The following is a 144,179-nucleotide window of genomic DNA, read 5'->3' as shown; positions in this document are numbered from 1 at the left end:
AACCGATGACGTCGACTACGTCGACGCGTCGTTTCAGCCTTAATTCTGTCACTAAAGAAACATGCCAATTGCTTTCTCCGGCTTGAATGCAGATGCTAGTAGAAATCCATTTGACGTCAATCAATCTCCTGTGGATGAAATTATACTGGAAACCTTTTCAGGATATCAATACGAAGTACCAGAAGGGCACCAACCTATGGCTGTTCTCAACTAAGGACTTCTTATGTCAAATCTTATACTTTGGATTTTGCCCATAGTCGAGGCAAAATCTATGGCGTCAATTGTATTTTTAATTTGTATTTTTTATAGTTCAGTGCAGTCTTTGAATGCAGATGCTAGTAGAAGAAGTCCAGTTGAGTTCAATCAATCTCCTATGGATGAAATTATCCTGAAAACCTTTTCGGGGTATCGATACGAAGTACCAGAAGGGCACCATTAAACTGTAGTTAGTAACCAGATCGCCTTATTTTGGTGCTAAATTGGTAGTTACTAAAGCTGTTCTCAACTAAGGACTTTTTATGTAAAATCGTATTCTTTGGATTTTACCCATAGTCGAGGCAAAATCTATGGCGTCAGTTGTATTTTTATTTTTTATGGTTCAGTGCAGTCTTTGAATGCAGATGCTCGTAGAAAAAGTCCAGTTGACTTCAATCAATCTCCTGTGGATGAAATTATCCTGAAAACCTTTTCGAGATATCAATACAAAGCACCAGAAGGGCAGTACACTGTAGTTAGTAACCAGAAGACGATCAAACTTGATTCTCCAGAAGAAGTAAAGGTCGTAACAAGGTTTTCATGCATGAACCTGCAAAAAGATTATTATTAGGGCTAATTTCAAATATAGTGCAACCTCAATTTATGAACCCCTCTATTAAATAACTTTTTGATTTACAAACTTTTACATTGAGCCAAATATGCCTCTATGTGCAAACCATGTCTCCGTGTACGAAAGCATAATTCAGTCATTTATTTAATGTTAATGTTGCAAAACGCAAGGCGCAGAACGCTCTCCACGTCACTTGCTGCACAAGACACTCCGAGTCACTTTTTTCCCCCGTTTTGACAAGTTTTGTCCATTTTGCGAACTTAATTTGAGTACCAAGAAGAAACAGACCAGCGTGGAAAGACTATTTGCATTAATGATGCTCACAAGTATGGAAGAATCATCGAAGCAGACTTTGTACCACAGCAAGTGTTAATTGTGATGAGACCGGACTTGTCTAGAAAAATATGCCAAAGTGGACCTTTTTCACTGCGGCAAGAAGAGTTATATCGATCTATAAGAAGAAATGATCCCAGACGCAGTTTCAATTGAGGACTATAATGATACCATAGAGCGAAATTCCAACTCCATGTTCCTCAGTAATGTGACACAGGAGGAAATAGTTACAATCGTGAAAAAATGTAAATCCAAGACTTCAACTGATTGTAATGAAATTGATATGGAAACGATAAAAAAGGTTATTGAAGAGATCTCAGGACCATTAATGTATATTAGTAACCTATCATTTCAAACAGGTATATTTCCAAACAAAATGAAAATAGCTAAAGTTGCACCAATTTACAAGACTGGCGACAAACATCAATTTACAAACTATAGACCTGTTTCCTTACTTCCACAATTTTCTAAAATCATTGAAAAACTGTTCAATAACAGATTAGAGAGTTTCATAAATAAAAATAGAATACTCGAAGAAAATCAATATGGATACAGAGCTAATGTTTCAACTTCGATGGCTTTAATTGAAATTACAGAAGAAATTACCAATGCTATAGATAATAAAAAATGTGCGGCAGCAGTTTTTATGGATCTAACTAAAGCATTTGACACAATTAATCACAATATTTTAATCAAAAAACTAGAACGATATGGCATCAGAGGGTTAGTCTTAAACTGGATAAGAAGTTATCTAATGAACAGGAAACAATACGTGAAGGTAGGCGAACACACCTCTACAACGCTAAATATATCCTGTGGTGTACCTCAGGGATCAATACTAGGACCTAAATTATTCAATCTATATATAAATGATATTTGTAAAGTTACAAAAGATTTAAAGTTAGTATTATTTGCGGATGATACAACAGCGTTTTGTTCAGGAGAGAACACACAGAAGATACTACAAATAATAACAGAAGAAATTAACAAATTAAAAAGATGGTTTGACAAAAACAGACTATCGTTGAATCTCAGTAAAACTAAAATAATGCTATTTGGTAACAGTAGAAGAGAAAGTCAAACACAAATACAAATAGACGGAATAGAAATTGAAAGAGTAAATGAAACCAAATTTCTAGGTATAATGATTGATGATAATTTGAACTGGAAATCTCACGTAAAAAATATACAACATAAAGTAGCAAGAAACACGTCAATAATGAATAAAGCAAAACATGTTCTAGACCAAAAATCACTTCATATTCTCTACTGCTCACTAGTGTTACCATATCTGAGTTATTGTGCAGAAATATGGGGAAATAATTACAAAAGTACACTTCATTCATTAACGGTGTTACAAAAAAGATCAGTTAGAATAATACATAATGTTGGATATAGAGAACACACAAATCCTTTATTTATTGAATCAAAGATTCTGAAATTCTACGACATAGTGAATTTGCAAACAGCTAAAATTATACACAAAGCAAACTATAACCTCCTACCCAAGAATATACAACAATTCTTCTCAAAAAAAGAGGAGAAATATAATCTTAGGGAGATATGTAATTTAAAACATTTGTATGCACGTACAACACTTAAGACCTTCAGTACATCAGTATGTGGAATTAAATTATGGAATGGATTAAGCAAAGCAATCAAACAATGTACTAATATGATCCACTTCAAGAAACTCTTCAAACTTAAAGTGTTTACAAAGTACAAAGAAGAAGAACCATGATAAACATTCTGAATTTATTTAACTCATCCATTCTTTCATTCTTTCACTCACAAAATAATCTTACTTATTTCAACATCTGAAATGTAACTTACTTCACCAATTATTATTTATTTACTTATTTTATTGTGATTACTTATGGAGTATATTGTGAATAAATTGAGAACAGGAACTGAACAAAAGTTTTAGCAACTGTTATGTAAAAGAAAAGGGGTAGGATTAAATAAGCTCTGCTTCTTCCTACTCCTTTTCGAACATGTTGAAAAGAGAAACTGGAGATTGTGATGTATCATGTTGTATACTTGCATGTTCGAAATAAACTCAAACTGAACTGAACTGAACTGAAAGTTAAAGTTAAGGATTTTTTGTGATTTCTGATTGTTTCTGAGGGCACTATAGTCACTTCTGTGTGTGTGCGTGTTGCCGGAACAGTGCATACAGAACAGTTTGGCATGTTTTGGCTCGTTATTAAATAGAAAGTTGATCCATTACCCCTTTGTTATGTTTGTTTACTATACAGTACTATTTAGTACTTCATATTGTGTTCAAAGTGTACAAACCCTGTGTAGGTAACTTAATTTTACTACAGGGTCGATCCGAGGACATCACTAAATTATCCATTGTCTGCCGGGTTTATTTGTTTTTCTGAATGTTTTAATTTCTTTGAGGTGGAAAAAGATCTGTTTATATGTGAGGATGCCCATTATCTGTGCTCTTACGAGTATACATGCTAACATGAAATTATAACAAATTATGAATTATGAAAATCCTTAGTCGAAGACAACCCAATTTAAAAAAAGGGAAACTTGGGTAAAAATAAAAAGACTTGTTTTGGACAAAAAGATAGTTTTTTCAAAGATCTGTTTGGTACATGTACCGGTACCAGTTTGCTTCCGATCATACCTACTAAATGATATCAAACCCTACACATCAGTTCTATATTCACCTGTCTGTGCACGCCTCTCAAGGATGACTTGTAGATGATTCCCGAATGTTTGTCCGCCCAGTAGAGTGTCTCTTCTCTGAAATGGAAATCGAGCAGGATAGTGGTGGCCACCTTGGAAAGGAGCCTTCTGTGGTTTTTCCCGTCCAGGTCCATCCTATGTATTGCTTTCCCATGGCCGAATATCAGGAAGGGCTGTGAAACTTGACACAAAACATTGTTTTCTTCCATCTGTCAAATGGCATTTTTGTACACACCGGTGATTTTTGTTGACCAGGTCTGCATGTTTTTAGTTTCATTGTGTGCATTGTCGGAATATAAACCCTGAGCATGACGGCCTTCATTGCCTCTGTACATGCTTCATTGGGTTTTTTCAAGTCGTACAATTCATAAAATGAAACATGTAGCCTAAGTAACAAATGTTTTTTGAATTTGCATTTAGCCATAATGTCGGAAAAATTACTTACAAAACCCAAAACCAGTGAAGTTGGCACGTTGTGTAAATGGTAAATAAAAACGGAGTACAATGATTTGCAAACCCTTTTCAACCTATATTCAATTGAATAGACTGCAAAGACAAGATACTTAATGTTCACACTGGTAAACTTTGTTATTTTTTGCAAATATTAGCTCATTTGGAATTTGATGCCTGCAACATGTTTTAAAAAAAAGCTGGCACAAGTGGCAAAAAAGACTGAGAAAGTTGAGGAATGTTCATCAAACACTTATTTGAGGTGAACTGGCTAATTGGGAACAGGTGGGTGCCGTGATTGGGTATAAAAGTAGCTTCCGTGAAATGCTCAGTCATTCACAAACAAGGCTGGGGCGAGGGTCACCACTTTGTCAACAAATGCGTGAGCAAATTGTCCAACAGTTTAAGAACAACATTTCTCAACGAGCCATTGCAAGGAATTCAGGGATTTCACCATCTACGGCCTGTAATATCATCAAAAGGTTCAGAGAATCTGGAGAAATCACTGCACGTACGCGGTAATGCCTGTGATTTTCGATCCTTCAGGAGGTACTGCATCAAAAAGCGACATCAGTGTGTAAAGGATATCACCACATGGGCTCAGGAACACTTCAGAAAACCACTGTCAGTAACTACAGTTTGTTGCTACATCTGTATGTACAAGTTAAAACTGCACTATGCAAAGCGAAAGCCATGGGCCTGAGCTCATCTAAGATGGACTGATGCAAAGTGGAAAAGTGTTCTGTGGTCTGACGAGTCCACATTTCAAATTGTTTTTGTAAACTGTGGACGTCGTGTCCTCCGGATCAAAGAGGAAAAGAACCATTCGGACTTCTATAAGCGCAAAGTTGAAAAGCCAGCATCTGTGATGGTATGGGGGTGTATAAGTGTTCAAGGCATGGGTAACTTACACACCTGTTAAGGCACCATTAATGCTGACAGGTACATACAGGTTTTGGAGCAACATATGTTGCCATCCAAGCAACGTCTTTTTCATGGACGCCCCTGCTTATTTCAGCAAGACAATGCCAAGCCACGTGTTACATCAACGTGGCTTCATAGTAAAAGAGTGCGGGTACTAGAATGGCCTGCCTGTAGTCCAGACCTGTCTCCCATTGAAAATGTGTGGTGCATTATGAAGCCTAAAATACCACAACGGAGACCCCCGGACTGTTGAATAACTTAAGCTGTACATCAAGCAAGAATGGGAAATAATTCCACCTGAAAAGCTTCAAAAAGGTGTCTCCTCAGTTCCCAAACGTTTACTGAGTGTTGTTAAAAGGAAAGGCCATGTAACACAGTGGTAAAAATGCCCCGGTGCCAAATTTGCCATTAAATTCGAAGTTAGTTATTATTTGTTTCTGTCTGAACATTAAATATCTTGTCTTTGCAGTCTATTCAATTGAATATAAGTTGAAAAGGATTTGCAAATCATTGTATTCTGTTTTTATTTACCATTTACACAACATGCCAACTTCACTGCTTTTGGGTTTTGTATTTAGTAGTTGTCTCTAAAGTGTCAATGGTCAAACCTTGACATATAGGGGGCTCCGTTTGCTCTCGGTCTTATCATGCTAATATCATCTCTTGTGCAACCACGGTTACGGTGCTTGCCGCTGTGGAATGGAGAAAACAATGAGCAACGCCAGGCACAAACAGCATAATGAAATGTCTGGCCAATGACGGGTTCACGGGGTGGTCAACATTGTTCTTGAACCTGGAGGTTCCAATGACAATGCATCTAAGTTCTACATTTTGTTCGGTTCCTTGGTTGGCTTTTGATTGCACCATATATCTCAACTGACAGCAAGCGGTTCATACCAAGCAGCAGTTATAAAGCTATCTATTTAAATGTTCATGTACAATTTGTTACTGTTGTTGGCAGGGATGGGAATGGAAAGCCCGTTCTTGTTGAGAACCATTTCCGATCCTAGGAATCTTTGACGGGTTTGGTTGACCATTCCCATGACGTCACCACGCACGGCGCCGATCAGCAGCACACACAAGAAATTATTATTCCCAAGAAATGTAGACAACAGAGCGTCAAATTGAGAAAATACTGGCAGAAACATTAGCAGACACAGCATGTGATAACTTTGAATGAATAACGCATTTTTGATGCACCTAGACACCTTAGTATGTGGAACATATTCACCCTTAATTAGTTGCTTATTAAAGTAACAAAGAAGACTTAATTTAGAGTTATTTGGACACTAGGGGAACATATAAGGGTTAGAGTTAAGGTTAGGGTTACTAATAAGCAATAATTCTGAGGTTATTGAGGGAAGACTCTTAGTTAATGGTTAATAAGGCCGTGCAGAATAAGGCATTAAAAAGTACTTAATAATGACTAATTAAGAGCCAATATGTTACTAATTTGCATGTTAATAAGCAGCTAATTAATGGTGAATATGTGTACCCCATACTAAAGTGTTACCGAAAGCGCATATGCTTAATTTTATGCAAAATAATGGTTAATTTTTATAGTTGATGTTTGAAAAAAGTGTACTGTTCTTTATGACTTGCTTGTATTTGTCTTTGACTGATGTAGTTGTACTTATATTAGAGCCCTCAGCATATATACTGTGTATACATTTAAAAACAATAATTGATCTCAACAAGTTACCTAACATTTTTGTGTTACGCTCATTTTGTCACATCATAGTTGTTTATTGTCCATCCATCCATCCATCTTCTTCCGCTTATCCGAGGTCGGGTCGCGGGGGCAGCAGCCTAAGCAGGGAAGCCCAGACTTCCCTCTCCCCAGCCACTTCGTCCAGCTCCTCCCGGGGGATCCCGAGGCGTTCCCAGGCCAGCCGGGAGACATAGTCTTCCCAACGTGTCCTGGGTCTTCCTCGTGGCCTCCTACCGGTCGGACATGCCCTAAACACCTCCTTAGGGAGGCGCTCGGGTGGCATCCTGACCAGATGCCCGAACCACCTCATCTGGCTCCTCTCGATGTGGAGGAGCAGCGGCTTTACTTTGAGCTCCCCCCGGATGGCAGAGCTTCTCACCCTATCTCTAAGGGAGAGCCCCGCCACCCGGCGGAGGAAACTCATTTCGGCCGCTTGTACCCGTGATCTTGTCCTTTCGGTCATAACCCAAAGCTCATGACCATAGGTGAGGATGGGAACGTAGATCGACCGGTAAATTGAGAGCTTTGCCTTCCGGCTCAGCTCCTTCTTCACCACAACGGATCGATACAGCGTCCGCATTACTGAAGACGCCGCACCGATCCGCCTGTCGATCTCACCATCCACTCTTCCCTCACTCGTGAACAAGACTCCGAGGTACTTGAACTCCTCCACTTGGGGCAAGATCTCCTCCCCAACCCGGAGATGGCACTCCACCCTTTTCCGGGCGAGAACCATGGACTCGGACTTGGAGGTGCTGATTCTCATCCCAGTCGCTTCACACTCGGCTGCGAACCGATCCAGTGAGAGCTGAAGATCCTGGCCAGATGAAGCCATCAGGACCAAATCATCTGCAAAAAGCAGAGACCTAATCCTGCAGCCACCAAACCGGATCCCCTCAACGCCTTGACTGCGCCTAGAAATTCTGTCCATAAAAGTTATGAACAGAATCGGTGACAAAGGGCAGCCTTGGCGGAGTCCAACCCTCACCGGAAACGTGTCCGACTTACTGCCGGCAATGCGAACCAAGCTCTGACACTGATCATACAGGGAGCGGACCGCCACAATCAGACAGTCCGAAACCCCATACTCTCTGAGCACTCCCCACAGGACTTCCCGAGGGACACGGTCGAATGCCTTCTCCAAGTCCACAAAGCACATGTAGACTGGTTGGGCAAACTCCCATGCACCCTCAAGGACCCTGCCGAGAGTATAGAGCTGGTCCACAGTTCCACGACCAGGACGAAAACCACACTGTTCCTCCTGAATCCGAGGTTCGACTATCCGGCATAGCCTCCTCTCCAGTACACCTGAATAGACTTTACCGGGAAGGCTGAGGAGTGTGATCCCACGATAGTTAGAACACACCCTCCGGTTCCCCTTTTTAAAGAGAGGAACCACCACCCCGGTCTGCCAATCCAGAGGTACTGCCCCCGATGTCCACGCGATGCTGCAGAGTCTTGTCAACCAAGACAGCCCTACAGCATCCAGAGCCTTAAGGAACTCCGGGCGGATCTCATCCACCCCCGGGGCCTTGCCACCGAGGAGCTTTTTAACTACCTCAGCAACCTCATCCCCAGAAATAGGAGAGCCCACCACAAATTCCCCAGGCACTGCTTCCTCATAGGAAGACTATATAGAGTTGTTTATTGTATTTTCTTTATTATTACAGTTGAATATTCATTTTATCATTATATTAGAGTTCATTACAAAGCAAAATGTTTTTTTCAGCACCGCATTGAGGCTGTGGGCTTTTTAAGACCTCACTGTTTTGTTTGTATACTCTTTTTTTTCTAAACTAAACAGAGTTGATGCTAATCAACTTGTTTGCTATCCTTTTATCCAAATGAGAATCTATAAGAGAATCGCTAAAGAACTGAATCATGAAAATCCTTTCAATTCCCATCCCTAGTTGTTGGCAATTGTCGACATAAGTACCGTATTTTTCGGAGTATAAGTTGCACCTGCCGAAAATGCATAATAAAAAAGGAAAAAAACATATATAAGTCGCACTATGTTAAAAATTGCGACTTATAGTCCGAAAAATACGGTATAACTTGTTTTTTTACCTGCGACTGTGGAGAACACAGAAATACACTTTATAGTTTTCTCAAAGGTTTTGAAAGTGTTTGCTCGGGTTTATTGATCATAGCCAAGTAGGGTTACTGTATGGGATTCTTATTTAGATCTGTAGATTCTCAATGGATTCAAAATTTTTCAGAATCAATTTTCAAGAATCGCATTTTTCCAAAACACGTTTTTTAGGCCATACTTGCGCTTATTGCGCGTATACGTCATATACCAGCAGCCAAGAGGAGCTTTTGTAATCTGTTTTTGTTATTTGTATACCAACTAATCTATTGCAAGAATTGGTTTGAATCAAGAATCATGCTGAATCCAGGATCGATTTTTAATTTAATCGTCACCACAGGAATTGAAATCGAATTGAATCGTAAGTTGTTATAAGATACACATCCCGATTGCCAACATTTTTCTCTGTAGTCTAAGTCCTAAAGATTCTTTTACATACTTTGGAGCATATTTGTAAGGGCAAGTTGGTGGTTATAACTGACTCACCCGACCGAGCATTACAACTAGCAGCTTACGTTCGGGTTATGAAGGTTATGTATTCACTGGGGTTTGTTTGGTTTGTCGTTTGTTAGTTAGCCACATAGCTAATAAAGTTATGGGCGGATTTTTCAGAAATGTTACAAATGTGAGGTTAGGGCTAAGTGGAGGTCTGTATTTTTGGAGTTTTTTTCCATTTATTATTAAACTTCTTCTTCTTCTCCAGATTTTGGCGCGCTTTACCTTTCACATTTTTCACCCGATTCAGACCATTCCAACTTCAAACTGTTCAGCCTATTTGGGTATTGCGAGCTTTCCCATGACAAATTCCCCAAATTCCCAGATTTCCCAGAATTCCAGGTTTTTCAGGACTTTTTTCCCCATTCAAAATGAATTGGCCATTTTTCAAACTTCCACCATTTCCACATTTTTCAACCTATTCAAACCATTCCACCTTCAACACATTCCACCATTTTGGAAGTTTAAACTACCCTTTTTTCCAAGTTCAAACAAATTCCTGAATTTTCCTGAATTCCTGGTTTTCCAAAGCCCTATTTCCACCCTTTTTTCTGGCGACTACTCCTTCCAAATTTTTCAACGCATCTCAACTGTTCCACCGTCCAAACATCCCTCTTAATCAGGGCAAAAAACAAAGTTGTTTTTTGAACTGTAAAAATTCCCGCTTTTCCCAAAATTCCGGGAATTCCGTAATACAACATGTTACTACTTCAACATTTCTCGACCAATTTGAAAAATTCCAACACCAACCATTTCAACTCATTCAGACCATTCAAGTCTTTTAACATTTTTCCTAAAAATTCCTGCTTTTCCCGAAATTACCAAATTTTGTGAAATTCCCATTCAAATCAATGGGACATTCTTCAAAGTTCCACAACTCCCACATTTTTCCTCTGATTCAAACCGTTCCAACTTCAAACTGTTCAGCCTATTTGGGAATCGTGGGTTTTCCCTTGACAAATTCCACAAATTCCTCAAATTCCCAGATTTCCCAGAATTCCAGGTTTTTCAGGACATTTTTCCCATTCAAAATGAATTGGCCATTTTTCAAACTTCCACCATTTCCACATTTTCCAACCTATTCAAACCATTCCACCTTCAATACATTCCACCATTTTGGAAGTTTAAACTACCCTTTTTTCCAAGTTCAAACAAATTCCTGAATTTTCCTGAATTCCTGGTTTTCCAAAGCCCTATTTCCACTCCTTCCAAATTTTTCAACGCATCTCAACTGTAACTCGTCCAAAACATTCCTCTTAATCAGGGCAAAAAACAAAGTTGTTTTTTGAACTGTAAAAATTACCGCTTTTCCCAAAATTCCGGGAATTTCGTAATACCATTTCTAAATTCAACATGTTACTACTTCAACATTTCTCGACCAATTTGAAAAATTCCAACACCAACTATTTCAACTCATTCAGACCATTCAAGTCTTTTAACATTTTTCCTAAAATTCCTGCTTTTCCCGAAATTACCAAATTTTGTGAAATTCCCATTCAAATCAATGGGACATTCTTCAACGTTCCACAACTCCCACATTTTTCCTCTGATTCAAACCGTTCCAACTTCAAACTGTTCAGCCTATTTGGGAATCGTGGGTTTTCCCTTGACAAATTCCACAAATTCCTCAAATTCCCAGATTTCCCAGAATTCCAGGTTTTTCAGGACATTTTTCCCATTCAAAATGAATTGGCCATTTTTCAAACTTCCACCATTTCCACATTTTCCAACCTATTCAAACCATTCCACCTTCAATACATTCCACCATTTTGGAAGTTTAAACTACCCTTTTTTCCAAGTTCAAACAAATTCCTGAATTTTCCTGAATTCCTGGTTTTCCAAAGCCCTATTTCCACTCCTTCCAAATTTTTCAACGCATCTCAACTGTAACTCGTCCAAAACATTCCTCTTAATCAGGGCAAAAAACAAAGTTGTTTTTTGAACTGCAAAAATTCCCGCTTTTCCCAAAATTCCGGGAATTCCGTACTACCATTTCTCAATTCAACATGTTACTACTTCAACATTTCTCGACCAATTTGAAAAATTCCAACACCAACCATTTCAACTCATTCAGACCATTCAAGTCTTTTAACATTTTTCCTAAAAATTCCCGCTTTTCCCGAAATTACCAAATTTTGTGAAATTCCCATTCAAATCAATGGGACATTCTTCAAAGTTCCACAACTCCCACATTTTTCCTCTGATTCAAACCGTTCCAACTTCAATCAATCAATCAATCAATCAATGTTTATTTATATAGCCCTAAATCACAAGTGTCTCAAAGGGCTGCACAAGCCACAACAACATCCTCGGTACAAAGCCCACATAAGGGCAAGGAAAAACTCACCCCAGTGGGACGTCGATGTGAATGACTATGAGAAACCTTGGAGAGGTTTCTCATAGTCAACTTCAAAATATTCAGCCTGCTTGGGAATTGTGTGCTCTACTTCGACAATTCTAAAAAAGTCATTTTCCGGTTTGCAAATATTATAGTTTAATTGAAAATGTGTTTACGATGCCAATGGTTGGTAGTACGAGTTTATTTAGGCAGACCCACTTAAGTTTAATTGGTAGAGAGGTCCAAATTTTACCATGTAAACCTGCTCACAACCAAAAATCACATTAGACGTGTCCAGTGAGTGTCCATTTACACTATACTCAGAAAACCAACAATACCAGCACCCAACCTCAGTTCTATAAATGTGGATTTGGATTGTGACAAACTCACCAACACAGCTGCTGTTCCTCCCCGCTCGTGTCAACCGCTCGTCCCAACATGCCGTCCCCAGGGCCAACACTCCAGCGTCTTGCACCGTGAGGTAGATCAGTGCCACTGTGACCGTTGCAGCCAACATAATCCCGCGCTGTGATCAGTTCTTTTCAGGCATTGCCGCAAACGGCACCGGCAAAGAAAAATTTGCTCGAATTAAACGGCATTTGCTTGTGGACCGTTTGCATCCTCCTCTAAGACGCGGTGGAGAGGTGTGACAGCAGAAGGGCGATGGAAAGAAACCCCTTCCAGTCTCAAAACCGGAGAGGGTAGAAAATAGTGTGTGGTGTGCCGCTCACACCCTACCTCGGCCCCCATGCTGCCAGTCTGTTTTGGAAGCAAAGATTGAAATTCCTGACACCCCCATGGTAAATTTTGCACATGCAATCTCAGCGCTGGAGCGAAATCTCCTTTAAGTCGGTATCTCCAGCAGAATGTGGAAAATGCCAGAAATGAGGCTCGGCCTTAGGAATATGCAACAACATTATGTCCTCACTCCTCCCCTGTGACGCATGTCCCTTCTACATTCACACTCGGATGTGTCCGGGGCGTTCAAGTGATGGGATTGCTAGTGTGGTCTTTTCAAACTGGAACAGTCTTTAAAATAATTGATATTCAATCCCCTTGCATCTTCTCATTAATATCACAAGCATTAAACTTTGTTGTTAATTCCATATACTCTCCGGGTTTTATCGACTCCTGGCGGGAATGAGTAATTTATAGGGAACGGCATGGGTGCATTATCCTTAATTCTTTGTCCTCTTTTTTTTTTTTCTTTACCCGGGATAACAAATAACAAATGTCAGGAACCAAAACCTCTATTCATAGCCTTCATGACTACCACATTGTCAGCCACAGCGTCATCAGTAACCTCGTAGAAGAGCACTGGGAGATTTACACAGCATGCAGACTGATGGCAGCGGTGACCTTTTCTCCACAATTTGTCCAGCATGGTAGATGATCAACAATGGACATGTTAATATGTTTGCATTCACGCTGTCTCTCTTTGTCTCTACGTTCTCCTGCACCAAGCTAAAGCATCCCTCTTAGACCAAGACAACTTTCCTTAAACAAAAGCTTACAGACGGCAAAAAGATGTGCAATAATTGGGGGCCCTTTGACGTTAATTACAGATTAGAACCATGTTGACCTTTAACTTAACTTGCAATATCTAAACTTTTATTTTCAGATATACAGTCGTGGTCAAAAGTTTACATACACTTGTAAAGAACATAATGTCATGGCCAATGTTCCCTCTAAGGTGCGCGCCTGTGCAATTGCGGACTGCTCAAGCGTCCTATGCGCACGGCAAATCTATGCCACGCACAAAATCAAGTAAAAAAATAAGCGCATAACAATTTTCGACAGGACACGGACACGACAGTTTTCGTCATCATTGTTCAAATATTGTAATGTCTGTCGAGACGCTTTGAGGACATGAATTCCATCGATCGCTTTACTGAGCAAAACTCTTTATTGTCGGCCATAAACACATCACCAAAACATTAGTAAAAAAAAAATTATATCTAGCAAAACTGGTCATTTTCTGCAGTACAAACCAGACCAAAAGCAACTTTGTTATATCAACAGCAGCCGCTCGCTCTTTCTCACTTGCGCCAACACATGCACATATGGCACTTAGCCAGTGATGCGTTTACAGCCACACAAAAAGTCGGACAACTCCAACACCACACATAAAGTGTAATTCCAGGTCGTTACACTATGATTTACCAATCAAATGTGTGCTTATTCTAGTGTCAGCTATTAGGAATCTTAATTTATAAATATTAATCATGAAATGCTGTTAGTATATTAAATAAATACTAATAAAAATATATTTTTTACAAACAGGAAGTTGCAGGAACATGATCCCCTGCTTACATCTCATTGTGCAACATGTGAATGTTTTAATGGACTAAATGCAATGTCTGAAAGGGGTACAAACTATTTCTAAATCAGGACCCAGACAAACAATACAAGTACACAGTTCATGAAAAACAATATTTTTTGTTATTGTCATTGTAAGTGGGCCTAAACACTTATATTAGAAAATAATCTCATGGAACTGACTGCTGTCATTTGATTATAATAAGAGAATATTGTCTGTCTATCTGTGTTGGCCCTGCGAACAGGTGGGGACTTGTCCAGGGTGCACCCCGCCTTCCGCCCGAATGCAGCTGAGCTAGGCTCCAGCACCCCCCGCGACCCCGAAAGGGACAAGCGGTAGAAAATGGATGGATAGAGATTTAACTTGTTATTTAGTCAGGTTTGGGACAGGTGTGCTGCTGGTGTAGCCACAGTGTACACGTCTGAAAAATTTAGCTGTTTGGCCACAATACCCAGCAATATGTTTGGAGGAGAAAAGGTGAGTCCCAGGAACACCATTCCTACCGTCAAGCATGGTGGTGGTAGTGTAATGCTCTGGGCCTGTTTTGCAGTCAATAGAACTGGTGCTTTACAGAGAGTAAATGGGACAATGAAAAAGGAGGAGTTAGCAGTTAGAAGTGGAGAGGGAGTCGAAGAGACAGAAATTGGCTAAAAAATCCAAGGCAGAATCCACAAAAGCAGAAATGTGCCAGGAAGGCTCATGTCAGACCCATCAAAGCAAAAATGCCAAAGTAATGTGTAAATAATGTAACCATTTGGGGCTGTGAAGTGAACACTAGTAAGGTTTTAATACTGTATAGAGTAGGCTAACCCATGTGGTTCCTGTGGATGTGAACACAAGTTGTAATTACTGTAGTGACTAAATAACATAGTGACTGAAACAGACATAGTGATTTATTTGGATTAATTGGGTATGCATTTATGTAAAATATGTTGATAATTTTTAAATTCTTTAAATTTTGCATGTTCATTGCTGAAAAACCAGGAACTTCGGGGTTGCCCCCCACCAGGGCATCGCCCTGGACCTGGCTGGGGACCTGCAGCTCCCAGACCCCTGGCTTATTTTCAGTCTTTTTCATTAAGTTCAAATCACATGTCTGCGTATAGACGTCGACAGCGCAGAGACGTCGCCAGCTCAGAGTTGAGTGGACCACCGTGGGTCACGACTTGGATCAGCTAGCGCTTCTTCCAGACTGGTACCTCTGCAGAAATGATCCGTGACCCACCTGATATCCTCTCCATGCAGGAGAGGGGGGATAGAGCAGAAAAGAAAACAGCAGGTCAACTGGTCTAAACAGGATAAATTCCAAAGCTAAAGTATATAAATGAGTTTTAAGGTGGGACTTAAAAATGGTGTCATTCTAATAATGTCCACAGAAAAGAGGTGTAGTGAGTCAATTATAACTTGACAACATTTTAGCAAGATTTATGTTTAATAAAACAGACATACACACCATTTGCCATACATATAAACATGAGAACATACATATAAACATACACACTGGCAAACATTCAGATTCCCATTGACTTATCGGGTAAGGCATTTCTGAATCAGCAAAATTGTGGGTGATGTCTTTGTGATGGGGAGTGGATACAAATTAATTCTTTGTTGCTAAGACTTAAATTTTGGCATACCATTTTATATCAAAAACACCACAACTGGCAGGTTATCTGATTAGTTTACAAAAGTCCAACAAAGGTTCTGGCAAATTGTTACACAAAATGCTCCAATCAATATAAGGCTACAAAACTGATAAGGACATGAATGAATATCAGTCATTCACAGGAATGTCCAGATTAGATGTATTTAACCTGTTAATGAATTTACTTGACATTAGATGGGGAATATTTTCCTGCAGATAAAAATATAAACATGTTCATGGTTAATCAAAGGCAAACTGTCATAGCTTATAAAGTCTTTGGAGCATGTCATTCTGCCATCAGCAGAGATACTCCGATCTGGAGCTGTCACTCTTGTAGGTCATCTGGGAGTCTATGCTAGACCTGGAGCACAAGAGCATTCTCTCTGACTCATGAGTCGGCCTTCTTGCCCAAAGCTCGGTTGGATGGGAATTCATAGTCCTTTGCTTCATTGTGATGGTCTCAAACTTGACGTAGCTCTCTTTTTCAAGCTCCTCCTCGTCCTGAGCTGCTTCACTTCCTTTGCAGTAGAGGGCGAGGATCTTGTAGAGCAACAGGCCGATCAGAGGCAACACCAATACACAGGCAATGCCACTTATGATGATAAAAAATGGATTCTGTCCACCCTCCAGAAGTGTGTAGAAGTCAATGCAAGGATCCTTTCCTATAGCACTGCCCTTTGCTACAAGGCAGACGGAGTATCTTATGCCAGGCAAAAGTTCCTCTAGCAGGATTTTTCCACTGCCCGCATTCGTCTCTACTGTTCTTTTGAAGTCGTCCTCACCATCTTCCCCGTAAGGTGAATATACGACTGTGAGGGGAGAGTCCTTTGGTAAGCCCTCCGCTGTCCACAGCAGAACTGCACTGTCAGACGTCTCCTCCACAATCTCCAGATCTTTGACGGACTTTGATGCATATCTGTTCTTGTTCTCCTCATCTGATGGGAACTTTTGGCCACCACTTCCTTGCCTAATCTTTGCAGGTTTGAGTGAACCTTTTTGGACACCGTTACTGAGAGTAGTTTTTGGCTTTGCAGGGAGAGCAGCCATTGTTGTCTGTCGTCTGGAAAGGACCATGGATGTGGTAGAGGTTGAGATGGCTGTGTCTGTTACATATGCCAAGTCTTGGCCAGTCAGGTTTGTCCCAGTGTTGATTTTCAATAGAGAGATGGTGGTACTCATGCTGCCGGCCACTGAAAGGGAGATAGTAGCTTCTGCTGAGCCCGCATCATTCTTAGCCTTGCAGCTGTAGTTCCCAGCGTCCTTGTGCAATATCCCATGCATGCTCATGATGGACCACTTAACCCCATCCCCTGGGGACTCCTGTACTGTAGAGTGAAAGAAGAAAACACCTATGAATATTATGCAGCACAAATCTTTTGATGTGTATTTGTTAATAAACTACAAAAACAGCATTATTTGAAGATTCTATAAAACCAGAAGCTTGATACCTGTATTGTCGACAAGTGATCCATCGGACCTCGTCCAGTAGAGGGTTGGGGTTGGGTAGCCAGTTGCGTCACATCGCAGGAGAATATTACTACCAAGCGAAGATGTAATCTTCGTTGCTGAAGTCATGACTGACGGCTTTACACAATTGTCAAGTTCGGCACCCTGGAAGAGAACACCAGCCAGATTCTCTGGTCCACTGCAGGTCAGGAACAGGTCCATGAGAACCACGGGCGTCACTGCCATTTTGGATATCTCGATCAACTTTGAGATCTTACAGTCACAGAACCAGGGGTTGTCTTGGAGGCCTGTTGATAGAAATATATGAACGAAAAGGTAGCAGGAATATGGTTGAATCACCATGTTAACATTTGTCTTCTTTGTCATTTTCTACCGTCAACAAATGGGACTTTAATGGTCCGTGTAGGTGAGGCTACCATTTTGAAAACAGGTTGCTGTGAGCACCGGTTGCACACAATAAGTGAGCACATGTAACAGTGCATATGAAATCCCTTTAACCAGATTAGTTTGTCCTAACGGTGTCAGCGGATCTAATCTGCCTCTGGCCTTTATTCAGTTTGTGGCAATTCACCAGCCACATCAATAGATTACCTCCTTTATATGCTAAAATATTAAAAGAGGCAGCTGTGAGAAATCGGTTTATACAGTTTTTCTAAACTATTTTTTAATAGCCATACGAACGTAGGTAGATTTTAAACAGTAGTAATGATTTGAGCGTTACAATGAAATACAGACCCTAACTACTGATGACACTGATATTGTGATTGTGCCAGGGCAGTTTTTGTTATGTTCAACTTGCACACTAATCTTGTGTCTCCTTGAGGTGCACTCGGACACACCTGCTGTGTTTCCATTCCGATAAGCTATCTTGGCCTCAGACAGCCCATTAAGTACCCCTGGCTCCCCACATAGATGGTTGCAAACCAAAAGAGAGTTGGCAATAACAACAATCAATCCGGATGCTGACTGAATTAATGTTCTAAAACTGTTTTGAAAGGCTGAACCATACAATGGGGCTAATTTTCGATGCAATGGCACAAGTAGGTTCTTATTCTAGGAGCACGGAATTGAGAAGGATATATTTTTACTTATAGAAAAGACAATTCTTTTGGAATTCAGAAGAAACACAAAAAATAGTGTCTGCAATTTCACATGCGGTACATTGCTTCAATTGTTCAATCTTTTATTCTGATAAAATTGCATATGTTTGCATGGAATACGATGCGCTGCTTGCTTGTATGCGTGTTTTGCATTGATGATAGGCACAGAGCAGTGTCAGAATGTTTAAAACTGACCCTGAGTTGGAGCAACAAGAAATTAAACAACCTTGTTTTAAATATTCCTCAATTAATTAGAGTGATAAATTAACAGTGAACAATGACTTTGAACTGTGCTACTGCTTAGAATAATCTAATTTGATTGGATCTTGGCACTTGTAGGTTTGAGTAATTGGAACCAGTTTGGCTAGATTAAGAGTCGATGGATGTAACTTGCTGGTGTAATTATGAGTGACCTGCCTTAGTCGGGACATCTTTTAAAACCCAGCAAGACACGATCTTTGCTACTCACCCAAAACCACCTTTTGGGATGCATTGGACGTGACTGGTTCTCCATTGAATGGCGGCCAAATGTCCATAAGGTTTGAGGGCAGGGTGGCTAGCTTGTTGCTGGATAGATCCAAGTATGTGATCTTCACAAGGTAGGGTATGGCCTCACTGGGAATGCTGGTGAGTCTGTTGTTGTGTAGGTCCAGGGTCCTCAGCATGGCCATCTCTTTGAGAGACTCCCATGGGAACACGGAGATCATGTTGCCATCCAGCCTCAGCTCGTGGAGCACTTTGAGGTTGTAGAAACTTCCAGTATCCACCGAGGTGATGGAATTGTAAGTAATCCACAGGTAGCGGAGCTCCACCAGGTAATAAAACGCCTCTGTCGGCACCCGGCGGATGCCGGTTTTCTCGATCCGAAGCTTGACTGTGTCCACCGGGACATTGACAGGGATGTCGGACATGTCGGCGTCATTGCACAGCACAGACCTGTTAATACAGTCAACATTACGTAAATGGTTTGCTTTCATAAAGGGCTACTGTTTTTTTTCTGTTGACAAGATAATCAAATCACTCCCATCAACTTGCAGACACTTATGGTTGAAATCAGACTACATTCTCTCTGGGTAACATCACGTCTAAAAACCATCATGAATAGTGAGTATGAGTTTTTTGGTACATGTTCCAATCAGTACATCTTAAAGTGAAGGACAACAAGTGTACCTCGCGTCAGGTGACTGTCTACATGGTCAACAAAGTCCACAGCCCAGCATTTGGTTAGCCTGCAGGAATCATGACTAGTGCTTTCGTCCATTGTTAAAATTTTCTGTTTGGAAACATCCATCCATCCATTTTCTACCGCTTATTCCCTTTTGGGGTCGCGGGGGGCGCTGGAGCCTATCTCAGCTACAACCGGGCGGAAGGCGGGGTACACCCTGGACAAGTCGCCACCTCATCGCAGGGCCAACACAGATAGACAGACAACATTCACACTCACATTCACACACTAGGGCCAATTTAGTGTTGCCAATCAACCTATCCCCAGGTGCATGTTTTTGGAAGTGGGAGGAAGCCGGAGTACCCGGAGAGAACCCACGCATTCACGGGGAGAACATGCAAACTCCACACAGAAAGATCCTGAGCCCGGGATTGAACCCAAGACTACTCAGGACCTTCGTATTGTGAGGCAGATGCACTAACCCCTCTGCCACCGTGAAGCCCTGTTTGGAAACATATCCAGTGAAATATATAAACAAACAGGGGCTAAGACAAAAGCAGTATGTCGCCATTGTTCAGTGAAGATGGGGAAAATGGCTAAAAACTAGCACTACTGACTTGAATCTACAAAAAAATAAAGTATTCATTCACCCTGTTCAATCTGTTATCGATGTCTGCATCACTGCACTTTCCTATAAAATAATAGCTGTAAACCAGTCCAAAGTGCAGCATGGGAGCCATTTTCCATGTGTAGCTTGTTTATTTTGACCCAGAATGAAATAAATTTTAATATTGAAAAGAAATATTATCATACATTCCACTATTTTATTTTACCTTTTATAGAGCAAAGTTTTTCTAGTTTGTATGATAATTAATTGACCTACCTTTACTTATTTTTATTGCACAAACTGTAGCCAAGTGGGTCTATTTTTTATAATGCTGTATAGGAATGGGAATCGAAAACCAGTTCTGAACAAGAACAGGTTGTATCAATTCCTCGGGATCGCTTGCCATTTTGTCTGGCGGTTCTCTGACGTTCTTAGTGACATCAGATTGCCAAATGGCGCATCCGGGTGGTATAAGCCCTCTGATATTTTCCGACATTTTACAAGAGAAGATTGCAACAGCACTACTTGTAATGATTCCAGTGGTGCAATTTCATCACAAGGAGAACATACGAGCAATATACTAAAACATTTCAACATAAAGCATGCAATCACTATAAATGAATGTTGTGTTTTTGAACCGCGTGGATTTTCTCCCAGGCAGCAGCGGTCATCTGACGTAAATACTACAGGTACTAATACCGCCAATAATGTTAGCGCTATTACCTGTTAAGTTGAAATGAATGCCTTCTCATTTAGATGAGCGTGAAGAGACAGATTCAGGCTGGTTTCGGAGCGGGCTGTAACAGCTCCAGTTCACGTCCGTCGCTAACATTCACCGCGGCAGGGAAAAGTACCACTCGGCCAGGAACGACGAATGTCACCGAGCAGTGACTAAGTTTGTGGTCAAAAGCTTGCAGGGATTTTGGTTCAGTAGGTGAATGTTCAATTGTAGTCAGAAAAAAGTTGCATATTTTCCTCCCACCACATTTTCACTCAGTGATTATATTATACAGGTGGAAAATTATATATTATGTAAAAGTCCATTGATGTCAGTAATTCAACTTCAAATGTGAAACCAATCTGTGATATAAAGTCATTACACACAAAGTGAGTTATCTATTATCATTTTGATGATCATAATTTATAGTTTTTGAAAACCCCACATTTTCTGAGATTTTCAATTCAAGGTTTTCATAAGATTTAAGCAATAATCATCAACATTATATCGAGAGAAGGTTTGAAATATCTTGTCGCATGTTATGAGCCTTTGTCATTGTTTCACTTTGTAAATCTAAACAAACTTTCGCACAGTATATTTTCTATAGGCAGATGACAAATATTACTAAAAGTTTTAAAAATGTTACATTTTTGTGTACTTTCAACATATGTTTTAGTTTGTTAAATTCTACAGAAATATTGAATGAATTTATTGTCAAGAGTTTTTCTATTCTATGTGCTTCCTAAGACCTCGCTGTTGGCGTTGTAAGGTTATGTTAGCTCTAAACTAAACAAAATCTTTTTTTTCCCAAATGGGAATCTATAAAGAACTGCATTGTTAATCAGAATTGAAAGTGGAATCTGAAACGGGAAAATCTTATCAATTACCATCGATGCTGCTGTACCTATATTGTTTGTTGTTGAGAATTGTATTCATTGGATACTTATTCATCAGCAGTTTTGTACATGTTTGGATTTTTTATATTTTTAGATCGTTAAAGCTTAAAAGTAAAGCAGTTGGATGGCTTGGCATTTTGTTGTCCGACTGTACCGAAATTGAACAAAAACGTGACATTAATACCGAGCTACAGACTGAACCGTGGAAATGCCATACTGTTCCACCCCTAATCATCAATACAGTTCCAGCATCTAATAGCATACATGACTCACCAAATGAATACATTTAGGTTTATCAATTAGATACAATGATGGTACAGTCAGAGCTCAGAAGGCCTAATGTTATCAGCCAAGCATTCCCCTGATTTCTACCTAAATGAAAACATTTTCTGTGATGAGAAAATCTGACTGTACAATGGTGTTGTACTTGCTCGCCATGTACTCGTTTCCTCTCAGCCTAAGGTAACAATGCATCAGGATAGACACTGACATCAGTGCCAATTAGGTCTCTCTCAGGGATTAATGGGATGTTACGGTGAGAATGAACGCACATCATCCCAGCACACGGCAGTATAACTGTCTATTTTAATTACAACACTGTGATGAAATTGTTTTGGTAGGCACTGTTGAATAATCTGCAACGTTCCCGTGATCCTATTTTTTTTCATTTGTGCACTCAAATGGTGCCTCAGTTCCACAACGAGTCCGTAAGAGCATATGCAACGTTTTACACTTTACCAATAAGAGTCTTAAGAGTGCACAGTTACCTGGTCCCTGCTCCATCGGTACGTCCGTGGAAGACACAAGTGCACTGGGCTGGACAGAAAGGATGAGCCGTATGAAGGCAGCATAACAACGCCAATGCATGCAGGATTTGACGCATGATTTCACCAACAGGACCCCGATGTGTCACATTGAGGAGAGGTCAGGGAAAAAGCCATCAGAGTTCATTAAAAGCTTGAGGAACTCCCAAAAAAACAAATGGAGAATAAAGAGAAGAGCTTTCAGAGTCCATAGGCGGCGGCAGGTTGACGACTTACAGTACAGGTCACCTGTAAGATGCTAATCACCCCCCTCCTGTCCTCGGGAAGATTACCAGCAGATTTATTTGGGTTCTAAGGGTCACGCAAGCTCTGCAGCAGGTCATTTAAACATGGCGCTAATCAGCCACTTCCAGAAAGGGTTCCCCTCCTGTGATCAAACCATCTCCTCACTGAGGGATTTTTTAAATTCTTACTTTGGAGGACCCTTGGTACCACAATACAATAATTGTACAGGTCAATCATGACATTTATTAATAATTGAAATGATGAATAAATACAATATTTTCTTTGCTGGTAAAATTTCATACCAAGTGCCCTGTTTGTAGGATTAGGATAGATGGACTTTATTTATTTTCTTTCATCTGACATCACATGGACAAAGATAAGACCTTCTGGAGGAAAATTCTGTGGTCAGATGAAACTAAAATTTAGCTGTTTGGCCATAATACCCAGCAATATGTTTGGAGAAGAAAAGGTGAGGCCATTCCTATTGTCAAGCATGGTGGTGGTAGTATTATGCTCTGTGTCTGTTTTGCTGCCAATGGAACTGGTGCTTTACAGAGAGTAAATGGGACAATGAAAAAGGAGGATTACCTCCAAATTCTTCAGGACAAGCTAAAATCATCAGCCCGGAGGTTGGGTCTTGGGCGCAGTTGGGTGTTCCAACAGGACAATGACTCCAAACACATGTCAAAAGTGGTAAATGAATGGCTAAATCAGGCTAGAATGAAGGTTTTAGAATGGCCTTCCCAAAGTCCTGACTTAAACCCCATTGGGGCCAAAAATCAACCATCCTCTTGATACATGATTATTGGAATGGACACAATTTTCTTTTTGGCCCATATTTAAAGTGAAACACCACCATAAAGCTTACTGTAGTAATGGCAGTCACATGACATTTGAAGGGGTCATATTATCACTCATTGTGCCACTTCCTAGTGGTCTACATAACACGTGATGTTTTTTTGGTAAAAAATAATGGCATAGATTATGTTTTACAGACCACCTTCAAGCCGCTTTCTGTTGGTTGGTGCGTTCCATTTAACTCGAAAGTTAAAAAAATATGCACTTTTTCTGCAACCTTGAAACACCGGTGGATGAAGAGGAAACACAGATGCTATTGCTAGCGATGTAGAACATACAGTCGTGGTCAAAAGTTTACATACACTTGTAAAGGACATCATGTCATGGCTGTCTTGAGTCTCCGATCATTTCTACAACTCTTATTTTTTAGTGTTTGGAGCACATACTTGTTGGTCACAAAGAACATTCATGAAGTTTGGTTCTTTTACAAATTTATTATGGGTCTACTGAAAATGTGACCAAATCTGCTGGGTCAAAAGTATACATACAGAACTTTCCTCCATAAGGTCTTATCTTTGTCCATGTGATGTCAGATGAAACAAAAATTTAGCTGTTTAGCCACAATACCCAGCAATATGTTTGGAGGAGAAAAGGTGAGGCCTTTAGTGGCAGGAACACCAATCCTACCGTCAAGCATGGTGGTGGTAGTATTATGCTCTGGGCCGGTTTTGCTGCCAATGGAACTGGTGCTTTACAGAGAGTAAATGGGACAATGAAAAAGGAGGATTACCTCCAAATTCTTCAGGACAAGCTAAAATCATCAGCCCAGAGGTTGGGTCTTGGGCGCAACAGGACAATGACCCCAAACACGTGTCAAAAGTGGTAAAGGAATGGCTAAATCAGGCTAGAATGAAGGTTTTAGAATGGCCTTCCCAAAGTCCTGACTTAAACGTGTGGACAATGCTGAAGAAACAAGTCCATGTCAGAAAACCAACACATTTAGCTGAACTGCACCAATTTTGTCAAGAGGAGTGGTCAAAAATTCCAGCAGAAGCTTGTGGATGGCTACCAAAAGCGCCTTATTGCAGTGAAACTTGCCAAGGGACATGTAAGCAAATATTAACATTGCTGTATGTATACTTTTGACCCAGCAGGTTTGCTCACATTTTCAGTAGACTCATAATAAATTCATAAAAGAAGCAAACTTCATGAATGTTTTTTGTGACCAACAAGTATGTGCTCCAATCACTCTATCACAACAAAATAAGAGTTGGAGAAATGATTGGAAATTCAACACATCCATGACATAATGTCCTTTACAAGTGTACGTAAACTTTTGACCACGACTGTATATACCACATGAAATGAATATAGTTTACACTACAGTAACGTTACCATATATAAACACCCAACAATACATTGTATATTGCCGATTTAGTGCGACAAAATCTAATCAGAAGTGCTAATAATGGATATTACAGACGCTTATAATATTGTTTACATTCAGAGCAGCCATCTTTAAAGCCAACTCAGGGGTGGTGAGAAGAGAATGCTCTGACTTTCCAACTCCAGAGAATTCTCCAGTTGAAACTTCCCACTACAAAAAGGAACGCACCATTTCTCTTCAGACTAAGCCAATTTGTGGCAGTCTTATTTACATGCCAAAGTCCTCCTCCAGGCCAAGCCTACTTCAACTGTGTCTCCGCGCCATCAGCCATGTTGTAGTTTTTAGGGCTTCCATATTGAGTCTACTGACAGATATAAGTTGGAAGTATACGCTACTTTGTATTAGAAATGACAACAGATAAGACAAGTTGGCTTTTCAACTTTGCGCCTATAACAATCCGGATGGTTCTTTTCCTCTTTGGTCCGGAGGACACGACGTCCACAGTTTCCAAAAACAATTTGAAATGTGTACTCGTCAGACCACAGAACACTTTTCCACTTTGTATCAGTCCATCTTAGATGAGCTCAGGCCCAGTGAAGCCGACGGCGTTTCTGGGTGTTGTTGATAAACGGTTTTCGCCTTGCATAGGAGAGTTTTAACTTGCACTTATAGATGTAGCGACCAACTGTAGTTACTGACAGTGGGTTTCTGAAGTGTTCCTGAGCCCACGTGGTGATATCCTTTACACACTGATGTCGCTTGTTGATGCAGTACAGTCTGAGGGATCGAAGGTCACGGGCTTAGCTGCTTACGTGCAGTGATTTCTCCAGATTCTCTGAACCCTTTGATGATATTACGGACCGTAGATGGTGAAATCCCTAAATTCCTTGCAATAGCTGGTTGAGAAAGGTTTTTCTTAAACTGTTCAACAATTTGCTCACGCATTTGTTGACAAAGTGGTGACCCTCTCTCCAACCTTGTTTGTAAATGACTGAGCATTTCATGGAAGCTGTTTTTATACCCAATCATGGCACCCACCTGTTCCCAATTTGCTTGTTCACCTGTTGGATGTTCCAAATAAGTGTTTGATGATCATTCCTCAACTTTATCAGTATTTATTGCCACCTTTCCCAACTTCTTTGTCACGTGTTGCTGGCATCAAATTCTAAAGTTAAAAAAATGTTTATCAGTTTGAACATGAAATATATTGTCTTTGTAGCATATTCAACTGAATATGGGTTGAAAATGATTTGCAACTCATTGTATTCCGTTTGTATTTACATGTAACACAATTTCCCAACTCATATGGAAACAGGGTTTGTACAAACTTTGGATAAAACGTGGACCAAATCCACAGTGTGCAAAAAAGAAATCCAAAATAGTTCGTTGTAGTTTTTGCTCCATTATTTTGGTTGTCTACTTAACTTGTCTGACTACCTCAGTGAAAGCAAACAAGTTACATTTTGTCGTTTTGGTTAATTGCATTAAAATGGTTACATTGTTGGACTTGTTTGTACTGTGAAGGTCATGTAATGTGTTACCTTTTTCACAACTTAAGAGCTGAGTTAATATGAATGATTTTGCAGTTTTTACACAACATGGTTGCATGCTTTTCTTGTTCTATTATTTTCGTCGCCTACTTAACTTGTCTGGCTACTTCAGTGAGAGCAAAAAAAAAAAGTTGTATTTTTGTTAATTTGTTATCTTAGCCACAGGACTGAGGTGTTGTGAAACAAACACAATGTTTCCCTTTTAATGTATTATTCTTATATCAAAGTGGAACAGATTTGTTAATAAATGAGTGAAATTGACATTTTGAGAGTGCGTGTATTTACAGCGTGAATCAATCCGTGCTGTTGGATGTCATTGGGTGCTGTAGGTAAGAAAAAGAACAAGAAATGTGAAAAACAACACAAATGGAGACACGTTTGCAAACACCAATGACAATGAATAGTCACACTGCTTCATTTTCTATGCTCCATTCAGTTAATGATAACTGCTGCTTCAATGTTTGGCTTAGCTTTTAGCAGAGTTTCCCTATTTTTCCTACATACATACATACATAAGTTCACACTGGTTTTCGCCTTTTGAAGGGTACTGGAAAAACGGGAAAATTGATCTTGAAAAACTTGAATTTGGCCATGGAAAAGGTGTACGAACCCTGTATAACAGGGGTGCTCATTACGTCGATCGCGAGCTACCGGTCGATCTCGGAGGGTGTGTCAGTCGATCACCAGCCAGGCATTAAAAAAATAGTCCTAAAAATGAGCGATCATAAATCTTCACTATGACGTCACTTTCGTCACTTGATTGACATTCACGGCACCCGAGGGTCTTCTGAGATGACGCTGGCTGCTGCCAGCTCATTAAAATTACCGACTGGAAGGCGAGAAACACTTTATTTCAACAGACTCTGGCGCCGTACCTGTCGTCAAAACTCCAAAGACCGACTGCGCAGTTGCGCTAACAAAATAAGAGTCTCAGAAAGCTGGCGTGCACAAGCTAGCAAGCTACGGAGTTTGCCGACAATGTATTTCTTGTAAAGTGTATACAAAGGAGTACAGAAGCTGGACAAATAAGATGCCAAAAACCAACCACTTTCATGTGGTATTGGACAGAAAGGAGGACTTTTTTTTCTCCTCCATTCGAAAATGCGGACATTATCAGCACCACTGTCTGATTCCTATCAATGCAAGTCATCAGAATCAGGTAATACACCAACTTATATTCTTGTCTTCATGAAAGAAAGGAATCTATATGTGTTAAACATGCTTGTATTATCTTTAAACACCTTAACTTATTAACAATATTAACTATATGTGTTAAACATGCTTGTACTATCTTTAAACACCTTTAACTTGTTAACAATATTAACTATATGTGTTAAACATGCTTGTATTATCTTTAAACACCTTTAACTTAACAATATTAACTATATGTGTTAAACATGCTTGTATTATCTTTAAACACCTTTAACTTGTTAACAATATTAACTATATGTTAAACATGCTTTCATTATCTTTAAACACCTTTTACTTGTTAACAATATTAACTATATGTATTAAACATACTTGTATTATCATTAAACACCTTTAAGTTTTTAACAATCTTAACTATATGTGTTAAACATGCTTTCATTATCTTTAAACACCTTTTACTTGTTAAAAATATTAACTATATGTATTAAACATGCTTGTATTATCATTAAACACCTTTAAGTTTTTAACAATATTAACTATATGTGTTAAACATGCTTTCATTATCTTTAAACACCTTTTACTTGTTAACAATATTAACTATATGTATTAAACATGCTTGTATTATCATTAAACACCTTTAAGTTTTTAACAATATTAACTATATGTGTTAAACATGCTTTCATTATCTTTAAACACCTTTTACTTGTTAACAATATTAACTATATGTATTAAACATGCTTGTATTATCATTAAACACCTTTATTTTTTTAACAATATTAACTATATGTGTTAAACATGCTCGTATTATCATTAAACACCTTTAACTTGTTAACAATATTAACTATATGTGTTAAACATTCTTGTATTATCATGAAACACCTTTAATTTTTTAACAATATTAACTGTGTTAAACATGCTTGTATTATCTTTAAACACCTTTAAGTTGTTAACAATATTAACTATATGTATTAAACATGCTTGTATTATCATTAAACACCTTTAAGTTTTTAACAATATTAACTATATGTGTTAAACATGCTTTCATTATCTTTAAACACCTTTTACTTATTAACTATATGTATTAAACATACTTGTATTATCATTAAACACCTTAAATTTTTTAACAATATTAACTATGTGTTAAACATGCTTGTATTATTATTAAACACCTTTAACTTGTTAACAATATTAACTATATGTATTAAACATGCTTGTATTATCATTAAACACCTTTAAGTTTTTAACAATATTAACTATATGTGTTAAACATGCTTTCATTATCTTTAAACACCTTTTACTTGTTAACAATATTAACTATATGTATTAAACATTCTTGTATTATCATTAAACACCTTTAATTTTTTAACAATATTAACTATATGTGTTAAACATGCTTGTATTATCTTTAAACACCTTTAACTTGTTAACAAAAACATATATTTCATAAATAAGTAAATATAAATTATATATATGAATGAGGTAGATCCCCACGACTTGATCAATTGAAAAGTAGCTCGCCTGCAGAAAAAGTGTGAGCACCCCTGCTGTATAAGGTAGTAGTGGCCTCTAGTGGTCCAAAGCAGTTCCTATTCCTCCTGGATGTCATAATGTTGCTGCAAGAACAGAACGACACTTGACACACCACCTATTAATCAACAAGTACACAAGTGAATTTTATTTACGCAAGCAAATTTGATCATACAGGTCAAATAAGCCACTTCAAGCTGTTGGCACATGGACGTACAAAACAAATCTTCTTAACGCCTCGATACTAAGCATTGGTAGTGGATGTACAAAAGACCGATACAAGGAGAAAGCTGAGAGCGGATAAGTACAGAGTAAGCGATGTCGGTACAAGTATCGCCTTTTTAGGACAATTCCTCGTCACGAACTAACTCAACTTAAAAAGACTACAGTGTCTATATAAGTAGCATGGCCTATTTTAGTATATACTGCACATTGAAACAAAGGGCTGGTCCAGCAAGACAGGCAAAAGTGTCCAAATGAAAACAAAAACAAGTGAGTCAGACTATATCAATGCATGTCCATGCCACGGAAAACATCTATAAAGTCACGGTCTTTACAAACAGTACACCTTTCCAACCCGGAGTTGAACGCCGAGGCGCTGACGAGAGCACGGACTCGGTCGATGAAGCGCGTTTTTTTCCCCCTTTCTCGTGTTCCTCGGTGTTTAAATGACGAAAACAACAATCAGTCGCAGGGCTTAACGACGCAGAGGAATGCTTTGATATATCGCTATGTACAGTGCAGAGTCAGCAGGAAAAAAAAAAAGTGTCGTTACCAAGTTCCACGTTGAAGAGTATGTGCTTCGTTTACTTCAAAAATACCACAACCGTCCCCATGTAGAGCATAAAATAACCCACTTTGACTCGCTCCCACTTTTCATATCAATCAAAATATACTTGTCCTGTTTAACAGGTGCATGTTTTTATCAAATGATTTAATATTGTTTCTATTCATCTTTAAAATATAAAGTCGATTCAAATACCGTGTTGTGATTAGTGGTTTTAATCCCCTTTTTTTTAGTACTTTTTGATTTTTTCGAATAAACCAGTCATTCACATACAAGTACTGTACATCGATATCACACATCATGAGATGGAACAATGTGCTTGAGAACCCCTTTTAAAGCCCCTCGTAAATCGACCGAAAATAAATTATGTTAAAGAGCAAAACGTTTCATAAGCAAAGCATTCAATGTAAAAAATATGAAAACTACCACCGCTACTTGTCATTCTACAAACTACACTAAAAACTACAGTACCCGGGGGCACTCGTTTGTTATGTTTCAATAACTGCCATGATGGTAACAAACAGCATCCATAAGAGAGGTAAAGGGGCTTTTGTATGTCATCAGAAATGTTGTTTATGGCCGAGGCGCCCCCCCCTCCAAACACACACACTCACACACACACACACACACACACACACACACACATACATAGCACAATTCTCCCCCCCTTGTAGAGAAAGACCGAATCGAGAGGGAGTGTTTCGCTTGGTTTTATGTGTAAGCGTTGAGTCGTTCCTTGGAGCGAGTGGAGTGTATGTCATGAAGCTCCTGCTCCTCCTTGGACTTGATGTCCTCGTACTTCTGCATCCTGCACGCGTCCTTCACGTAAGCCCAGTTGGCTGACAGCACCATCAGGTAGTGGATCTAGGATAGGGGGGGGGGGGGGGGGGGGGAAATACAAAAAATCTCAGAATCAGAAATACTTTATTAATCCCCGAAGGGAAAATGAAGATTTTCAGCACAATCCCATTTAAGATCAGACAAACATTACAGGGAGACAGAACAGGATCAAACATTACTGGGGGACAGAACAGGATCGCTGACGGGTCTGCCAATTTCCGGCGCCCCTTACAAAAAAAGGTGAGAAACAGGTAAATGCTGGTCCAAGCCTGGGCCCTGGAGAGAGGGTCCAGACTGAGGTCAAAAAAAAAACCTCATAGCCATAGCATACATAAGCATGTGTGTAAAAGGGAAACATCAAAGAACACAAAGGGCATTAAAAAGAGCAGAGCTGATGCAACCAGCCATTTCTACATACAGCTACAAAAGTAAAACAAAGACAAAAAAAACATACCGTATTTTCCGCACTATAAGCCGCCCCGGGTTATTAGCCGCACCTTCAATGAATGGCATATTTCAAAACTTTGTTCACCTATAAGCCGCCCCGGGTTATAAGCCGCACCTATGCTGCGCTAAAGGGAATGTCAAAAAAACAGTCAGATAGGTCAGTCAAACTTTAATAATATATTACAAACCAGCGTTTTAACAACTCTGTTCACCCCCAAAATGTAATGTGCAAATGTGCAATCACAAAAATAGTAACACTCAAAATAGTGCAGAGCAATAGCAACAATAACAACTCAACGTTGCTCGAATGTTAATGTCACACAACACACAAAATAAACATTTAAAGCTCACTTTCTGAAGTTATTCCTGATCCATAAATCCCTCGAATTCTTCTTCGGTGTCTGAATTAAAAAGTTGGGCGAATACGGCATCCAAAATGGCCGGCTCCGTCTCGTCGAAGTCATCAGAGTCAGTGTCGCTGTTGTTGTCCAGCAGTTCCATGAATCCTGCCTTCCGGAAAGCTCGGACCACAGTTGAGACCGATATATCCGCTCAGGCATTTACAATCCACTGGCAGATGTTGGCGTATGTCGTCCGGCGCTGTCTCCCTGTCTTAGTGGCGCAGGTCATCTTGTTGCTTCCTCTACCTACGCACCATTGATTCATTTATGTTCAATTCTCTTGCTGCTGCTCTATTTCCGTGTTCTACTGCGTGACTTATTGCTTTGAGTTTGAATTCTGCGTTGTACGCGTGTCTCTTAATAGGAGCCATTTTGTGGTCTTTACTGATGTAAACACACAAATGAAATGAAACGTAATATCCGCGCGCTTCTTCTTCTACGGGGGCGGGTGGTTGCTTACAGTAGAAGAAGAAGCGCTTCCTCTTCTATGGGGGCGGGTGCTTACCTTGGCGGTTGCTTACCGTAGAAGAAGAAGCGCTTCCTCTTCTACGGGGAAAAAAGATGGCGGCTGTTTACCGTAGTTGCGAGACCTAAACTTTATTAAAATTAATATTAATATTAATCCATATATAAGGCGCACCGGGTTATAAGCCGCACTGTCAGCTTTTGAGAAAATTTGTGGTTTTTAGGTGCGGCTTATAGTGCGGAAAATACGGTATACACTGTGGTGGCCTCTGCGGTGTTTCACGCCATCGTCTGCTGGGGTGGGGCGGGGTGGGCATGGCCAGAGACAGGAGCAGACCCAACAAAGCAACCACAGCTGCACCGCCCCTGACATACATTTACACCTCCCGCTGCCTCAGCAGAGCTACCAACATTATTAAGTTAAAGTTAAAGGCCTACTGAAACCCACTACTACCGACCACGCAGTCTGATAGTTTATATATCAATGATGAAATCTTAACATTGCAACACATGCCAATACGGCCGGGTTAGCTTACTAAAGTGCAATTTTAAATTTTTGCGCGAAATATCCTGCTGAAAACGTCTCGGTATGATGACGCCTGCGCGTGACGTCACGGATTGTAGAGGACATTTTGGGACAGCATGGTGGCCAGCTATTAAGTCGTCTGTTTGCATCGCAAAATTCCACAGTATTCTGGACATCTGTGTTGGTGAATCTTTTGCAATTTGTTCAATGAACAATGGAGACAGCAAAGAAGAAAGCTGCAGGTGGGAAGCGGTGTATTGCGGGCGGCCGCAGCAACACAAACACAGCCGGTGTTTCATTGTTTACATTCCCGAAAGATGACAGTCAAGCTTTACCATTGGCCTGTGGAGAACTGGGACAACAGAGACTCTTACCGGGAGGACTTTGAGTTGGATATGCAGACACAGTACCGTGAGTACGCATGCAGCTGCGGCTTCCAAACATTTGATCGCTTGTCCGTACGTGCGTGCCGCTATGTGTATGTCACGTACGTAACTTTGGGGACTTTGGGGAAATATATGTGCTGTATGAACTTTGGGGAGGTGAACGGTACTTTGGGCTGTGGGATTGAGTGTGTTGTGCAGTTGTTTGAGTTGTATTGGCGGGTTATATGGACGGGAGGGGGGAGGTGTTTGTTATGCGGGATTAATTTGTGGCATATTAAATATAAGCCTGGTTGTGTTGTGGCTAACTTGTGTTTATTTACTGTTTTAGTCATTCCCAGCTGAATATCAGGTCCCACCCGCCTCTCACAGCATCTTCCCTATCTGAATCGCTCCCACTGCCCTCTAGTCCTTCACTCTCACTTTCCTCATCCACAAATCTTTCATCCTTGCTCAAATTAATGGGGAAATCGTCGCTTTCTCGGTCCGAATCGCTCTCGCTGCTGGTGGCCATGATTGTAAACAATGTGCGGATGTGAGGAGCTCCACAACCTGTGACGTCACGCACATATCGTCCGCTATTTCCGGTACAGGCAAGGCTTTTTTTATCAGCGACCAAAAGTTGCGAACTTTATCGTCGATGTTCTCTACTAAATCCTTTCAGCAAAAATATGGCAATATCGCGAAATGATCAAGTATGACACATAGAATGGACCTCCTATCCCCGTTTAAATAAAAAAATCGCATTTCAGTAGGCCTTTGAAGGACCAACGATTGTCATTCTCTGCATTTGACCTATCACCCTTGATCACCCCCTGGGAGGTGAGGGTAGCAGTGGGCAGCAGTGGTGGGCCGTGCCCGGTTATAATTTTTGGTGATTTAACCCCCAATTCCAACCCTTATGCTGAGTGCCAAGCAGGGAGGTAATCAAGGACAGCTCCCACCCAGGCTTTGACATGTTTGATCTGCTGCCCTCAGGATGGCGCTACAGAGTCATCAGGTCTAAGACAAACCGACTCAAGAACAGTTTTTTTTCCCCGAAAGCCATAACCACGGTGAACTCTCATAGGCACTGATTTTATTGTTTAGCACCTCTCTGTGTGCAATTTTTACTTTCCACCCACAGTCTGATCGCTTCTGTATATATGTATAAAGTATAATATTCAATTTTAAACAACACATTCAGAACATTTGTTCTCAGGACTGGACTGTGCACCTTACCTCCTTTTGCACTATTTTTCTTTTCTTTCCTTCCTATGTTTTGCATATTTATAGACTGTCGCACTGATACTGGAGTTGCTTTTATTCTCATTATACCTGTGTATAGTGACAATTAAAGGCATTCTATTCTAAGAGAGCCGACTCCGCCCACCAACTCTCGGCCAGTGTCCAGTCCGCATGGATGAGCGAGGATGCGTCTAAGGTAGACCGAGGTGTCCGATACCTGCTCATTCAGCCAAGACACTGTGAAGCTGAATCTCATTAAAAAAAAAAAAAAAATCATTTTGCCGCAATTTGTGTTGCCTCATTGCACTCACATTAGCCCAACATACAGTGAGCGTCAAGTGGGCCCAGGTACAGGGGCCTAGGTCCGGAGTCGGCAAACCAAAATATTGACAGAACCATATTGGACCAGAAATACAAAAAAAAAATTAAAGCTGCAAGCAGCGATGGACGGGACCGACTTTGACGCCACATAAAATCCAAACCGGAGCAGTAATTAAAACTCTTTGGTCAACTTTTAATCACAAGGGTTCAATCTCTCTCCTGCGCTAGTTTGAAGCCGACACGACAAAGGCGCTCAGAGGAGATAATGTTTGAAAAAAGGTGACCAGTTTTTACAAAACTTTTGTTTTGAAGGGGGAATTGCAAACTTCCTGTTGATTTTTGCTGGGAGTTGTCAATATATGGAATGTAGGTCTAAGTGAGACCTACATAGAGAATTTTGTTTCATTTCTCTAAGACATTCCTACTGGAAGTTACAGGCAGTTTTGTCTTAGTTTTCTTCCCAGGAGCAGTTGTGTCTGTGTTTTCTTCCTAGGGGGCGCTAGAGCGCAATTTTGAGTTTTGGGGTTGGGTTTTTTTTTTATTAGATCGCAATTTTTGCCAGTCCTGATGTGTGTGTCCAGTTTGGCGAGTTTTGAAGCATGTTAAGGGGGTCAAATTACAGCTCAAAGAGGCAAAAGTGACTGTTTTTAGTACAACATTCTTTTGAAGGGGGAATTTCCAACTTCCTGTAGATTTTTGCTGAAGGATGTCAATGTATAAAATCTAGGTCTAGGTCAAACCTACATAGATGGTTTTGTTTCATGTCTCTACAACATTCCTACCGGAAGTTACAAGCAATTTTGTCTGTGTTTTTTCCTAGGGGGCGCTAGAGCGCAATTTTGAGTTTTGGGGTTGGTTTTTTTTTTTTATTAGATCGCAATTTTTGCCAGTCCTGATTTGTGTGTCCAGTTTGGTGAGTTTTAGAGCATGTTAAGGGAGTCAAATTACAGCTCAAAGAGGCAAAAGTGACTATTTTTACTACAATTTCTTTTTGAAGGGGGAATTTCCAACTTCCTGTAGATTTTTGCTGAAGGATGTCAATGTATAAAATCTAGGTCTAAGTCAAACCTACATAGAGGGTTTTGTTTCATGTCTCTACGACATTCCTACCGGAAGTTACAAGCAGTTTTGTCTGTTTTTTCCTAGGGGGCGCTAGAGCGCAATTTTGAGTTTTGGGGTTTGTTTTTTTGATTAGATCGCAATTTTCGGCAGTCCTCATATGTGTGTGTCAAATATGGTGCATTTTGAAGCATGTTAAGGGGGTCAAATTACAGCTCAAAGAGGCGGCGGAATAATAATAATAAAAACGCACAAAATACAATAGGGTCCTCTGTCCCAAAGGAACATTGCGGTCCCTAAAAATCTGTCTGGAGCCGCAAAAAATGTAAAGCCTTATATAAATATTAATAATATAATGAAGGCAACACATGATGTGTCTATAATAGCCTACTATCAAAATGACTATTTGTCGCGGGCTAACGCAAATCTTCGTTGTCAGGAATATTGAAATGTAATATTTACTCTACACATTTTTACAACGTCGGAAAATATTAGTGAAATGGAGGATTCTCAGAGGGTGAGATAACTCTTGGAAATGACTGGCTTAGAATGACCAAATTTATATTGTGTGTGTGCAAGTTAAAGGAATGGCTATGTCTACACTAAGCCGAATAACCCCTTAACAGAATAATTATTTAGCCTAAGCCCCGTTTCAGCCACACTAAACCAGCGTTTAAGGTCCCCCTCCCTGGACAATTTTTTACACGGGTAAGTGCGTCGTGTATTTCTTGGATCTCCAGCTCTTAGCTTTGCATGGACTCATTGATCGTTTACAAACTGAGTTCGGAGAGGAAGTGACGCCGGAAAGACCGCGCCCCACACAGGAAGTGACGTCAGAAAGAACGCGCCACAGCCAGCTTCATAATAAAGCCGTTTCGTAACTCGGAGCTGACCACTGGAAATATGGAGGCGAGTCATCCAGACATGCCCGTGTTTCTCCTTCTTCTACATGTACAGACGCTTGTGGAAATCACACATGAATACCTTAAGAGAAGAAAACTCTCGATTGCAGCTATTTGGGATACAACACTTCTCAGACGGCAAGAGAACTTTCGAATGTCGAGGTCAGCTGTGATTCTACGTACCGATAAACTTTGTCTATTTGTCGAAAGAGAGACAACCAGAATGCGAGCTCCCGCGGATGTGATAAAAAAAAAAAGGTAGCGTGTGCTTTGTAAAAACCCCGTTTCCGTATGAGTTGGGAAATGGTGTTAGATGTAAATATAAACGGAATACAATGATTTGCAAATCCTTTTCAACCCATATTCAATTGAATGCACTACAAAGACAAGATATTTGATGTTCAAACTCATACATTTTTTTTTGTTTGCAAATAATAAATTAGAATTTCATGGCTGCAACACGTGCCAAAGTAGTTGGGAAAGGGCATGTTCACCACTGTGTTACATGGCCTTTCCTTTTAACAACACTCAGTAAACTTTTGGGAACTGAGGAGACACATTTTTGAAGCTTCTCAGGTGGAATTCTTTCCCATTCTTGCTTGATGTACAGCTTAAGTTGTTCAACAGTCCGGGGGTCTCCGTTGTGGTATTTTAGGCTTCATAATGCGCCACACATTTTCAATGGGAGACAGGTCTGGACTACAGGCAGGCCAGTCTAGTACCTGCACTTTTTTACTATGAAGCCACGTTTGATGTAACACGTGGCTTGGCATTGTCTTGCTGAAATAATGAGGGGCTTGGATGGCAACATATGTTGCTCCAAAACCTGTATGTACCTTTCAGCATTAATGGCGCCTTCACAGATGTGTAAGTTACCCATGTCTTGGGCACTAATACACCCCCATACCATCACACATGCTGGCTTTCCAACTCTGCGCCTATAACAATCCGGATAGTTATTTTCCTCTTTGGTCCAGAGGACATGACGTCCACAGTTTTCAAAAACAATTTCAAATGTGGGCTCGTCAGACCACAGAACACTTTTCCACTTTGTATCAGTCCATCTTAGATGAGCTCAGGCCCAGCGAAGCCGACAGCGTTTCTGGGTGTTGTTGATAAACGGTTTTCGCCTTGCATAGGAGAGTTTTAACTTGCACTTACAGATGTAGCGACCAACTGTAGCTACTGACAGTGGGTTTCTGAAGTGTTCCTGAGCCCATGTGGTGATATCCTTTACACACTGATGTCGCTTGTTGATGCAGTACAGCCTGAGGGATCGAAGGTCAATGGGCTTAGCTGCTTACGTGCAGTGATTTCTCCAGATTCTCTGAACCCTTTGATGATATTACGGACCGTAGATGGTGAAATCCCTATATTCCTTGCAATAGCTGGTTGAGAAAGGTTTTTCTTACACTGTTCAACAATTTGCTCACGCATTTGTTGACAAAGTGGTGACCCTCGCCCCATCCTTGTTTGTGAATGACTGAGCATTTCATGGAAGCTACTTTTATACCCAATCATGGCACCCACCTGTTCCCAATTAGCCTGTTCACCTGTGGGATGTTCCAAATAAGTGTTTGATGAGCATTCCTCAACTTCATCAGTATTTATTGCCAACTTTCCCAACTTCTTTGTCACGTGTTGCTGGCATCAAATTCTAAAGTTAATGATTATTTGAAAAAAAAAAAAAAAAGTTTATCAGTTTGAACATCAAATATGTTGTCTTTGTAGCATATTCAACTGAATATGGGTTGAAAATGATTTGCAAAATCATTGTATTCCGTTTATATTTACATCTAACACAATTTCCCAACTCATATGGAAACAGGGTTTGTATTACCTGGCCGTCGAGGGAAGACTACGGAAAACGGCGAATGCTTTTGGACTGGCAAAGCAGACTGCATCAGTTATTGTCCGCCATGTATATCGCGGACTCAACGTCTCGGTCCAGAGTATATAAAGTCACCAAAAAGGAATGGACAATGAAGGTGAAGGCAAAAGAGTGAGGAGTGTCCTGACCAGATATCTAGATCCCTAGATTGATTGTTGTCAAATGTTCTTTATCACGTTGTTTACTTTCACGTGTTTATTAAAGATTTGATTAATTTATGCTGGCTCAGGTGTGATTCACTACAATAAGGCCCCACAACACACTGGATTCCAGTTCATTGAAATACCACAACACTGGATATTGTTCAGATAAGTTACATTTAAGAACTTGCACACAAAGCAACACTGGAGGTGACTATGACGTGGCGCATCTTCCGCGCATGCGTACTAGGTCGCGTTGTGCCGGCTGAGTGAGGGGGCGAGGGGGTCTTAAACGATCATTGTGTGTGTGTGTGGACAAGGATACGGTTAGGTGGAATTTACCCTGGATAACCTTAGTGTAGAAGGGGCCTAAGGCACAAATACTGGACATTGTCCACGCCTCATAGAGGTTCTGTCAAAAATGATGATAATAATAATAATAATAACTGGGATTTATATAGCGCTTTTCTAAGTACCCAAAGTCGCTTTACATGTAGATCCCCATCAATCATTCACACCTGGTGGTGGTAAGCTACTTTCATAGCCACAGCTGCCCTGGGGTAGACTGACGAACGAATGATGAACCGAATCCGTGAGAAATGTCAGCATTTACGAGTCCACCTTCTACAACTTTGACTTACTGCTGGTGATGTCATCAGCCAAGCTGTTTTTTCCATGCAGACTGGAGACCTTTAAGAATCCTCCAGCAGGGGGCACCATGACACTGGTTGCGTTCTCGGGCTGGTTGCCATAGCAGCGCGGCACAGACTGAACATATTGAAGCGCAATGACTGTGTGCTCCAGCAGAAATTCTATTTCCAGCAGGTATCATTCGGTGATCGTGTTGTTGTTGGGCAACAGTGCAAATTAGATAGCACTTGTCTAGTCTCCAACTTTGATTCGCTTTGACTTTGGGTTGTTTTTAGGATACCTGAATGATCAACAGTGTGGATAACAGGCTGGTAATTATTTCAGGGAAGTCTAATCTTCAAATAACTAATTAAGTAGCTGTATTTTGATACTATTTGCATCGTAATCATAATTTCTGCCCGACAAACATTTTGCCTCTGTAAAAAAAAAAAATACCGAGCAGTGTTTGTGATTGCCACCCCTTTATTCGTCTTCCCCTCCTCTGTTTCTATGGCAACGTCGTGACACGCCAGGCGCCCCCGAAAGAGGGAGGGGGAGAGGGAAGGGAGACAAACGGCGTCTTTTCACTGCACCAAAATGCCTTCTCCCAGATTAACGGCGATCCACGGCCCGAGGCCACAACAAAGCACAAGGGATTTTCTCCTTGGTTGTTAAGAAAAAAATAGAATCAAATATGAACAACATCCATGCAATGAATGGGGTTTTTTTTTTCTTCTAAAAATGACTCCCAGGAATGTTCCGAATGACCTGAGATTGGAAAAGATTTCGAATGAGTGCTCTTGAGTGGTGACTCACCATAGCGATGACGGCAGCTCCTGCTCCAGCCAGGGCGCAGATGAACAGGTGGAACGTCATGTTCAGCTGTAGCGAAGACAAATCACATCTGAAGTTGTTTTTTCAAGGATTTTACAGGCTGTTGAGTTGAATTGAGTTTGAGTTTATTTCAAACATGCATGCATACAACATGATACATCACACATGCATGCATACAACATTATACATCACACATGCATGCATACAACACAATACATCACACATGCATGCATACAACATTATACATCACACATGCATGCATACAACATGATGCATCACACATGCATGCATACAACATGATGCATCACACATGCATGCATACAACGTGATACATCACACATGCATGCATACAACATGAGACATCACACATGCATGCATAAAAAAGATACATCACACATGCATGCATACAACATGATACATCACACATGCATGCATAAAAAAGATACATCACACATGCATGCATACAACATGAGACATCACACATGCATGCATGCATACATGATACATCACACATGCATGCATGCATACAACGTGATGCATCACACATGCATGCATACAGCATGATACATCACACATGCATGCGTACAACATGATGCATCACAAATGCTGGCATACAACATGATGCATCACAACCACATGCATAAAACAAGATATATCACACATGCATGCATACAGCATGATGCATCACATTTATAAATGGTTGATTTATATAGGCTAGTAAGGTAAAGTTTTGTACCTGACAACTTGTCAGGTACAAAACTTTACCTTACTAGTCTATATAAATCAACCATTTATAAATACACTTTAGTAAGCTAAATGAACCTTTTCAACATATGATACATCACACATGCATGCATACATACAACATGATACATCACACATGCATGCATACAACATGATACATCACACATGCATGCATACAACATGATACATCACACATACATGATACATCACACATGCATGCATACGACATGATACATCACACATACATGATACATCACATATGCATGCATAAAACATGATACATCACACATGCATGCATACGACATGATACATCACACATGCATGCATACAACATGATACATCACACATGCATGCATACAACATGATACATCACACATGCATGCGTACAACATGATACATCACACATGCATGCATACAACATGATGCATCACAATTTCCAGTTTCTCTATTCAACATGTTCGAAAAGGAGTAGGAAGAAGCAGAGCTTATTTAATCCCCCCCCCTTGTCCTTTACATAGCAGTTGCTAAAACTTTTGTTCACTTCCTGTTCTCAATGTATTCACAATATACTCCATTTTTGATTGATTGAAACTTTTATTAGTAGATTGCACAGTGAAGTACATATTCCGTACAATTGACCACTAAATGGCAACACCCGAATAAGTTTTTCAACTTGTTTAAGTCGGGGTCCACTTAAATTGATTCATGATACAGATATATACTATTTTCATAATACAGTCATCACACAAGATAATCATCACAGTATATAAATTGAATTATTTACATTATTTACAATCCGGGGTGTGGGATAAGGAGGGGTGGGGGGTTAAGTTTGGTTGGTATCAACACTTCAGTCATCAACAATTGCATCATCAGAGAAATTGACATTGAGAAAAAGTGACTACATTTGATTGTTTACAATCTGGGGAGGTATGATGAGAAAGGGAGGGTGTTAGTTTAGGGTTGAAGTTGCCTGGAGGTGTTTTTTTAGTGCGGTTTTGAAGGAGGATAGAGATGCCCTTTCTTTTACACCTGTTGTGATTGCATTCCATATTGATGTGGCATAGAAAGAGAATGAGTTAAGACCTTTGTTCGATCGGAATCTGGGTTTAACGTGGTTAGTGGAGCTCCCCCTGGTGTTGTGGTTATGGTGGTCATTTACGTTCAGGAAGTAGTTTGACATGTACTTCGGTATCAGGGAGGTGTAGCGGATTTTATAGACTAGGCTCAGTGCAAGTTGTTTTACTCTGTCCTCCACCCTGAGCCAGCCCACTTTGGAGAAGTGGGTAGGAGTGAGGTGTGATCTGGGGTGGAGGTCTAGAAGTAATCTGACTAGCTTGTTCTGGGATGTTTGGAGTCTAGATTTGAGTAATAACAATACAAATAAATAAATAAAGATTAGTGAAGTAAGTTATATTTCATATGGTGAGATGAGTAAGATTATCGAGAAAATGAATGGATGGATGAAATTGACTTATTGACGCACAGAAATCAGAAAAGACGCAAAATTCTGGAAGTCCACGCGTCCCCTGGACGCAAATTTTTTTTAATTTTTTTGACCGATTATCACTTTTCGCTGTAGTTTTGTTTATATTTGCCGGGTCATATTATTAATTATTAATTATTGGTCGACTACAAAGTATTGCACTTTCCGGTACAATTTTTTTAAATTTTGATTCACCGAAAGTTTTATGGATTACAAATACTGCATTTCCGGTATTAGGACTCCCTGGGTGTTATTGTTTTGGCCATGGCGGGCAATAAACCCGAGAAGCAAAGCTTTAATGAAAAGTGGCTTCAAGAGCCACTTTTCAGCAAATGGCTCACTTATGAAGATGGAAAGATGTTTTGCACGCCATGTACACGGGCTAAGAAAAAGAACACCTTTACGACCGCGTGCACTGATTATCAAAGATCCAGTTTCACCAGGCACCAAGAAACACCCGACAATTTGAGTCCCTACAGTTCCACTCTTTGGTCGGGATGACGATGCCGTCGATTTGTTACAACTCTTTATTTATGTTTTCCGCAAAGCCAAGCGGACATCCACCATGCTATTAACACTCCTGAACATGCTTGCGCTCCCTCTCCTAACTTGCCCACTCACTCACCCCACATACCGCCATTCTTAAAGGGGAACACGCAGCTTATGGCCATCACCAAGCCAGAGATGAAATGCTAGAGTGCCACTCTATTAAATGACATTGAAACCAACTTAAGTTTGTTGGCATTATTTGCCATGAAAGTGTAGATGTGGCGGTTTTTAAAGCACTGATGATCAACATACAGGTGAGAATAATCAAATAAATATGTCATATGCATGTATGCCCTGGCACACCATTATCATCATTTCATGACCAAAGCAAAACACTTTTTACACTTTTATACTGAAATAAATACACCTACAACTTCTTAAATACAAATATAGAAAAAAATGCCGGCAGTGGTAAAGTTTAGATCAGTGGTTCTTAACCTGGGTTCGATCGAACCTTAGGGGTTCGGTGAGTCGGGCTCAAGAGGTCAAGACACACCCGACTCATCGTGTAAATAAAAACTTCTCTCTATCGGTGCATTACGGATACGGCTACAGCAGAAGTCAAACTAAGTTGCAGGTGTGTAATTTGTTGTGAGTTTATGCACTGTGTTGGTTTTGTTGTTTGAACAAGGTGATGTTCATGCACGGTTCATTTTGTGCACCAGTAAAAAAAACATGGTAACACTTTAGTATGGGGAACATATTCACCATTAATTAGTTGCTTATTAACATGCAAATTAGTAATATATTGGCTCTTAACTAGTCATTATTAAGTACTTATCAATGCCTTATTATAACCCTAACCCTCTAACCCTAACCCTAACCCTAACCAAATAACTCTAAATTAAGTCTTTGTTACTTAGAATATATTCCCCATACTAAAGTGTTACCAAAAACATATAACCTTGTCTTGAATTTGAAAAAAAACAACATTTTATTTTTCACTAAAGAAGGGTTCGGTGAATGCGCATACGAAACTGGTGGGGTTTGGTACCTCCAACAAGGTTAAGAACAACTGGTTTAGATCCATGAAGGAAAGAAGAAACTGAATACATTTACATATGTATAAAAATGTGTTTTCTTTTGTATTATTATTTTCTTTTAATTAATTAACGTTGATGACAACCTTTTTCCAAAACACAATATAGAATGTGAGATATAACAGGATAATGCATACATTTATCATTTGTTTTCAAAACGCTTACAAAAAAGTGGGACCCCAAAAATGTACTGTGGGACCCCATTTTTATGACTTGATTTTGAAAATTCCTAGCGCCAACCCTGCCCTGCATGCGGTGGGCCACGAGTACTCAAATTGCCTCCCTCCCACTGACTTAAGTTCCGACGAATCGACCGCAAGCTTAATAGTCGTATCAGAGACCTACCAATCGAATCGCCAAATATTGTATTCTAAGACCCCCCTGAATATATCAAGCATCGCAAAAATTATTTGAGCCTGGAGCCCCATTTCAGACATTAATGACTCAAGCCTCAAACCTGCCCCAAGTTACTGACCACCTCACCTCGTTGGATTCACACATCTTGTAGAAGTCCTCTCGTCCTGCACACACCGTCTTTGCCTTGGCAATTGGCACAATGCCTGTAACATAAAACATGATTTGAGTACCTATTCTAGTGCATACGTCCAACATGCAGTAGCAAAGGGCCCCATCCGCCGAGGTTTACCTGACACATGAAATGTGACAAATTGGGGGGTACACTAGAGCAGGCCTGTTCAACTGGCGACCCCTTTTAACAGCGACTGTACAACGATGTATGAATGTTCTGCTCCAAGTCATGGTTTCCTGTCGAACCCTTTAAGCAGGAAACGGTGTCCCCGACCAGCTACTATGGTAGAAATCCATGCGTAAACTTGGTCAGATCTTTGTAAATAGATATTGTGTATAAAGATATTTTGTTTGTTTTGTATTGAAATATGGTACTATGGTACTACTATGGTACATTTTTAGTCTACTTAATACCTGCATTATCATTTCCATCCTTACCCTTTCCATCCTGTGAAACTGAGCAACTGTGTGGAACAATTTCCCTTGTGGAGCTATAAAGTTTGTATAACTTGGGCATGTTGTTTTTGTCAAAGCGTAACTCTGCTGATCAAAACTCATGTAATGCATCTGGTGCTTAATTTGACAAGTTGAGGGAGATAACACTCCACCTTAGGTTTCATTGTGATGAGTCATATTCATTGTGTGCAATGTTTGATGTGGATGTTGTTCAATATCTATATGCATAAACATCTGTAGTGTATTATGTAAATGTATTAACACTAAACTACAATGGGCATTATATAAAATACACAATGGCTGTTATATTTTTGTATTGTGTATATTATCTTTACATTTTCAGTCTTACAAACCTAAATGAAGAAAGAGGTGTAAAGCAATAAAACTGAGGAAGGAACATATTTCAAAAGAAGCAACATCAATCCTCAACAAAACTTCTGGAGCTTCTGTTTCTTCATGCTGTTAACTATCTGTCCAGCTACACACGCTGGAAACGAGTAGCCGGGGCAGAATAATGATTTTATTGACAGTGCAGCGTGAACGCCGATGTGTTTATTTTGCAATTAAGTAAACGCAGTCTCAAAGGAATACAGTCGTGGTCAAAAGTTTACATACACTTGTAAAGAACATAATGTCATGGCTGTCCTGAGTTTCCAATAATTTCTACAACTTTAATTTTTTTGTGATAGAGTGATTGAAGCACATACTTGTTGGTCACAAAAAACATTCATGAAGTTTTTTTTTTTTAATGAATTTATTATGGGTCTACTGAAAATGCCAAATCTGCTGGGTCAAAAGTATACATACAGCAATGTTAATATTTGTTTGCATGTCCCTTAGCAAGTTCCACTGCATATTGTTGGATATTGTGGCCAAACAGCTCAATTTTGGTTTCAACTGACATCACATAGACTAAGATAAGACCTTCTGGAGAAAAGTTCTGTGGTCAGATGAAACAAAAATTGAACTGTTTGGCCACAATACCCAGCAATATGTTTGGAGGTGAAAAGGTGAGGCCTTTAATCCCAGGAACACCATTCCTACCGTCGAGCATGGTGGTGGTAGTATTATGCTGTGAGCCTGTTTTTCTGCCAATGGAACTGGTGCTTTACAGAGAGTAAATGGGACAATGAAAAAGTAGGATTACCTCCAAATTCTTCAGGGCAAGCTAAAATCATCAGCCAGGAGGTTGGGTCTTGGGCACTGTTGGGTGTTCCAACAGGACAATGACCCCAAACACAGGTCAAAAGCGGTAAAGGAATGGCTAAATCAGGCTAGAATGAAGGTTTTAGAATGGCCTTCCCAAAGTCCTGACTTAAACGTTTGGACAATGCAGAAGAAACAAGTCAATGTCAGAAAATGAACAAATTTAGCTGAATTGCACCAATTTTGTCAAGAGCAGTGGTCAAAAATTCAAGCTGAAGCTTGTGGATGGCTACCAAAAGCGCCTTATTGCAATGAAGCTTGCCAAGGGACATGTAAGCAAATATTAACATTGCTGTATGTATACTTTTGACCCAGCACATTTGCTCACATTTTCAGTAGACCCATAATAAATTCATAAACGAAGCAAACTTCATGAATGTTTTTTGCGACCAACAAGTATGTGCTCCAATCACTCTATCACAAAAAAATAAGAATTGTAGAAATGATCGGAAACTCAAGACAGCCATGACGTTATGTTCTTTACAAGTGTATGTAAACTTTTGACCACGACTGTTAAACCTGCAGTGGCACTTTCTGATGAAACATCCACATTTCAAGCTCTCGGGCTCTTGAAACTGTGACCCTCTTCATTATGTAGTTGAATAACCGCGCAGTAGAGTGGTAAATATCTTGATATGTTTTGTGGCAATTCTGACTTTGACCACAGCGTCAGTTCCTATGTAGAGTGGTGCCTTCCATCATTTTCAGCCGTTTGCTGATTAACCTCCCCCTCTTCCTCTCACGCGAGATCCACCCAGGAATGGGGCCATATGAATCCCTTCCCTACTGTATGCAGTACAATTCTCCTAACTTGCAAGGTCAATTAGAACCAATAGACTGCAGAGAACTGAATGAGTTAAAGAGATCTGTTAGATTTCAATAATATTGCCTTTGACATAAAGTCACTCAGTGGTGAGGGGATTGTTGCTGCCTACCATACTGGCGTGGGTCCAGGCAGAGGGTGGTTCCTTCCAGCACGGTGGCGTTTTGGCAAATATTCCAGATGTTGAAGTAGATGAAGACGGGCACGGAGGTGAAAGCGGTCACTCCCAGCCAGGCCAGCATGAAGATGTACGTCAGCATGATGAACTGAAAGACCACAACGCTACAGTTAACTTATGAATAAATACTACTGTTGAGTACTGCAAGCAAAAACTGCAAGCCAAGCAAGTATATCATCTCGTGCAGTGGTTCTCAAACTGTGGTAGTGGCACGCCAACGGATCACTTAATTAAACATTCAAACACAGTGTTACTGTTCAAGCTGTGTGTAATGTTAGAGGCCAAAAATGGTACATATATAGGAACAGCGGAGTTCATACTCCAACAGGCTCCTTCAACTTCCTTCCCGCACTGTGCGATTCAAGAACGCCTTCATTCCACACTCCATCCAGCTGTATAATCACTCGCCATCAGTGACGTGCAGTCACTAGAGGCCATCATGGAAAGAGAAAAAATGTAAAAAGAAAAAAAAAAAATTAAATTGTTATATGTATGCAGTGATTATACTATAAAGTTATTTTCCATTTAACTTCACCAGTTTTAGATTATTTGTATTCAAAATCGCTGAATTTTCACATTTGCCGTTCAAATACTGCGAAGAGACAGTGCAGTGAACAGCAGCCAGTTGAGGCACGTCACTCAGTGCCTCAACATGGACGGACTCGGCTAACTGCTGGCCTGCTGTGCAGTGAGACCGTATTGCTATATGAATTATATTATACATTTCCATAGTTTAGTTAGCTGAGGTGTATAATGTACAGTGTATTTTGTCAACAACTGTATGTGTGTAAAGTATTTCTTGTGCTGAGCAATCATAAAACAGCTGCAAAAGACGCACTGTCTGAGGCTCCAGTAGCCCCGCCTCCTGCACCCCCGCCGTAGAATTGTTATATCAACTAAAGCCCACACTTAAACTTTCCACATGCAAGATTGAATCTATTTAAAAAAGTTATTTCATAAGAAGCCAAAAAGTGCAAAAACAATAATGTTCGTGTTGGAGGAGTTGTGAATGACTGCAGGGCCACAACATTAGGTACACCTGCAGACTGCAGGTGTATCTAATTCACAACTCCTCCAACATGAACATTATTGTTTTTGCACTTTTTGGCTTCTTATTAAATAACTTTTGTAGCCTATTTGTATGGGCTTTCCTCTTTGTGATGTTAAGTTCCTGTTATGCGCTGTTATACAGTATATGCCTTGAGCTCTTATTTTGAAGGCGCCAAGAGCGGAAGTGATGACATGTTGTAGGTTCATTAATCCAGCACAACAGCGGCGAATGGACTTAATTTCTAAGTAAAGGTAAGACCATAATAACGTTTTTTTTATTAAATGTTCTTTTTTGTGTGCTACAGTTTGTATGTGTAAAGTTAAAGTTAAGTTAAAGTACCAATGATTGTCACACACACACTAGGTGTGATGAAATTTGTCCTCTGCATTTGACCCATCCCCTTGATCACCCCCTGGGAGGTGAGGGGAGCAGTGGGCAGCAGCGGCGCCGCGCCCGGGAATAATTTTTGGTGATTTAACCCCCAATTCCAACCCTTGATGCTGAGTGCCAAGCAGGGAAGAATGCTGGTATGAGCTTTTAAACATAACCCGTTAACTGCTGCCAATCAAATGGTGAATAAGATACTCTTTAGGGTTCATATGTTTGTAAATCTGACTGTGATGAAGTCAGTGCCTCACCAGCCATGAACCTCACCGCACGTCACTGCTCGCCATACAGCAATAGATGACATCTGCCTATTACCTGACACCTGACATGTTAGCTACTTCTCTTTGTTTATAATGTTTATAATGTCTATTTTCTATTTCCTGCTGGATCTACTCTCTATTTTATGCTGCTGCTGTCACATATACTGTAATATTGTACATGGTAATTGGTATATATTGTACATATGTTATTGACATAATATAATATATATGTATATATACTATTCTGTACACATGTATATATTCGTATATATGTTAGATTTTTTATCGCTATATTAGTCTATTTATACCTGCATTGTCCTTTCCATCCTTACACTTTCCATCATTGTAACTGAGCTACTGTGTTGAACAATTTCTCTTGTGGATCATTAAAGTTTGTCTAAGTCTAAGTCTAAGTCTAATATACGAAACCCATACCAGTAAAGTTGGCGAGTTGTGTAAATGGTAAATAAAAAGAGAATACAATGATTTGCAAATTCTTTTCAACTTATATTCAACTGAATAGACTGCAAAGACAAGATATTTCATGTTCGAGCTGAGAAACTTAATTTTTCTTTGCAAATAATCATTAACTTAGAATTTAATGGCAGCAACACATTGCAAAAAAGTTGTCACCGGGGCATTTTTACCACTGTGTTACATGGCCTTTCCTTTTAACAACATTTAGTAAATGTTTGGGAACTGAGGAGACACATTTTTGAAGCTTTTCAGGTGGAATTATTTCCCATTCTTGCTTGATGTACAGCTTAAGTTGTTCAACAGTCCGGGGGTCTCTGTTGTGGTATTTTAGGCGTCATAATGCAGCACACGTTTTCAAAGGGAGACAGGTCTGGACTACAGGCAGGCCAGTCTAGTACCCGCACTCTTTTACTATGAAGCCACGCAGTTGTAACACGTGGCTTGGCATTGTCTTGCTGAAATAAGCAGGGGCGTCCATGATAACGTTGCTTGGATGGCAACATATGTTGCTCCAAAACCTGTATGTACCTTTCAGCATTAATGGTGCCTTCACAGATGTGTAAGTTACCCAAGCCTTGGGCACTAATACACCCCCATACCATCACAGAAGCTGGCTTTTACACTTTGCGCCCATAACAATCCGTATGTTTTTTTTCACAGTTTCCAAAAACAATTTGAAATGTGAACTCGTCAGACCACCGAACACTTTTCCACTTTGCATCAGTCCATTTTAGATGAGCTCGGGCCCAGCAAAGCCGGCGGCATTTCTGGGTGTTGTTGATAAATGGCTTTGGCTTTGCATAGTAGAGTTTTAACTTGCACTTACAGATGCACTGACGAACTGTAGTTACTGACAGTGGTTTTCTGAAGTGTTCCTGAGCCCATGTGGTGATATCCTTTCCACACTGATGTCACTTTTTGATGCAGTACCGCCTGAGAGATCCAAGGTCACAGGGATTCAATAATTATTACGCTTACATGCAGTGATTTTTCCAGATTCCCTGAACCTTTTGATTATATTACGGACCGTAGATGGTGAAATCCCTAAATTCCTTGCAATAGCTGGTTGAGAAATGTTGTTCTTAAACTGTTCGACAATTTCCACACGCATTTGTTGACAAAGTGGTGACCCTCGCCCCATCCTTGTTTGTGAATGACTGAGCATTTCATGGAAGCTGCTTTTATACCCAATCATGGCACCCACCTGTTCCCAATTAGTCTGTTCACCTGTGTGATGTCCCAAATATGTGTTTGATGAGCATTTCTCAACTTTCTCAGTCTTTTTCGCGACTAATATTTGCAAAAAATAACAATATGAACATTAAATATCTTGTCTTTGCAGTCTATTCAATTGTATTTTAAATTGAAAATGATTTGCAAATCATTGTATTCTCTTTTTATGTACCATTTACACAATGTGCCAACTTCACTGGTTTTGTACTTGCTAAATAAAGCCACTGCCTGAGGTGCTACTTGGGGGGGAAAAAAGTTTAAGAATCACTGTTTTAGTGGATGTGAGTGGCATATGCGGGATACTTCCAAAGTTTTCTACAATTTGGAGATTTACCCAAAAAAAAAAAATCAATAAAAAGTGCCTTGCCAATGACCACAAATCCTTATCGTTTACTTTACCTCTCCGGGGAGCTTCAGATTCGCAAACTAATTTCACGGCTGAGATAATCTCGTTACTGCAGGCTCCTCGATACGCCTTGACACTTTTCATTATTGTCATATATTTAATATTTCCGCTGCAATGCAATCACGGAGCATCTCAGCGACAACACGTTTAATACGATCAGTATGTCATGACATGATTGTCCGCTTTAGTTCGTTCACCTTTTTCCTGCCCGTGTTGTCGTATTTATTTTTGTAAACTGCCAACTTCACCCATAGTTAGTCATTTCCTCAGCAGAAATTCATATATTTTTCCTATTAGATTATGCTTCTGCGTAATCCATCCTGCATGACGTGAAATATTCCGCACCACCACTAGGGGGTGGTGTTTTCCGGAGAATAAAATCAGTGAGCAAGCACAATTCTCATTGACGATCTAACTCTGTTGGCTTCATTTGTCCTGAGCAAACAAGAGCGATTGAAGACGGACAAATTGTTTTATTGGAGCTGGAACTAATCAAAATATTGGTCTAAAATTGGTTGAGAAGCCATTTCGAGGAGGTCGAATCTGAATGATTGGTATGCAACCCGTAAATAACGTACCGCAATCGGACAAGTCACAGTCTTTACAATGTTTTATCGAACGTGCACGTCAAACAGGAGAGTTTGGAGTCGGCATAGCGTGAGCAACAGTTCAGTCAAACCTTTGTTAGCAGCCACACAAATTGTTAAAAGCAACCCCACTTGTTTTGTCCCAGGATATATATTTTTAAATTTTGCTACAATTGTTTTCCGCTAGTAAATAACAGCCATTACCAATGACACTGGCTAGCGGTTGAGGTAAACCTATTACGTACCTTCGCATACAATATTTACAGTCGTGGTCAAAAGTTGACATACACTTGTGAAGGACATAATATCATGGCTGTCTTGAGTTTCCAATCACTTCTACCACTCTTATTTTTTTGTGATAGAGTGATTGGAGCACATACCGTATTTTTCGGACTATAAGTCGCAGTTTTTTTCATAGTTTGGCCGGCGGTGCGACTTATACTCAGGAGCGACTTATGTGTGAAATGATTAACACATTACCGTAAAATATCAAATGATATTATTTAGCTCATTCACGTAAGAGACTAGACGTATAAGATTTCATGGGATTTAGCGATTAGGAGTGACAGATTGTTTGGTAAACGTATAGCATGTTCTATATGTTATAGTTATTTGAATGACTCTTACCATAATATGTTACGTTAACATACCAGTTGGTTATTTATGCCTCATATAACGTACACTTATTCAGCCTGTTGTTCACTATTCTTTATTTATTTTAAATTGCCTTTCAAATGTCTATTCTTGGTGTTGGGTTTTATCAAACAAATTTCCCCCAAAAATGCGACTTATATATGTTTTTTTTCCTTCTTTATTATGCATTTTCGGCCGGTGCGACTCATACTTATATCTGTCTCATACCTGCCAACTTTTGAAATCAGAAAAACCTAGTAGCCAGGGTCCAGGGGCCGCAGGCCCCGGTAGGTCCAGGACAAAGTCCTGGTGGGGGGTTCAGGCCGAAGCAAAATGATTATTAGCATTCAGACAGGTTAAAATGTTGCTAAAACCATCACTTTTCTATCAGTCACAGTGACTTTTCAAAACAAAAATATTACAGCAAAAATCATATGGGTTGATTGACATGTTTATTCTGTAAACTAACTTCAATAGTTTGAAATTATTTTGACAGTTAATGCCAGTTATCCTGTCAACCTTTCACAAGACTTCAATTTGTTAATTGAAAGTATAAACACTTTTTACAGTAAACAAATGGTAAAACAGTACTAAACAATTCCATTAAAAAAAAATTGGTGTCATTATTAACTTTCTGTCCAAGCTTGTATAATCTACTGCCTTGTTCAATTGTAAAAAATATTCTGTGCCTAAAATTCACATTTCTATCACAATTATCATACTGTAAACATGGTAAGCTAACTTCATTAAAATTAATAGTCCTGTCAATAGCATGGAATTACAATTCAAATGTAGTTTTTTTGTAAGCCTTTCAAAAGAATTCAAAATATGAAAAATTAATGAAAATTAATTTAAGCCATCAGACACTTGAAAAGTGGCACATCACATCTCTAATGTAATCATTTTAACTTTTCAACAGAAATAGCACTGCAAAAATATTAAGGACATACTTCTGTATTTTGGTAGTTATGCTGTCAACATTTAACAAGATTTCTTCAACTTGGACTTGAAAGCATAAATAGTATAAACACTTTTAACAGTATAACAGTACTAAACAATTCCAATAGATAACATTGGTGTCATTACCTTTTTGTGGCTAAAATCCATCCAAAGAATCTGTTTGGGCGACGAAAAACGTTGAAAGTTTTCCACTTGTATCGCTAGCAACGGCATTAGACTTGTGTTTTTTGTCCCAACGTGGTCTTTTACATCGCTAATTCCTCCGTGTCCGATCGACAAATCTTGTCTGCACAAGGTGCAATTTGCGTAGTTTTCACCCTTTTTGGAACGGATAATTATTCCCGGATAGGCTTTTGAATATTCTTCACGGAATGACTGCAGTTTTCTTTTCGGTTTAAGACTCGTTTGCGATTTTTCTCCGGCTGATTCCATGATCGTTCGCTCGTTTGGAAACAATGGCAACTGGTGCCTCGTGCTTGGCAGCGGTGCTATAAATAGCCTCGCGCATGGCATTCGGAATGGCTCGATAGGAAGTTACGGGAAGCAGTGTCGATTGTCATTGTTGTTACGCGATTTCGTGAATAAAACTTTAAAAAAAATATTTTTTTTAATTAATGAAAAACCGTATTTTTTATCACTGCAACCGTAACCCGGAATAGGTTGAAGAAAACCGTACTAATTACGGGAAAACCGGAGTAGTTGGCAGGTATGCTGTCTTGTCTTTTAACAAAGAAACAAGGAAGTCACAATCTTCGTTCAATGAATGTTCTGCAATTTGTCGTCCCCAAAGTAAGAACTGAACTGGGCAAGAAAGCATTTAGGTTTTCAGCACCGAAGGCTTGGAATAACCTACAATCGAATATTAAACTTCAAACCCTAGTTACGTTGAATGAGTTTAAAGCTTCTGTGAAAGGACTGCCGTCTACCTTGTCTGTATGCACATGTGTCATGTGAGCAAGTTTTAATGTTGTAAATGTGATGTTTTATGTTTATTATGTTTTGTTTACTGTTTTTACTGCCCGGAAAAGGGTGGAGTGCCAAAGGGTGGAGTGCCATCTCCGGGTTGGGGAGGAGACCCTGCCCCAAGTGGAGGAGTTCAAGTACCTAGGAGTCTTGTTCACGAGTGAGGGAAGAGTGGATCGTGAGATCGACAGGTGGATCGGTGCGGCGTCTTCAGTAATGCGGACGCTGTATCGATCCGTTGTGGTGAAGAAGGAGCTGAGCCGGAAGGCAAAGCTCTCAATTTACCGGTCGATCTACGTTCCCATCCTTACCTATGGTCATGAGCTTTGGGTTATGACCGAAAGGACAAGATCACGGGTACAGGCGGCCGAAATGAGTTTCCTCCGCTGGGTGGTGGGTCTCTCCCTTAGAGATAGGGTGAGAAGCTCTGCCATCCGGGGGGAGCTCAAAGTAAAGCCACTGCTCCTCCACATCGAGAGGAGCCAGATGAGGTGGTTCGGGCATCTGGTCAGGATGCCACCCGAACGCCTCCCTAGGGAGGTGTTTAGGGCACGTCCAACCGGTAGGAGGCCACGGGGAAGACCCAGGACACGTTGGGAAGACTATGTCTCCCAGCTGGCCTGGGAACGAATCGGGATCCCCCGGGAGGAGCTGGACGAAGTGGCTGGGGAGAGGAAAGTCTGGGCTTCCCTGCTTAAGCTGCTGCCCCCGCGACCCGACCTCGGATAAGCGGAAGAAGATGGATGGATGGATGGATGGATGTTTACTGTTTTTAATGTAACCTTGCTGCTGCCCTCTTGGCCAGGTCTCCCTTGGAAAAGAGATCTTTGATCTCAATGGGATTTTACCTGGTTAAATAAAGGCTAATAATAATACTCCGGAGCAATTTATATTCCGAAAAATACGGTACTTGTTGGTCACCCAAAAAAAAAAATCATGAAGTTTGGTTCTTTTATGAATTTATTATGGGTCTACTGAAAATGTGAGCAAATGTGCTGGGTCAAAAGTATACATACAGCAATGTTAATATTTGCTTACATGTCCCTTGGCAAGTTTCACTGCAATAAGTGTCATGTCTGTGTGATCATGTTTTGTTTTAGTCATGTTCGGTTTTGTTTTTGGACTTTTTGTACACTTTTGTTTGTTTGTCACCTGTCACCAATCATGCAATCATGTCACTGTTATTTAAGCCTACCTTTGTTCATCACTCGTGCTGCCTGCGTGGTTTTGATGTCACACCGGTTTATGTCTTGCTCTGACCAAGTAAGTTTCCCTGTCCATGCCATAGCTTCTGCTAAAGATTAGCCTCACTTGCGTTTTAGGCACTCTTGCCTTTTTTTGTTGTTGTTGTATTGTTTATGTTTGTGGTAGTGCGTGATTTATGTTAATAAATCCTAGCCTACCTTCACGCTGTCGTCCGGAGCCATTTTTGCGTTGGAAGAACAACCCCGCAGCACGCTGCGACCCCCCCCCACCTGACAATAAGGCGCTTTTGGTAGCCATCCACAAGCTTCTGCTTGAATTTGGTTCAATATGGACATCACATAGACAAAGATAAGACCTTCTGGGGGAAAGTTCTGTGGTTCAGATGAAACAAAAATGGAGCCACAATACCCAGTAATATGTTTGGAGGAGAAAAGGTGAAGCCTTTAATCCCCGGAACACAATTCCTACCGTCAAGCATGGTGGTGGTGGTATTATGCTCCGGGCCTGTTTTGCTGCCAATGGAACTGGTGCTTTACAGAGAGTAAATGGGACAATGAAGAAGGAGGATTACCTCCAAATTCTTCAGGACAAGCTAAAATCATCAGCCCGGAGGTTGGGTCTTGGGCGCAGTTGGGTGTTCCAACAGGACAATGACCCCAAACACACGTCAAAAGTGGTAAAGGAATGGCTAAATCAGGCTATAATTAAGTTTTAGAATGGCCTTCCCAAGACTTAAACACGTGGACAATGTTAAAGAAACAAGTCCATGTCAGAAAACCAACAAATTTACCTGAACTGCACCAATTTTGTCAAGAAGAGTGGTCAAAAATTCAAGCAGAAGCTTGTGGATGGCTACCAAAAGCGCCTTATTGCAGTGAAACTTGCCAAGGGACATGTAAGCAAATATTAACTTTGCTGTATGTATACTTTTGACCCAGCACATTTTCAGTAGACCCATAATAAATTCATAAAAGAAGCAAACTTCATGAATGTTTTTTGTGACCAACAAGTATGTGCTCCAATCACTCTATCACAAAACAATAAGAGTTGTAGAAATGTTTGGAAACTCAAGACCTCCATGACATTATGTTCTTTACAAATGTATGTACAATTTTGACCACAATATCACCATATTATCTTGCGCCAACAAGCTCTCACCCTCCTTTGTTCTCAAACTTTCATCGAATCAGCAAGCAGCAGCGCTCTTCTCACGCCGTCTTAGTGTATAGTGACCACTTATCTACCGTCGCCACTTTCACCGTTTCCATTAAGCGGTCACTATAGACCGGGATTGTCCGTACTTATCTCCAAACCTACCCAAGCGCTGACACAGCGTCCACAGGTGGTGATCTTGAAGTCTCCGTAGAGATCTTTGATGGCGCCGCTGGTAAAAAAGCCCTCCACCATGAGCAGGATGCCGTAGACAAAGAAGGCCGAAGCGATGCCGTAGATCACGTACTTGATGATGTCGATCCTGGAAGTAAACGATAAAAGCTAAACTAATTATTACTTTCTTCAGTGGTTGTTTTTCAACCATGTACATCTAAAAAAAACATGAGGATCTTTTGTTGCATGTTTGAGTGGAAACTAGGCAAAGTCCAGAGGGCTTATGGTGCAACGCCAACAATTATTGTATTTTGTATATATGATATAAACATATAGTATAATTAGAGATGTCCGATAATATCGGCCTGCTTTAATGCTTTAAAATGTAATATCGGAAATATCGGTATCGTTTTTTTTATTATAGGTATTGTTTTTTTGTTGTTTTTTTTTTTTAAATCAACATAAAAACCAACCCAAAAAACCTCCCTCCCCCATTTGCACTCATTCACACAAAAGGGTTGTTTCTTTCTGTTATTAATATTCTGGTTCCTACATTATATATCAATATATATCGATACAGTCTGCAAGGGATACAGTCCATAAGCACACATGATTGTGCGTGCTGCTGGTCCACTAATAGTACTAACCTTTAACAGTTAATTTTACCCATTTTCATTAATTGCTAGTTTCTATGTAACTGTTTTTATATTGTTTTACTTTCTTTTTTATTCAAGAAAATGTTTTTAATTTATTTATCTTGTTTTATTTTATTAAGGACCTTATCTTCACCATACCTGGTTGTCCAAATTAGGCATAATAATGTGTTAATTCCACGACTGTATATATCAGTATCGGTTGATATCGGTATCCGTAATTAAAGAGTTGGACAATATCGGAATAACGGATATCGGCAAAAAGCCATTATCGGACATCCCTAAATATAATATATCAGTATATATCCTATACTGTACACATATTATGTAAATATTACGTATATATGTTATATTTTATATTGCTTTTAGTCTATTTTATACCTGCATGGTCCTTTCCATCTTTTCCATCCTTTGAAACTGAGCTACTGTGTGGAACAATTTCCCTTGTGGATCATTAAAATTTGTCTAAGTCTAATTAGAATGTCAGCAATTTAACTTCATATGTGAAACTAATATGTGACAGACTCATTACATGCAATGTGAGTCATGTCCATACTTGCCAACCCTCCCGGATTTTCCGGGAGACTCCCGAAATTCAGCGCCTCTCCCGAAAACCTCCCGGGACAAATTTTCTCCCGAAAATCTCCCGAAATTCAGGGGACCTGAGTCCGCTTTCCCACAATATAAACAGCGTACCTGCCCAATGACGTTATAACTGTAGAATGATGGAGGGCGAGTTCTTGGTTCCTTATGTGGGTTTATTGTTAGGCAGTTTCATTAAAGTCCTCCCAGCGTGGCAACAACACACAACAACATCAGTCACGTTTTTTGTCTACCGTAAAGCAGTTCGTCTGCGTAAACAGCAATGTTGTGACACTCTTAAACAGGACAATACTGCCATCTAGTGCATTTGATGAAAGCACTTTTGTGCGTGCCACACATCAATGCATCATCAGAGAGGGTGTTCAGCATGGTTAGAAAAATAGTGACAGAGAATAGAACAAGGATGGACAATTCAACCCTTAACTCAACAATGAGTAGATGAGTGTTATGTGTGTGTGTATATGTGTAAATAAATGAACACTGAAATTCAAGTATTTATTTTATATATATATATATATGAAATACTTGACTTGGTGAATTCTAGCTGTAAATATACTCCTCCCCTTTTAGCCACGCCCCCAACCACGCCCCCGTCCCACCCCGACCACGCCCACCCCCCTCCCCCCACCTCCCGAAATCGGAGGTCTCAAGGTTGGCAAGTATGGTCATGTCAAGCCTTTTATCATTCATCATTTTGATGATTATGGTTTACAGTTTTTAAAACCCCAAATGTTCTATTTTTCAATTGAGCGTTTTTTTTAAATTTTTTAGCCATAATCATCAAATGTATACCAAGCGAAGACTTGAAATATCTTTTGCATGTTATGGACAAGCGGTAGAAAATGGATGGATTGATGCTATGAACCTATGTCATGTATTAGTTTCACTTTGGGGATCTAACTGCAACAATAAGCAAACATTTGCATTATATTCTTTCTTTTTTTTTAGATTCACCTGTACACCTGCCCCATTGACCAATGAAAAACCTGGCATGCGATTGCCACACCCAATAGGAACTTACTACCTAAGACAGTCTAGGCCAGACCTGGGCAATAATATGTAGTGATGTTTTCAAATGACCGTAAATCTTGAACTTTACAAAGTATTTCAATGGTTGCAATCTGCGCTTTTGCATGATATACTAGTTACTATGGTAATCTAATTAGTTACTATGGTAATATAATTAGTTACTATGGTAATCTAAGTCACAGCAGCTCAGATGAGGCACCAAGCAGTGTGGGTGGTGTCAGCCTGAAAAGAAGGAGATTTTTACAGCAACGTTCTAAAGCTTAGTGGTATATCAAATATATCAGATTGTAGGTGGGTTATTTATTTACCCTTTGCGTTCATATTTCGCTGTGTTTGTTGCATTTTTGTTGTGTTTCGCTTGATTGTAAAATATGTGGATGGAGAGGCGGCGTGACGGTCATATGTTGTCAATATTCAGTGTTTTATCCATCATAGTTAATATTGTAAATCCCGCATTCTTTATTTTCATGTACATTATGGGTGTATTATTCAGTAAAAAAAAATTAAATCCCATTCCGTTTTTTAAAGCGGTCTGTCATCACGTTCTTAGCATTCAATCAGAGGTTTTGTATTAGTGTTCCTAAAAATAAATACTTTTTTTTTCTCTAATTTTGGCCCCCCGAGTGAAAATAATTGCCCAGGCCTGGTCTATAAAAGCTTTTACTACACTGTAGAAAAAAAAAGTTACTAGATTTCAGAGTAAAAAAAAAACTGTCAGCTAAGTCGTTAGAATTTTACTTTAAAAATAAAAGTGGTACCATTTTTCCATTTACAGTAATGCACTGCATAAACAACAGTAGATTCTGGCCACAACAGATGGTAGCCCAATTCCAATTGGAAATTCGACTTTTTCATCATCTCTGGGCGAGCTACGTCGTTTGTGTGCGTAGAAAAAGACCCAGCCAACCATGGAAGTGGATACTTCATCACAACATTCCGTGAGCAAAGTCTATTTTCGACGACCAAATTCTCAGTGATCACGAGTCAATAGTGCGCAAATAATTTGTTTATATGGAATATACCTGTATGAATAAATACATTTGTGGTCAAAAATGTACATACACTTCTAAAGAACATAATATCATGGCTGTCTTGAGTTTCCAATAATTTCGACAACTCTTATTTTTTTGTGATAGAGTGATTGGAGCACATACTTGTTGGTCACAAGAATTTGGAGGTAATCCTCCTTTTTCATTGTCCAAATTATTCTCCATTGGCAGCAAAACAGGCCCAGAGCATAATACTACCACCACCATGCTTGACGGTAGGTTTGGTGTTCCTGGGATTAAAGGCCTCACCTTTTCTTCTCCAAACATGATGCTGGGTATTGTGGCCAATCAGCTAAATTTTTGTTTCATCTGACCACAGAACTTTCCTCCAGAAGGTCTTATCTTTGTCCATGTGATGTCAGATGAAACAAAAGTTAAGCTGTTCAACTAGAAGCTTGTCAGAAGCTTGTAGATGGCTACCAAAAGCGTCTTATTGCAGTGAAACTTGCCACGCGACATCAATCAAGCAATCATTGTTTAGTGATCACAGATGCCTCAAAAAGCTTCACAAACAGAATCAGAATCAGCTTTATTGTCATTACGCGGGGTAACGTGATTGAGGCCATTCCATACAGTGCGATGTGTGCATGCAAGAAAACAATGTGTAAATATATAAAAATATAAAAAATATAGAAGTGCAAAGAAAGGTGTGGCTTTGACTCTCTATACAGTGGGTGAAATGAATATATACATGAAAAAAACAGGGTGGTTGGTGGAATGGGTTATTGCACCGAAGAGAAGGCAGTTATGAGGGACAATGGGGCAGTCCGTTCAGGGTGGTTATGGCCCTGGGTAAGAAGTCATGACATTGTGGGTATTGTGGCCAAACAGCTCAATTTTTGTTTCATCTGACATCACATGGACAGAGATAAGACCTTCTGGAGGAAAGGTCTGTGGTCAGATGAAACAACAATGCAGCTGTTTGACCACAATACCCAGCAATATGTTTGGAGGAGAAAAGATGAGGCCTTTAATCCCAGGAACAGCATGCCTACCATCAAGCATGGTGGTGGTAGTATTATGCTCTGGGCCTGTTTTGCTGCCAAATTCTTCAGGACAAGCTACAATTATCAGCCCGGAGGTTGGGTCTTGGGCGCAGTTGGGTGTTTCAACAGGACAATGACCCCAAACACAGGTCACAAGTGGTAAAGGAATGGCTAAATTAGGCTAGAATTAAGGTTTTAGAATGGCCTTCCCAAGACTTAAACTTGTGGACAATGCTGAAGGAACAAGTCCATGTCAGAAAACCAACAAATTTAACTAAACTGCACCAATTTTGTCAAGAAGAGTGGTCAAAAATTCAAGCAGAAGCTTGTGGATGGCTACCAAAAGCGCCTTATTGCAGTGAAACTTGCCAAGGGACATGTAAGCAAATATTAACATTGCTGTATGTATACTTTTGAACCAGGAGATTTGCTCACATTTTCAGTAGACCCATAATAAATTCATAAAAGTAGCAAACTTCATGAATGTTTTTTGTGACCAACAAGTATGTGCTCCAATCACTCTATCACAAAAAAATAAGAGTTGTAAAAATGATTGGAGACTCAAGACAGCCATGACATTATGTTCTTTACAAGTGTATGTCAACTTTTGACCACCACTGTATATTGATTCTGAAAAAATAACGATTGTTATTGTTATATATGCTTACATGTTACACACATTGCGTACATTGTTTACGTAAGTAAGTTGGATGTATCATCTACTTAACAGCCATAAAAAGATTAAAACCCTCCCAAATATATTATACTCTATGCATCAATTCATACATTATGTTACTTTAATCTTCTTTCACTTAAAAAAAAAACACTAATTTTTAAGTTGCGGCGACTTTTGTTTTAAGTTGTAGAAGTAGTAATAGCGAATCCTTGTTCATGTACGTCATCCAGTCAACTTCCTTTGTTTTCACTTTATCGAACTGCGCATGCAAGTGACGTCGGGGCCACATTGGGGCCACATTACACTGGAGTCTGATAAAGTCGACTGGAAAAAAATCCAATTTCGCAAAAATCTGATTTGGGCCCTTTTTGGCCTGCAGTGTGAACGTAGTCCAAAAAGTCCCCCCCGAGTGACAACCTGAAGCACCGATACTCACATGGTGAAGACGTCCAGTGCGTCCACGGGGCTCCGCACCACCTCAAAGTAGTTCTGGAGGATGGTGACGGTGCCGGACAAAGCCTCGTGGCCGCAGCCGCAGAAGAGAGCCACGCCGGCGTACAGCAAGATGGTGGCTACGAGCGAGGGGTAGGGGATGCCACCCAGGCATTTGATGCAGCATTCCAGGCACCCTAAACACGCCAGGAAAAGGGAAAAAAAAGTAACTTCTCAGGAAAAAAGGACACCCGCTCCTACTTTTTCTACTCTTATCACTTTTTTTTTTAACAAAACACAGTTTTGCCATTTAGCTTCTTCCAAATTCAAAGCCCAGTTGGCAGCCGTCCATGCACAGCCACGCACTACACAACAAATCCATCAAGTTGACAGAGAAAGTAGGCCACAGTTCATTTTCTCTCCGACATACAAGGTTTTCTGCCATTGTTACCGTACTTAAAGCCACAAATAGAAGCGGCGTCTTCACCCGGTTTCTACCCCGCATCCTGGCTTTGTGCCGTTAATTTGCTCTGTCGTTTGTTTAGCCCCCTGGAGGAGGCTGACATTTAAATTCCGCTGCCTGAGATTTAAGCCACGACCCTGACCTTCAACCTCTTTCTTTGCCATGATCACTAATGTCACATCTCCGGCCCTGACTCAACGTACTGCCTTGTAGATGAAGCTGGTTGGACATAACCAAAATAGGAAACGTTTCTTGTACATATACTTGTGACTTTGGTTCAGAGACAAAAGGAGATTTGATGATAAAGTATTTTTGAACCGACAAAGTCAGGACCCGGGGTGGATCGCTCGCCTGTGCATCGGTTGGGGACATCTCTGCGCTGCTGACCTGTCTCCGCTCGGGATGATTTCCTGCTGGCCCCACTATGGACTGGACTCTCACTATTATGTTAGATCCCCTATGGACTGGACTCTCACTATTATGTTAGATCCACTATGGACTGGACTCTCACTATTATGTTAGATCCACTATGGACTGGACTTTCACTATTATGTTAGATCTACTATGGACTGGACTCTAACTATTATACTAGATCTACTATGGACTGGACTCTCACTATTATGTTAGATCCACTATGGACTGGACTCTCACTATTATGTTAGATCTACTATGGACTGGACTCTAACTATTATACTAGATCTACTATGGACTGGACTCTCACTATTATGTTAGATCCACTATGGACTGGACTCTCACACTATTATGTTATATCCACTATGGACTAGACTCTCACACTATTATGTTAAATCCACTATGGACTGGACTCTCACTATTATGTTACATCCACTATGGACTGGACTCTCACTATTATGTTAGATCTACTATGGACTGGACTCTCACACTATTATGTTAGATCCACTATGGTCTGGACTCTCACTATTATGTTACATCCACTATGGACTGGACTCTCACTATTATGTTAAATCCACTATGGACTGGACTCTCACACTATTATGTTAGATCCACTATGGACTGGACTCTCACTATTATGTTAGATCCACTATGGACTGGACTCTCACTATTATGTTAAATCTATTATGGACTGAACTCTCACACTATTATGTAAGATCTACCATGGACTGGACTCTCACTATTATGTTAGATCCACTATGGACTGGACTCTCACACTATTATGTTAGATCCACTATGGACTGGACTCTCACTATTATGTTAGATCTACTATGGACTGGACTCTCACTATTATGTTAAATCCACTATGGACTGGACTCTCACACTATTATGTTAAATCCACTATGGACTGGACTCTCACACTATTATGTTAGATCTACTATGGACTGGACTCTCACTATTATGTTAAATCCACTATGGACCGGACTCTCACACTATTATGTTAGATCCACTATGGACTGGACTCTCACACTATTATGTTAGATCCACTATGGACTGGACTCTCACACTATTATGTTAGATCCACTATGGACTGGACTCTTACTATTAGGTTATATCCACTATGGACTGGACTCTCGCACTATTATGTTAGATCCACTATGGACTGGACTCTCACACTATTATGTTAGATCCACTATGGACTGGACTCTTATTATTATGTTAGATCCACTGTGGACTGGACTCTCTCACTATTATGTTAGATCCACTATGGACTGGACTCTCACACTATTATGTTAGATCCCCTATGGACTGGACTCTCACACTATTATGTTAGATCCACTATGGACTGGACTCTCACTATTATGTTAGATCCACTATGGACTGGACTCTCACACTATTATGTTATATCCACTATGGACTGGACTCTCACTATTATGTTAGATCTACTATGAACTGGACTCTCACACGATTATGTTAGATCCACTATGGACTGGACTCTCACTATTATGTTAGATCCACTATGGACTGGACTCTCACACTATTATGTTAGATCCTCTATGGACTGGACTCTTACTATTAGGTTATGTCCACTATGGACTGGACTCTCACACTATTATGTTAGATCCACTATGGACTGGACTCTCACACTATTATGTTAGATCCACTATGGACTAGACTCTCACTATTATGTTAGATCCACTATGGACTGGACTCTCACTATTATGTTAGATCCCCTATGGACTGGACTCTCACTATTATGTTAGATCCACTATGGACTGGACTCTCACTATTATGTTAGATCCACTATGGACTGGACTTTCACTATTATGTTAGATCCACTATGGACTGGACACTCACACTATTATGTTAGATCCACTATGGACTGGACTCTCACTATTATGTTAGATCCACTATGGACTGGACTTTCACTATTATGTTAGATCTACTATGGACTGGACTCTAACTATTATACTAGATCTACTATGGACTGGACTCTCACTATTATGTTAGATCCACTATGGACTGGACTCTCACACTATTATGTTATATCCACTATGGACTAGACTCTCACACTATTATGTTAAATCCACTATGGACTGGACTCTCACGCGATTATGTTAGATCCACTATGGACTGGACTCACACTATTATGTTAGATCTACTATGGACTGGACTCTCACACTATTATGTTAGATCCACTATGGTCTGGACTCTCACTATTATGTTACATCCACTATGGACTGGACTCTCACTATTATGTTAAATCCACTATGGACTGGACTCTCACACTATTATGTTAGATCCACTATGGACTGGACTCTCACTATTATGTTAGATCCACTATGGACTGGACTCTCACTATTATGTTAAATCTATTATGGACTGAACTCTCACACTATTATGTAAGATCTACCATGGACTGGACTCTCACTATTATGTTAGATCCACTATGGACTGGACTCTCACACTATTATGTTAGATCCACTATGGACTGGACTCTCACTATTATGTTAGATCTACTATGGACTGGACTCTCACTATTATGTTAAATCCACTATGGACTGGACTCTCACACTATTATGTTAAATCCACTATGGACTGGACTCTCACACTATTATGTTAGATCTACTATGGACTGGACTCTCACTATTATGTTAAATCCACTATGGACCGGACTCTCACACTATTATGTTAGATCCACTATGGACTGGACTCTCACACTATTATGTTAGATCCACTATGGACTGGACTCTCACACTATTATGTTAGATCCACTATGGACTGGACTCTTACTATTAGGTTATATCCACTATGGACTGGACTCTCACACTATTATGTTAGATCCACTATGGACTGGACTCTCACACTATTATGTTAGATCCACTATGGACTGGACTCTTATTATTATGTTAGATCCACTGTGGACTGGACTCTCTCACTATTATGTTAGATCCACTATGGACTGGACTCTCACACTATTATGTTGGATCCCCTATGGACTGGACTCTCACACTATTATGTTAGATCCACTATGGACTGGACTCTCACTATTATGTTAGATCCACTATGGACTGTACTCTCACACTATTATGTTATATCCACTATGGACTGGACTCTCACTATTATGTTAGATCTACTATGAACTGGACTCTCACACGATTATGTTAGATCCACTATGGACTGGACTCTCACTATTATGTTAGATCCACTATGGACTGGACTCTCACACTATTATGTTAGATCCTCTATGGACTGGACTCTTACTATTAGGTTATATCCACTATGGACTGGACTCTCACACTATTATGTTAGATCCACTATGGACTGGACTCTCACACTATTATGTTAGATCCACTATGGACTGGACTCTTATTATTATGTTAGATCCACTGTGGACTGGACTCTCTCACTATTATGTTAGATCCACTATGGACTGGACTCTCACACTATTATGTTAGATCCCCTATGGACTGGACTCTCACACTATTATGTTAGATCCACTATGGACTGGACTCTCACTATTATGTTAGATCCACTATGGACTGGACTCTCACACTATTATGTTATATCCACTATGGACTGGACTCTCACTATTATGTTAGATCTACTATGAACTGGACTCTCACACTATTATGTTAGATCCACTATGGACTGGACTCTCACACTATTATGTTAGATCTACTATGGACTGGACTCTCACACTATTATGTTATATCCACTATGGACTGGACTCTCACACTATTATGTTAGATCCACTATGGACTGGACTCTCACTATTATGTTAGATCCACTATGGACTGGACTCTCACTATTATGTTGAATCCACTATGGACTGGACTCTCACACTATTATGTTAGATCCACTATGGACTGGACTCTCACTATTATGTTAGATCCACTATGGACTGGACTCTCACTATTATGTTAAATCCACTATGGACTGGACTCTCACACTATTATGTTAGATCCACTATGGACTGGACTCTCACTATTATGTTAGATGTACTATGGACTGGACTCTCACTATTATGTTAAATCCACTATGCACTGGACTCTCACACTATTATGTTAGATCCACTATGGACTGGACTCTCACACTATTATGTTAGATCCACTATGGACTGGACTCTCACACGATTATGTTAGATCCACTATGGACTGGACTCACACTGTCATGTTAGATCCACTATGGACTGGACTCTCACACTATTATGTTAGATCCACTATGGACTGGACTCTTACTATTATGTTAGATCCACTATGGACTGGACTCTCACACTATTATGTTAGATCCACTATGGACTGGACTCTCACTATTATGTTAAATCCACTATGGACTGGACTCTCACACTATTATGTTAGATGCACTATGGACTGGACTCTCACTATTATGTTAGATCCACTATGGACTGGACTTTCACACTATTATGTTAGATCCACTATGGACTGGACTCTCACACTATTATGTTAGATCCACTATGGACTGGACTCTCACACTATTATGTTATATCCACTATGGACTGGACTCTCACACTATTATGTTAGATCCACTATGGACTGGACTCTCACTATTATGTTAGATCCACTATGGACTGGACTCTCACTATTATGTTGAATCCACTATGGACTGGACTCTCACACTATTATGTTAGATCCACTATGGACTGGACTCTCACTATTATGTTAGATCCACTATGGACTGGACTCTCACTATTATGTTAAATCCACTATGGACTGGACTCTCACACTATTATGTTAGATCCACTATGGACTGGACTCTCACTATTATGTTAGATGTACTATGGACTGGACTCTCACTATTATGTTAAATCCACTATGGACTGGACTCTCACACTATTATGTTAGATCCACTATGGACTGGACTCTCACACTATTATGTTAGATCCACTATGGACTGGACTCTCACACGATTATGTTAGATCCACTATGGACTGGACTCACACTGTCATGTTAGATCCACTATGGACTGGACTCTCACACTATTATGTTAGATCCACTATGGACTGAACTCTTACTATTATGTTAGATCCACTATGGACTGGACTCTCACACTATTATGTTAGATCCACTATGGACTGGACTCTCACACTATTATGTTAGATCCACTATGGACTGGACTCTCGCTATTATGTTAGATCCACAATGGACTGGACTCTCACACTATTATGTTAGATCCACTATGGACTGGACTCTCACACTATTATGTTAGATCCACTATGGACTGGACTCTCACTATTATGTTAGATCCACTATGGACTGGACTCTCACACTATTATGTTAGATCCACTATGGACTGGACTCTCACACTATTATGTTAGATCCACTATGGACTGGACTCTCACTATTATGTTAGATCCACTATGGACTGGACTCTCACACTATTATGTTAGATCCACTATGGATTGGACTCTCACTATTATGTTAGATTCACTATGGACTGGACTCTCACTATTATGTTGAATCTACTATGGACTGGACTCTCACACTATTATGTTAGATCCACTATGGACTGGACTCTCACACTATTATGTTATATCCACTATGAACTGGACTCTCACTATTATGTTAGATCCACTATGGACTGGACTCTCACACTAGTATGTTAGATCCACTATGGACTGGACTCTCACTATTATGTTGGATCCACTATGGACTGGACTCTCACTATTATGTTAAATCTACTATGGACTGGACTCTCACACTATTATGTTAGATCCACTATGGACTGGACTCTCACACTATTATGTTAGATCCACTATGGACTGGACTCTCACTATTATGTTAAATCTACTATGGACTGGACTCTCACACTATTATGTTAGATCCACTATGGACTGGACACTCACTATTATGTTAAATCCACTATGGACTGGACTCTCACACTATTATGGTAGATCCACTATGGACTGGACTCTCACACTATTATGTTAGATCCCCTATAGACTGGACTCTCACACTATTATGTTAGATCCACTATGGACTGGACTCTCACACTATTATGTTAGATCCACTATGGACTGGACTCTTACACTATTATGTTAGATCCACTATGGACTGGACTCCCACACTATTATGTTAGATCCACTATGGACTGGACTCTCACACTAATATGTTGGATCCACTATGGACTGGACTCTCACTATTATGTTAGATCCGCTATGGACTGGACTCACACTATTATGTTAGATCCACTATGGACTGGACTCTCACTATTATGTTAGATCCACTATGGACTGGACTCCCACACTATTATGTTAGATCCACTATGGACTGGACTCCCACACTATTATGTTAGATCCACTATGGACTGGACTCTCACTATTATGTTAGATCCACTATGGACTGGACTCTCACAATATTATGCTAGATCCACTCGACGTCCATTGCACCGGTCGCCCTAGGGTGGGGGATCCCCACATATGCGGTCCTCTCCAAGGTTTCTCATTGTCCCATTGGGTTGAGTTTTTCCCTTGCCCTGATGTGGGATCTGAACCAAGGATGTTGTTATGGCTTGTACAGCCCTTTGAGACACTTGTGATTTAGGGCTATATAAATAAACATTGATTGATTGAGTGATTGATTTGTTGACATAGTTTTCCTTCATTTGCGGTGTGTTTTCATAGGATTTTTTCATACTTTTCAAATCAATACGCAGTCGTAGCCGAGAGACCTTGCACAACCCTCCGCCAGCAGTCGGGGTCACCCACGGCAGAGCCCAGCTCTGAAACAAGGATCCCGGTGTCCCGTGCGATTACTTCGGGGTAGGTGAGGCGACCCCTGGTAGATTGTTTCCAAAGGAGGAGCTGTGGTATCAGCTCTGTCTGTGGCACGGAAGCAGTGACCAGCAAACTGTGCACGACCTTGGCTCAGACGGGTGCTATATATATATATATATATATATACATATATATATATATATATATATATATATATATATATATATATATATACATATATATATATATATATATATATATATATATATATATATATATATATATATATATATATATATATATACAGGTAAAAGCCAGTAAATTAGAATATTTAGGAAAACTTGATTTATTTCAGTAATTGCATTCAAAAGGTGTAACTTGTACATTATATTTATTCATTGCACACAGACTGATGCATTCAAAAGTTTATTTCATTTAATTTTGATGATTTGAAGTGGCAACAAATGAAAATCCAAAATTCCGTGTGTCACAAAATTAGAATATTACTTAAGGCTAATACAAAAAAGGGATTTTTAGAAATGTTGGCCAACTGAAAAGTATGAAAATGAAAAATATGAGCATGTACAATACTCAATACTTGGTTGGAGCTCCTTTTGCCTCAATTACTGCGTTAATGCGGCGTGGCATGGAGTCGATGAGTTTCTGGCACTGCTCAGGTGTTATGAGAGCCCAGGTTGCTCTGATAGTGGCCTTCAACTCTTCTGCGTTTTTGGGTCTGGCATTCTGCATCTTCCTTTTCACAATACCCCACAGATTTTCTATGGGGCTAAGGTCAGGGGAGTTGGCGGGCCAATTTAGAACAGAAATACCATGGTCCGTAAACCAGGCACGGGTAGATTTTGCGCTGTGTGCAGGCGCCAAGTCCTGTTGGAACTTGAAATCTCCATCTCCATAGAGCAGGTCAGCAGCAGGAAGCATGAAGTGCTCTAAAACTTGCTGGTAGACGGCTGCGTTGACCCTGGATCTCAGGAAACAGAGTGGACCGACACCAGCAGATGACGTGGCACCCCAAACCATCACCCAACCATGCACATTTTGCATTTCCTTTGGAAATCGAGGTCCCAGAGTCTGGAGGAAGACAGGAGAGGCACAGGATCCACGTTGCCTGAAGTCTAGTGTAAAGTTTCCACCATCAGTGATGGTTTGGGGTGCCATGTCATCTGCTGGTGTCGGTCCACTCTGTTTCCTGAGATCCAGGGTCAACGCAGCCGTCTACCAGCAAGTGAAATAAACATTTGAATGCATCAGTCTGTGTGCAATGAATAAATATAATGTACAAGTTACACCTTTTGAATGCAATTACTGAAATAAATCAAGTTTTTCAAAATATTCTAATTTACTGGCTTTTACCTGTGTATATATATATGTATATATATATATATATATATATATATATATATATATATATATATATATATATATATATATATATATATATGTGTATATATATATATATGTGTATATATATATGTATATATATATATATATATATATATATGTGTTTGAGATTGAACCGGACTGACACCGAAAAATCGGATCGAAGGCCCATTTTTTATTTTGTTTTTAGCTTTTATTTAAAAAAAATAGTAAAGTGAATTAAGAAATATTTGACAGTATTAACGTTGATTAGTGCACACAGGTGTTGAAATCTAAGTACAGTAGTGCACATGTTGAAACACAGCTCATGATTATGATTCTGGGGGATAGATTGATGGCAAAACTTGCACGTTTATCCAGATCCTCACCGAAACGTCATGGCTATTTTGCTGAACCATGCACAACCCTTTCACACCAAATTGTGTGCGATAATGCTAACAACACGGCTACAACTTTTGCACAGAATGGAATGCAGTTGGTGGCCGCAGAAAACGTTCTTTAAAGATTTGCTTTAAAAGTGTTATGTTGTATTATAAACCGGAAATGAGAACAACCTCAGCAGACTTTTTGCCAAAAATTCCCCCACAAAGACAACACATTCTCCCTCATGGAGTTTTCCAATTCATCATCACTCCGTCACAAATTGATAGAGAAGCACTAAATCATGACCCCAAACGATACTGGCAAGTCCTCATTAAGCAGCAGAGCTTTTATTTTCCTGCAGGTATTGTTGCTGTGAGCACAAGGCATCAATAATACATGCAGGATGCTTTGCGCCGGGCAGCACTGAATTATGGATTCAACATCCAGCAGCTAGTCTGCTCTTTTTTTTTAAACCCAACTCAATCTCCGAAGCCGACGTGTTGGTAATGTGACACAATAGCGATGGATGACTTGAGAGCAGCAGCCGGCTGAGGTCAGGGGGAGCAAATGTTTGAGGCGCCACATCTTTAAAGCCTCAGCGAGGGGATGAGCAGTGGACGGTGTGACATAAAGTCTTATTAGCCCTGCTCGCAGAGATGCTAAAAGGTCATTTACTGCCCGACTCCTTTCATAAAATCCATAGCGGAGACAGAATCGTGCTGCACCGAGCACTTTCAATCATGTGCAATTAAACCGTCAAGTCTTTTGTCATTTTACTGCACACATGTTGTGCAATTTGTACTTCATCTTGTGTTACACCATAAGATACACGCCACTGACTGGCACACTTGAACCCATGTGTGTCCTTCCTGCCATTAATGATACAATACTCAAATCAATATTACATGACATTTTACAGCATGCTGGTGATCTCCACGCTTTACAAAATGGTCATCAAAACGCTTGTTTAGTCCTAAACTGTGCAGAAGAAAGTGGATGCATGCTCCAGCTGGTTTAATGCGTGGACAGATACAGTGGTGGTCAAAAGTTGACATACACTTGTAAAGAACATAATGTCATGGCTGTCTTGAGTTTCCAATCATTTCTACAACTTTTATTTTTTTGTGATAGAGTGATTGGAGCACATACTTGTTGGTCACAAAAAACATTCATGAAGTCTGGTTCTTTTATGAATTTATTATGGGTCTACTGAAAATGTGAGCAAATGTGCTGGGTCAAAAGTATACATACAGCAATGTTAATATTTGCTTACATGTCCCTTGGCAAGTTTCACTGCAATAAGGCGCTTTTGGTAGCCATCCACAAGCTTCTGCTTGAATTTTTGACCACTCCTCTTGACAAAACTGGTGCAGTTCAGTTAAATGTGTTGGTTTTCTGACATGGACTTGTTTCTTCAGCATTGTCCATGCGTTTAAGTCTTGGGAAGGCCTTAATTCTAGCCTGATTTAGCCATTCCTTGACCACTTTTGACATGTGTTTGGGGTCATTGGCCTGTTGGAACACCCAACTGTGCCCAAGACCCAACCTCCGGGCTGATGATTTTAGCTTGTCCTGAAGAATTTGGAGGTAATCCTCCTTTTTCATTGTCCCATTTACTCTCTGTAAAGCACCAGTTCCATTGGCAGCAAAACAGGCCCGGAGCATAATACTACCACCACCATGCTTGATGGTAGGTGTGGTGTTCCTGGGATTAAAGGCCTCATCTTTTCTCCTCCAAACATATTGCTGGGTATTGTGGTCAAACAGCTCCATTTTTGTTTCATCTGACCACAGAACTTTCCTCCAGAAGGTCTTATCTCTGTCCATGTGATGTAAGATGAAGCAACAATTGAGCTGTTTGTGTCGCGTGGGGTGCGCATGGTGATGCGGGGTTTTGTTCTCCCAAGATGCAAGGGACGAATCCGGACAAGACTTGCAGGTAATAACTTGATTTAATAATAAAAATAACACAAAACTGGTACAAAACAGAAAACAAACCGACAGGACGAGGTGCCGAACGCACTGGAAGCTAAGGCTAACACTTAGCACAAACTATGAAACTTAGCTGAGTCTAGGAAACAAGAACAAACTTACGTGGCGTCGCGTGATGCAAAAACAAAGAAAGCAGCACGAGTGATGAACAACGGTGGGCTTAAATAGTGTCTGTGATTACAACAGGTGCGCGTCAGAAACACAAGCGGCAGGTGGAATTAATATGTAACTATGGTAACCAACTCAAAGGTGCACAGACAGGAACAAAATGAGTCCAAGACTAATAGAAAACACACGTGACCCGAAAACCCAAACAGAAATATGATCCGGGCAGCAGATCATAACAGTTTGGCCACAATACCCACAATGTCGTGGTTTGTGAAGCTATTTGAGGCATTTGTGATCACTAAACAATGATTGCTTGATTGATGTCGCTTGGCAAGTTTCACTGCAATAAGACGCTTTTGGTAGCCATCTACAAGCTTCTGGCAAGCTTCTAGTTTAATTTTTGACCACTCCGCTTGACAAAATTGGTGCAGTTCGGCTAAATTTGTTGGTTTTCTGACATGGACTTCTTTCTTCAGCATTGTTCACACGTTTTAAGTCAGGAAGCCAGAAGCTTGTGGATGGCTACCAAAAGCGCCTTATTGCAGTGAAACTTGCCAAGGGACATGTAAGCAAATATTAACATTGCTGTATGTATACTTTTGACCCAGCACATTTGCTCACATTTTCAGTAGATCCATAATAAATTCATAAAAAAAAAAAAAATCTTCATGAATGTTTTTTGTGACCAACAAGTATGTGCTCCAATCACTCTATCACAAAAAAAAAATAAGAGTTGTAGAAATGATTGGAAACTCAAGACAGCCTTGACATTATGTTCTTTACAAGTGTATGTCAACTTTTGACCACGTCTGTATTCTCTTACAAGCAGAGATACTTACCAGAACAAGTATTGGATGTTAGTATTTCAGATATATATTATACAAACAGTCATTTGTAAATAAGTCATCTAACGTCACACTAATGTGCCACGCAGCAGTGGTAGGTAATCACAAAGGATGGGTACAATTTTCCATTACCTCAGAATTCAATAGTTTTGGTACTTTTGTGTGTATTCATGTGGTAATAAGTGTTTTTGGGGCTTACAGTATCGACTTGAATCCAGGATAATCCATGGGCATAGGTAATGACCAACATACCCAAAGGTCCCAACCTTTTTTCCCTACAGGTACCAAAGGATTCCAAAATGGATTTACCCCTAAAAGTCCCAGATCTCCAAAAGGTAGAAAAATATTTCAAGGCACCCCATTTGGGTTTTTGTTGGCTTCCACCAGTGCCTAAATGGGTACAATCGGGACTTTGTAGATAGCTATAAAAAAAATTAATTAGGGTTGGGGGGGAAACAAACAACAGATTACTTTCTAACCCTGCAGTGAGTATGGAAATGTTGGGTATTTTGTTTGTCCCCCATTTTGTAAAATCAGATTTCCTGGAGAAAAGATAGTTTCTAAAAATAAAACATTGAACTGACAGCCAAGTCCAACAATGGAGGAGGTACAGTAGGCGTGCTTGCAGATAATCCAGGCAAATCTGGAGCGAGGCCAGAAGCTCAGCGGCTACTTGCTATTCCGCTCATGTTTACAGAAGAATGAGGAGAAAAGAGATGAGGAAAAGTGGGAAGGCGAAAGGGAAGACTGAGACGACCGTAACAGAATGTCTGATTGCAGAATCATTGATCGAGAATGCAGAAACAACAACAACAACTATGCAACTGCAGAATAATTGACAGCCATTCCGACAGAACCAACATTGGTATTCCTCATATCAATCCTGCTCTGAGGCAGCGGTGCATGGTGAGCTCGTCAATAGTCTGTGTTGTTCATTCATTGCCATGCACCGATAATAGACTAGCGACCTGATAGCGCCTTACCCAGGAAATAAACCCCGCTGATGCATTGCACTGACAAATAACTGAGTCTGTGTGCATGTCAACACTTTTACCCTCTTTTTAATGACACATTCAAAAGTCAGCTTCCTTTCAAAGGCTTCACGTCAAAAAGCCGAACGTACACACATCCATACACAGCCAACTGCAAGGGGGAGACATTAAGAAAGCCTTAGGCCAGGGGCCGGCAACACAAATTGTTAAAAGAGCCATATTGGACCACAAATACCGTATTTTCCGCACCATAAGGCGCCCTGGGTTAAAAGCCGCGCCTTCAATGAACGGCATATTTCAAAACTTTGTCCACCTATAAGCCGCCCGGTGTTGTAAGCCGCATCTAACTGCGCTAAAGGAATGTCAAAAAAACAGTCAGATAGGTCAGTCAAACTTTAATAATATATTAAAAACCAGCGTTCTAACAACTCTGTTCACTCCCAAAATGTACGCAAATGTGCAATCACAAACATACGTATATCAACATGGACAGAGCTGCGTGAAAAAAGCCACCCGGCCTCTTCGCGTAAACTTAAACTTACCTTAACCACTCGCTCATCTTTTCTTCATCCATCCCTTCGAGTTAGCTTTTTATGATGACGCCGGCTGGAAAGGTCTCTTTTGGCAAGGTCTTCCTTTTGAATATCACCATGGGTGGAAGTTTCCGGCCATTAGCATGGCAAGCTAGAACCACAGTGAAGGATGACTTCTCATTCCCTGTGGTGCGAATATTCACCGTACGTGCTCCCGTTGTATCCACAGTGCGGTTCACAGGAATATCAGTTGCTGTGAAATAGTAATCCGTGTGTGGATGGAGAGATTGCATCTTTTCATGAACCGGATCCCTGACGCTTAGTAGGAGCCATTTTGTGGTCTTTACAGATGTAAACACACAAAGGAAATGAAACGTACGGTGATATCCGCGCGCTTTTTCTTCTTCTACGCGGGCGGGTGGTTGCTTACAGTAGAAGAAGAAGCGCTTCCTGTTCTATGGGGGCGGGTGCTTACCTTGGCGGTTGCTTGCGCAGAAGAAGAAGCGCTTCCTGTTCTACCGGGAAAAAAGATGGCGGCTGTTTACCGAAGTTGCGAGATCGAAACTTTATGAAAATGAATCGTAATATTAATCCATATATAAAGCGCACCGGGTTAAAAGCCGCACTGTCAGCTTTTGAGTAAATTTGTGGTTTTTAGGTGCGGCTAATAGTGCGGAAAATATGGTACAAAAAAGTAATCTGTCTGGAGCCGCAAATAGATAAAAGTCTTATATAAGTGTTATAATGAAGACAACACATGATGTAAGTAGCTACTTAGCTATCAAAATGACTATGTGTCGCAGGCTGACGCAAATCTTCGTTGACAGAAATTCGGAAATGTAAATTTATTCTACACATATTTACAACATTGGAAAACATTAGTAAAACTTCTCAGAGGGTGAGATAACTCCCGGAAATGACCAAAGGTATAGATGTGTGTGTCCAAGTTAATGGATTTATTGCAATCTTTGCAAGCTGGGTAACGTTTGCTGTGGTCTGGAACAAACTATGAGAAATACAGCCAATATGATTTGCTTGAGTGGCTGGATTGAACGGATTGAAAGAAAATAATAATAAACTTAAAAAATAAAAAAATATAAAAAACGTATTTTAATCTATTAAAGATTGTTACACATAAGAATCGTGATTAATCTAAAAAAAAAAAAATTGACACCCCTATTGACTACAGCGTTGGACTACAATGGCAATTTCGCGCACAGCTCTTTTGGTAAATGTTTACCATATATGGAAAATCTGTTGAGGTCACCAATGGCAACGACGTCAAAAATGGGGCAAATTCCCCACGGCTCGTTTGGAGGAAGTATGAAGAAGGCAAGATTGTTTTATAAATATCTCTGCCATGCCTCTGTGATTTGATTTCACATTTTTGGGAGTTACACAGATCCCAAATACACAAAAAACGGTACAAACCGGTTGGAAAATGTGTTTTTACATAATAGGGCCCATTTAAGACATTGACACACTAATTTCCTGTTTAGTGCAAAGTAAGCTTCAATTTAAAAACATTAACTTAGATTCTACTACAGGAACTAACAAAATGCACCCATTTTTAAGAATGTTAGTCACCCGCTATTATGAATGTCTATGTAACTGAAGTAACAGATGCATGCACTGCATTATGATTAAAAAAAAAGCAAAAGCCTCGAAATAACGTGTCAATAATGTATCTCATCTTGCACATAGTTTACATTTGTTTTTGGCATTTTGACAGAAAAAAATATTGACTGCCGGAAACTGCACAACTTTTGAACTCGAATATCTGTCGGGACATTGCTGGTTTTACGAGCAGAGGAGCATGTTCGGCAGCGCACACACATGGAGTACTTACAAGCAGACACGGTGTGTAGACAGAAAAGGGAGAACGGACGAAGGTGAAGTTATAACACTTAAACGCCCTCAGGAAGAGGTGCTTTAAGACATGGCTTGCTAGCTAGCGGCTAACGTCCATCCGCCGTCGGCAGTGTTGTAGCTACTTCTGAATCACTAATCCTCGTCTCCATGGCGACAAATAAAGTAAGTTTCTTACAAGTATCACTGCAGGACGAGGAATAGGTAAACATGCTCACCGGTGTCAAAATGTAAACAAACGCCATGGGTGGATCTACACCTGACATCCACTGTAATGATACCAAGTACAAGAGCGTAAGTCGATCCCACTATGATTACATCAATATTTTTTAGCGTCATTAAATCTTTTTTCGTTTTTTTTTTTTTTAATGTATATTATGTTTATCATTGTCCCATTGACTCTCTGTAAAGCACCAGTTCCATTGGCAGCAAAACAGGCCCAGAGCATAATACTACCACCACCATGCTTGACGGTAGAGTTGGTGTTCCTGGGATTAAAGGCCTCACCTTTTCTCCTCCAAATATATTGCTGGGTATTGTGGCCAAACAGCTCAATTTTTGTTTCATCTGACCACAGAACTTTCCCCCAGAAGGTCTTATGTCTGTCCAGATGAAACAAAAATTGAGCTTTTTGCCCACAATACCCACAATGTTGTGGTTTGTGAAGCTCTTTGAGGCATTTGTGATCACTAAACAATGATTGCTTGATTGATTGAAACATTTTGCACTATTGTTTCCCCCTACATTAAATGAAGTGTACTTGTATAGAGCGTATTTACCTCCCAAAGGATTACCATTACAATATTTATCAGCTCCGCCTTGGTGGAGGTCTACACTTTGCTGAGACATTCTAGTACGAGACCATAACGTAAAATGTTTTTTTTTTTTTTTATAATGGAAATGCTTCACAACACATTCTGAAAAATTAAAAGGAGCATAAAAAAACCCACAAAGACAAATCCCCAATCAACATAAGGCTTCGCTCTAATACAGAGTGAAGACCATGACCCCCTCCCTAAATACCACCACCACCTCCCACTTCTTCTCCATCTGTCAGTGTCATGTCCGACACACACACACACACACACACACACACACACACACACACACACACACACACACACACACACACACACACACTTACTGATCCAGTCAACATCATTACGAAAGGCAAGTTTATCCTTTGATAAAGCCGGGAGATGAATTACGTCCTTCGAAGAAAAACCTGGCGCAGGCTTCTAGCAGACAATTGAGGTTAATTAATGAAGCTTCTGCCGCCCTTTTCTTTTTTTTTCGTTCCTTTTTTTAATTTTTTTTTATAAATCAATTATGCGTCCATATTAGGAATGACAGCCATCTCCAGAGGTGGGTAGAGTAGCCAGAAATTGTACTCAATTAAGAGTACTGTTACTTTAGAGATTTATTACTCAAGTAAAAGTAATGAGTAGTCACCCAAATATTTACTTGAGTAAAAGTAAAAAGTATGTTGTGAAAAAACTACTCAAGTACTGAGTAACTGATGAGTAACATACACACACATATCATATATATATATATATATATATATATATATATATATATATATATACATACATTGATATATACAGTATATCATTTATATTTATTTATTTTGCCGTTTTTGTTTACATGTCAAAGGTGTTTTAATGAATATACATGCATGTTTAACACATATAGATTCCTTTCTTTCATGTTGACAAGAATATAAGTTGGTGTATTACCTGATTCTGATGACTTGCATTGATTGTAATCAGACAGTAGTGCTTAACGTCCACGTTTTCAAATGCAGGAGAAAAAAAGTTCCTCCTTTCTGTCTAATACCACATGAAAGTGGTTGGTTTTTGGTATCTTATTTGTCCAGCTTCCATATTCGTTTTTATACACTTTACAAGAAATACATTGGCGGCAAATTCCGTAGCTTGCTAGCTTGTTTCAGCTGGCTTTCGGAGACTCTTATTTTGAAAGCGCAGGCGCGATGGAGCGGCACTTTTATTGTGAAGACAGGAACTGTGCAGTCAGTCTTTAGGCTTGTGACGGGATGTACGTTTGAAAAAAAAGTGTCTTTTTTTCCTTCACACTTTTGATTGATTGATTGAAACTTGTATTAGTAGATTGCACAGTACAGTACATATTCCGTCCAATTGACCACTAAATGGTAACACCCCAATAAGTTTTTACACTTGTTTAAGTCAGGTCATGTGACCGCCTGGCTCTGTTTGATTGGTCTAACGTCACCAGTGACTGCATCTGATTGGTGGAACGGAGTGAAACGTCACCAGTAAGGCAGGCACTTTGAAGGTCTGTCTGACAGACCAAAACAAACAAAGCGTGCATTAACAGATCGATAAAAATTAGTAGCGAGTAGCGAGCTGAATGTAGATAAAAGTAGCGGAGTAAAAGTAGCGTTTCTTCTCTATAAATATACTCAAGTAAAAGTAAAAGTAAGTTGCATTAAAACTACTCTTAGAAGTACAATTTATCCCAAAAGTTACTCAAGGAGATGTAACGGAGTAAATGTAGCGCGTTACTACCCACCTCTGACCATCTCCAATTGCTTACACTAATGAGACCGCAGTGCACACTTCTTGATCCCACTGAAGAAGATTTGGAAATAAGGAAATAATAAATAAAGTAGATAACAGGAATACATACATCCTAGGGTTGTACGGTATACAGGTATTAGTATAGTACCGCGATACTAATGAATCACATTCGGTACTATACCGCTTCTGAAAAGTACCGGTCCCCCACACCCCCGCGGCCGCATCGTCGTCACGTCGTGACATTGCTGGTTTACGAGCAAAGGAGCATGTTCGGCAGCGCGCACACACAGAGTACTTACAAGCAGACACAGTGTGTAGACAGAAAAGGGAGAACGGAAGCATTTTGGCTTAAAAACTAAAAGATAAAGGTGAAGTTATAACACTGAAATGCCCTCAGGAAGAGGTGCTTTAAGACATGGCTAGCTAGCGGCTAAAGTCCATCCGCAGTATGCAGTGTTGGAGCTACTTCAAAATCACTAATCCTCGCCTCCATGGCGACAAATAAAGTAAGTTTCTTACAAGTATTATCATCACTGCAGGACGAGGAATAGCTAAACATGCTTCACTACACACCTTAGCTCACCGGCGTCACAATGTAAACAAACGCCATTGGTGGATCTACACCTAACATCCACTGTAATGATACCAAGTACAGGCACGTATCTCGTCGATACTACTATGATTAAGTCGATATTTTTTGGCATCACATTCATAATTTAAAAAAAATTCATATTATGTTTCGAAACTCAGAAAATATGTCACTGGACACATGAGGACTTTGAATATGACCAATGTATGATCCTGTAACTACTTGGTATCGGATCGATACCTAAATTTGTGGTATCATCCAAAACTAATGTAAAGTATCAAAGAAGAGAAGAATAAGTGATTATTACATTTTAACAGAAGTGTAGATAGAACATGTTAAAAGAGAAAGTAAGCAGATATTAACAGTAAATGAACAAGTAGATTAATAATTCATTTTCTACCACTTGTCCTTAATAATGTAGACAAAATAATAGGTGGATAAATGACACAATATGTTACTGCATATGTCAGCAGACTAAATTAGGAACCTTTGTTGGTTTACTTACTAATAAAAGACACGTTGTCTTGTATGTTCACTATGTTATTTAAGAAACATATGTTTAATGTACCATAAGATTTGTTTGTTAAAATAAAGCCAATAATGCAATTTTTTGTGGTGCCCTTTATTTAGAAACGTACCGAAAAGTATCGAAATAATTGTGGTACCGGTACCAAAATATTGGTATCGGGACAACACTAATACATCCATAGTCTTAATATTCCAAGTTAAGCCAATTCCAGTTTGCAGAGCAATAATATGATGATTAAACTAATACTGTAATAACAACAGTCCCATATTTAAAAAAAAAATATGCAAAAAATAAATAAATATATATATATATATATATATATATATATATATATATATATATATATATATATATATATATATATATATATATATATATATATATATATATATATATATACACACACATAGAAATAAACACATTTTAAGACCTTTGAAATGTATTATTATTATCGCATTTTTCGGACCATAGGGCATTTAAGGCATCTTATCATGATGTTTTTTTCTAAATGTAAAAGACTTCCTTGTGGTCTACATAACATGTAATGGTGGTTCTTTGGTCAAAATGTTGCATGGATGATGTTTTACGGATCATCTTCAAGCCGCTTTCTGACAGTTTTGTGGGCGGTCTTATCTACATGTCTCTAATTCGACGGCGTTTTCTCCCCGTCATCTCTGTTGTTCCAGTTGTTTTTAGCGCATCCATAGGGAAGTCTACTGACAGTGTTAATGTTAGAACTGTATGCTAATTTGTATTAGGCAACAGTAGAGGATGAATGTCCCATAACAAGAAGATAGAGAAAAAAAGGAGCTTATAGACTACGGTGGGGACTACAATGGCGGACAAGAGCAAATTTTCGGAACTTATGCAGGTCCCAAACACACATCAGCAGGTACCAATAGGTTAAAAAAAAAAAAAGTTGGTTTTGCATAATATTGCAAAACTAAACGCAAGATATGTCTCTTAATTGGTGCCATTTTAGTGTCCTTGTACACACATTATTTTAATACCCGTATGGTGAAGCTCAGTACGTCTGACTATGGTCACCGTAAAGTGAGGACAATCAGTCAAGCGGTGCGGCTTTGTAGCTTACCAAAGTCGTGCTAAAACATTTTGACGGGTTAGGGTTAGGGTTAGGGTTTTGGTGTTGCTTGCTTACGGGTACTTGCTCGCGTCATTTATCGAACAGGCGACCACCTGCAGGCCATACATATATCTAATATTATCACACCATGTACCAAATCCAATAGCTTCGAGGTCGGTAAGCACAACCAGAATTAATACGTACATGAGGCGCACCGGGTTATAAGGCGCACTGTCGATGTCTGAGAAAATTAGAATAGAATAGAATAGAAAGTACTTTATTGATCCCTGGGGGAAATTCAGCCCCACACTTTGCTCACAATAGACAATAAACACTTAGGTATTTTTTTTTACATGTGAATAATAAAAATACAGTCTATTATACAACATTATTCACATGTGAATAATATAAATACAGTCTACTACACAGCATTATTTACATGTGAATAACATAAACACAGTCTATTATACAGCATTATTCACATGTGAATAACATAAACACAGTCTATTATACAGCATTATTCACATGTGAATAATATAAATACGGTCTATTATACAGCATTATTCACATGTGATTAACATAAATACAGTCTATTATACAGCATTATTCACATGTCAATAATATAAATACAGTCTATTATACAGCATTATTCACATGTGAATAACATAAATACAGTCTATTATACAGCATTATTCACATGTGAATAATATATATACAGTCTATTATACAGCATTATTCACATATGAATACTATAGTCTATTATACAGCATTATTCACATGTGAATAACATAAATACAGTCTATTATACAGCAATATTCACATGTGAATAACATAAATACAGTCTATTATACAGCATTATTCACATGTGAATAACATAAATACAGTCTATTATACAGCATTATTCACATGTGAATAACATAAATACAGTCTATTATACAGCATTATTCACATGTGAATAAAATAAATACAGTCTATTATACAGCATTATTTACATGTGAATAATATAAATACAGTCTATTATACAGCATTATTCACATGTCAATAATATAAATACAGTCTATTATACAGCATTATTCACATGTGAATAACATAAATACAGTCTATTGTACAGCATTATTCACATGTGAATAATATATATACAGTCTATTATACAGCATTATTCACATATGAATACTATAGTCTATTATACAGCATTATTCACATGTGAATAACATAAATACAGTCTATTATACAGCAATATTCACATGTGAATAACATAAATACAGTCTATTATACAGCATTATTCACATGTGAATAACATAAATACAGTCTATTATACAGCATTATTCACATGTGAATAAAATAAATACAGTCTATTATACAGCATTATTTACATGTGAATAATATAAATAGTCTATTATACAGCATTATTCACATGTCAATAATATAAATACAGTCTATTATACAGCATTATTCACATGTGAATAACATAAATACAGTCTATTATACAGCATTATTCACATGTGAATAAAATAAATACAGTCTATTATACAGCATTATTCACATGTGAATAACATAAATACAGTCTATTATACAGCAATATTCACATGTGAATAACATAAATACAGTCTATTATACAGCATTATTCACATGTGAATAACATAAATACAGTCTATTATACAGCATTATTCACATGTGAATAATATAAATACAGTCTATTATACAGCATTATTCACATGTGAATAATATAAATGCAGTCTATTATACAGCATTATTCACATGTGAATAATATAAATGCAGTCTATTATACAGCATTATTCACATGTGAATAATATAAATAGTCTATTATACAACATTATTCACATGTGAATAACATAAATACAGTCTATTATACAGCATTATTCACATGTGAATAACATAAATAGTCTATTATACAGCATTATTCACATGTGAATAATCTAAATACAGTCTATTATACAGCATTATTCACATGTGAATAATATAAATGCATTATACATTTACAGTACATGTACAGTCAAAAGGAACATATGCATTATACAGTCCGATGGCTGTCAGTATTAAAGGATTTTAAGAGCGCTTTATAGTCCGATAAATGGTGGAAAAAGTTTGGACACCCAAATACACTCTCTTATCCCTCATCGTATTTAATAATGACTTTTTTCTTGTGTTAACCTTTAGCCTTTTTTGCTTCGCTCACATTGTTGCTGCCTTCCAGTGAGTAATGAGTGCCCTTTTTTTTTTTTTGGACTTGACTTCCATGTCGTCTCGTGTGCTTCAGTGCAGAGCAAAATGGGCAACGACTAAAAGGAGCAATAAATATGACTGAATTGACGAGTTCTTGACATTTTTATTTCAGCTATTAGTGCCTAGTTGCTTGAGATTTAAAGCAAGTTTGCTCCGTGCACGTTAATGTCGATGTAATGGTGCTCTTATAGCTCATGTCCCCTGAGGCCGGCGTGTTTTTTTTCTCTCTCCCCCTTCGCCACCTCCTCTGCGCATGTTTAATCAAGCACTATGGTTGCCATGTCAACCACAGCGCCAAATCTGCGCCTTGAGAGCCGTGACCCACTTACTGTATGTCAACAAATTCAGTGGGACAATGGCGAGGGGGACACATTAGCCGCACGGCCCCCCGGGGGCTGAAAGGGCCCAAAAGCTCAGCGCTCGCTTTTGCTTCTTTCTCTCCCTTTCCACGCGCGATGGGGGGAATCTCCGCCTGACGACCGGGAAGTGACATGCATTTCTATGTTGCCTCAAAGCTGAGTTCACACGGCGATCCACTGGAGAGAGCAAATGTCAAGCTATCAAAAGTAGCACTTTTTTTGTTAGCACAGTTGAGTTGAGTTTGTGTTTATTTGGAACATGCATGCATACAACATGATGCATAACACAAGCATGCATACAACATGATACATCACACATGCATGCATACAACATGATACATCACACATGCATGCATACAACATGATACATCACACATGCATGCATACAACATGATACATTACACATGCATACAAAATGATACATCATGCATGCATACAACATGATGCATCACACATGCACACATACATCACACATGCATGCATAGAACATGATGCATCACACATGAATGCATAGAACATGATGCATCTCACATGCACGCATACAACATGATACATCACACATGCATGCATACAACATGATACATCACACATGCACGCATACAACATGATACATCACACATGCATGCATACAACATGGCACATACAACATGATGCATCACACATGCATGCATAGAACATGATGCATCACACATGCATGCATAGAACATGATGCATCACACATGCATGCATACAACACGATACATCACACATGCATGCATACAACATGATACATCACACATGCATGCATGCATACAACATGATGCATCACAATTTCCAGTTTCTCTATTCAACATGTTCGAAAGGGAGTAGGAAGAAGCAGAGCTTATTTACATAGCAGTTGCTAAAACTTTTGTTCACTTCCTGTTCTCAATTTATTCACAATATACTCCATAAGTAATAACAATTCAAATAAATAAATACATAATAATTGGTGAAGTAAGTTATGTTTCATATGGTGAGATGAGTAAGATTATCTAGAAAATGAATGGATGGATGAAATAAATTCAGGATGTTTATCATGGTTCTTCTTCTTTGTACTTTGTAAACACTTTAAGTTTGAAGGGTTTCTTGAAGTGGATCATATTAGTACATTGTTTGATTTATTTGCTTAATCCATTCCATCATTTAATTTCACATCCTGATATACTGACGGTCTTAAGTGTTGTACGTGCATACAAATGTTTTAAATGACATTTTTCTCTAAGATTATATTTCTCCTCTTTTTTTGAGAAGAATTGTTGTACATTCTTGGGTAGCAGGTTATAGTTTGCTTTGTGTATAATTTTAGCTGTTTGCAAATTCACTATGTCGTGAAATTTCAGTATCTTTGATTCAATAAATAAAAGGTTTGTATGTTCTCTATATCCAACATGAAGTATTATTCTGACTGACCTTTTTTGTAACACTGTAATGAATGAAGTGTACTTTTGTAGTTATTTCCCCATATTTCTACACAATAACTCAGATATGTAACACAGTTAACTCCAGTGCAGCAGGATCAATGTGTTGCAATTGACCCGTCCTGACCCCGATCCCCCCCGTCATTTGACGCCAGCAATTGAATGTCATATCAAGTCCGACATTTACTAGACAGTAATAGTAATCAATGCGGGCCACTAATGGTGGCCATGTTGTAGGTCATGTTCGGGTGAGGCAGCCACGAGTTGTCCTGCCACAGCTCTCGCCTCTTCTCGCCGCACTGATTCGGGCAAATGCAAATATTTTCCTATCCGCTTCTTCTCCTCTCCTTCCTAATAATAATAATAATAATAATAATACCTGGGATTTATATAGCGCTTTTCTAAATACCCAAAGTCGCTCTACATGTTTGTGTGTGTGGGGGGGGGGGGGACGATAAAAACAACTTTATTAGAAAAAAATAAATACAAATAAAAATAAATAAATAAATAAGAGACACCTAGGGCAGGGTCAGTTTGGAAAGGCTAATGTGAAGAGGTGAGTTTTTAGGGTGGCTTTGAAGGTAGGGAGGGAGGGGGCATCTCTGATGTGCCTGGGGAGAGCGTTCCAGAGAGAGGGGGCAGCCACGGAGAAGGCCCTGTCGCCCCAGGTTCGGCGCCTGGTCTTGGGGACCTCAAGGAGGCCGGCATCACTAGACCTGAGGGAACGGGACGGGACGTGTGGCTGGAGGAGGTCAGAGAGGTAGGGTGGTGCCAGGTTATGGAGTGCCTTGTAGGTGGTGAGGAGTATTTTAAAGGTGATGAAGGACAGGTGTGATGTGCTCTCTGGAGCGGGTTCCGGTGAGCAGGCGGGCAGCAGAGTTCTGGACATATTGCAGTTTGTTGAGGGTTTTGGAGGTGATGCCGTAGAGGATGCTGTTGCAGTAGTCTAGCCGGGATGAGATGAAGGCGTGGATGAGGGTTTCGGCAGCAGAGGATGTGAGGGAGGGCCGGAGACGGGCAATGTTTCTGAGGTGGAAGAATGCAGTTTTGGTGATGTGGTTTACGTGGGGGAGGAGTGAAAGGGTAGGGTCGAAAATTACACCTAGATTGCGGATGTGGGTGGAGGTAGTGACAAGGGAGCCGTCGATGTTTAATGAAAAGTCCTGAGTGGAGCGAGTGAGGGAGTCGGGGCCAATGATAATTATTTCAGATTTGTTGCAGTTGAGTTTTAGAAAGTTTTTTTGCATCCAGGTTTTTATGTCTGTGAGGCAGGTGGTGAGGGTGGAGTGGGTGGCTGTGGTGATGGTCGTGGTGGAAATGTATAATTGTGTGTCGTCGGCATAGCAGTGAAATTGAAGGCCGTGGTGTCGGAGGATCTGACCGAGGGGTAGGAGGTAGATGGTGAAGAGTAGGGGGCCAAGTACTGAGCCCTGGGGGACGCCGTGGGTGACTGGGGCAGTGGAGGAGGTGCAGTTGTTGGTTGAGATGAATTGCTGACGGTCAGAGAGGTAGGATTTCATCCAGGAGAGGGCAGTGCCGGATAAACCAAGGGAGGAGTGGAGGCGTGTTAGGAGGATGGAGTGGTTGATGGTGTCGAAGGCAGAACTGAGGTCGAGGAGGATGAGGATGGAGAGGGAACCAGAGTCGGCGGAGAGGAGGATGTCATTGATGACCTTGAGGAGGGCAGTTTCTGTGCTGTGGAGTGAGCGGAAGCCGGATTGGAACTTTTCGTATAGGTTATTGTGGTGAAGGTGGGATTTGATTTGGGAGGCAACTGTACGTTCGAGAATTTTAGAGAGGAAGGGGAGGTTGGAGATGGGCCTGTAGTTGTTGGGGGAGTTGGGGTCGAGACCGGGTTTCTTGAGAATGGGGGTGATGGCAGCCAGCTTGAGGGCAGGAGGGACAGAGCCAGTGGATAGGGAGGAGTTAATTATAGTGGTGATAAGAGGTGAGAGTGAGGGGAGGCAGGCTATGACTAAAGTGGATGGGATTGGGTCGAGGATGCAGGTGGAGGCTTTCATACCAGAAGTTATGGAGGATAGGTCAGTTGTGGTGATTTCGGAGAAGAAGTTGAGTGGGTGGTTGGAGAGTAAAGGGGGGGCATGATCAGGGGTAGTGGAGAAGGTGGGAGAGGAGGCGGCCAGTTCAGAGTGGATGGTGTTGATTTTTGATTGAAAAAATGATAAAAATTCTTCACATTCCTAACTCTTTGCAACCTCTTAAATTAGCCCCTCTTCTTCCGTGACCAATTATTGAGGGTCCAAACGTTGCGCGTTTGTGTCGGTGTGCATTGAACTTTGCGGTACCTCTCAGTTTAAACGCACCGATTCACTTAAAATCCGACGGTGCCATATCTCGGTATCTGGGTTGACCGAAATAAACTCATTTCATTCAGGTTAATCCTGCCATGCTTTTAGTTTGAAGCTCTCTTTGCCCTGAACAGGAAATCAGTGTGTGCACATTTAATGCTCTTTAATTAAACAGTCATGGTCGTTAGATAATACTACAACTAGGGCTGGGCGATATGGTCTTTTATTAATATCTGGATATTTTTAGGCCATGTCACGATACACAATATATATCTGGATATTTTGCCTTAGCCTTGAATGAACACTTGATGCATATAATCACAGCAGCATGATGATTCTATGTGTCTACATTAAAACATTCTTCTTCATACTGCATTAATATATGCTCATTTTAAACTTTCATGCAGAGAGGGAAACCACAACTAAGTCAATTTACCAAAACTGTATTTATTAAACAGTTATTAAGCAGTGGCACAAACATTCATGTAGTTTCAAAACAGAAAGGTTTAAAACAAGCTATTAGTACACTTTTGTGCACTCAGATGACATATTAAAACAACACTAAATTAAAGTGCACTTTTTGTACAGAACGCCACTACAATAGTTTAAAACAAACAAAGTGCACTTTTGTGCATGATGTCAAACAAGATATTTCAATAACTGTCAAATAAAAATGAGCTGCATAATAGGAAATCAAATAGCGTATGTCCTTTGGACGTTATCTCCTTCTGTTGTTGACTATTTTTTTTTCATACAGTGTTGATGTGGAAATGGTTGCTTGGGCATTTTGTGGGTTTGGCACCGAACGGAGATGTTGACATGCGGAGTTTCAAGCACTCTTCATTCTCTAGCGGGTGACTTTTCAAATGATGCTACAAACTAGCAGTGCCGCTACTTTTTGTAGCAACGCTTTTGCCGCATACTTGACATATTGCGGTTGTCTGTTCAACATCTTTCCGCTTGAAGCCAAACCACCGCCAGAAAATGGACCCCCTCCTGTTTTTCTTGGGATTTAATTGTTCTTCCTCCATTTCTTACCAGATTCGCACCTTCTCTCTCTCGTATTACCACTCGCACCGCACCGCTTGCACCACCTGTCACTGCTAATGTTACCCATGCCGCTACCTCTCTGCTCGGCGAGGGCGTATGACGTTGCACATGCGACAGTATGTGACGTATGTAAGAAGGTGCGCTTGTTTTATGTCTCTGTGAGAAGGAGAGACAAGAAAGAGTGGGAAAAGCCTGTAGCGTAATGCCAAGAGCTAAACGCAAGTGCGTGAGAACGTATACCCCAATACTCACGATATAGTCATTTTCTACATCGCACAGAGACAAACCCGTTCATTTTCAAAATAATCTTACTCATCTCACCATATGAAATGTAACATACTTAACCGAGTATTATTTATTTATTTTTTATTGTGATTACTTATGGAGTATATTGTGAATAAATTGAGAACGGGAAGTGAACAAAAGTTTTAGCAACTGTTATGTAAAAGAAAAGGGGTAGGATTAAATAAGCTCTGCTTCTTCAACATCGCGTGGACATCGGGGGCGGTACCTCTGGATTGGCAGACCGGGGTGGTGGTTCCTCTCTTTAAGTAGGGGAACCGGAGGGTGTGTTCCAACTATGGTGGGATCACACTCCTCAGCCTTCCCGGTAAGGTCTATTCAGGTGTACTGGAGAGGAGGCTACGCCGGATAGTCGAACCTCGGATTCAGGAGGAACAGTGTGGTTTTCGTCCTGGTCGTGGAACTGTGGACCAGCTCTATACTCTCGGCAGGGTCCTCGAGGGTGCATGGGAGTTTGCCCAACCAGTCTACATGTGCTTTGTGGACTTGGAGAAGGCATTCGACCGTGTACCCCGGGAAGTCCTGTGGGGAGTGCTCAGAGAGTATGGGGTAACGGACTGTCTTATTGTGGCAGTTCGCTCCCTGTATAATCAGTGCCAGAGCTTGGTCCGCATTGCCGGCAGTAAGTCGGACACGTTTCCAGTGAGGGTTGGACTCCGCCAAGGCTGCCCTTTGTCACCGATTCTGTTCATAACCTTTATGGACAGAATTTCTAGACGCAGTCAGGGCGTTGAGGGGATCTGGTTTGGTGGCTGCAGGATTAGGTCTCTGCTATTTGCAGATGATGTGGTCCTGATGGCTTCCTCTGGCCAAGATCTTCAGCTCTCGCTGGATCGGTTCGCAGCCGAGTGTGAAGCGACTGGGATGGGAATCAGCACCTCCAAGTCCGAGTCCATGGTTCTCTCCCGGAAAAGGGTGGAGTGCCATCTCCGGGTTGGGGAGGAGATCTTGCCCCAAGTGGAGGAGTTCAAGTACCTCGGAGTCTTGTTCACGAGTGAGGGAAGAGTGGATCGTGAGATCGACAGGTGGATCGGTGCGGCATCTTCAGTAATGCGGACGCTGTATCGATCCGTTGTGGTGAAGAAGGACCTGAGCCGGAAGGCAAAGCTCTCGATTTACCTGTCGATCTACGTTCCCATCCTCACCTATGGTCATGAGCTTTGGGTCATGACCGAAAGGACAAGATCACGGGTACAAGCGGCCGGAATGAGTTTCCTCCGCCGAGTGGCGGGGCTCTCCCTTAGAGATAGGGTGAGAAGCTCTGTCATTCGGGGGGAGCTCAAAGTAAAGCCGCTGCTCCTCCACATCGAGAGGAGCCAGATGAGGTGGTTCGGGCATCTGGTCAGGATGCCACCCGAACGCCTCCCTAGGAAGGTGTTTCGGGCACGTCCGACCGGTAGGAGGCCACGGGGAAGACCCAGGACACGCTGGGAAGACTATCTCTCCCGGCTGGCCTGGGAACGCCTCGGGATCCCCCGGGAGGAGCTGGACGAAGTGGCTGGGGAGAGGGAAGTCTGGGCTTCCCTCCTTAAGCTGCTGCCCCCGCGACCCGACCTCGGATAAGCGGAAGAAGATGGATGGATGGATGGATGGATGCTTCTTCCTACTCCTTTTCAAACATGTTGAAAAGAGAAACTGGAAATTGTGATGTATCATGTTGTATAATTGCATGTTCAAAATAAACTCAAACTCAACTCAACTCAACTCAACCCACGATATATCGAGTATATTTGATGTATCCCCCAGCCTTAACTACAACCCATGTCAACATAAATGTGCCCATTTTTCATAGAAATTACCGTATTGGGTCTTAAATGTAATCTTGACAAAAGTGTCAACCATGTGTGTTGACTAAATATGTCACTTTTTCGTAAGACGAACAATACGGTAGAACAGGACTTGAGGAATTGGTTTCGCTGTGTTGTATTATTTATTTAACCTTTATTCAAACAATTTTATAATCGTCTTCTGCAAACACCTCCTATGTTTTACTTTATCTTGAATCTAATCCGGGGACTTCTTCCTGCGACAACAAGTGTTCAAGGCCGGTAATAGCATTGGACAATTGGTGGAACTCCCTCAGCCTCAAACTGAGAACAATACGAGGGGAACAAAACTTTGTGCTAGAACTTTCTAGGAAAAGCTTGACAGAAGGTCAAGTGGAGCCTCGCAGCTCCAACAACGCTAACAGGTGTTCTCAATTCTAAGGCTATGTCTACACTAAGCCGGATAACCCCTTAAACAAATCATTATTAAGCCTAAACCCCGTTTCAGCCACACTAAACCAGCGTTTAAGTTTCCCCTCCTCGTACAATTCTTTACACGGGTAAATGCGGCGTGTATTTCTTGAATCTCCGGCACTTAGCTTTGTATGGACTCATTGATCATTTACAAACTGAGTTCGGAGAGGAAGTGACGCCCGAAACACCGCGCCCCACACAGGAAGTGACGTCAGAAAGAACGCGCCACAGCAATCTTCATAATAAAGCGGTTTCGTAACTCGGAGCTAACCACTGGAAATATGGAGGCGAGTCATCCAGACATGCCCGTGTTTCTCCTTCTTCTACATGTACAGACGCTTGTGGAAATCACACATGAATACCTTAAGAGAAAGCCATTGCAGCTATTTAGGATACAACACTTCTCAGACGGCAAGAGAACTTTCCAATGTCCAGGTCAGCTGTGATTCTACTTACCGAAAAACTTTGTCCATTTGTCGAAGGAGAGATAATGAGAATGCGGGCTCCCGTGGATGTGATAAAAGGAAAATGGCGAATGCTTTTGGACTGGCAAAGCAGACTGTATCAGTTATTGTCCGCCATGTATGTCACAGACTCAACGTCTAGGTACAGAGTATATAAAGTCACCAAAAAGGAATGGACAATGAAGGTGAAGGCAAAAGAGTGAGGAGTGTCCTGACCAGATATCTAGATCCCTAGATTGATTAATGTAAAATGTCATTTATCACATTGTTTACTTTCACATGTCCATCAGAGATTTGATTAATTTATGAGGGCTCAGGTGTGATTCACAGCACACTGGATTCCAGTTCATTGAAATACCACAACACTGGATATTGTTCAGATAAGTTACATTCAATTTAAGAACTTGCACACAAAGCAACACTGGAGGTGACTATGACGTGTGCATTTTACGCGCATGCGTATTAGGTCATGTTGCACCGGCTGACGGAGGGGATGAGGGAGTCTTAAACGACCATTGTGTGTGTGTGGACACGGATAAGGTTAGGTGGGATTTACCCTGGATAACCAAAGCCGGCTTATTGCAGAAGGGGCCTCAGGTTGTCCACATTTGATGTTCTCGGACAGTGTCGTCTGCTTCATGCTTGCTTTGCGCATATCTTTCTTGGTGATCGGTGGAGCTCAAATCCGTCTGCTTGTTGCTGGTTTGTTGTTTTAGAACAGCGACACATTGGCTTGGCAGCTAAGTGAGAAGTGTCCACCTGCCCCATGTGACTCACCAGATCTGATGGCCGCCTCACAGGAAGACAGAGGGCTGTGCTGCTAATTCATTAGCCACGCTGTCTGCGTCCATTACACACTGACGCCGTCAGCGACAGACCTCCTCCAAGGCTTTAATGCGACCACATCTGAGCCGAGCAAATGTGAAACGCCATGTTTGTTAGTCTAGAATGGTATCATTCTGGAGTTTTTTGTGGTGGGCCGTACCATTAACGCCTGTTACTCCCTCTCAAGGCTCAAGACATTTATTTTAGCCACGTCTTCTTCACGTTACCAACGATGCCAAATGTAATGCCGTCCGAACTAATAAAACAAGCAAACATAACTTGCAATTAGTCTGACATCCGATAAAAGAAACCCATTGATTTCACGTACATATCAGAAAGAATCATACCTTATTGGCCTCATAAACTCCCAAGTTTCTTTTCAATCCAAAACTCCATTAACGTCTTCTCCATCAAACATGTGTTGTCTCATGCTGCTTCCTTTATTCCGTCACATATTAATTGTCCCCCCCCCCCAACGACGTGATCAAACCGGAACCAAAAATATATTCCCCTCTCAATTTACATGGGTTTGTTGAAGAAATAACCCTTCTACCTCCCAAGAGAGTTTTAGAAACATTTTAGTACGTCAGTCAATCAAACAACGTTTATTTCTACAGCTATACCACCACCATGCTTGACGGTAGGGATGGTGTTCCTGGGATTAAAGGCCTCACCTTTTCTCCTCCAAACATATTGCTGGGTATTGTGGCCAATCAGCTCAATTTTTGTTTCATCTGACATCACAAAGATAAAACCTTCTGGAGGAAAGTTCTGTGGTCAGATGAGACAAAAAATTAGCTGATTGGCCACAATACCCAGCATCATGTTTGAAAAACAAAAGGTGAGGCCCTTAATCCCAGGAACACCAATTCCTACCGTCAAGCATGGTGGTGGTAGTATTATGCTCTGGGCTTGTTTTGCTGCCAATGGAACTGGTGCTTTACAGAGAGTAAATGGGACAATGAAAAAGGAGGATTACCTCCAAATTCTTCAGGACAACCTAAAATCATCAGCCCGGAGGTTGGGTCTTGGGCGTAGTTGGGTGTTCCAACAGGACAATGACCCCAAACACACCTCAAAAGTGGTAAAGGAATGGCTAAATCAGGCTAGAATGAAGGTTTTAGAATGGCCTTCCCAAAGTCCTAACATAAACGTGTGGACAATGCTGAAGAAACAAGTTCATGTCAGAAAACCAACACATTTAGCTGAACTGCACCAATTTTGTCAAGAGGAGTGGTCAAAAATTCAAGCAGAAGCTTGTGGATGGCTACCAAAAGCGCCTTATTGCAGGTAAACTTGCCAAGGGACATGTAAGCAAATATTAACATTGCTGTATGTATACTTTTGACCCAATCAGATTTGCTCACATTTTCAGTAGACCCATAATAAATTCATAAAATAAGCAAACATAACTTGCAATTAGTCTGACATCCGATAAAAGCAAACCCGTTGATTTCACGTACATATCAGAAAGAATCATACCTTATTGGCCTCATAAACTCCCAAGTTTATTTTCAATCCAAAACTCCATTAACGTCTTCTCCATCAAACACGTGTTGTCTCATGCTGCCTCCTTTATTCCGTCACATATTAATTGTCCTCCCCCCCCAACGACGTGACCAAACCGGAACCAAAAATATATTCCCCTCTCAATTTACATGGGTTTGTTGCAGAAATAAAGTTAACATAAACTTGCATGAATTAACCCAAGGAAATAACCTTTTAATCACATGATGTGCACAATATGAACTTGCATGTATGCATTGTATTTATTTATCCTCACCAACTATGACATTATTTACCAAACATACATGTTTGGCTGAGTCCGCTCCCAGTGCTGCTGGAGTGATGGCCAAGTGCCGAAGGAACACAGGTAACGAAACATGACACCTTTGGATTTTACATGTATCTGTGTATCTGCGGAGACATTGAACACGGAACAACATATATTTCAAGTTTACTCACTCCTGAAACGGCGCTACATAATAACGGTGTTACTTTTAGGAGGAAAAACTAAAATAGTTCATTACTTTTACATACGTTACAACGCCGTTACCGATGCATTTGATGTAACGTGGCGCGCTACTCTTGATGTGGTTGTACGTCAACAAGACGGCATCAGAACCACAGCAAGTTAGTTTTTACTAATGAAAGCAACAACGAGCGCCACACTAAAATGAACTTGATATCAAACAGGATGAGGCAAATTCCCACAGCAAACAACACATACCATATTAATACTTTGATGGAATAATGAACAACAAATCAATGATTCAAGTGACAAGCTTGCAAGCCTTGTTTGTGGACAAGGAGACTACAGCCATCGAAGCACATTCAATCTTTTTTACTAACTAGCGCTAACACAGAGCTGCCCCAAACTGCAAGTCTTAGCTAAAAAACACAGCTGTGCTAATGCTGCTCTGTCTGGCTCTCTCGCGTACGTCACACGCCTTTTAACGGTACGTACACACTCCGTTCTCATGAAACATCTCTCAACTGCATATGCCAGATATTTGAAGTTTGTTTAAGGTAATGTAATAATGACTTTCCCTAGTAATTAGGTACACTTATTAAAGAGTAATTCCGGGAGTAAATAAATTACTTATTTGGGAAAGTAACAAGTAACTATAATTTGTAAAAGTAATTTGCAGAACACTGCTTGTAAACACCACGAACAGAACCGGTGACTTATGACCAACTAGTAAAAGAACTTGTGTAAGGGGTAAGAAGTATTGATCATTTATGTAAAGATATTTGTGTGGCCTCGAGATGTAGCTTTACCCTACAAAATGTGATCTATAAGTAGCAAAATCTTGAGGTACATGACTGTCTAAACCAAATGTTTAAACTAAATACTAGTGTCTTTAGAGTGCTCTTTCAGACTTATACAAAACCCAAAAGAAGTGAAGTTGGCACGTTGTGTAAATGGTAAATAAAAACAAAATACAATGATTTGAAAATCCTTTTCAACTTATATTCAATTGAATAGACTTCAAAGACAAGATACTTAATGGTCACACTGAGAAACTGTAGCTACTGACAGTGGTTTTCTGAATTGTTCCTGAGCCCATGTGGTGATATCCTTTACACACTGATGTCACTTTTTGATGCAGTACCGCCTGAGGGATCGAAGGTCACGGGCATTCAATGTTGGTTTTCAGCCTTGCTGTTACGTGCAGTGATTTCCCCAGATTCTCTGAACCTTTTGATGATATTACGGAGCGTAGATGGTGAAATCCCTAAATTCCTTGCAATAGCTGGTTGAGAAATGTTGTTCTTAAACTGTTGGACAATTTGTTGACAAAGTGGTGACCCATCCATGTTTGTGAATGACTGAGCATTTCATGGAAGTTGCTTTTATACCCAATCATGGCACCCACCTGTTCCCAGTTAGCCTGTTCACTGTTATTAGCCTGTTCACTGTTCCAAATAAGTCTTTGATGAGCATTCCTCAACTCTCTGTCTTTTTTTGCCACTTGTGCCAGCTTTTTTAAAAACATGTTGCAGGCACCAAATTCCAAATTAGCTAATATTTGCAAAAAATAACGTTATCCAGTTGGAACATTAGATATCTTGTCTTTGCAGTCTATTCAATTGAAAATAGATAAATGATGAATGGGTTATACTTGTATAGCGCTTTTCTACCTTCAAGGTACTCAAAGCGCTTTGACACTATTTCCACTGATGGCGGGAGCTGCCATGCAAGGCGCTAACCAGCAGCCATCAGGAGCAAGGGGTGAAGTGTCTTGCCCAAGGACACAACGGACATGACCAGGATGGTAGAAGGTGGGGATTGAACCAGCAACCCTCCGATTGCTGGCACGGCCACTCTACCAACTTCGCCACGCCGTCCCCAGGTTGAATAGGTTGAAAATTATTTGCAAATCATTGTATTCTGTTTTTATTTACCATTTGCAGTACACAACTTGACAAATTCACTGGTTTTGGGTTTTGTAAATGTGACAGCACCGACAGTACAGACCATACTGGAAATGTACAAAGAAAAGTGATGCTCCTGACTGTCAAATAGTACATAATCATATGCAGGTTGTTTATAGTGGTTCCAGCAGGCACAAGACATTGAAACAACATTGAGAACTTGTTGAATTAGGTCCTGACGTTGAGCAAATCAAATACGACGTTGAAACAACATGCTTTTTGACGACTTTTAATCAATGTTGGGTTCTGACGTTGATTTGACCATTGTAATTTGATCATTTCCCAACCAATATCCTACAACACAACTACAACGTTGAAACAACATGCTTTTTGACGACGTATATTTAATGTTGGGTTCTGATGTTGATTTGACCATTTGAAATTTTGGTCATTTCTTAACCAATATACTACAACACAAATACAACGTTGAAACAACATGCTTTTTGACGACGTTTATTCAATGTTGGGTTCTGACGTTGATTTGACCATTGAAATTTGGTCATTTCCCAACCAATATCCTACAACACAACTACAACGTTGAAACAACATACTTTTTGACAACGTTTAATCAATGTCATGTTGTGACGTTGATTTGACCATTGAATTTTGGTCATTTCTTAACCAATATACTACAACACAACTACAACGTTGAAACAACATGCTTTTTGACAACGTTTATTCAATGTTGGGTTCTGACGTTGATTTGACCATTGAAATTTGGTCATCTCCTAACCAATATTCTACAACACAACTACAACATTGAAACAACATACTTTTAGACAACGTTTAATCAATGTCATGTTGTAACGTTGATTTGACCATTGAAATTTGGTCATATCCCAACCAATATTCTACAACACAAATACAATGTTGAAACAACATGCTTTTTGACGACATGTATTCAATATCAGGCTGTGACGTTGGTTTGACCTTTGAAATTTGGCCATTTCCCAACCAAAATTCTACAACACAACTACAACGTTGAAACAACATGCTTTTTGACGACGTTTATTCAATGTTGGGTTCTGACGTTGATTTGACCATTGAAATTTGGTCATCTCCCAACCAATATTCTACAACACAACTACAATGTTGAAACAACATACTTTTTGACAACGTTTTATCAATGTCATGTTGTAACGTTGATTTGACCTTTGAAATTTGGTCATTTCCCAACCAATATTCTACAACACAAATACAATGTTGAAACAACATGCTTTTTGACGACATGTATTCAATATCAGGCTGTGACGTTGGTTTGACCTTTGAAATTTAGCCATTTCCCAACCAAAATTCTACAACACAAATACAACGTTGAAACAACATACTTTTTGACGATGTTTATTCAATGTTGGGTTCTGATGTTGATTTGACCATTGACATTTAGTCATTTCCCAACCAATATACTACAACACAACTACAACGTTGAAACAACATGCTTTTTGACGATGTTTATTCAATGTTGGGTTCTGATGTTGATTTGACCATTGACATTTGGTCATTCCCCAACCAATATTCTACAACACAAATACAATGTTGAAACAACATGCTTTTTGACGACATGTATTCAATATCAGGCTGTGACGTTGGTTTGACCTTTGAAATTTGGCCATTTCCCAACCAATATTCTACAACACAAATACAACGTTGAAACAACATACTTTTTGACGATGTTTATTCAATGTTGGGTTCTGATGTTGATTTGACCATTGACATTTGGTCATTTCCCAACCAATATTCTACTACACAACTACAACGTTGAAACAACATACTTTTTGACAACGTTTAATCAATGTCATGTTGTGACGTTGATTTGACCATTGAATTTTGGTCATTTTCCAACCAATATTGTACAACACAAATACAACGTTGAAACAACATGCTTTTTGACGACATGTATTCAATATGAGGCTGTGACGTTGGTTTGACCATTGAAATTTGGCCATTTCCCAACTAAAATTCTACAGCACAAATACAACGTTGAAACAACATACTTGTTGACATGTTTTTTCAATGTTGGGTTCTGATGTTGATTTGACCATTGACATTTGGTCATTTCCCAACCAATATTCTACAACACAACTACAACGTTGAAACAACATACTTTTTGACAACGTTTAATCAATGTCATGTTGTGACGTTAATTTGACCATTGAATTTTGGTCATTTTCCAACCAATATTGTACAACACAAATACAACGTTGAAACAACATGCTTTTTGACGACGTTTATTCAATATCAGGCTGTGACGTTGGTTTGACCTTTGAAATTTGGCCATTTCCCAACCAAAATTCTACAACACAACTACAACGTTGAAACAACATACTTTTTGACAACGTTTAATCAATGTTGGGTTCTGACGTTGATTTGACCATTGAAATTTGGTCATCTCCCAACCAATATTCTACAACACAACTACAATGTTGAAACAACATACTTTTTGACAACGTTTTATCAATGTCATGTTGTAACGTTGATTTGACCTTTGAAATTTGGTCATTTCCCAACCAATATTCTACAACACAAATACAATGTTGAAACAACATGCTTTTTGACGACATGTATTCAATATCAGGCTGTGACGTTGGTTTGACCTTTGATATTTGGCCATTTCCCAACCAAAATTCTACAACACAAATACAACGTTGAAACAACATACTTTTTGACGATGTTTATTCAATTTTGGGTTCTGATGTTGATTTGACCATTGAAATTTGGTCATTTCCCAACCAATATACTACAACACAACTACAACGTTGAAACAACATACTTTTTGACAACGTTTAATCAATGTCATGTTGTGACGTTGATTTGACCATTGAATTTTGGTCATTTTCCAACCAATATTCTACAACACAAATACAACGTTGAAACAACATACTTTTTGACGATGTTTATTCAATGTTGGGTTCTGATGTTGATTTGACCATTGACATTTGGTCATTTCCCAACCAATATTCTACTACACAACTACAACGTTGAAACAACATACTTTTTGACAACGTTTAATCAATGTCATGTTGTGACGTTGATTTGACCATTGAATTTTGGTCATTTTCCAACCAATATTGTACAACACAAATACAACGTTGAAACAACATGCTTTTTGACGACGTTTATTCAATGTTGGGTTCTGATGTTGATTTGACCATTGAATTATGGTCATTTCCCAACCAATATTCTACAACACAATTACAACGTTGAAACAACATACTTTTTGACACCGTTTATTCAATGTTGGGTTCTGACATTGATTTAACCATTTCCCAGCCAATATTCTACAACACAAATACAATGTTGAAACTTGATTGATTGACCGAAACTTTTATTAGTAGATTGCACAGTACAGTACATATTCCGTACAACTGAACAATAAATGGTAACACCCGAATAAGTTTTTCAACTTGTTAAAGTCGGGGTCCACGTTAATCAATTCATCAAAACAACATACTTTTGACGACTTTTAATCAATGTTGGGTTCTGACGTTGATTTGACCATTTAATATTTGGCCATTTCCCAACCAATATTCTACAACACAAATACAACGTTGAAACAACATGCTTTTTGACGACGTCTATTCAATGTCAGGTTATGACGTTGATTTGACCATTGAAATTTGGTCATTTCCCAACCAATATTCTACAACACAAATACAACGTTAAAACAACATACTTTTTGACGAGTCTATTCAATGTCAGGTTGTGACGTTGATTTGACCATTGCAATTTGGTCAATGGTCAAATCCACGTTGATTTGGTCAACCAACAACGTGGATCCAACGTTAAGACACCAACATTGTGTCAATTTACAAATACAACTATTTTGCAACGTTGTTTTCAAAGTCAGTTTTACATACATTATACATGTATGTATAATCAACGTTGTATCAATGTCTTGTGCCTGCTGGGGTGATATACTTGTCGAAGGACTTCCAATGAAACCTTGCCTACTCATGCAGTCACAAGCGCTAAGACAATGGAGATGACTTCTTTACACGTACTGCCTGCTTGGATGGATGCTTCTTTTGGTCGGTTGAACATTTGCGTGTCACAGGGAAAGATCTTTGGGGATGAATATCAGTGCCCAAGTATCCACTGAATAATGGCAACCCAGAGCACGTTGGTTAAAAAGCGGTCAATATGTGGTGTATAAGCAAACGTGCACGGTTACGTTTGTAGAGCTTTCCCGTTCTTCTAGTTTAATCAGCGTTTATTTCAGGCAAGTTTTGTAACTTTTAGAGTTGAAGGTTTTTGAGTGCAGAACATAAATTTACAGACACACTCTCAATTTGCAGTATTTCGCGGCCTAAAATGTCCAAATTCGCAGCATCTTTTTCAGAAAGTTGCAACAAAAGTTGTAATGTTTCTTCAGTTTTTTTTTTTTCCAGTTAACATTGAATACATTTGTGATTTCATGAATTTATTATCAGTGTTTTAGGAGATCCGTACAACCTCTAAAAACACAGGATTTTCCAAAGAAAACTTTTGATGTTTTACACTAAATGACAGTACTGTAAAAACCCATATTCGGAGTTCATTGTTTAATTACTGTACTGTTTAAAATAATTTAAACTAATATAATACTAATTAATTATATATACCGTATTTTTCGGACTATAAGTCAGAGTTTTTTTTCATAGATTGGCCGGGGGTGCGACTTATACTCAGGAGCGACTTATGTGTGAAATTATTAACACATTACTCGTAAAATATCAAATAATATAATTTAGCTCATTCACGTAAGAGACTAGACGTATAAGATTTCATGGGATTTAGCGATTAGGAGTGACAGATTGTTTGGTAAACGTATAGCATGTTCTATATGTTATAGTTATTTCAATGACTCTTACCATAATATGTTACGTTAACATACCAGTTGGTTATTTATGCCTCATATAACGTACACTTATTCAGCCTGTTGTTCACTATTCTTTATTTATTTTAAATTGCCTTTCAAATGTCTGTTCTTGGTGTTGGCTTTTATCAAATAAATTGCCCCCAAAAATGCGACTTATACTCCAGTGCGACTTATATATGTTTTTTTCCTTCTTTATTATGCATTTTCGGCCGGTGCGACTTATACTCCGGAGCGACTTACACTCCGAAAAATACGGTATGGACTGAAACATCAGCAAAGGCTTCCCGATTGTCCGCTGTCTGCTCTGACGTACACAGGTTGCAGACATTCTCTGTGTATGTTTTACACTTGAAAAGTCTATTTTAAATATTAATTTGTGTTCCAATACAACCCAGCACGTTTAAAAGCCTTTATGAACTGTTATGTAGCGCTAACTTTTGTTGGTAATAGCGAGACGGTGAGAGATTATCATCACACTTCAACATCTCTAACATGTAAATGGTGCCTCTTTGCTTGGTCAGCAATGCTAATGAAAATAAGTGATCAGTTGCCATACTTGCCAACCCTCCCGGATTTTCCGGGAGACTCCCGAAATTCAGCGCCTCTCCCGAAAACCTCCCGGGACAAATTTTCTCCCGAAAATCTCCCGAAATTCAGGCGGAGCTGGAGGCCACGCCCCCTCCAGCTCCATGCGGACCTGAGTCCGCTTTCCAACAATATAAAGAACGTCTACAGTAAAGCAGTCCGTCTGCCGTAAACAGCAATGTTGTGACACTCTTAAACAGGACAATACTGCCATCTAGTGCATTTGATGAAAGCACTTTTGTGCGTGCCACACAGCAATGCATCATCAGAGAGGGTGTTCAGCATGGTTAGAAAGATAGTGACAGAGAATAGAACAAGGATGGACAATTCAACCCTTAACTCAACAATGAGTAGATGAGTGTTATGTGTGTGTATATGTGTAAATAAATGAACACTGAAATTCAAGTATTTCTTTTATATATATATATATATATATATATATATATATATATATATATATATATATATCCATCCATTTACTACCGCTTATTCCCTTCGGGGTTGCGGGGATATATATATATATATATATATATATATATATATATATATATATATATATATATATGAAATACTTGACTTGGTGAATTCTAGCTGTAAATATACTCCTCCCCTCTTAGCTACGCCCCAACCACGCCCCCGCCCCAACCACGCCCGCTTACCCACCCCCCACCTCCCGAAATTGGAGGTCTCAAGGTTGGCAAGTATGTCAGTTGCCTTACCTTGGATAAATGCATGTAAAATAAATATACATGTATACTAGGTTGTGTGTGGTGTGTTGCTAAATGGTTGTATACTACATTACCCAGAAGGCTTTGCACTGGCAACAGGAACCGGAAGTCGCTCTTAGCTTTGCAGGAGGAAAACAATAAAATGTTGATATATTTTTGCATATTTTTGTTCCTATTTTGCATAGAAGAAAAAAAAGGTACGTTTTGATTGCACAGTTGAAGTGCACATTTCTGATTTCAGCGCCACCGAGACACAAATTTGACTGGTGAAAAGGAGACCGATTGGCCCAAATTTTTCAAGAAAGTTGTGTCCATTGGCCGAAAAGTTGATCTTCTTCTGCAGTGTTGATGAAGTTGTGACATATTTGGTCTGCTTCACCTGTTATCCTTTATTAATCGGAACATATGTGTACGTATGTGGGCTTTGTACCGAGGATGTCGTTGTGGCTTGTGCAGCCCTTTGAGACACTTGTGATTTAGGGCTATATAAATAAAGATTGATTGATTGATTGATTGACATACAGTGTATGAAAATCCATGAAGTGCCCAGTGGCATACATTGTGGTTGTCTGCAACCGCTTATTCCTGCAGTTTCCTTCCCCCATTCTCTGCTCTGTCGAGCTATTCTGGTGTTGCTGACACGTAATTATTAGTGGGAGGTGATAATGACAGTGATGATAATGATCACTCTTGACCAGCGCCATGGCAACCGCTCCAGTTCATGTTTGCCAAGCAAACCTGTCACGACATTTAACTTAACAAAAGCGGGGACATTTTTTTTATTAATAAATATAATAGTAAAATTATTTTCGTTTCTCTCTACAAAAAAGCAAGTATATATATATATTTTTTATCCGCAATAAAAATAAAACAAATATGGAGATAAATGTTATTTCATTGTTTAGTTTTTTTGCACATCGATTCTGTCTTACTGATGTTGCTTCATTGTTAATGTCGAGTTTTTGCACATTTCTTTCAGGTTCCATGAAGCAATTCAATCTGCGAACGTTTTAAAACAGGGGTGTCCAAAGTGCGGCACGGGGGCCATTTGCGGCCCGCAGCTCGGGTTTTGTTGGTTCGGCGTATATTGTCGAAATAAAATCAAACAAAAACAAGAAAAAAAGAAGTAATGTGATGTGAAATACTTGGCATTTTGATACCAAAACCTAATAATCATACCACCTATAACAGTGTTTTTCAACCTTTTTTAAGCCAAGGCACATTTATTGCGTTGAAAAAATCTAGAGGCACACCACCAGCAGAAATCATTAAAAAACAAAACTCAGTTGACAGTAAAAAGTCGCAATTGTTGGATATGACTTTAAAGCATAACCAAGCATGCATCACTATAGCTCTTGTCTCAAAGTAGGTGTACTGTCACCACCTATCACATCACACCGTGACTTATTTTGAGTTTTTTGCTGGTTTCCTGTGTGTAGTGTTTTAGTTCTTGTCTTGCACTCCTATTTTGGTGGCTTTTTCTCTTTTTTTGGGTATTTTCCTGTAGCAGTTTCATGTCTTCCTTTGAGCGATATTTCCCGCATCTACTTTGTTTTAGCAATCAAGAATATTTCAGTTGTTTTTAATCCTTCTTTGTGGGGACATTGTTGATTGTCATGTCATGTTCGGATGTACATTGTGGAAGCCGTCTTTGCTCCACAGTAAGTCTTTGCTGTCGTCCAGCATTCTGTTTTTGTTTACTTTGTAGCCAGTACAGTTTTAGTTTTGTTCCGCATAGCCTTCCCTAAGCTTCAATGCCTTTTCTTAGGGGCACTCACCTTTTGTTTATTTTTGGTTTAAGCATTAGACACCTTTTTACCTGCATGCTGCCTCCCGCTGTTTCCGACATCTACAAAGCAATTAGCTACCGGCTGCCACCTACTAATATGGAAAAGTATTACACGGTTACTCTACCGAGCTCTAGACAGCACAGACACTCAAAAACAACACATCATTTGCAGACTATAATTACTGGTTTGCAAAAAAATGTTTTAACCCAAATAGGTGAAATTAGATAATCTCCCACGGCACACCAGACTGTATCTCACGGCACACTAGTGTGCCACGGCACAGTGGTTGAAAAACACTGACCTATAACATAAAGCGATCACAGAGTTTTATCGTTTAATATCTATTGTCTGTTTGTAGCAGGGTTGTAAAATAAACCGGTACTAATAAAGTACCGCGGTGCTCATGAATTAAAATTGGTACTATACTGCCTCTGAAAAATACCGGTGTTTTTTGTTTTTTTTAATGGACATGACGGCGCGCTGTCGCCACGTCGTGACATTGCTGGTAAAACGAGCAAGAGGCGCATGTTCGGCAATGCATACGCACGGTGTGCTTACAAACAGATAAAGTGTGGAGACATAAGAGGGACAATAGACGTATTTTGGCTGAAAAACAAACGATAAATGCAAAGCGCCGCTCTGGAAGAGGTGTTTTAAACACGTCCTTCTGCAGTCGGCAGTGATTTAGCTACTTCTAAATGGCGGCAAATAAAATAAGTTTATTCCAAGTAACATTATCACTGCAGGACGAGGAATAGCTAAACATGCTTCACTACACACTGTAACCGCTAACAGCGAGCTTGCAGTCCGGAATGTAAACAAATGGGTGGATCTATATAAATATCCACTGTAACGATACCAAGTACAAGAGCGTATATCGTCGATACTACAATGATTACGTCGATATTTTTTGTTATCACAAAATCTTTTGTCGTTTTTATATTGGTTATAAACCCATGAAATACGTCCCTGGACACAGGAGAACTTTAATTATGACCAATGTATGACCCTCTAGCTCATTTTAGCTCAGGGGCCGCATGGAGGAAACTCTATTGCCAACTTAGACTTAGACAAACTTTAATGATCCACAAGGGCCATTTTTCAACACAGTAGCTCAGTTACAATGATGGAAAGTGTAAGGATGGATCAATGCATCAATCAAGGACAATGCAGGTATAAATAGACTAATATAGCGATACAATTTTTTTAACATATATACAAATATATACATATGTGTACACAATAATATATATACAGATATATTATATTATGTCTATAACATATATACAATATATACCAATGACCATGTACAATATTACAGTATATACCGTATATGTGACAGCAGCAGCATAAAATAGAGAGTAGATCCAGCAGAAAATAGAAAATAGACGTTAAAAACAAAGAGAAGTAGCTAACATGTCAGGTGTCAGGTAATAGGCACCTAAGTAGGCCGGAATGGTAAAATCACGGCATGATAACTTAAAAATAAAGACAACTCCAAGTTGTTTTCTTTGTTTTACTTTGGCCAAAAATAGAACAAACACATTCTGAAAACGGACAAAACACTACAAGTTTGTTTAAAATTCTGAGGGAATTGGTGCCGTTTCAAAAACACAATGAGCTTAGACTTGGTCTCAGTGTATCTACAAAGCCAGGATTAAACTTTAAGTCACAGTCTTTCTGGGATTGAACAAAAACATAACATGTAAACTCTTCCAGGTATCAAATACCTCCTTTGTCATGTCCACGTATCAATCCAGTGCTAACTGAACAACCCGTAAGAAACGGAGGTAAAAACTATTCAAAAGGGTTACGTTCACTTTTCTGGGGGCAACGCGGGTGCCAAATAACGATGTGTTCGAAGCAGAAGACATAAAACGGCAGGTTTTAAGTTTCATGTGGGTCGAGGAGGAGGAGCCACAGTCCCCCTTTACTGTGTACCTCTTGCTTGGCCCCAGTATAAACCGTTTGCTTGCCTGACAGAATTGCTATTGTGACATCCAGTGGACACATTTAGAACAGAACAAAAATCAGCTAATTTTTATACTTGGCAAACTCATCACGAGGGCCGGATAAAACTTGTTTGCGGTCCTGATCCGTACGTTTGACACTGTAAACCCGAATAAGTAAGCAGAACTAAAAAAAAGTGGGGCAATCAATCAGGTGCCACATATTTTTCAAGTCCATAAACTCAAATATTTGAGTTTATCAGATCGTAAATATTTGGAGTTTATGTTAGATGTACTTTTAAATTATAATTGAATTAAACTTACAAATGAAGCCAACTCAAAAATTCTGCCTGAAAAGGAAGTGCACGCAAATGCTACAAAATAAAAGCACTTCCTCTGTGTGTGTGTGTGTGTGTGTGTGTGTGTGTGTGTGTGTGTGTGTGTGTGTGTGTGTGTGTGTGTGTGTGTGTGTGTGTGTGTGTGTGTGTGCATGTAATAATTCATATATACATACACACACAGAGTATATTAACAATACAAATCTATAATGCGATTGATTCATTCTTAATTTATTCTTGGTTCGATTTAATGATTTGTTCTTTCAAAATAATTATGTTTAATCCACTGAGTTTTAAGTAACTGAGTTAATTATTTTAAGTAGCAATTACATAATCTGCAAACAAGTTAATATTAACTAAAAATAAAAAGTTTAATAAACTTAAATAGAAGGAAAATGTTCCTCACACTCAACATTTTTAAGTAAGTACAACTTTTAACAACTTTTTAAGATTACACTACCGTATTTTCCGCACTATTAGCCGCACCTAAAAACCACAAATTTACTCAAAAGCTGACAGTGCGGCTTTTAACCCGGTGCGCTTTATATATGGATTAATATTACGATTCATTTTCATAAAGTTTCGATCTCGCAACTACGGTAAACAGCCGCCATCTTTTTTCCCTGTAGAACAGGAAGCGCTTCTTCTTCTACGCAAGCAACCGCCAAGGTAAGCACCCGCCCCCATAGAACAGGAAGCGCTTCTTCTTCTACTGTAAGCAACCACCCGCCCGCGTAGAAGAAGAAAAAGAGCGCGGATATTACCGTACCGGTACGTTTCATTTCCTTTGTGTGTTTACATCTGTAAAGACCACAAAATGGCTCCTACTAAGCGTCAGGGATCCGGTTCATGAAAAGACGCAATCTCTCCATCCGCACACGGATTACTATTTCACAGCAACTGATATTCCTGTGAACCGCACTGTGGATACAACGGGAGCACGTACGGTGAATATTCGCACCACAGGGAATGAGAAGTCATCCTTCACTGTGGTTCTAGCTTGCCATGCTAATGGCCAGAAACTTCCACCCATGGTGATATTCAAAAGGAAGACCTTGCCAAAAGAGACCTTTCCAGCCGGCGTCATCATAAAAGCTAACTCGAAGGGATGGATGAAGAAAAGATGAGCGAGTGGTTAAGGTAAGTTTAAGTTTACGCGAAGAGGCCGGGTGTCTTTTTTCACGCAGCTCTGTCCATGTTGATATACGACTCCGTGCGCGTCCACATCACGCTGGTTTTAATATATTATTAAAGTTTGACTGACCTATTTGACTGTTTTTTTGACATTCCTTTAGCGCAGTTAGATGCGGCTTACAACACCGGGCGGCTTATAGGTGGACAAAGTTTTGAAATATGCCGTTCATTGAAGGCGCGGCTTATAACCCAGGGCGCCTTATGGTGTGGAAAATACGGTACTTACTCTAATTATTTTGAGCATTCGGGTTTACAGGGTACATGGTATCGGATTAATAGCAGAATTTGTAGAATCAGCTACAAATTATGTAACAACAGAAGAATAAGTGCTTATGACATTTTAACAGAAGTGTAGATAGGACATGTTGAAACAGAACATAAGCAGATTTTAACAGTAAATGAACAAGGAGATTAATAATCCATCATAATGTTGACAAAATAATAGGTAGATAAATGACACAATATGTTACTGCATATGTCAGCAGATTAATTAGTATTCTTTGTTTGTTTACTTACTACTAAAAAATAAGTTGTCTTGTATGTTCACTATTTTATTTAATGCCAACATTCTTCTTTGATTGCAACAAGAAACATATGTTTAATATATCATAAAATTTGTAGTTAAAATAAAGCCATTTTTTTGTGGTCCTCTTTATTTTAAAAAGTATCCAAACGTATCGAGAAAGTTCAAATTAAAGTACCACTGATAGTCTCACACACACACTAGGTGTGGTGAAATTACCCTCTGCATTTGACCCATCCCCTTGTTCACCCCCTGGGAGGTGAGGGGAGCAGTGAGCAGCAGCGGTGGCCACGCCCGGGAATCATTTTTGGTGATTTAACCCCCAATTCCAACCCTTGATGCTGATTGCCAAGCAGGGAGGTAATGGGTCCCATTTTTATAGTCTTTGGTATGACTCACGACCTACCAATTTCAGGGCGGACACTCTAACCACAAGGCCACTGAGCTGGTCTGTGATCAGATAGCAGATATCAACTGTAAATGAACAAGTAGATGGATAAACCATCCAGTTTTACCAAAAAAATAGGTAGATAAATGACACAATATGTTACTGCATATGTCAGCAGACTAATTAGGAGTCTTTGTTTGTTTACTTACTAATAAAAAAGCGGTTGTTTTGTATGTTCACTATCTTATTTAAGAACACAATTATTCTTTGATTGCAACAAGAAATATATGTTTAACATATCATAAGATTTGTAGTTCAAATAACGGCAATAATGACATTTTTTTGAGGTCTTCTTTATATAAAAAAAAGGATCCAAACGTATCGAGATACATTTTGGTACTGGTATCAGGACAACTGTAGATTAGAGCATTTTGTGTTTTTTTTTTTTACAAAATAAAAATCATCAAAATCAATCAAAATCCGCCAAGGCTGCCCTTTGTCACCGATTCTGTTCATAACTTTTATGGACAGAATTTCTAGGCGCAGTCAAGGCGTTGAGGGGATCCGGTTTGGTGGCTGCAGGATTAGGTCTCTGCTTTTTTGCAGATGATGTGGTCCTGATGGCTTCATCCGGCCAGGATCTTCAGCTCTCGCTGGATCGGTTCGCAGCCGAGTGTGAAGCGACTGGGATGAGAATCAGCACCTCCAAGTCCGAGTCCATGGTTCTCGCCCGGAAAAGGGTGGAGTGCCATCTCCGGGTTGGGGAGGAGACCCTGCCCCAAGTGGAGGAGTTCAAGTACCTCGGAGTCTTGTTCACGAGTGAGGGAAGAGTGGATGGTGAGATCGACAGGCGGATCGGTGCGGCGTCTTCAGTAATGCGGACGCTGTATCGATCCGTTGTGGTGAAGAAGGAGCTGAGCTGGAAGGCAAAGCTCTCAATTTACCGGTCGATCTACGTTCCCATCCTCACCTATGGTCATGAGCTTTGGGTTTTGACCGAAAGGACAAGATCACGGGTACAAGCGGCCGAAATGAGTTTCCTCCGCCGGGTGGCGGGGCTCTCCCTTAGAGATAGGGTGAGAAGCTCTGTCATCCGGGGGGAGCTCAAAGTAAAGCCGCTGCTCCTCCACATCGAGAGGAGCCAGATGAGGTGGTTCGGGCATCTGGTCAGGATGCCACCCGATCGCCTCCCTCGGGAGGTGTTTAGGGCACGTCCGACCGGTAGGAGGCCGCGGGGAAGACCCAGGACACGTTGGGAAGACTATGTCTCCCGGCTGGCCTTGGAACGCCTCGGGATCCCCCGGGAAGAGCTTGACGAAGTGGCTGGGGAGAGGGAAGTCTGGGCTTCCCTGCTTAGGCTGCTGCCCCCGCGACCCGACCTCGGATAAGCGGAAGAAGATGGATGGATGGATGAAATAAAAATCATGACGTCATAACGGCCTCTGCACTTTCCAGTGTGAGGCCCTTAGTGGTAAAAAGCTCGGACGCCCCGGTTTTAAAGTCCAAAACGTCACCATTAGACGCTAATGTGCTAATATGTGAAGTGAAATATATTTATATAGCGCTTTTCTCTAGTGACTCAAAGCGCTTTACATAGTGAAACCCAATATCTTAGTTACATTTAAACCAGGGTGGGTGGCACCGGGAGCAGGTGGGTAAAGTGTCTTGCCCAAGGACACAACAGTGACTAGGATGGCGGAAGCGGGGATCGAACCTGGAACCCTCAAGTTGCTGGCACGGCCACCGAGCTATACCGCCGACAATATGTTGTCCTGCTTCTACTGTGCAGTGTATCCTCGCATTGTTTTCATAACCGTCCGAGCAGAGAAAAGCTGCATCAAGTTAGAATATTGTTGTAATAATATTTCTTATTATTGTTATTTTTTTTCTCCCTATTGTTCCCACTCTATCATTGCTTTTTTGTGTAAATTTTGGTATGGTTTTGTCACGGTTGACTTGCTTTTTTTTGTGATTTTTATTTTATTTTATTTTTTGCATCTGATCAAGCCATGCAAATGTGACTTTCTTCTTCTTTTTTAAGGTAACACCCCCCCCCCCCCCCCTAGAGGTGGGGGGGGGGGGGCCAAAGAAAAGGTAAACTAAATAAATACATACAGTGGGGAGTGGGGACTCCTAGAGGTAGTTGGGTGTCCCCAGTCAAATGACAGATAGTTGATAGTAATGGACCCTTATCGAGAATAACTTGTAGCTTAGTTTACTACATTTTCCAAGTAGCTTGCCCATGAATGATAAAACATTGAATATCAAGCCACTCCTTTCTTGTTTAATCCCCTTAACAAACCTGCTTTAAGTTTTGTCATCATCAGAAATATCAAACGGCTAAAATGCCTCAAACATGTCAAAGTGTGGAGAGGATTTTTGCACATTACCCATCATGCTTTGCAGTGGATATAAATGGGTGTCAGAGGGGGGGGGGGGGGGGGGTTACCCACATATGCGGTCCTCTCCAAGGTTTCTCATAGTCATTCACATCGACGTCCCACTGGGGTGAGTTTTTCCTTGCCCTTATGTGGGCTTTGTACCGAGGATGTCGTTGTGGCTTGTGCAGCCCTTTGAGACACTTGTGATTTAGGGCTATATAAATAAACATTGATTGATTGATTGATAAGTGGAGGTGATCTAGTGATCACTTCCTGAGGATCCTTGATGCCCGAGGAATATTCATCCATCTTGCTATGGTCTGGATCGCCTGCTGATCCCGAGCCAGTGCAGGATGGATGGATATATACAATATCTGGGTACTTTTTTTTTAATAATGTCCATACCGTAAACCTTTGAGTTGTTAAAGCCCAAGTGCACCTCTCTCCTCAAGCGTGCATGTGAGTGTGCATGTAGGAAGGGTCTCAGTGAACAAAGTATGATTGTCAAATGTGATTTTAACTGGAAAATTAAATCCAATATATTTACAAAAAAAAAGAATATTGTTGCAACATTGGGTTGCAATAGTCTGCAGCCGATACTGATGGATTAAAAATGTGCCTGCAAAAATGCATGGACGCCTTATCAAGCAAACAAAGGCGGTCCAGCCCCCCGGTTCACACCCCTCCGACGACCCAAAGCCAGCACATGCACACTCTTGACGGAGTGCGAACACTCAACGGACAAAGGAAGCGCACTAACAGCTGCCGCTCTTATTCACTCTGCTCCTATATTTGAACGTGTATTCCGAAAGTATGCACAATCAGATGTGGTTCTACCTTTTTGGGTCTGCCCCTCGTCCATGTCTTCTTCCATAGTGCTTGCTGTGTTGATTGAGCCGCAAATAAAACAAAAAGTGTTTATGCCAAATACTCCACAAAAAAATTGAGCGCCGAGATGTCAGCTCAGGTCTCCGTCAAGCATCCGTGCGAATAATCACTGAGGCTCCGTGATGCTGTCCATCGCACACTGTCGAGACCAGCGCTGAAAAACCTCCTTGGTAGGGAGAGAGAGTGGGGGGAGGTTGGTCTGTGGAGTGGAGAGGGTGGTCTCTGTGAGGCGGGTAAAGCGCATGTGTGATTGGGGGAAGGAGGGAGTGGTCGACAAGGCAGGTGAAATGAGGGGATGTGAAAGACCGCAACGAGGAACGAGCCTGGAGACAAAAAAAGACAAGAAACTGTCGCAGAACGGTAAATGCCGACCATTGATGCAACGTCTCCCCTTAAAGAAAGGAGGGCGGTGAGGGGGAGCAGCTGATTTCCTAATCGCATTAGTCCTACGCATTGTATTGTAGCAGCACTGATGACGTGTGCGTTATGGTCCGAGGCTCTGTCCCAAGAGAGTTTTAGAAACATTTTAGTACGTCAGTCAATCAATCAACGTTTATTTCTACAGCTATACCACCACCATGCTTGACGGTAGGAATTGGTGTTCCTGGGATTAAAGGCCTCACCTTTTCACCTCCAAACATATTGCTGGGTATTGTGGCCAACCAGCTCAATTTTTGTTTCATCTGACATCACATGGACAAAGATAAGACCTTCTGGAGGAAAGTTCTGTGGTCAGATGAAACAAAAATTACCCAGCATCATGTTTGAAAAACAAAAGGTGAGGCCCTTAATCCCAGGAAGACCATTCCTACCGTCAAGCATGGTGGTGGTGGTAGTATTATGCTCTGGGCTTGTTTTGCGGCCAATGGAACTGGTGCTTTACAGAGAGTAAATGGGACAATGAAAAAGGAGGATTACCTCCAAATTCTTCAGGATAACCTAAAATCATCAGCCCGGAGGTTGGGTCTTGGGCGCAGTTGGGTGTTCCAACAGGACAATGACCCCAAACACACGTCACAAGTGGTAAAGGAATGGCTAAATCAGGCTAGAATGAAGGATTTAGAATGGCCTTCCCAAAGTCCTGACTTAAATGTGTGGACAATGCTAAAGATTGATTGTTGGATCCACTATGGACTGGACTCTCACAATATTATGTCAGACCCACTCGACATCCATTGCATTCGGTCTCCCCTAGAGGGGCAGGGGGGATTACCCACATATGCGGTCCTCTCTAAGGTTTCTCATAGTCATTCACATCGACGTCCCACTGGGGTGAGTTTTTTCTTGCCCTTATGTGGGCTTTGTACCGAGGATGTCGTTGTGGCTTGTCCAGCCCTTTGAGACACTTGTGATTTAGGGCTATATAAATAAACATTGATTGATTGATTGATTGAATCCCAGGAACACCATTCCTACCGTCAAGCATGGTGGTGGTAGTATTATGCTCTGGGCCTGTTTTGCTGCCAATGGAACTGGTGCTTTACAGAGAGTAAATGGGACAATGAAAAAGGAGGATTACCTCCAAATTCTTCAGGACAACCCAAAATCATCAGCCCAGAGGTTGGGTCTTGGGCGCAGTTGGGTGTTCCAACAGGACAATGACCCCAAACACACGTCACAAGTGGTAAAGGAATGGCTAAATCAGGCTAGAATGAAGGATTTAGAATGGCCTTCCCAAAGTCCTGACTTAAATGTGTGGACAATGCTAAAGAAACATGTCCATGTCAGAAAACCAACACATTTAGCGGAACTGCACCAATTTTGTCAAGAGGAGTGGTCAAAAATTCAAGCAGAAGCTTGTGGATGGCTACCAAAAGTGCCTTATTGCAGTGAAACTTGCCAAGGGACATGTAAGCAAATATTAACATTGCTGTATGTATACTTTTGACCCAGCACATTTGCTCACATTTTCAGTAGACCCATAATAAATTCATAAAATAAGCAAACTTCATGAATGTTTTTTGTGACCAACAAGTATGTGCTCCAATCACTCTATCACAAAACAATAAGAGTTGTAGAAATGATTGGAAACTCAAGACAGCCATGACATTATGTTCTTTACAAATGTATGTAAACTTTTGACCACAACTGTTTATATTCATAAAGAACTTCAATATCTGTCACTGAGACGCTTCTACCTCCCAAGAGAGTTTTAGAAACGTTTTAGTATGTCAATCAATCAATCAACGTTTATTTCTATAGTTCTTAATCACAAATGCCTCAAAGGGCCGCACGAACCACGACGTCATCCACAATTCTGATCATACATCAGGGCAAGAAATAACTCAACCCTATGGGCCAACGAGAAACCTTGGAAGGGGCCGCAAATGCGGTACTGTACGGCACAGGTATCGATTACCAGGTATCGATTAAAATGTGAACGGTGCCCATCCTGAGAGAGCGTGTACAAATATGCATAAACACACTCCTACTGACATCAAGCATGCGACGGTTTAGTAAGTACGAATTGTTTTAGTTATATTGTAAAAACTTACAAATGTTGCTTGGAGTGATGAATGAAGAATCCACACAAGTACAAAACCCAAAACGAGTGAAGTTGTCATGTTGTGTAATTTGTAAATAAAAACAGAATACAATGATTTGCAAATCCTTTTCAACTTATATTCAATTCAATAGACTGCAAAGACAATGTATTTAATGTTCACACTGAGAAACTTATTGTTTTGTTGTTGAAAATATCATTAATATAGAATTTAATGGCAGCAGGGGCATTTTTACCACGGTGTTACATGGCCTTTCCTTTTAACAACACTCAGTAAACCTTTGGGAACTGAGGAGACACATTTTTGAAGCTTTTCAGGTGGAATTATTTCCCATTCTTGCTTGATGTACAGCTTAAGTTGTTCAACAGTCCGGGGGTCTCTGTTGTGGTATTTTAGGCTTCATAATGCGCCACACATTTTCAATGGGAGACAGGTCTGGACTACAGGCAGGCCAGTCCATATATATATATATATATATATATATTATAACTTCTATATCTGTCACTGAGACACTCCTACTGACATCACGCATGGGACGGTTTAGTAAGTACGAATTGTTTTAGTTATATTGTAAAACTTGGCGATGAATGAATAATCCACACGAGTTGAAACGCTATGGATGGTTTTACTTTCTTGAAATATGCTGTTTTTCCTTCTCCATGTTCTGTCAGTGCGAGCGGCAATATTCAATTAGGTCGCCACTCACGGCCCCCCGTAAAAGGTGGGAAAAAGGTAGACGATGGGGGAGGATGAGTGCAAAAAAGTCGACATCAGACAGAGCTCCTATGGGGGAAGCGTGCACAAACTTTCATTTCATTTTCATGAGTGTTTTAGAACAAGACCGTAGCTGACATGTTGCTCATTATTTCTACTGTTTGTATTTTGACATTGAATAGTTTAATCATTTTGAAACATAAACAAACATGACTGCTAGATATTTGTTATTGCATGCTATAAACCAGTGGTCCCCAACCTTTTTGTAACTGCGGACCGGTCAACGCTTCAAAATTTGTCCCACGGACCGGGGGGGCGGGGGGATAATGGTATTTTTTTGTAATTTTTTTTTTGTCATAAAAAAATACAATCATACATGCTTACGGACTGTATCCCTGCAGACTGTATTGATCTTAATTGATATATGTATATATTTAGGAACCAGAAATATTAATAACAGAAAGAAACAACCCTTTTGTGCGAATGAGTGTGAATGAGTGTAAATGGGGGGAGGAAGGTTTTTTGGGTTGGTGCACAATTGTATGTGTATCTTGTGTTTTTTATGTTGATTTAATTAAAAAAAAAAAAAAAAAAAAAAAAAAACGATACCGATAATAAAAAAAACGAGACAAATAATTTCCGATATTACATTTTAAAGCATTTATCGGCCGATAATATTTTTATTTCATGTGCGGTCCGGTACCAATCGATCCACGGACCGGTGGTTGTGGGCCACTGCTATAAACCACACACGGCTATTCAGATAAAGGATGTTAGCTAATAGAATAAACATTGTTTGTACTCTTTATGATTTTTGCATTTGGAGCAGTTAGAAGTGGAGAGGGAGTCGAAGAGACAGAAATTGGCTATAAAATCCAAGGCAGAATCCATTAAAGCAGAATCAAAAAAGGAAAATGCAAGATTTATTTATTTTCAGTCTTTTCCATTAATTTGAAATCACATGCCTGATTATAGCATACAAAAGTACAATTTATATTTGGTCTAAAAGGAAAAACATTATACAAAATAGAATTTAGCTAAGAGTGAGAGTAAGAAGATCATTTCAAATAACTAGTTTTTGATCCAAAAGAAAAAGCAAAACTTGTTTTGAATTATTTTGGGTGTTTGTATTTATTAGTTTCCTTAAAAAGCAAGGTAAAAAAATCGGATACAAATCTTAACTAAAATGTTTGGTAAAAAAATCGGAGTTTTTTTTTTTTTTTTTAGGCCATATCGCCCAGGACTATTTGGCGCTAACTGTTCGGGACAAGCAGTAGAAAATGGATGGATGGATGTTTGCCCTTGCTCATAGACACAATGTCTTTTGTCAGTAGATGGCATCGTAACTCTTCTACCCAACACACCTCATATGGACCATACTGTGGCGATCTGTCACTTCATTTCTGTTTGTGCTTCCTTGCTTTGTGTTTACTTCCGATCAGTGCTCTTGTTTAGTTTATATTTCCTGCTTGTCCCGCTGAGCGCTGTTTTTCCCCTCACCTGCTGTTGATTGGCAGCCGATCCACACCGGGTGCCAATCAACAGCCTCGCGCGCTCCTCAGGGCTCGAGGATTATGTAAGGCACTCGCATGGCTGCAGTTGTAGTGACCCCAAGATGCAGGAACCAGGAGAACAGCAATCAGGTAAGAGGATTTTAATGTCGGCAAACAGAAGGAAGCAGTCGTGCATGTAGGTTCTACAAACATGAATCAATCCTCAAGCCCTGAGGAGCGCGCGAGGCTGGCATAAATGGAAGCCTGTTGATTGGCACCAGGTGTGGACTGGCTGCCAATCAACAGCAGGTGAGGGGAAAAAACAGCGCTCAGCGGGACAAGCAGGAAATAGAAACTAAGTAAGAGCACTGATCGGAAGTAAACAGAAATGAAGAGACAGATCGTCACACGTACTGGTCTGCCAGAGAATAAGAAGACATAGCAAGAAGGATCGGTGTTGCCACAATATTTAGAGAGTACTTTTTGTGGTTTTTGAACTCACAAATTCAATGACTTGAATGTGCTTTTCACGTTTTTTGCATGGCCAATTGTGCAAATTAGATAATGGCATCATCTTTCCCCACTTCCCATTTGTTGTAAAGTTATATTTGTCGTACAAGTGTAAAAAGAAGTTCAACTGAAACACCAAAAAGTAGAGCAAAGAGTTGCTGAACTCAGGACTTGGCAGTTGTATCGAGATCTGGTGTGACTTTAGAGACGTTTTATTGTTGAACATTTTTAAGTTAAAGTACCAATGATTGTCACAAACACACTAGGTGTGGCGAAATTATTCTCTGCATTTACCCATCACCCTTGATCACCCCCTGGGAGGTGAGGGGAGCAGTGGGCAGCAGCGGTGGCCGCGCCCGGGAATCATTTTTGGTGATTATAACCCCCAATTCCAACCCTTGATGCTGAGTGCCAAGCAGGGAGGTAATGGGTCCCATTTTTATAGTCTTTGGTATGACTCGGCCGGGGTTTGAACTCACAACCTACCGATCTCAAGGCTTGGTTGAACTCTGAAATTCAGTTCTCAATTACTTTACAATTGTGACTGAAGAACAGAATCTAGAATATAGCAGAAATTTACAGCAGCAGTATTCCCGCCACGTTTGTGACTCATTTTATTAAAATTTAAAATTGTACAATTTTGTGTGACATTACTATTACCGTATTTTCCGGACCATAGGGCGCACCGGATTATAAGGCGCACTGCCGATGAATGGTCTATATTCGATCTTTTTTCATATATAAGGTACATCGGATTATAGGGCGCATTAAAGGTGTAATATTATTATTATTTTTTCTAAATGTAAAAAACTTCCTTGTGGTCTACATAACATGTAGTGGTGGTTCCTTGGTCAAAATGTTGCATAGATGATGTTTTACACATCATCTTCAAGTCACTTTCTGACAGTCGCTTCCGGACGTGCCGTTTTTGTGGGCGGTCTTTTTTACGTGGCTCACCTTCGACAGAGTCTTCTCCCCGTCATCTTTATTATAGCGGTGTAGCGTGCAAGGACGGGAGTGGAAGAAGTGTCAAAAGATGGCGCTGACTGTTTTAATGGCATTCAGACTTTACTTCAATCAATAACGGATCAGCATCTCCTCATCCGCCGGAAGTGTGTCCCGTGAAAACTCGTCCAACCGGAACTCTGTAAGAACTTAAGGTCCTTGGGTGAATAATCTAACTCACTACACCGGTATGTTTTAGCGCTTTCATGGCAAGTTTACTGACAGATATAAGTAAGAACTTTACACTACTTTATATTAGAAATGGCAACAGCGGAGGATGAATGTCCCATAACAAGAAGATAGAGAAAAAGAAGAGGCCTATTGACTACGGCACGGACTAGAAAAGCGAACACACGCAATTTTTCAGGACTTATGCAGATCCCAAATACAGATCAGCAGGTACCAGAAGCTAAGAAAAGTTGCTTTTGCATAAAATTTGCGAAACAAAACGACGTGGCTCAGCTTCGACAGTGTCTTCTCCTCGTCATCTTTGTTGTAGCGGTGTAGCGTGCAAGGACGGTAGTGGAAGAAGTGTCAAAAGATGGCGCTAACTGTTTTAATGACATTCAGACTTTACTTCAATCAATAATGGATCAGCATCTCCTCATCCGCCGGAAGTGTGTCCCGTGAAAACTCGTCCGACCGGAACTCTCTAAGAACTTAAGTTCCTTGGGTGAATAATGTAAACTCACTACACCGGTATGTTTTAGCGCTTTCATGGCGAGTTTACTGACAGATATAAGTAAGAACTTTACACTACTTTATATTAGAAATGGCAACAGCGGAGGATGAATGTCCCATAACAAGAAGATAGGGAAAAAGAAGAGGCCTATTGACTACGGCACGGACTAGAAAAGCGGACATGCACAATTTTTCAGGACTTATGCAGATCCCAAATACAGATCAGCAGGTACCAGAAGTTAAGAAAAGTTGCTTTTGCATAAAATTTGAAAAACAAAACAATGTGGCTCAGCTTCGACAGTGTCTTCTCCCCGTCATCTTTGTTGTAGCGTGCAAGGACGGGGGTGGAAGAAGTGTCAAAAGATGGCGCTAACTGTTTTAATGACATTCACACTTTACTTCAATCAATAACGGAGCAGCATCTCCTCATCCGCCGGAAGTGTGTCCGGAACTCTCTAAGAACTTAAGTTCCTTGGGTAAATAATGTAAACTCACTACACCGGTATGTTTTAGCGCTTTCATGGCGAGTTTACTGACAGATATAAGTAAGAACTTTACACTACTTTATATTAGAAATGGCAACAGCGGAGGATGTATGTCCCATAACAAGAAGATATAGAGAAAAAGAAGAGGCCTATTGACTACAGCACGGACTAGAAAAGCGGACACGCGCAATTTTTCAGGACTTATGCAGATCCCAAATACAGATCAGCAGGTACCAGAAGTTAAGAAAAGTTGCTTTTGCATAAAATTTGCAAAACAAAACAATGTGGCTCAGCTTCGACAGTGTCTTCTCCTCGTCATCTTTGTTGTAGCGGTGTAGCGTGCAAGGACGGTAGTGGAAGAAGTGTCAAAAGTTAATGACATTCAGACTTTACTTCAATCAATAACGGAGCAGCATCTCCTCATCCGGAAACAACAACAAGGCAACTAGGCCAGAAATGTGTCCCGTGAAAACCCGTCCGACCGGAACTCTCTAATAACTAAAGTTCCTTGGGTGAATAATGTAAACTCACTACACCGGTATGTTTTAGCACTTTCATGGTGAGTTTACTGACAGATAAAAGTAAGAACTTTACACTACCTTATATTAGAAATGGCAACAGCGGAGGATGAATGTCCCATAACGAGAAGATAGAGAAAAAGAAGAAGCCTATTGACTACGGCACGGACTACAAAGGCGGACGCGCGCAATTTTTCAGGACTTATGCAGATCCCAAATACAGATCAGCAGGTACCAGAAGTTAAGAAAAGTTGCTTTTGCATAAAATTTGCGAAACAAAACGACGTGGCTCAGCTTCGACAGTGTCTTCTCCTCGTCATCTTTGTTGTAGCGGTGTAGCGTGCAAGTACGGTAGTGGAAGAAGTGTCAAAAGATGGCGCTAACTGTTTTAATGACATTCAGACTTTACTTCAATCAATAACGGAGCAGCATCTCCTCATCCGGAAACAACAACAAGGCAACTAGGGCAGAAATGTGTCCCGTGAAAACCCGTCCGACCGGAACTCTCTAATAACTAAAGTTCCTTGGGTGAATAATGTAAACTCACTACACCGGTATGTTTTAGCGCTTTCATGGTGAGTTTACTGACAGATATAAGTAAGAACTTTACACTACTTTATATTAGAAATGGCAACAGTGGAGGATGAATGTCCCATAACGAGAAGATAGAGAAAAAGAAGAAGCACTGACTATAAAGGCGGAAGTGCGCAATTTTTGGGGATTTATGCAGATCCCAAATACAGATCAGCAGGTACCAGAAGGTAAGAAAAGTTGCTTTTACGTAATATTGCAAAACAAAACACCAGATACTATGTCTTTCCTTATACACACCATAATAATACTCCTATGTTTAATGCGCCGACAATCCATCAAGCGGTGTGGCTTCATTGACTGGTCATACTTATCATTACACCATGTACCAAATAAAATTGCTTCGAGGTCGGTAAGCTAAACCAGAATTATTCCGTACATTAGTTAGAAGGCACACTGTCGGGTTTTGAGTGGAAAAAAAATGATTTAAAGTGCGCCTTGTAGTCCCGAAAATACGGTATGTCCTATCAGACTACGGGTTACGATAGTGGTCGACGTAAAACACTACCTTGGTCTTGGCGCCTCTTAAAGTCCACACAAGACAAAGCGGATATGAGTGAGATGAGCCGTGTGAGCTGACGGACAGATGGACGGACAGATGGAGAGGCGTTGGGTAGGTGGGGGTGGTGCGAGTGCGCAAAAATGACAATGACACTAAAATAGCACGGCACGATATTTGCCAAGCATGCTGATGCAATTTCGGGGGGGGAAATTATTACCATTACTTATTAATGTTGAATCAATATTTAAATACCGCCTAACAAATAATTCATGCCCATGTTCAGCTTCATACTATCGAGCATTGAGTGCCTTTTTAATGTATCACTTTAATTAAGCAGCCAGATTGGACTTCCCTTTACATCACTTCATTTTTTTTTTTTAATATTTCACAAGAACCAAGCTGACATAAGCCTCTAGATATGTTTGGATTATTTATAATTCAACAAACCGCAATTTCCATGCAACCTTTTTAGGGATTTTTGTCCTCAACGTAACAGTCTGCTTGCATTGGGGATAATTAGCGGACGATGCACTGTGTGGGGCAGTTGACGCATCCACTTAAAGGTTCAAGGTTTCTTCAATGGTACCCGGAGGTACAATATTTGTGCAGACATTTGTAATTCAGCGTCAGGACATAATGAAGCATCCATCCATCCATCCATCCATCTTCTTCCGCTTATCCGAGGTCGGGTCGCGGGGGCAGCAGCCTAAGCAGGGAAGCCCAGACTTCCCTCTCCCCAGCCACTTCGTCCAGCTCCTCCCGGCGGATCCCGAGGCGTTCCCAGGCCAGCCGGGAGACATAGTCTTCCCAACGTGTCCTGGGTCTTCCTCGTGGCCTCCTACCAGTCGGACGTGCCCTAAACACCTCCCTAGGGAGGCGCTCGGGTGGCATCCTGACCAGATGCCCGAACCACCTCATCTGGCTCCTCTCGATGTGGAGGAGCAGCGGCTTTACTTTGAGCTCCCCCCGGATGACAGAGCTTCTCACCCTATCTCTAAGGGAGAGCCCCGCCACCCGGCGGAAGAAACTCATTTCGGCCGCTTGTACCAGTGATCTTGTCCTTTCGGTCATAACCCAAAGCTCATGACCATAGGTGAGGATGGGAACGTAGATCGACCGGTAAATTGAGAGCTTTGCCTTCCGGCTCAGCTCCTTCTTCACCACAACGGATCGATACAGCGTCCGCATTACTGAAGACGCCGCACCGATCCGCCTGTCGATCTCACGATCCACTCTTCCCTCACTCGTGAACAAGACTCCGAGGTACTTGAACTCCTCCACTTGGGGCAAGATCTCCTCCCCAACCCGGAGATGGCACTCCACCCTTTTCCGGGCGAGAACCATGGACTCGGACTTGGAGGTGCTGATTCTCATCCCAGTCGCTTCACACTCGGCTGCGAACCGATCCAGTGAGAGCTGAAGATCCTGGCCAGATGAAGCCATCAGGACCACATCATCTGCAAAAAGCAGAGACCTAATCCTGCAGCCACCAAACCAGATCCCCTCAACGCCTTGACTGCGCCTAGAAATTCTGCCAATAAAAGTTATGAACAGAATCGGTGACAATGAAGCAAGCAAACACAAATCATATAAAACATAAAAATATTTAAAAATCCACAAACGATCACCAGGCACACTGTAGAACAATAAAATATAATACCTAATAGACCAATACAAACATTGTGATTAAAGTGCTATGGCATAATAAATACATTAAAAAACAAAATCACAAAGGTGCACCATCGCCACCTGCAGGACTGGAGTAGAACTGCAACACGAATATATGTCAGTCGAGGTGAAAAAATGAACGAGTATCGGCCATTTGGCAATTTGGTTTCAGAGCACAGGGTTCTACAACAGAGGTGTCAAACTAATTTTAGTTCAGGGGCCGAATGGAGGAAAATCTGTTCCTAGGTGGACCGGAGAGGTAAAATCCTGGCATAATAACCTAAAAAAATAAAGACAATTTCAGATTGTTTGCTTTGTTTTACCTTGTTTACCAAAAATAGAACAAGCACATTCTGAAAACATTTGAACATTCTGAGGAAAAGAATGGTGCATTTTTAAAAACACCATAAAGAACACAATGAACTTAGACTTTGACTTAGTTTATTACAAAGTCATTAAACTTTAAGCACTTCCTGTTTAGCATTCTCACGTTGGCAGTTCATTAAAGACGTGTTTGGACGTGTCCCCTCAAACTCCTGAGTTGGTGACACCCGCAACTGCCACAACACATTCAGTTATCATCGTTCAAATGTTACACATTATAATATAAACAAAACAATTATCAAAATGACGAAACTGCCACAGTTACTCTAGAACCACACTGCTGTCTCTCGGTCCAATGATGTGGAAGTACAAGCAGCTAGGCGAAGACGACGATGTAGATGTAGGTGCTACACACCGATGTCCGATCGCTAAAGAAGAAAATGGAGGAGCACAATTTTTTTCGAGTGCATGGAATCAAACGTGATGGTGTTCATAGAAACATGACTCCTTAAATACATAATGCGGACTCTCTCATTGAATTGGAGCCGTATATATATATATATATATATATATATATATATATATATGTATGTATGTATGTATGTATGTATGTATATATACAGTTGTGGTCAAAAGTTTACATACACTTGTAAAGAACATAATGTCATGGCTGTCTTGAGTTTCCAATCTTTTCTACAACTCTTATTTTTTTGTGATAGAGTGATTGGAGCACATACTTGTTGGTCACAAAAAACATTCACGAAGTTTGCTTCTTTTATGAATTTATTATGGGTCTACTGAAAATGTGAGCAAATGTGCTGGGTCAAAAGTATACATACAGCAATGTTAATATTTGCTTACATGTCCCTTGGCAAGTTTCACTGCAATAAGGCACTTTTGGTAGCCATCCACAAGCTTCTGGTTGAATTTTTGACCACTCCTCTTGACAAAATTGGTGCAGTTCAGCTAAATTTGTTAATTTTCTGACATGGACTTGTTTCTTCAGCATTGTCCACACGTTTAAGTCAGGACTTTGGGAAAGCCTATTCTAAAACCTTCATTATAACCTGGTTTAGCCATTCCTTTACCACTGTTTATGTGTGTTTGGGGTCATTGTCCTGTTGGAACACCCAACTGTGCCTAAGACCAAACCTCTGGGCTGATGATTTTAGTTTGTCCTGAAGAATTTGGAGGTAATCCTCCTTTTTCATTGTCCCATTTACCCTCTTTAAAGCACCAGTTCCATTGGCAGCAAAACAGGTTCAGAGCATAATACTACCACCACCATGCTTGACGGTAGGTGTGGTGTTCCTGGGATTAAAAGCCTCATCTTTTCTTCTCCAAACATATTGCTGTGTATTGTGGCCAAACAGCTCAATTTTTGTTTCATCTGACCACAGAACTTTCCTCCAGAAAGTCTTATATTTGTCCATGTGATGTTAGATGAAACCACAATTGAGCTGTTTGGCCACAATACCCAGCAATATGTTTGGAGAACAAAAGGCAAGGTCTTTAATCCCAGGAACCTTGGAAGGGGCCACAGGTGTGGTACTGTACGACACAGGTATTGATTCCCAGGTATTGATTGAAATGTGAACGGTGCCCGTCCCTAGATAGTGCGTACACATGTGCATGAACACACTCCTACAGACATCACACATGGGACGGTTTAGTAAGTAAGAATTGTGTTACCGTTTCCATATGAGTTGGGAAATTGTGTTAGATGTAAATATAAACGCAATACTAAGATTTGCAAATCATTTTCAACCCATATTCAATTGAATATGCTACAAAGACAACATATTTGATGTTCAAACTGATCTTTTTTTTTTTTTTTTGCAAATAATAATTAACTTTAGAATTTGATGCCAGCAACACGTGACAAAGAAGTTGGGAAAGGTGGCAATAAATACTGATAAAGTTGAGGAATGCTCATCAAACACTTATTTGGAACATCCCACAGGTGAACAGGCAAATTGGGAACGGGTGGGTGCCATGATTGGGTATAAAAGTAGATTCCATGAAATGCTCAGTCATTCACAAACAAGGATGGCGTGAGGGTCACCACTTTGTCAGCAAATGCGTGAGCAAATTGTTGAACAGTTTAAGAAAAACCTTTCTCAACCAGCTATTGCAATGAATTTAGGGATTTCACCATCTACGGTCGGTAATATCAAAGGGTTCAGAAAATCTGGAGAAATCACTGCACGTAAGCAGCTAAGCCTGTGACCTTTGATCCCTCAGGCTGTACTGCATCAACAAGTGACATCAGTGTGTAAAGGATATCACCACATGGGCTCAGGAACACTTCAGAAACTTACTGAGTGTTGTTAAATGGAAAGGCCATGTAACACAGTGGTGAACATGCCCTTTCCCAACTACTTTGGCACGTGTTCCAGCCATGAAATTCTAAGTTAATTATTATTTGCAAAAAAATAAATAAAGTTTGAGTTTGAACATCAAATATCTTGTCTTTGTAGTGCATTCAATTGAATATGGGTTGAAAAGGATTTGCAAATCATTGTATTCCGTTTATATTTACATCTAACACAATTTCCCAACTCATATGGAAACGGGGTTTGTATAACATAGTGAATGAAGAATCCACCCGAGTAGAAATGCTATGGATGGTTTTATTTTCGGTTTCAGGCATTAAAACAGGAAGTACATTTTAAACCTGCATCCGCAACACCTGCGGTGAGGAGGGAACTCGTCCAAACAATGGCACCATAGCACAAACAACAACACAGCGTTTTAGTGACCGTTGAAAACTATTTGTTGAATACAAAACATTCATTACGACCATCAGCAAAGAAAAATCCGTAAATTATTCACAGCGTTTACTAAGCCGCAGGGTTCTATGAGTGGGGGAAAAACAGTCTGAAAAATACGCTAAATGCAAACTGTGCTGTAATATAGCACAAAGAACTACAGAGGCAGACATTAAGTACAAAATGTATAAAAACAAGTTAACAAACATACTACGATCATGTAGAAAAGAATATTACAGTGAATTATTGGACAGGAACAAAAATAACATGAGAGCAACATGGGGCATCCTCAATAGCATTATTAAAAATGGCACTAAGAGAGATTACCCCCAATACTTTTTAGACGGAAATAAAAATAATGACAACATAAAGGAAGTAGTTGAAAGCTTTAATAATTACTTTGTAAATATTGGACCAAAATTGGAAGAAATTATTCCAGACCCAGTTTCAATTGAGGACTATAATGATACCATAGAGCGAAATCCCAACTCCATGTTCCTCAGTAATGTGACACAGGAGGAAATAGTTATAATTGTAAAAAAATGTAAATCTAAGACTTCAACTGATTGTAACGGAATTGATATGGAAACGATAAAAAAGGTTATTGAAGAGATCTCAGGACCATTAATGTATATTAGTAACCTATCGTTTCAAACAGGTACATGTCCAAACAAAATGAAAATAGCGAAAGTTGCACCAATTTATAAGACTGGAGATAAACATCAATTTACAAATTATAGACCTATTTCTTTACTTCCACAATTTTCTAAAATCATTGAAAAACTGTTCAATAACAGATTAGAGAGTTTCACAAACAAAAGTAGAATACTCGAAGAGAACCAATATGGATACAGAGCTAATGTTTCAACTTCAATGGCTTTAATTGAAATTACAGAAGAAATTACCAATGCAATAGATGGTAAAAAATGTGCGGCAGCAGTGTTTATGGATCTAACCAAAGCATTTGACACAATTAATCACAATATTTTAATCAAAAAACTAGAACGATATGGCATCAGAGGGTTAGTCTTAAACTGGATAAGAAGTTATCTAACAAACAGGAAACAATACGTGAAGCTAGGCGAACACACGTCTACAACGCTAAATATATCCTGTGGCGTACCTCAGGGATCAATACTAGGACCTAAATTATTCAATCTCTATACAAACGACATTTGTAACGTTACAAAAGATTTCAAGTTAGTATTATTTGCGGATGATACAACAGCGTTTTGTTCAGGAGAGAACACACAGAAGATAATACAAATAATAACAGAATAAATTAACAAATTAAAAAGATGGTTTGACAAAAACAGACTATCGTTGAATCTCAGTAAAACTAAAAAAAATGCTATTTGGTAACAGTAGAAGAGAAAGTCAAACACAAGTACAAATAGACGGAGTGGACATTGAAAGAGTAAATGAAACCAAATTTTTAGGTATAATGATTGATGATACAAACCCCGTTTCCATATGAGTTGGGAAATTGTGTTAGATGTAAATATAAACGGAGTACAATGATTTGCAAATCATTTTCAACCCATATGCAGTTGAATATGCTACAAAGACAACATATTTGATGTTCAAACTGATAAACATTTTTTTTTTTTTGCAAATAATCATTAACTTTAGAATTTGATGCCAGCAACACGTGACAAAGAAGTTAGGAAAGGTGGCAATAAATACTGATAAAGTTGAGGAATGCTCATCAAACACTTATTTGGAACATCCCACAGGTGAACAGGCAAATTGAGAACAGGTGGGTGCCATGATTGGGTATAAAAGTAGATTCCATGAAATGCTCAGTCATTCACAAACAAGGATGGGGCGAGGGTCACCACTTTGTCAACATATGCGTGAGCAAATTGTTGAACAGTTTAAGAAAAACCTTTCTCAACCAGCTATTGCAAGGAATTTAGGGATTTCACCATCTACGGTCCGTAATATCATCAAAGGGTTCAGATAATCTGGAGAAATCACTGCACGTAAGCAGCTAAGCCCGTGACCTTCGATCCCTCAGGCTGTACTGCATCAACAAGCGACATCAGTGTGTAAAGGATATCACCACATTGGCTCAGGAACACTTCAGAAACCCACTGTCAGGAACTACAGTTGGTCGCTACATCTGTAAGTGCAAGTTAAAACTCTCCTATGCAAAACGAAAACCGTTTATCAACAACACCCAGAAACGCCGTCAGCTTCGCTGGGCCTGAGCTCATCTAAGATGGACTGATACAAAGTGGAAAAGTGTTCCGTGGTCTGACGAGTCCACATTTCAAATTGTTTTTGGAAACTGTGGACGTTGTGTCCTCCGGACCAAAGAGGAAAAGAACCATCCGGATTGTTTATAGGCGCAAAGTTGAAAAGCCAGCATCTGTGATGGTATGGGGGTGTATTAGTGCCCAAAACATGGGTAACTTACACATCTGTGAAGGCGTCATTAATGCTGAAAAGTACATACAGGTTTTGGAGCAACATATGTTGCCATCCAAGCAACGTTACCATGGACGCCCCTGCTTATTTCAGCAAGACAACGCCAAGCCACGTGTTACATCAACGTGGCTTCATAGTAAAAGAGTGCGGGTACTAGACTGGCCTGCCTGTAGTCCAGACCTGTCTCCCATTGAAAATGTGTGGCGCATTATGAAGCCTAAAATACCACAATGGAGACCCCCGGACTGTTGAACAACTTAAGCTGTACATCAAGCAAGAATGGGAAAGAATTCCACCTGAGAAGCTTCAAAAATGTGTCTCCTCAGTTCCCAAACGTTTACTGAGTGTTGTTAAAAGGAAATGCCATGTAACACAGTGGTGAACATGCCCTTTCTCAACTACTTTGGCACGTGTTGCAGCCATGAAATTCTAAGTTAATTATTATTTGCAAAAAAAAAATTAAGTTTATGAGTTTGAACATCAAATATCTTGTCTTTGTAGTGCATTCAATTGAATATGGGTTGAAAAGGATTTGCAAATCATTGTATTCCGTTTATATTTGCATCTAACACAATTTCCCAACTCATATGGAAACGGGGTTTGTAGATTGAACTGGAAATCTCATGTAAAAAACATAAAGTAGCGAGAAACACGTCAATAATGAATAAAGCAAAACATGTTCTAGACCAAAAATCACTTCATATTCTCTACTGCTCGCTAGTGTTACCATATCTGAGTTACTGTGTAGAAATATGGGGAAATAACTACAAAAGTGCACTTCATTCACTAACGGTGTTACAAAAAAGATCAGTTAGAATAATACATAATGTTGGATATAGAGAACATACAAATCCTTTATTTATTGAATCAAAAATACTGAAATTCCACGACATAGTGAATTTGCAAACAGCTAAAATTATACACAAAGCAAACTATAACCTGCTACCCAAGAATAAAAAACAATTCTTCTCAAAAAAAGAGGAGAAATATAATCTTAGACAAAAATGTAATTTAAAACATTTGTATGCACGTACAACACTTAAGACCTTCAGTATATCAGTATGTGGAATTAAATGATGGAATGGATTAAGCAAAGCAATCAAACAATGTACTAATATGATCCACTTCAAGGAACTCTTCAAACTTAAAGTGTTTACAAAGTACAAAGAACAAGAACCATGACAAACATTCTCAATTTATTTCATCCATCCATTCTTTCATTCATTCATTCTCAAAATAAACTTACTTATCTCATCATATGAAATATGACTTACTTCACCAATTATTATTATTTATTTATTTGTATTGTGATTACTTATGGAGTATATTGTGAATAAATTGTGAACAGGAAGTGAACAAAAAGTTTTAGCAACTGTTATGTCAAAGAAAAGGGGTAGGATTAAATAAGCTCTGCTTCTTCCTACTCCTTTTCGAACATGTTGAAAAGAGAAACTGGATATTGTGATGTATCATGTTGTATGATTGCATGTTCGAAATAAACTCAAACTCGACTCAACTCAAACATTTTATATTTTGAAATATGGGCGAGGCAGCGCTCGTTGGCCACTTGAATGCTCGTGCTGTGAGGGCCGCCAGAAACACTACTACAGTTTCCATAGCAACAAAGCAGGCACCTTTGGGCGTCTCTGGAAAATAAATAAATAAATGGAAAAAAAGCCCTCAGAACCGAGATACTGTGGGCACTAAAATGTGTGAATTCATGCCACTTATTCGAGTCATCTGAGGACACAAGCTTCCTTTTCGCTGCCTTGTTACCAGACAGTTAGATTGCAGTGAAATATAACTGTGGTGAGAACAAGTGTGCCGATGTCTGTGCTTTTGAGCTTGCTCTGCTTTTTAAAGGAGCCCTATTATGTGAAATCAACTTTTTTTCACCTGTTGGTACCTGTTGTTCTGTATTTGGGATCTGCATAAGTCCCGGAAGTGTGAAATTAAACCAGTTAAGCATTGGGGAGATGTTTATAAAACAATCTTATAATATGAACTAGAGTCATAAGTGTCCCAATAAATGGCACATCCATCGCTGTTTGACAAAAATGTGAGGTTGAGTGATGGACTAAATACACTATATTGCCAAAAGTATTTGGCCACCTGCCTTTGCTCACATATGAACTTGAAGTGCCATCCCATGGAATTGTCCAAAATGTTTTGGTATCCTGGAGCATTCAAAGTTCCTTTTGTCAAGTCTTGATCTTGTGAGTTTGCTTTTCCGGGATGCAACGGAAAGTTGGCTCGGGCGAGACGGGAATTAAGGTACATGATTTATTTATTAACTATAAATACAAAAAAAGATCAAACAAAAAGCGCGCACAGTGGCGGAGAATAAACTATGAACAATTAAACAAAACTTGCAAACTATGGCTTGAATAAAGAAAACTTACTTGGCATGGACAAAAAAGGAGCAGCGTGAACATGGACATGAAGAAATGGACAGAGCATAAATGTGGTGTGAGGTCGTCAGGACGAACAACAGAAAATGAATGAACTTAAATACTATGGACATGATTAGTGAAAGCAGGTGCGTGACTCAAAACGTGAAACAGGTGCGTGACGTGACAGGTGAAAACTAATGGTTGCTATGGTGACAAACAAGAGTGCACAATGAGTCCAAACGTGGAACAGGTGAACTAATGGGGTAATCATGGAAACAAGACAAGGGAGTGAAAAGACAGAAACTAAAGAGTCCTATAACTAAACAAAAACATGACTTAACACAAAACATGATTACACAGACATGACACCTTTATATATTTAGCCGCACCGTTTTATAAGTCACAGGGTACAAAGCGTAGGAACAAAGTAGTGGCTGATAGTCCGAAGTTTACTGTATTAATATTGCCACTAGGGCCACTTGAATTGTCAGGGAAAATGTGCCATCGTATTTTTATTACAAGCGGAGAACAAAGCAACCAGGAATTTGTTCCCTGTAAAAATTCCTGTCATTTATTAAAAAACAGTGTTTTTCAACCTTTTCTGAGGCACACCAACAGCAGAAATCATTAAAAAACTAAACTCATTTGACAATAAAAAGTTGTTTTTGCAATTGTTGGATATTAATTTAACGTATAACCAAGCATGCATCATTATAGCTCTTGTCTCAAAGTAGGTGTACGGTCACCACCTGTCACATCACGCCCTGACTTATTTTGAGGTTTTTGACGTTTTCCTGTGTGTCGTGTTTTAGTTCTTGTCTTGCGCTCCTATTTCGGTGGCTTTCTCTCTTTTTTTTGGTATTTCCCTGTAGCAGTTTCATGTCTTCCTTGAACGCTATTCCCCGCACCTGCTTTGTTTTGGCAAGACTATTTAAGTTGTGCGGACGTTATCCTTCCTTGTGGGGACATTGTTGATTGTCATGTCATGTACGGATGTACTTTGTGGACGCCGTCTGCTCCACACGCTGTAAGTCTTTGCTGTCGTCCAGCATTTTGTTTTTGTTGACTATGTTGACAATAAAAAGTAGTTTTTGCAATTGTTGGATATGACTTTAAACTATAACCAAGCATGCATCACTATAGCTCTTGTCTCAAAGTAGGTGTACTGTCACCACCTGTCACATCACGCCCTGACTTATTTGGAGTTGTTTGCTGTTTTCCTGTGTGTAGTAGTTTAGTTCTTGTCTTGCGCTCCTATTTCGGTGGCTTTTTCTCTTTTTTTTGGTATTTCCCTGTAGCAGTTTCATGTCTTCCTTGAACGATATTCCCCGCACCTGTTTTGTTTTAGCAATCAAGAATATTTAAATTGTGCGGACGCTATTCTCCTTTGTGGGGACATTGTTGATTGTCATGTACGGATGTACTTTGTGGACGCCGTCTGCTCCACACGCTGTAAGTCTTTGCTGTCGTCCAGCATTCTGTTTTTGTTGTTGATATTGACAATAAAAAGTAGTTTTTGCAATTGTTGGATATGACTTTAAACTATAACCAAGCATGCATCACTATAGCTCTTGTCTCAAAGTAGGTGTACTGTCACCACCTGCCACATCACACCCTGACTTATTTTGAGGTTTTTGACATTTTCCTGTGTGCAGTGTTTTAGTTCTTGTCTTGCACTCCTATTTTGGTGGCTTTTTCTCTTTTTTTTTGGTATTTCCGTGTAGCAGTTTCATGTCTTCCTTGAACGCTATTCCCCGCACCTGCTTTGTTTTAGCAATCAAGAATATTTAAGTTTTCGGACGCTATCCTCCTTTGTGGGGACATTGTTGATTGTCATGTCATGTACGGATGTACTTTGTGGACGCCGTCTGCTCCACACGCTGTAAGTCTTTGCTGTCGTCCAGCATTTTGTTTTTGTTGACTATGTTGACAATAAAAAGTAGTTTTTGCAATTGTTGGATATGACTTTAAACTATAACCAAGCATGCATCACTATAGCTCTTGTCTCAAAGTAGGTGTACTGTCACCACCTGTCACATCACGCCCTGACTTATTTTGAGGTTTTTGACGTTTTCCTGTGTGTCGTGTTTTAGTTCTTGTCTTGCGCTCCTATTTCGGTGGCTTTCTCTCTTTTTTTTGGTATTTCCTTGTAGCAGTTTCATGTCTTCTTTGAACGCTATTCCCCATACCTGCTTTGTTTTAGCAATCAAGAATATTTAAATTGTGCGGACGCTATCCTCTTTTGTGGGGACATTGTTGATTGTCATGTACGGATGTACTTTGTGGACGCCGTCTGCTCCACACGCTGTAAGTCTTTGCTGTCGTCCAGCATTCTGTTTTTGTTTTTGATATTGACAATAAAAAGTAGTTTTTGCAATTGTTGGATATGAATTTAAACTATAACCAAGCATGCATCACTATAGCTCTTGTCTCAAAGTAGGTGTACTGTCACCACCTGTCACATCACGCCCTGACTTATTTTGAGGTTTTTGACGTTTTCCTGTGTGTAGTGTTTTAGTTCTTGTCTTGCGCTCCTATTTCGGTGGCTTTTTCTCTTTTTTTTTGGTATTTCCGTGTAGCAGTTTCATGTCTTCCTTGAACGCTATTCCCCGCACCTGCTTTGTTTTGGCAAGACTATTTAAGTTGTGCGGACGTTATCCTTCCTTGTGGGGACATTGTTGATTGTCATGTACGGATGTACTTTGTGGACGCCGTCTGCTCCACACGCTGTAAGTCTTTGCTGTCGTCCAGCATTTTGTTTTTGTTGATGATATTGACAATAAAAAGTAGTTTTTGCAATTGTTGGATATGACTTTAAACTATAACCAAGCATGCATAAATATAGCTCTTGTCTCAAAGTAGGTGTACTGTCACCACCTGTCACATCACGCCCTGACTTATTTTGAGGTTTTTGACGTTTTCCTGTGTGTAGTGTTTTAGTTCTTGTCTTGCGCTCCTATTTCGGTGGCTTTTTCTCTTTTTTTTGGTATTTCCCTGTAGCAGTTTCATGTCTTCCTTGAACGCTATTCCCCGCACCTGCTTTGTTTTAGCAATCAAGAATATTTAAGTTTTCGGACGCTATCCTCCTTTGTGGGGACATTGTTGATTGTCATGTCATGTACGGATGTACTTTGTGGACGCCGTCTGCTCCACACGCTGTAAGTCTTTGCTGTCGTCCAGCATTTTGTTTTTGTTGACTATGTTGACAATAAAAAGTAGTTTTTGCAATTGTTGGATATGACTTTAAACTATAACCAAGCATGCATCACTATAGCTCTTGTCTCAAAGTAGGTGTACGGTCACCACCTGTCACATCACGCCCTGACTTATTTTGAGGTTTTTGACGTTTTCCTGTGTGTAGTGTTTTAGTTCTTGTCTTGCGCTCCTATTTTGGTGGCTTTTCCTGTGTTGTTGGTATTTTCCTGTTGCAGTTTCATGTCTTCCTTGAACACTATTCCACGTACCTGCTTTGTTTTAGCAATCAAGAATATTTAAATTGTGCGGACGCTATCCTCCTTTGTGGGGACATTGTTGATTGTCATGTACGGATGTACTTTGTGGACGCCGTCTGCTCCACACGCTGTAAGTCTTTGCTGTCGTCCAGCATTCTGTTTTTGTTGTTGATATTGACAATAAAAAGTAGTTTTTGCAATTGTTGGATATTACTTTAAACTATAACCAAGCATGCTTCACTATAGCTCTTGTCTCAAAGTAGGTGTACTGTCACCACCTGTCACATCACGCCCTGACTTATTTTGAGATTTTTGACGTTTTCCTGTGTGTAGTGTTTTAGTTCTTGTCTTGCGCTCCAATTTTGGTGGCTTTTCCTGTGTTGTTGGTATTTTCCTGTAGCAGTTTCATGTATTCATTTGAGAGCCATTCCCCGCACCTTCTTTTTTTGGCAATCAAAACTGTTTAAGTTCTGCAGATGCTATCCTTCTTTGTGGGAACATTGTTGATTGTCATGTCATATACAAATGTACTTTGTGGACGCCATCTTCTCCACACGCTGTAAGTCTTTGCTGTCGTCCAACATTCTGTTTTTGTTGCCGATATTGACAATAAAAAGTAGTTTTCGCAATTGTTGGATATGACTTTAAACCAAAACTAAGCATGCATCACTATAGCTCTTGTCTCAAAGTAGGTGTACTGTCACCACCTGTCACATCACGCCCTGACTTATTTTGAGGTTTTTGACGTTTTCCTGTGTGTAGTGTTTTAGTTATTGTCTTGCGCTCCAATTTTGGTGGCTTTTCCTGTGTTGTTGGTATTTTCCTGTAGCAGTTTCATGTATTCATTTGAGAGCCATTCCCCGCACCTTCTTTTTTTGGCAATCAAGACTGTTTAAGTTCTGCAGATGCTATCCTTCTTTGTGGGAACATTGTTTATTGTCATGTCATATACAAATGTACTTTGTGGACGCCATCTTCTCCACACGCTGTAAGTCTTTGCTGTCGTCCAACATTCTGTTTTTGTTGCTGATACTGACAATAAAAAGTAGTTTCCGCAATTGTTGGGTATGACTTTAAACCAAAACCAAGCATGCATCACTATAGCTCTTGTCTCAAAGTAGGTGTACTGTCACCACCTGTCACATCACACCCTGACTTATTTTGAGGTTTTTGACGTTTTCCTGTGTGTAGTGTTTTAGTTATTGTCTTGCGCTCCAATTTTGGTGGCTTTTCCTGTGTTGTTGGTATTTTCCTGTAGCAGTTTCATGTATTCATTTGAGCGCTATTCCCCGCACCTGCTTTTTTTTTTTTTTGCAATCAAGACTGTTTAAGTTCTGCAGATGCTATCCTTCTTTGTGGGAACATTGTTGATTGTCATGTCATGTACGGATGTACTTTGTGGACGCCGTCTTCTCCACACGCTGTAAGTCTTTGCTGTCGTCCAGCATTCTGTTTTTGTTTACGTTGCAGCCAGTTCAGTTTTAGTTTAGTTTTGCATAGCCATCCCTAAGCTTCAATGCCTTTTCTTAGGAGCACTCACCTTTTGTTTATTTTTGGTTTAAGCGTTAGATACTTTTTTACCTGCACACTACAGCAAACCATGTTCCCGACATCTACAAAGCAATTAGCTACCTGCTGCCACCAGGGCCGGCCCGTGGCATAGGCCGTATAGGCAAATGCTAAGGGCGCTGTCCATCAGGGGGCGCCACGCCAGTGCCACAAATGTTGGAGAAAAAAAAAAAAAAGTTGGTACTATTATTTCTAAATACAAAAAATAATCCCACGTTAATTAAAATGCAAAGTAAAGCCTATATAATAGAAATATTATTTGTTACAATATTACGCCCCCCCCCCCCCCCCCCCCCCCCACCCCCGCACGGTGCGCCCCCTCCCTTCCCGTATCATGACTCTTTTAGGACGTCACCACATCAAAAAATCAACACAAGATGTCAAAACGGCCAAAACTGTCAGGTGCCCAGGGAAGAAAAAAAGAGAAAAGAAGAGGAGGAGAAACGAGAAAAAGACAGAGGTAGCAGGTAGGTAACGTTAGCCTACATGAAATTATTTGTCTGTTACAGAATGTGATAGTAGCTGGCTTTTTAGCATTAAGCTAATGTTACATGATTCGGCAATTGCTAATCAATAAATAGCTAGTTCTGTTTTAACGTCGGGTTAATATTGTGGAGGGGGCTAAATTGTTATGGAAAATAATAATGTAACGTTAGGTAATTACAGTACTCCCACCTTACATTCCTCAGGGACATTTGTATTAGATCTTTTAAGCAGGTGTTTTTTGTTTACATTGTTATTGCCTTCTGGTTAGCTAATGTTTGCCCTGCAGGTAATAGTCACTTTTCCACCCCTTTATATATTAGGTATAGTTGTAAGTTAAAAAAAAAGGTCAAAGACAAAGCTATTCGGTTTCTTGTGAGTATATACACTTCACTGCCGATGTGGGGGGGCGCCACCTAAAATCTTGCCTAGGGCGCCAGATTGGTTAGGGCCGGGCCTGGCTGCCACCTACTAATATGGAAGAGTATTACACGGTTACTCTGCCGAGCTCTAGACAGCACCGACACTCGACAACGGCACATTATTTGCGGATTATAATTACTGGTGTGCGAAAAATATTTTTAACCCAATTAAGTGAAATTACATAATCTCCCACGGCACACCAGACTGTATCTCATGGCACAGTGGTGGAAAAACACTGCATTAAAAGATCTATGTATATATATATATATATATATATTTTTTTTTTTTAAAGATATTTTAGATAAGATATTAAAATATATTTTACCTGCAACCCTGTGCAGAACAGAGGTGATGGAATAATCCAATTGTGCGTATTTGTCACGGTGTTTGAGATCATAAAACGTGGTTGAATTTGTGACAAAATGATGACGTTCCACCGCTCAGATCTAACATCACCGTGTCATGAAAAGCTGAGCTTTTTCCATGCCCGGTTGAGTATTATGTCACAGGACAGCTGGTGGGGTACGTTGTGCTCGTCTACAGCCACGGCCTCCTAGCGGAATGGCGCTTGACTTTTCCGACATATGTGTGCACACAAAGCGCCGCACCCTTGGCCTGGATAACACGGCTTTGTTAGTCATGGTGGGAGATTTGTGGGATAAATTTGCGTGGGGGCGTCACTCCCAATATCCCCCCTCCCCCTCCTCGGTTTAGCTTCTTTGCTGCTTATATGCAGGGTTTTTGCACCCACACAACCGCCTCAGTGTGGAAAACTCAGCAGATGGTGGAACACTTTCTAAGGGCATTTCAGACCTCGTCAGTTTGCAGCACGGCTCCTTTCTTGTTCCTCTTCATGTTTGCTCAGCCGAGCTCATTAGCACCGATGTGCTCGAGTGGATATTGTAGGCCGAGTGCACGTGTGAAATGTAAACACACACATCACCTTTGCGGCGTTTCGGAATGTCTGTGCATTGTTTAAACAAACAAAAACAAAGGATGTTGAGATTCCGATGCTCATCAACAGGCGACGTAAGTGCCGGTGCGTGTTGAGGCTCCGTCGGGCCGAGGGGAGATGAGAAGACACTAAAAGATTAAGGAGGTCAGCTTTTACTGCGGCTGCTCAGGGGGAGGGCTTTAGCTGCTACACGTTGCCATGGAAACAGACTGGCTCGCCGGACACTTCATTAGGAACACCCGCAAACGGCTGTGATTGGCACCTCGGAGAATGATGTGAGTTCAGTGGAGTCGTTTGCTCCCGTAAAAGATGATGGACAGTAGAAGAGAACATGTTCCTGGGTAAAAGCAACGTTACCATGGACACCCCTGCTTATTTCAGCAAGTCACATGTTACATCAACGTGGCTTCATAGTAAAAGACTGGCCTGCCTGTAGTCCAGACCTGTGGCGCATTATGAAGCCTAAAATACCACAGCGGAGACCCCCGGACTGTTGAACAACTTAAGCTGTACATCAAGCAAGAATGGGAAATAATTCCACCTGAGAAGCTTCAAAAATGTGTCTCCTCAGTTCCCAAACGTTTACTGAGTGTTGTTAAAAGGAAAAGCCATATAACACAGTGGTGAACATGCCCTTTCCCAACTACTTTGGCACGTGTTGCAGCCGTGAAATTCTAAGATAATTATTATTTGCAAAAAAAAAAAAAAAGAGTTATATATATATATATATATATATATATATATATATATATATGTGTATATATGTATATATGTATATATATATACATATACACACACACATATATATATATATATATATATATATATATATATATATATATATATATATATATATATATATATATATATGTATACACACATATATACATCTATAAATACATGCACAATTATATATGCCTATATATATATATATATATTCATATATATATACACATACACATTTATATATATATATATATATATTCATATATATATACACATACAAATTTATATATATATATATATATATATATATATATATATATATATATATATATATGTAAGTATATATACGTATATATGCATATATAAATGTGTATGTATATATACATGTATATGTATGTATGTTTATATATACAGGTAAAAGCCAGTAAATTAGAATATTTTGAAAAACTTGATTTATTTCAGTAATTGCATTCAAAAGGTGTAACTTGTACATTATATTTATTCATTGCACACAGACTGATGCATTCAATTGTTTATTTCATTTAATTTTGATGATTTGAAGTGGCAACAAATGAAAATCCAAAATTCCGTGTGTCACAAAATTAGAATAGTACTTAAGGCTTATACAAAAAAGGGATTTTTAGAAATGTTGGCCAACTGAAAAGTATGAAAATGAAAAATATGAGCATGTACAATATTCAATACTTGGTTGGAGCTCCTTTTGCCTCAATTACTGCGTTAATGCGGCGTGGCATGGAGTCGATGAGTTTCTGGCACTGCTCAGGTGTTATGAGAGCCCAGGTTGCTCTGATAGTGGCCTTCAACTCTTCTGCGTTTTTGGGTCTGGCATTCTGCATCTTCCTTTTCACAATACCCCACAGATTTTCTATGGGGCTAAGGTCAGGGGAGTTGGCGGGCCAATTTAGAACAGAAATACCATGGTCCGTAAACCAGGCACGGGTAGATTTTGCGCTGTGTGCAGGCGCCAAGTCCTGTTGGAACTTGAAATCTCCATCTCCATAGAGCAGGTCAGCAGCAGGAAGCATGAAGTGCTCTAAAACTTGCTGGTAGACGGCTGCGTTGACCCTGGATCTCAGGAAACAGAGTGGACCGACACCAGCAGATGACATGGCACCCCAAACCATCACTGATGGTGGAAACTTTACACTAGACTTCAGGCAACGTGGATCCTGTGCCTCTCCTGTCTTCCTCCAGACTCTGGGACCTCAATTTTCAAAGGAAATGCAACATTTGCATGGTTGGGTGATGGTTTGGGGTGCCATGTCATCTGCTGGTGTCGGTCCACTCTGTTTCCTGAGATCCAGGGTCAACGCAGCCGTCTACCAGCAAGTTTTAGAGCACTTCATGCTTCCTGCTGCTGACCTGCTCTATGGAGATGGAGATTTCAAGTTCCAACAGGACTTGGCGCCTGCACACAGCGCAAAATCTACCCGTGCCTGGTTTACGGACCATGGTATTTCTGTTCTAAATTGGCCCGCCAACTCCCCTGACCTTAGCCCCATAGAAAATCTGTGGGGTATTGTGAAAAGGAAGATGCAGAATGCCAGACCCAAAAACGCAGAAGAGTTGAAGGCCACTATCAGAGCAACCTGGGCTCTCATAACACCTGAGCAGTGCCAGAAACTCATCGACTCCATGCCACGCCGCATTAACGCAGTAATTGAGGCAAAAGGAGCTCCAACCAAGTATTGAGTATTGTACATGCTCATATTTTTCATTTTCATACTTTTCAGTTGGCCAACATTTCTAAAAATCCCTTTTTTGTATTAGCCTTAAGTAATATTCTAATTTTGTGACACACGGAATTTTGGATTTTCATTTGTTGCCACTTCAAATCATCAAAATTAAATGAAATAAACATTTGAATGCATCAGTCTGTGTGCAATGAATAAATATAATGTACAAGTTACACCTTTTGAATGCAATTACTGAAATAAATCAAGTTTTTCAAAATATTCTAATTTACTGGCTTTTACCTGTACATGTATATGTATATATATATATATATATATATATATATATATATATATATATATATATGTATATATATGTATGTATATGTATGTATATATATGCATATGTATATATATATATGTATGCATATGTATATATATATATATATATATATATATATATATAAAGTTAAAAGTTAAAGTACCAATGATTGTCACACACACACTAGGTGTGGCGAAATTATTCTCTGCATTTAACCCATCACCCTTGATCACCCCCTGGGAGGTGAGGGGAGCAGTGGGCAGCAGCGGTGGCCGCGCCCGGGAATCATTTTTGGTGATTTAACCCCCAATTCCAACCCTTGATACTGAGTGTCAAGCAGGGAGGTAATGGGTCCCATTTTTATAGTCTTTGGTATGACTCGGCCGGGGTTTGAACCCACAACCTACCGATCTCAGGGCGGACACTCTAACCACTAGGCCACTGAGTAGGTGTAATATATATATATATATATATATATATATGTATGTATGTATATATGCATATGTATATATGTATGCATATATATATATATATATATATATATATATATATATATATATATATATATATATATATATATATATGCATATATATATGTATATATGCATATGTATATATATGTATGTATATATATGCATATGTATATATGTATGCATATGTATATATATATATATATATATATATATATATATATATATATATATATATATGTACATATATGTGTGTTTATATATGTATAATGTGTATATGTATGTGCATATATATGTGTGTATATATGCATATATATATATATATATATATATATATATATATATATATATATATATATATATATGTACATATACATGTATATATGTGTATTTATATATGTATAATGTGTATATGTATGTGCATATATATGTGTGTATGTATGCATATATATATATATATATATATATATATATATATGTATGTGTGTATATTTGTATATGTACAGTATATATGTGTATATATGTATACATACGTGTTTATATGTATATATATATATATATATATATATATATATATATATGTATATATGCATATGTATATATATATGTATGTATATATGCATATATATGTATGTATATATATATGCATATGTATATATATGTATGCATATGTATATATATATATATATATACATATACATGTATATATGTGTGTTTATATATGTATAAAGTGTATATGTATGTGCATATATATGTGTGTGTGTGTATATATATATATAATATGTATATTTGTATATATATATAAATGTATGTGTGTATATTTGTATATGTACAGTATATATGTGTATATATGTATACATACGTGTTTATATGTGTGTGTATGTATATATATATATATATGTGTGTGTGTGTGTGTGTGTGTGTGTGTGTGTGTGTGTGTGTGTGTGTGTGTGTGTGTGTGTGTGTGTGTGTGTGTGTGTGTGTGTGTGTGTGTGTGTGTGTGTGTGTGTGTGTGTGTATACATCTATGTATATGTGTATATATCTTAGGGTACATTAAACATATGTTTCTTATTATAAGTTTGTCCTTAAATAAAATAGTGAACATTCTAGACAACTTGTCTTTTAGTAGTAAGTAAACAAACAAAGGTTCCTAATTCAGTTTGCTGACATATGCAGTAACATATTGTGTCATTTCCCATTCTATTATTTTGTCAACATTATTAAGGACAAGTGGTAGACATTTAATTATTAATCTTCTTGTTCATTTACTGTTAATATCTGCTTACTTTCTCTTTTAACATGTTTTATCTACACTTCTGTTAAAATGTAATAATCACTTATTCTTCTGTTGTTTGATACTTTACATTAGTTTTGGATGATACCACAAATTTTGGTATCAATCCGATACCAAGTAGTTACAGGATCATACATTAGTCATATTCAAAGTCCTCATGTGTCTAGGGACATATTTCTTGAGTTTATAAACATAATATACTGTTTTTTGTTTTTTTTAAACAAAAGAAGATGTAATGCCAAAAAAATTCCACTATATACTCTACTTGATATCATTACAGTGGATGTTAGGTGTAGATCCACCAATGTCGTTGTTTACATTTTGACACCGGTGAGTGTGTCACTGTGTAGTGAAGCATGTTTAGCTATTTCTCCTCCTGCAGTGATAATGGTACTTGTAATAAACATACTTTATTTGTCGCCATGGAGACCAGGATTAGTGATTTAGATGTAGCTACAACACTGCAGACTGCGGATGGACTTTAGCCGCAAGCTCGCTAGCCATGTCTTAAAGCACCTCTTCCTGAGGGCGTTTCAGTGTTATAACTTCACCTTTATCTTTAGTTGTTACGCCAAAATGCGTCCGTTCTCCCTTTTCTGTCTCCACACTGTGTCTGCTTGTAAGTACTCCGCGATTGTGCGCTGCCGAACATGCTCCTCTGCTCGTAAACCAGCAATGACGCGGGTATAGTACCGAATATGATTCATTAGTATCGTGGTGCTATATACTAAAACCGGTACACTGTACAACCCTAATATGTATATGTGCATATATGTGTGTATATATGTTGTATGTGTTTTTATGTATGTTTACATTTTATATCAATAATAACAGATATTGTGGCTTTTTGTGCCAAAAATTAAACGTATATACTTCCCATTTGAAAATATTTAGAATAGTACAGAA

The 144,179-nt window shown here is 39.8% G+C and overlaps 3 protein-coding genes across 3 annotated transcripts in view; all 3 read right to left on the bottom strand.

The window, feature by feature from the left end:
- The window catches only part of egf (epidermal growth factor), a 52,432-nt gene extending 39,782 nt beyond the window's left edge, over positions 1 to 12,650 (bottom strand). Inside the window, exons 1-2 of the mRNA XM_061976596.1 lie at positions 12,260 to 12,650; positions 3,844 to 4,043 (exon numbers count right to left, since the gene is read on the bottom strand). Of these exons, the coding sequence (XP_061832580.1) occupies positions 3,844 to 4,043; positions 12,260 to 12,386 (327 nt within the window). The 5' untranslated portion in view covers positions 12,387 to 12,650. The remainder of the gene's footprint in view (positions 1 to 3,843; positions 4,044 to 12,259) is intronic.
- Positions 12,651 to 15,613: 2,963 nt separating this feature from the next.
- Positions 15,614 to 22,943, bottom strand: lrit3a (info leucine-rich repeat, immunoglobulin-like and transmembrane domains 3a). Its single transcript, XM_061976594.1, has 4 exons — positions 22,552 to 22,943; positions 18,868 to 19,334; positions 17,280 to 17,585; positions 15,614 to 17,156 (listed from the first exon to the last, which is right to left on the bottom strand). The coding sequence occupies exons 1-4, from the start codon at positions 22,665 to 22,667 to the stop codon at positions 16,129 to 16,131; spliced, it is 1,917 nt and encodes a 638-aa protein (XP_061832578.1). The 5' UTR covers positions 22,668 to 22,943; the 3' UTR covers positions 15,614 to 16,128.
- A 7,577-nt stretch (positions 22,944 to 30,520) lies between these two features.
- Positions 30,521 to 113,595, bottom strand: gpm6aa (glycoprotein M6Aa). The gene is made up of 7 exons (XM_061976593.1): positions 113,241 to 113,595; positions 62,029 to 62,221; positions 56,588 to 56,744; positions 47,042 to 47,195; positions 44,400 to 44,476; positions 40,080 to 40,145; positions 30,521 to 30,895 (listed from the first exon to the last, which is right to left on the bottom strand). The coding sequence occupies exons 1-7, from the start codon at positions 113,275 to 113,277 to the stop codon at positions 30,743 to 30,745; spliced, it is 837 nt and encodes a 278-aa protein (XP_061832577.1). The 5' UTR covers positions 113,278 to 113,595; the 3' UTR covers positions 30,521 to 30,742.
- Between the last annotated feature and the right edge of the window lie 30,584 nt (positions 113,596 to 144,179).

This window comes from Nerophis lumbriciformis, linkage group LG16 (genome assembly GCF_033978685.3).
Source record: "Nerophis lumbriciformis linkage group LG16, RoL_Nlum_v2.1, whole genome shotgun sequence".
NCBI classification, from domain to species: domain Eukaryota; kingdom Metazoa; phylum Chordata; class Actinopteri; order Syngnathiformes; family Syngnathidae; genus Nerophis; species Nerophis lumbriciformis.
Note: the sequence above shows the minus strand (reverse complement) of the source record. Positions and strands in the feature narration are given on the sequence as shown.

Coding starts and splice junctions, on each gene's coding strand:
- lrit3a (XM_061976594.1), bottom strand. CDS start 22,667: ATGCGTCAAATCCTGCATGCATTGGCGTTGTTATGCTGCCTTCATACG. Junction 19,335..22,551: donor ACCGATGGAGCAGGGACCAG/GTAACTGTGCAC, acceptor CTGTATTAACAG/GTCTGTGCTGTGCAATGACG. Junction 17,586..18,867: donor ATCCCAAAAGGTGGTTTTGG/GTGAGTAGCAAA, acceptor TTCTATCAACAG/GCCTCCAAGACAACCCCTGG.
- gpm6aa (XM_061976593.1), bottom strand. CDS start 113,277: ATGGAAGAAGACATGGACGAGGGGCAGACCCAAAAAG. Junction 47,196..56,587: donor GACGCTGTGTCAGCGCTTGG/GTAGGTTTGGAG, acceptor GTGGTCTTTCAG/TTCATCATGCTGACGTACAT. Junction 44,477..47,041: donor CCTGGACCCACGCCAGTATG/GTAGGCAGCAAC, acceptor TTTATGTTACAG/GCATTGTGCCAATTGCCAAG.